Here is a 118,758-nt window from a genome sequence, read left to right on the forward strand (position 1 = left end):
GGGACGCCATGAAAAAAAAAGAACTACTTTGGGCCAAAAACGCAGTCTTCGACTGTCGAATCATGAACTTTTCTCACTGTTTTCATATGAGGAAACAAACGGTTGTTGCGAAGTACAAGTGGTCGTTCTATGCTCGCGCAATCTGCCGTTTGCCAATAGTAGGATGTGGTTGTGCGTAGGAGCCCCTATCTGACACCGGCGGTCAGATGAATGAATTGGGCGTGTGAAGGACACTCGGTGCAACGTAAGGAATGGCACGATGACGCCAGTATGAGTACGATAGCTGATGGAGGGCGGGGGGGGGGGCGGGGAAACGGGACGGGGAGTGCAGTGTAAGTGGCCAGCTTAAATTGCCGGCGGCCGCCCGCCGCGCCACAGTACGACATGGCGGCGAGGGAAGCCACCACGAGAACACCCGCGACCTGCCCGAAGCTCCGAGGGTCGCCACTTCTGCTGACGCTGCTGCTGCACGCCGCTGCTGCCAGACCGGTAGGCCTGCCTCTGTGACTACACCCATCGCTGACGTGTCACTTGTTTATTTATTTATTTTATGTTTTCGTAATTCGCCCCTTCATTTCGCCTCCCAATATTAGGACCCTCAGGCCCTTTCTGACAACCTTTGCAAGTCGGCATTACAATATGCATAGCACTAGAGCAGTACATAACAATAACAATGATAGTAATAACGATAACTGGAAAAAACGAAATCCCAGTGAAGGAGACCAGTGACTGATGTATTGTGAACTTCTGACTGATATATTGTGAACTTTCTTTTAATTCAGACGTGAACACATTCTATATTACAATCATAACTTGTTCTGGCCTACACTGGCCTTCTTTAGATGCTGTTTGCTATGGGGCGGTATTCGGCGAATGAAATGTCCATTACATGTTACAGCCAAAATGCATATCACATAGGATTTTCTACATTGCATTGACAACATGTGTGATGAAAATTTTCTTCACCGAATTTGCTAATAGCAGCTGAAGGTGGCCCATGTAAACCAGAACCAGTTATGTTTATGTAACAGAATGTGATTGTGTCTGAATTAAAAGGAAGTTAATTATAATTATAATCTATCAACATCCGGATCCCGCTCCAGCTACTGCCTGGTCTGGGTGCTGACGAGTCCTCTCCATTTGGCTCGGTCCTCCCATCACTTTTCTTCCTTCACTTGCTGCCAGGTCACACCTCTCCTTTCCACACATATTCTCACTCCCATTTTCCACCGTGTTCTTGGGCGCCCTCTAGGTCTTTTCCCATCCATCTTTAGCTCTTCCATAATTTTGGGGAGTCTCTGCCATGCATCGTCTTAATATGCCCATACCATCTTAATCTCTTTTTTTCAATTTCTTCTCTCATGCTTTCTTGGATAAGGTCCTTTCTAATCTCTACATTCCTTACTCTGACCATTCTTGTTTTTCCCTTAACTGCTTTAAGAAATTTCATTTCCCCAGCTTTTAGTCTGTTCCAGTTCCTTTCTGTCATTGTCCTTGTTTGTCCGCCATAGGTGACAACAGGGAAGTAATAATTCTTATACATAAGGAGTTTTGCTTTTTCTGAAACTTCAGGTGTTTTATTCTTTGGTAGAAATTGCCTCCCTTTTGTAACCTCCTATTAATTTCGTTAGTTATTCTTCCATCCCTAGGTATTTCACTCCCTAAATAAGTGAAACTTTCTACCACTTTGAGGGTTGGTTGGTTGGTTGGTTGGTTGTTTGGGAAAAGAAACCAAACAGCGAGGTTATCGGTCTCATAGGATTAGGGAAGAATGAGGAAGGAAGTCGGCCGTGTCCTTTCAAAAGAACCATCCCGGCATTTGCCTGGAGCGATTTAGGGAAATCACGGAAAACCTAAATCAGGCTGGCCGGACACGGGATTGAACCGTCGTCCACTTTGAGGGGTTCTCCATTCAAGGTAATATTTCCGTTGACTCCTTTCTTTTTTCCAAATACCATTACTTCACTCTCATCTTTATTTATTTTTAATCCATACCTTTTCATTATTTCCTTCCACACATCATGTTGTAACTGTATATCTACCTTTTTATCACCCCATATTACCACATCATATGCAAAAATCATCTTTTAATCTTTTTCATTTACTATATCTTCAACTGCCCTATTCATTCGCTCCATCACAACATTAAAAGGTGCAGGAGATAGAATACTTCCTTGCTTAAGTCCTTGTCTCATTTCGATGTATTCAGAGTTCCCCAGTGGTGTTCTAATTCTACAGTTGTGTCCTCTGTACATTGTCTTTATTACATTAATGTATCCATCTTCTATATCTATCTTCGTCATTTCTTCCCAGAGTATTTCCCTGTTAACTGTGTCATACGCCTTTTCTATGTCTACAAAAACCATTATCACCCTTTTGTTATACTCCCAACTTTTTTTCCATCAGTTGACAGATAGAAAATATCCGCTCGATCTTGCTTCTTCCTTTCCTAAACCCATACTGTTCTTCACTCAGTTCCTTTTCTATCTTTTCACTTATTCGATTTAGTAAAATTCTTTCAAAAATCTTGGCTTTATGACTCATAAGGGTTGTTCCTCTGCAGTTTTTACAAAGTCTTTTATTGCCTTTTTTGAAGATGGGAACAATTTCTTCTCTTCTCAATAACAATAATATGATATACAGGGTGTTCGGTAATTCCCGTTACAAACTTCTACGACTTGTAGAGGGGACTGAATTCACAATATTTTGAACTGAAACCGATATCCGGCAACGTACCGTTTCTGCACTACAGCCATTTGAAAAATGTTTGCTAGCTGGGTACGCAACAGGGAAGTCATAGTGGGGAGTGTTTACGTCGGATTGGCTGATGCCATTTGACGTCTGTCATATCTCTCTGACATGGTTCGAGCCTCATTCACGTGTCTTTGAGCGTCACAGCAACATGACCGAGTACACGTTTGCAGAATACACCAACATAATCCTCCATTATGGCGAATCTCAGAGTAACGGAAGGGCTGCTCGTCGCCTTTATCAAGATTGTTACGCACAATGTTCGAGTCCCTTGCATACCATTTTCGCTGCAATAACTCAACGGCTTCGAGAAAGGGGTTCCTTCACCGTCAGCAGGCGTGATTCTGGTGATCCAAGGAGACGCCTAACACCCGAGGTGGAAGAGTCCATACCGCACCACGTTGAAGAGAAGCCGTCAACGAGTTCAAGAGCAATTTCTTTCGCTGTTCAACAAGTGGAACTGTAAAACAAGTGACGTACTTGATCACGCCTAATAAATTACCTGTAAAAGTGGTAGCATTATCAACATGTTTTCAAATGACTGTAGCACATAAACGATACATTTCTGGATTTGGATTCATATTCAAAACATTATGTACTCATTCATCTCTACATGTCGTAGAAGTTTATAATGAGAATTTCCGCTCACCCTGTAAGCTAATATATAAAGACAAGTCGTTGTTTAAAACTGTTACCAAAAATCTCGAAAAGTTCTTAACTGATTTACTTCAAATACTTACATGATGCTCTAATAAATGTTGAGATGAACATAAGATACATACACTAATGTCCAGAATTAAAGCACCAACGGATATTTTGCAAGTTGCGTATATTTTGCCACAAAACAGAATAATTAGGTGATTGTAAAGCAGAAACAGTGTAAAGAATACAGAACGTAAACAACTGCAACATCCGTAACAATAGACAAAAGTGCATTTCGTTTTTAGAGATTTGCACACACATTCCGACCACTGGTTAAAGTGCTCAGTATGGTGTGCGACCACCTATGGCCACAATACACGTCTGACAAAAACGGGGAATGCTGTGAACAATATCATCAATCACTTGTTGAGGCAATAACGCTTGTTCTTCAAGCAGAGCTGTTCACAAGTCCTGGAGAGTGGTTGTTGGATGCTGACGTGATGCATCCCGTCTCCCTAGTGGATCCCAGACATGCTCTGTGAGATTCACATCGAGGGAACGAGCAGTCCACGTTGTTGTTTGTTGTGGTCTTCAGTCCTGAGACTGGTTTGATGCAGCTCTCCATGCTACTCTATCCTGTGCAGGCTTCTTCATCTCCCAGTACCTACTGCAACCTACATCCTTCTGAATCTTCTTGGTGTATTCATCTCTTGGTCTCCCTCTACGATTTTTACCCACCATGCTGCCCTCCAATACTAAATTGGTGTTCCCTTGATGCCTCAGAACATGTCCTACCAACCGATCCCTTCCTCTAGTTAAGTTGTGCCACAAACTTCTCCCCAATCCTATTCAATACCTCCTCATTAGTACTATGATCTACCCATCTAATCTTCAGCATTCTTCTGTAGCACCACATTTCGAAAGCTTCTATTCTCTTCTTGTCCAAACTAGTTATCGTCCATGTTTCACTTCCATACATGGCTACGCTCCATACAAATACTTTCAGGAACGACTTCCTGACACTTAAGTCTATACTCGATGTTAACAAATTTCTCTCCTTCAGAAACGCTTTCCTTGCCATTGCCAGTCTACATTTTATATCCTCTCTACTTCGACCATCATCAGTTATTTTGCTCCCCAAATACAAAAACTCCTTTACTACTTTAAGTGTCTCATTTCCTAATCTAATTCCCTCAACATCACCCGACTTAATTTGACTACATTCCATTATCCTCGTTTTGCTTTTGTTGATGTTCATCATATATCCTCCTTTCATGACACTGTCCATTCCGTTCAACTGCTCTTCCAAGTCCTTTGCTGTCTCTGACAGAATTACAATGTCATCGGCGAACCTCAAAGTTTTTATTTCTTCTCCATGGATTTTAATACCTACTCCGAATTTTTCTTTTGTTTCCTTCACTGCTTGCTCAATATACAGATTGAATAACATCGGGGAGAGGCTACAACCCTGTCTCACTCCCTTCCCAACCATTACTTCCCTTTCGTGCCCCTCGACTCATAACTGCCATCTGGTTTCTGTACAAATTGTAAATAGCCTTTCGCTCCCTGTATTTTACCCCTGCCACCTTCAGAATTTGAAAGAGAGTATTCCAGTCAACATTGTCGAAAGCTTTCTCTATGTCTACAAATGCTAGAAACGTAGGTTTGCCTTTCCTTAATCTAGCTTCTAAGATAAGTCGTAGGGTCAGTATTGCCTCACGTGTTCCAACATTTCTGCGGAATCCAAACTGATCTTCCCCGAGGTCAGCTTCTACCACTTTTTCCATTCGTCTGTAGAGAATACGCGTTAGTATTTTGCATCCGTGACTTATTAAACTGATTGTTCGGTAATTTTCACATCTGTCAGCACCTGCTTTCTTTTGGATCGGAATTATTATATTCTTCTTGAAGTCTGAGGGTATTTCGCCTGTCTCATACATCTTGCTCACCAGATGGTAGAGTTTTGTCAGGACTGGCTCTCCCAAGGCCGTCAGTAGTTCTAATGGAATGTTGTCTACTTCCGGGGCCTTGTTTCGACTCAGGTCTTTCAGTGCGCTGTCAAACTCTTCACGCAGTATCGTATCTCCCATTTCATCTTCATCTACATCCTCTTCCATTTCCATAATATTGTCCTCAAGTACATTGCCCTTGTATAGGCCCTTTATATACTCCCTCCACCTTTCTGCTTTCCCTTCTTTGCTTAGAACTGGGTTTCCACAGGCCACGTTGTGCGTGTAAAATCTTCCATTTGCAAAAAAACATCAACCAACCGTGCTGCATGAGGTCGTACATTGTATTCCATCACTACGAAGTTTGGGTCCACAGTATTCTGCAACAACCGCACTCCATATCCAAAGATCTCGCTATGAAGTCTGATAGCAAGTGTCGATTCACCTGTACAATTTCATGAAGAGGTCTTCGATTGCTCAACATAAACCCTGCCCCTCCTCCTCGATATTAGTCTCTTTCCACGATGTTTTGGCCCCGAAATCGTGTTCCACGTTCCCTCCAGAGGCGAATCCGTCGGGAATCACTCTCCAGACCAACAGGGATTCTTCTGTAAATGAACATCGGTCCACTGTTAGACCATCCAGGTGGCATGTTGACGACTCCACTTTAGACGCTTCCTTCTGTGAAAATGCTTAACAGGTATACATACAGCGGGTCTTATACCCCAATAACGGTCGTCTCTTTCTGATGTGACACGTGGTCGTCCGTGCCCTCGTCTTCGAGGTACAGTTTCGGTCTCTATAAACTGTCACCACATCCGACAAACAACGGAACGATACACATTAGGCTATCGGGCCACATCAGTTTGCGATTGTCCTGCTTCCATTCTTCCTATGGCCATCCACAGCGATTGTGGATGTGGGACTATCCGGCAAACAGGCATCATGATGTTAGTGTGGCTGTCCGTGGAGTGGAATGCCATCTTCCGTACAGAATACGATCGTACATACATTTCTTGACAGTTTGTATGATTATATCGTGAATTAGACGCAAGACGGGGAAAAAGTGGTTTGTTGCTTTAATTTCAGTCATCAGTGTATATATGAGCGTTAGTTACATTTGAGATTGGACGTTATGAGTTGGTTTTGGTCAAGAATGCCGTTAAGGTAACATATACGCCATAATCAACACCTCGCTGAGTGTGAGCGAAGTCGGGTAAACAAGGACTACTTGACGCTCGATCTTCCTTCTGCAATATTGCAGAATACTTGGCAGAAATGTAGCCATTGTACACGATTGCTGAGAGCGGTGGTTGCGGGAATGTATGGTCGCAAGAAGACCAGGATCTGGATGGCCATGTGGCTCTACCGAGAGGGAAGAAATCGTTTTCGGGGCATTTGCTCTGGAGCATTGCACTGCATGTGCAGCAGCAATTTGAGCAGCATTTGGCACCACAGTGACACAGCGAAATGTTACAAATCTGTTACTTCAAGGACAACTCCGATCCGGACGCCATGTAGCGTGCACTCCACTGACCACTAACCACCGCCATCTGCGACTTCCATGGTGTCAAGCGAGAGCTCCTTGGAGGGCAGAGTGAAAGTCTGTTGAGTTTCCTGATGAAAACTGGTTCTGCCTCAAGGCCAGTGATGCCCTTGTGTTGGTTAGGACGAGGCCAGTTAAGGGCGTGCAAACAACCTGTCTGTGTGCTAGACACACTGGACCTACACCAGGAGTTATGGTATGGAGTGCGATTTCATATGGTAGCAGGAGCACTCTCGTTGTTATCTCACACATCCTGACTATAAATTTGTACATCAATCTGGTGTCTCTAGGTGTTGTGTTGCATTCGGGAGCAGCATTCCAGGGAGTGTTTTCCAACAGGATAACGCTCGCCCACATACCGCTGTTGTAGCCCAACGTTCTCTACAGAGTGTCGACATATTGCCTTAGCCTGCTTGATCACCAGATCTGTCTCCAGTCGATAGGACATCATCGGACGGCCAATTCCAGTTTCATCCACAAACAGCATTAACCACCCCTGTATTGACCAACCAAGTGCAACAATCATGGAACTCCATCCTACAAGCGCCGGCCGGTGTGGCCGAGCGGTTCTAGGCGCTTCAGTCTGGAACCGCGCGTCCGCTACGGTCGCAGGTTCGAATCCTGCCTCGGGCATGGATGTGTGTGATGTCCTTAGGTTAGTTAGGTTTAAGTAGTTCTAAGTTCTAGGGGACTGATGACCTCAGATGTTAAGTCTCATAGTGCTCAGAGCCAATTGAATCTTTTTTTTTTTTGTCCGAAATGTTTACACGCCACGGTCACGTGACTGCGGAAACAGCTGGACCACTGATGCCGGAGGCTGCACACTCCTCAGTGACCGAGCGCGTAGTATGGTCTCGCGGCTGCGAAGAGGCAGAGCACGTGTGTCCGGCCGAATGTGCGAAGTACGTCTCGTCTCGCAGAGCGCCAATTTATTCGCGGGCACGACGGGACGGAGCGACCGGTCGGCACCTGTCAATGCTAAGCGCAAATTGAGACGGGTGTATAATCCGTTCGTCATAACAGTAAACCTGATGTAAACAAACACAAACGCGATGATTGGTCACGTATACCGGTATTGTTACGCTCTTGGAAGCAGGTCCTACTTATGTATTAGATACCTTATTACTAAGTTACGTTAAATGAAACTTTAAGATATTCAAATGTATTAACAGCCATCATAGTTTTTCTTAGTAGGCCGGCCGCGGTGGCCGTGCGGTTCTAGGCGCTCCAGTCCGGAGCCGCGCTGCTGCTACGGTCGCAGGTTCGAATCCTCCCTCGGGCATGGATGTGTGTGATGTCCTTAGGTTAGGTAGGTTTAAGTAGTTCTAAGTTCTAGGGGACTGATGACAACAGATGTTAAGTCCCATAGTGCTCAGAGCCATTTTTTTTACTGATGCCCACAGCAGTTGAGTCCCATAGTGCTCAGAGCCATTTGAACCATTTTCTTAGTAAAGTCGTGTACAGTCACAGCCGCTGCAGCCTTGTGCTCTGATTGTCGCACTGTTAATGCGTAGTATAAAAATGGCTGACGCTGCTTTCTGTTCCGTAGTAAAACACGCGCATGGAACACGGTTAAAAAGTGCCGAGAAATAGGCTGTTCTTAATGTTTTTCATAAATTTACGGAGATTATCGGCTTTGAAGTTCTCCCAGCGTTGTATGTAATGCAGATAATAAATAAATATTTGTTAAACGTATAACGCAGTCGGTAGCGTAATGGAATGTAAACTGAATGATGTAGTTATTGTGTTGGTTCAAATCTCTCCAGTGTCGTTTTTTTTCTCGTTCAATTTGAAATACCTACATAAAACTCATCATCATTTTTCATGAATTATGCACTTCTTCTTGTTTCTAATTACATATTAGACGCCAATTTCCTGTTTCCATTTCAAATACAAATTCTTAATTATCGAAGTTTTATGAAAGAGTGTTCATAAAAGTTGTTTAAATTACGAAAACATAGCAATTTAATTTTTAAGGCGAAAATTAAAAACCAAATCCCCTTTATTTGGACTATTTCCGTCGTTTTATACCACAGAAGTAGATAAGTATCCTAGAAACATGAAAGATAATCATTTTCACAGCATCGAGCACATCATACAAATGCTGCATTTTTACATTTGCTACTGTACCATGACAATATGAACTCAACAGAACTGATCTGGAGCCAAGCTGCGGGATTTGGCCCGAGAAGTAACAAAACTGTTAAGCTGCCAGACGTACTGGAACTAACGCACGCAGCTTTTTCATACGTCACTGCCCAACGCTGGCGGGTATAGAGTGGCTCGTCATAAAAGAAAAAGAGAAAATGCGGCGCCTGGTTGGCTTCGTGAATTCTGTTGTTGATAGGCTCGTTATCACTGTAGCAGGTGATACTTTCAGAATTGAAATGTATTTCTTGGATTCGGATAAGGAAGGAGCTAAGAGATTACCGGACGATTTACTGTAAGTAATACCTTCAATGGCTTCAATATTTAACTACATGGTGAAATCCTTCAGTACTCTCTTACGTTACACACATCTTATGCAGAAAAATTACCCTGTGGTTAAGTCAGGAATTTTCGTCATTCTTGTTTCTAATTACAATAGTATGTTAGCTAAAAACGATAACGTGTTGCGGTTTTCGTCTAGTGACTAGTCGTATAAGGAGCGTATTGTGGGAGATTTGCAGTGTATTACTCGTATTCCATTCTGCTTATAAATTAAATGACATTCGAAGCTGTACTGCTCCTCTTCTCGCCTCGTTTTACGTGTGATCTGCAGCTCGTCACGTGACTGCAGGCTAGCTGTACCAACTGACCGGCCAGTGCTGTCCAAGTTAAAAGCGCCGGTAAAGCTGTTGTCCCGTACTAACGCTACGTGAAACGGAAATCCAATGAGGTTCCAGCAAACGCGGAAGAATACATAATGCAATGTTTACATAACGTTCATTCTTATGATGAATGGATTATAGTAAGTGTTACACTAAGCGCGACGCGTACATTCCGCCATGTCGCGCCGGTCCTGCGCCTGTTGAGACGCGTACACATACTTCGCAGGCGCCAATTGGCGACGTTCTGCGCTGCCTATAATTTTTCTCAAATTATATCACAGAAATTATTCAGTGAAAACATTTGATTTTTGCCTTCCTTGTACCGTTATACCTCACCTTCGTGGCGAAGTTCTCATTATCTCGCTAGCGGTCATACTTATTGTGATATACACAGTTTTGTAAGACACTACGCAGAATTCAGAAAGTTTGCAATGGAAAATAGGCTGTGATTTTGCGTTTGGTGCGTATTACACCATATGTTGCTGCGTATGAAATTTAGCTAACATATTGAATTTTTGTTTAGACTTGGGAGGAGGTCTCTATCTGTCTCGGAACTCGAGAAAATGGATCCTATGTAGCGCATTCACTCCCGATCTCACACCCTTGGGAATGAAATATTCACATCTATCATATCTCCTAAACCGCTCGAGATATCGAAACAAGAATTTGGCGAATGATGGCACGCAAGGAGGAGAGTACTTTGCTAGTTCGTAAACACACTGAACTTCCATATCTATGGCGATATATCAGAAGTTGTACTTTCTATTTTATTTTTTTCATTTCTGTTACTGTAATTCTTTAAGAGTTATCGACAGCTAGTGAAACAAGAGTTTCCTAGTATGAAAATAAACATGAAATTTCTTCTCTTGTGTTTCCGCAAACCCACACAATGAGGTTTTTCGCAAGCTATTGAGCTCTCTGGCCGCCAATTACTTGTTTAATGAGACACTATGTTTCAGAATTCTGTCACAGCAGCGTGTGCAAAAATAAGTTTATGCAAATTTCAAAAGAGATGTTTAGTACGAATCCTGCCGCAGGCAGTTTCTTTTGTAGACTGTCATCATTATTTTTATTAAGTTAATTGTAGCTGCTTGGTGTGACACCCAACTTTACAGGGTGAACATTATGTTATTAAAACCAACGAGCTCCCGGGACAGATTCCTGACTAGAAATGGAGGAAAAAATGTCATGAACATGTGTCTGGAAATGCATCGTTCTCACGGTAGATGGCACTGACGAATGACAGTTCCTTCGAAAACGTGCCACTTGTTCCTTGTATGTTGCAGGCTGTGTAATTGGGGTTAGGTTGTTTGGGGGAAGGAGACCAAACAGCGAGGTCATCGGTCTCGGGAAGGATGGGAAGGGAAGTCGGCCGTGCCCTTTGAAAGGAACCATCCCGCCGGCATGTACCTGAAGCGATTTAGGGAAATCACAGGAAACCTAAATCAGGATGGCCGGACGCGGGGCTGAACCGTTGTCCTCCCGACTGCGAGTTCAGGGTGTTAGCCACTTCGCCACCTCTCTCGATCTGTGTAATTGACGCAGCGCACTGTAATAAGCAGAATAGTCCGGTATTCATGTCGGGAACGAGCCGAGCTGGCGTCAGTAAAATGCCAAAAACAATTGGTTCAAATGGCTCTGAGCACTATGTGACTTAACTGCTGTGGTCATCAGTCCCCTAGAACTTAGAACTATTTAAACCTAACTAACCTAAGGACATCAGAAACACCCATGCCCGAGGCAGGATTCGAGCCTGCGACCGCAGCGGTCGCGCGGTTCCAGACTGTAGCGCCTAGAACCGCTCGGCTACTACGGCCGGCCTAAAATGCTAAGAAGGTGAAAAAAGTCGAGAGGCAGCACACTTATACCAAAACAAGTAACGTCACAGACACCAACCACATCACACATTTCAAATCTTTTTTGGGCATATGTGTGATCATGGGTCCTTTCAGACATACAAACGTGCAGGGAGACGAACCCTACTGCAAGCTCCAAGCAAGGGCCCCCCAACATGGTGTACGCCAAAACACGATTATGTGTATCCTGCATGACAATCGCTACTGTCCCATCACCTGCAGTCACATGGAAGCCACTCTGAACATCTGTTGTGACGTGGATACGATGACGCTCTGTACTGTGTTCTCGGAAAATTTGTTATCGTTGCACACATACTCTCCATTTCCAGACACATGTTCATACGACCTTTTTTCCTCCATTTCCAGTTAGAAATACGACCCCGCAGTTTGTCCGTTTTATTGATGTTAGCCCTGTATATATTGTTTCAAAAGATGATCCCAGCCCAGGGGAACATCCTTGTTGATGGCATCCATACATCCTCAGCAGAATGCAGTCCCAAATCCCGAAGTATTTTTTTTTTCATTTCTCTGCCGTTTATGCCAAAATCGAGTGTGAAAATCCAGTTGGATAATTCTGACAGGGGTATCGTGAGGAAAACTACACAAAAGTTTTACTTAGTGCAAAAAATTGTTCCTCGTGTGCGGAGTCCTCGGACAGTACTCAACGAAAAGATCGGCTGGAGTTGGGGCATTACATCTCTAAGGCACATTTTGTTGTTGATGGGATTTACTTGGACAAAGGTGCAAAATAAAAGGACTTATTTTAGAGTCCGGAGATCAACAGTCACGTTTCATTGTAGATATGAAACATATTAAGGAAGCAAAGAGTTAAATATTTTATCTGAATGAAACATGGATTGACAGCGACATGAAAGTTGGGAAATGGTGGCAAAAGGATGATGCTGCCATGGAAGCCGAGCTAAAATTCTGAGCAAATTCATCCACAGATGACTACCAGGGTCAGATGAAGTCCCAGAACTTTTAGAGATGGTTCATGGATATGGTCTTCCCAAATCATTAACTGTGTTGGACAACGCTTCATACCACAACAGACTCGTGGACAAACCACGCACGCAATATGACTCGCGGATGATGGAATGGCTGCAGAAGAGGAATGTTGAGTCAATGAGAGAACAAACCTACGAAGGAGTCCTATATGGTCGACGAAATGGCGAAAGAGAAAGGCCACACAGTTCCCTACTTGCCTCCATATACTAGCGACTTATGAGTTGGGAACTAGTATCGGCAAAAATTAAGAGATCGTTTAGAGAGCGAAATACTTCTGGCGATACGTCAAATGAAAATTTGTTTACGATTGCCAGCTAATCCCTTCTGGCAGTAGCTGCTGAAGACGTGCAAGCATACTGCAGGAAAGTCTAGCGTCTGGAAGAATATTATTGGAGGCGCGACGGTGTTGTGGAATTTGCGATAGAGCAATTCATTACTGATTGTGCCGAACTGGACGATAACAGCTACTGTTGAGCACATGAGGAATGCAATAAGACAGATTCAGTGTGATTGATTCGTGTGTTTTTTCTAGTTATTATATGTTTCGTAATGATTTATCTTTTATAATTATGTGTTGCATATGTTAATAAATGTTCGAAATGTTTATCACTCTTTCTTGTTGCTACAATGTAGCTTATATTTCTGGCACATTTAATTTCGAATTGTCTGTGAGAACTGGCATGGAATTAGTATCAGCGTGTACCTTGATTTCACACAATACTATCAATTACAATATCACGAATCTTGTAAGCATTTGTTACGCCCCTGTTTTACTCTGTTTTTGATTTCGAGGATACTGCCGCCGTGGCAATAAGTAGCAATTGATATAGCGGCCAGCAGGTGACACTGTCAGCGCCTCTTGGAACATAAATTTATTTGTGACGATAAGTACTTTGTCAGTACTGCGTTACGTAGTCTCGACATGATCTTCCAAAACTTTCCTGCAGATTGATTTGAGGCGTATTGAGATTCGGTGGGCGGAGCTTGCTTCGTCCGCTCCCCCTGCACCCCCCTCAGAAACCGTTCTTCTCGTTCTGAACAGAAATTATATGACGGAGGCGGAAGGGGTGGGTGGGGGGGGGGGGGGAGGAGGAAGTGGTGAGAAAGCTAAAATCGATTTGTTGATACGGTGGAATATTCCAGTGGTGCTTTTAAGACTTTTTAATTTCAAAAATTGAAGACCTAAAAGTATTTCTCCTCTCAGTTCTGTGTGCAGTATTTCGACATTTCAAGAAACTTTGTGTGTGGTTTCTAAACGTTGGAAGTTATGGGCGTTGATAGCAGCTTTCAAATGGCTCTGAGCACTATGGGACTTAACTTCTGAGGTCATCAGTCCCCTAGAACTTAGAACTACTTAAACCTAACTAACCTAAGGACATCACACACATCCATGCTCGAGGCAGGATTCGAACCTGCGACCGTAGTGGTCACGCGGCTCCTGACGGTAGCGCCTAGAACCGCTCGGCCACTCCGGCCGGCAGCAGCTTTCAACAAACAGGTTTGTCTTGGTCGCAGGGAGAACTAGCCGTGACTGCCGACAAAGAATTGCTCGCACGGAGAATTTGAGATGTTGTAGTATCTCTTGGGACAAGATTAATCAACAAAGGGCCGTCAACTTGCTTGTGAAATGGAAAGTGCAAAAAATATGGAGGTGATACAAACCATGTATCGACATTCCCAGTTTTGACTGTTCTAAATTTCACTAACAGCACTTCGTCATACGGCGTGTGATGCATGAGCGAGTGTAACTTCCCGGCGTAAAAATAAATAGTATTCTAATACACGAGGAAAGCCGAGTACCAAGGATGTTTCTTAGCACCGATATTTCGAAAACTGCAGGCGCGTGTCTGGTGACAGAGAGATTGCTTGCAGAAAACGTTCTTCTAGTCACTCAGTTCTTAACCAGTCTGCCAAGACATATAAAAAGTAGTTAGCTGTTGCATTATTCAACGCCAGCTCCCAGCCCTCGTAATCCGCTTTAAAAAGCTGCGCTATTGCATCACTTATTTTTTGAAGGACTGCTTAGCAGCAAGGTGAGGCCTACAACTAAGTAGCACGATTTTCTCAAATTACCATACTGAAAAACACCTACTAGCTGTATAGTTATCTTTGTGTGCTCTCACAATGACCAGCAAAACGTCTAGGTTCATAGTAATAGCAACAATGAACACAATAACTTCGTGCTTCTGTATGCCACTCCCTTGCAGTTGGGAACTAAACCCAAGCAACACCGCGTTGCACTGGTCTAGTTTCTACCAGCAAGTTTAGACATTGTGCACAGCTAGTTTTAAGTAAAGCACATTCTGAATTCTTATTGGTTGTGTTGTCTGTATTTAGTCCTCTGGCTGTGTTGCTTATGCTGTTGACAGATGAAGCACTTACAGCCGTCTCCTGCATCAGCCATTCCGCACTTGTCTGTCTGAGCTTTTATGACATCAGAACAAGATTATATAGTGAAATGGCTTCCTGTTATTGCACACAGATAAGGCCAGAGATTAATTAGGAATGGGAAAAAGTGACCGGTTAAAACTGAGACCGATATTTTAGTTCCGAATAAGTGGTATTTTTCGACATTTTTATGGTCTCCATTATATCAGGTTTTTTTCGTTTTTTGGCAACAACAGAGTAAAAATACCGGCATAATAATTTGCCGTGACAGTAGTGCTTACCTTTTTGGTTTTTAAATAAAATTGTTTTTAAAACATGAGTAGTGTTGATTCGTACAACTTTAATTGCTTTGAAATCTTGGATTATTTAAGAACTTGGAGAAAGCAGTCAGCATTATTTTAATAACAACGCATACAGTTAGAAACTAGTAACAAACACATGACATAAGAATTGGTACGGCACTGCAGACACAATAATGCACCTGTTGCCGTGTGGCGTAGCCTATTAGACGGATGCGTGTACGTGCAGTGAGCCCGCGACTGGTCTGTAGAGTAGTTCCTCGCTGGTGTCCTGCAGAATAGTACCATCCCTAGTTAGGAAGTATTTTACGACGTCGCGGTAACAATGAAGTACACTGTCCATTTGGATAAAAAGAATAAGAACGGAGGCACAACAAAGTTGCAATATCATATTAGGAGAAAACGTCCTCAGTGTTCCGTGGAAGGAAAGGCAGATCTGATTTATTTACCTATAATTCTTTTGTCGTGCTGTCAACTTGGGATAACAACTGAACAATTGATTTTGTGCTTGCTTCAGGATGAAAAAGTAATACCATCCAAAAGTCAAGATGCAGGGAAGTCATCAACTTGCGACCTTTCGTTTTCCTTGTCGTCGTGCCCGTCATTCTCACCTTCGCAGTCTTTGCTGAAGACAATGAGACCTATTTCTGCAGCGGCCTCATTTCATTCTCTGATATGGGTCAGGACGGGTAGTACGAGATGCGAGCTCTTTGGAGTTCGGTTCTTTTCAGCCAACTCCCAGAGACCTGGGAGCTGGTCAGTGCAGTTCCAAATTGCAACTTAGGACGAGTTACTAGTTCCGGCATTTTCTTTACACCTAAGAAAAGCCTCCGATATACCTTAGCCGGAACTGTGGCATTAATCCCACACGGATCGTGATATCCTACTCCTTCACTTACATTAGAATTTTTCAATCTTCGTTCGACGTCGACGTTTATTATCTGGAAGTAATAAGAATAAAAAAAACGAAAATCGGTTATTTCAGAAACCGGTTATTTTGAGCGGTTTTAACTGTCAGGTTAAGCTTCAGGCGAAAGGAAACGGTGTAACAGAACACCAGGTGTTTCAGCTATAATCCCCATCCGAAGGATTAACCAGCAGCGTCAACCGAGCTGCATGTGTCGCGTAAGCCGAACATTCAGCAGACTGTTCCAGTGACTTGCAGACGTGAGACCATTCTCACTGGGAGCAAGGGATCGCCGTAGGACTTGCACAGTTCACACAACGGATATGGAGGGACGAGTGTCGAGATGAGTAGGTGAAAGTCCTGAAACAAGCGTGCGGAGAATTGGAGCTGTGGAAAGCATAGACCATGCTCTGGCCGGTAAATACTGCCCCAACAGATAGTTTATCCATATCACTTGTAATATGTGCAAGTCCTTTTTTGCTCAAGATCGCCATGCCACCCTGCAGATCTACCGCTGGATTATAACAATGAAACAGAGAGGAGAAGCTTGCATTCGATTTATAAAGTAGCGGGATTGTCACATAGCGGTATAATAAATCATCTCAGTAATTCGTAGTGACTAGACGCAAAGCCACGAGCGATCGCGGAAACAAGGCATCACCAGGTTCGCTTTAGTATTAATTTGTGTGTGTGAAAGTCGTCTTGTGGTACACTTTACCGGACAAATGCTTATTATCAGCAATTTACGAATGAAGAATTGGAGAACATATCACTTGCAGAAAGACTGCGAATGTAATTTATGCACGATGGGCTGTGTTCTACGCTGCGTACGACGGATGCATTGGTCAAGGAGGACCTCCTCGATTACATGTCATTAATATCTTACTTTTCCGTCTAAGGGCATATTTGAAGACAATAAGGTGTTCGATACCTATTGGCAAGAATCACACGTTAGAGAGAAGCGTGTGCCACATCCATATAGCCAAACCCGAGGACAGCCAAATGTGGTCGCAAAATTTCGTGATTATACTAGAAAGAGAGAAAGATCTGTAAGAGCGTGTGATAACCACACTCAACATCCCCTGTAGTAGCTAGAGACAGACGGCTGCCACAAAGCCGTATGAGCCGTATTTCAAAAAGTATGTTTCCAGTCACATACGAGGTCCGTTCAAAAAATTACGGAACTTTGTCCACAAATTTTTTCTACGCATACGTTTTAATTACACTCCTGGAAATTGAAATAAGAACACCGTGAATTCATTGTCCCAGGAAGGGGAAACTTTATTGACACATTCCTGGGGTCAGATACATCACATGATCACACTGACAGAACCACAGGCACATAGATACAGGCAACAGAGCATGCACAATGTCGGCACTAGTACAGTGTATATCCACCTTTCGCAGCAATGCAGGCTGCTATTCTCCCATGGAGACGATCGTAGAGATGCTGGATGTAGTCCTGTGGAACGGCTTGCCATGCCATTTCCACCTGGCGCCTCAGTTGGACCAGCGTTCGTGCTGGACGTGCAGACCGCGTGAGACGACGCTTCATCCAGTCCCAAACATGCTCAATGGGGGACAGATCCGGAGATCTTGCTGGCCAGGGTAGTTGACTTACACCTTCTAGAGCACGTTGGGTGGCACGGGATACATGCGGACGTGCATTGTCCTGTTGGAACAGCAAGTTCCCTTGCCGGTCTAGGAATGGTAGAACGATGGGTTCGATGACGGTTTGGATGTACCGTGCACTATTCAGTGTCCCCTCGACGATCACCAGTGGTGTACGGCCAGTGTAGGAGATCGCTCCCCACACCATGATGCCGGGTGTTGGCCCTGTGTGCCTCGGTCGTATGCAGTCCTGATTGTGGCGCTCACCTGCACGACGCCAAACACGCATACGACCATCATTGGCACCAAGGCAGAAGCGACTCTCATCGCTGAAGACGACACGTCTCCATTCGTCCCTCCATTCACGCCTGTCGCGACACCACTGGAGGTGGGCTGCACGATGTTGGGGCGTGAGCGGAAGACGGCCTAACGGTGTGCGGGACCGTAGCCCAGCTTCATGGAGACGGTTGCGAATGGTCCTCGCCGATACCCCAGGAGCAACAGTGTCCCTAATTTGCTGGGAAGTGGCGGTGCGGTCCCCTACGGCACTGCGTAGGATCCTACGGTCTTGGCGTGCATCCGTGCGTCGCTGCGGTCCGGTCCCAGGTCGACGGGCACGTGCACCTTCCGCCGACCACTGGCGACAACATCGATGTACTGTGGAGACCTCACGCCCCACGTGTTGAGCAATTCGGCGGTACGTCCACCCGGCCTCCCGCATGCCCACTATACGCCCTCGCCCAAAGTCCGTCAACTGCACATACGGTTCACGTCCACGCTGTCGCGGCATGCTACCAGTGTTAAAGACTGCGATGGAGCTCCGTATGCCACGGCAAACTGGCTGACACTGACGGCGGCGGTGCACAAATGCTGCGCAGCTAGCGCCATTCGACGGCCAACACAGCGGTTCCTGGTGTGTCCGCTGTGCCGTGCGTGTGATCATTGCTTGTACAGCTCTCTCGCAGTGTCCGGAGCAAGTATGGTGGGTCTGACACACCGGTGTCAATGTGTTCTTTTTTCCATTTCCAGGAGTGTATTTTGCATGGTCTTCTTGCAAATACCCTCCTCGACAGTCGATACACCGCTCCCAACGACGTCTCCACTTCCGGAAACAGTCTTGGTAAGCCTCTTGCTACATCACGCGAAGCGCCGTCGGCTAATTTTCTTTTATCTCGTCTGTCGTTGCAAATCTTCATCCTTTCAAAGGGGTTTTCAACTTTGGAAATTAAGGACGTCCGCAAGGGCGAGGTCTGGAGGACGAGTCAGCACACTGATTTGGTTTCTTGTGCAGTAGTCACGCACCAACAAGGATGAATGTGTGGGTGCTTTATTGTGATGCAATAGCCATGAATTGTCTCGACATATTTCAGGCCGTTTCCTTCTCACATTTTCTCGCAGGCGTCGCAACACGTGTCGATAGTAACATCGATTACCAGTTTGTCCCTCTGACACTAATTGATGATGAACTAATCCTCTAAAGTCAAAGAAAACTATCAGCATGGCTTTGACATTTGACCTGACCAGAGTAGCTCTTTTTGGTCTTGGAGAACCTCCTTTCCCTACCCATTGTGAAGACTGGCCCTTGGTCTCAAAACCATTACCGTAGATCCACGTCTCATCACGGGTTATGATTCTCTTAAGGAACACCTCGTTCTCATTTGCGCGATGCAAAAGCTCTTCACGGAATGCTGGGCGAAGGTCTATCTGGTCTTGACTCATGAGCTGTGGGACGGCCGGCCGGGGTGGCCAAGCGGTTAAAGGCGCTACAGTCTGGAACCGCGCTACCGCTACGGTCGCAGGTTCGAATCCTGCCTCGGGCATGGATGTGTGTGATGTCCTTAGGTTAGTTAGGTTTAAGTAGTTCTAAGTTCTAGGGGACTGATGACCTTAGAAGTTAAGTCCCATAGTGCTCAGAGCCATTTGAACCATTTTTTGAGCTGTGGGACGAACTTGGCGGCAACACGATGCATTCCAAGATGCTGTGTCAGGATTTGATGACATGATCCAACTGAAGTGTTACATTCTTCTGCCATCTTTCATTGGCACGCACAATTACGTTGACGTTTCTGACATGAGCGTCGTCGGTAGACATCGAAGGGTGTCCTGAGCGAGGGTCATCTATGACTTCTGTCCGGCCATTTTTAAACCGTGTGAACCATTCGTAACATCGAGCACGGCGTGAGCACTCATCACCGTAGGCTTCCCGCATCATTTGTGTGTCTCTGTAAAAGTTTCCTTGAGTTTCACGCAAAACTAAATACAGACGCCTCGCTCCTCTAATTCTGCCATCTGGAAATTCGCAAACTGTGCGGCACAACGTTCAACAATGAAACTTCCGTCAGTTACACATGAAACACAGGCGTGTGCAGGGATGCCAACCACATTTCGCTCCAACACGCCTTTGGTGCGTAATCACGAATGCTCCGGAATTTTTTGAACAGAACCACGTATACAAAATTTTTGTTCTGCTTCTGTCAAGTACCATCTCCAACACTCTGCTGTTAATAGCCATAGTGCAATTCTCAAGGAGTGCTGGACAGAAATTTGTAGATGCCCCCCCCCGTCCCCCCTCCCCCCCAAATGGACTGAGTTTTGATAGCTGACAAAATGTAGGCTCTTGCATCTCTTTAGGCCTAAAAGTGATTATGCTTTTAAAGTTATTAATACAACTGGACCTTTTGGTCACATTCTACGACACTGCGAGTCATATTTTTCGGTATATATGGAGATAAACAAATAGATTTACCAAACCTATATGTAATCCAGCAACGATTATTGAAATAATCTCCGTCAGTAAATGTGTTATGCTTAAAACTTCATGAGAGAAGTAGTTCTGTATCGATACCTGTTTGAAAAATTTCCAAAAGCACCAGTGTCTGCAATTTCGCACGCAGACAAACGTCCATAAAAATTTTCCATTCGGCTCTCTGAAGTTACGTGCAAGAAATTATCAGCGCCCTCTGTCTCTCATGTTGATTCAAGGAATATAACGCCTCTGACGTGAATTTGTGAAATTTTTCAATAATCGTGCTTACACTGGACGCCGTTCAAGGATTGATACAGCGCTCCTTACTTGCACATTTTTCTCTGCGCTCACTGGTGCTGGTACCTAAAGCTACAGCTTAGAAAGCCTCTTTAAACATCTGTAGTTGGTGTCTAAAAATCATGACATTCCATGCATACCCTATCTAAGCGCACTTGCAGATTATTTGTAACACTAACATAAAGACAATGTTGTCACACTATGTGAATCTGAAACAAAGTAAACTGCAGGTATTCTGTAGAGTCCTAAAATTTTATCTGATATTAGGAAGACAGAACAAAGATTGAGGCAAAATCGAAATAATTTTATGGGCTTCGCCGAGTGTCCTGAAAGAAACTAACAGACTTTTGGCGTTTTGACAGAGGTAATCCGTTCACAGTATTTTTCATGTGTTAGCCAATTGATTGTTGATCAGAGAGAACCTTCGTAGCAGGGTTTATACGCCACGTCAATTTAATTTGTGTCGAAGGGTATCGGCTTAACACTTTTGGGTTGCTTTGGGCACTACTTACGCTGGTCAGAACAAACATCGCTTCAGCTACCTCATCTCTTACGGTACCCTTTCCGCGTCTCACGTTTTGATGATGTTTATCGACTTCTGGATTAAACATTCCATGCAGGCAGCATACTGTTGAATACCGGAACGAATTTAGAACGAATATTTTGCTCTGTAACGGAGTTAACGCTGTAATTGTAGGGGGAAGGAGGGTAATACAGGCAGAAATGCAACTGTGCGGGTGGATCATAAATCGCGTCTGAGTAGCTCAGTAGTGGTAAGAGCAGTACCGAGAAAAGGCAAGGATTCAGGTTGGTATCTCGGCCCGACGTAGAGTTTTAATCTCTCAGGAAATTCCTGTCTTGTTGGCATTTAGATTTTGAAAGTAACATGAAGCATAAGTGTTAACAGAAAGCATTAGTGTAAGAATCTATAGAGTAATCAATAATCGATAGTTGCACTACCATGTGTGATAACGGACGGAAAATGTGGTTATTATCTAAAGCAATTAAAATATGCAAGGAAAAAGAGGATATCAATACTGATGTTCGATTTTATGCTAAATTTCTGTATAATTCTTATGATCATAATATAGCTTCCACAACACACAGTACTGAAGAAGATACTACATTTTGATAGATATTATGCTATTAATAGATGCTACTCTCAATGAAATTACGTATGCTGATATATGTGAAATTCGGATTTATAAATTCCATCGCGGCATGTTTTGATGTACAAAAATTACACTAGTTGGAACATGTGATTCAAGCTGCTTAATCTCTCAAAAAATAGTTTTTATCATTTTCCGTTGTGTATTTTGATTGCTTTAGAAAAGAAACACATTTGCTGTCGGTTATCACACATGACAGTACAAGAATCCGTTATTGATTACTCTGTAGATTCTAGTACTAATGTTTTCTGTTAACACTTACGCCTGTGTTATAGTTCTGTTAAGTTCAAAATCCTAAATGTCAACGAGATAGGAGTTTCCTGAGAGATTAAAAATGTATACACGAAAATAGTAAGGGAGTTAATGTTACCCTCTCTTAGTGTTGCTGTTGTGAATAGCGTATCTGCTTTTGAAAGCCACGTATGAAGTCAAAATTTCGCAAAGCACTCAATGAAGTTTTTCCTTACGATACTCATGTCAACTTTCTCACATGGGTGATATATAAAACAGTGAATCCCTGAAAATCGTCGTAAATGCCAGTCACTTCTTAGTTCGACTAGTTACATCGTCCATCTCCATTTTTATTCAACATCAATAAACTATTCACACACATATTGCACCACTCTCTCTACAGTTTCACTCTGAAACGTTAATTCTGCTTTCTCGCCTGCTTTTGCATTATACACAGGGTGAGTCAGGAGAAACGGTACATGCTTTGAGTGGTGATAGGATTAGTGGTTCTGAGCAAGAAAACGTCGTGTGGACATGTTCCCTATTCCGAATGACCACGCGAGGTGACGCAGTGGTTAGCACATTGGACTCGCATTCGGTAGGACGACAGATGCATCCCGCGTCCGGGCATCCTGATTTACGTTTCCCGTGATTTCCCTGCATCACTTTAGACAAATGCCGGGATGGTTCCTTTGAAAGGGCTCGGCCGACTTCCTTCCCCATCCTTCCCTAACCCAATGAGACCGATGACCTCGCTGTTTGGTCTCTTCCACCATATCAATCAACCAACAAACCTATTCCGAATGATTTTCGAGATACATTGTTTTTTATTTTCTGTATGACTCAACAGTTGTTGTTTGCAACGTACCACAGTAGTGTAGAAGAACCCGAGACGAACGATTTGATACGGACCCTTGTGGTCTATCAAGTCGGGAATCTACCTCAAACTGGCCCTCAAGAACTACATAAGCTACACCGCGTGCGCCTCGCGCGAGATTTTCAGGATTCCACGCTCTCTTTGCGCAAACTATTAGCCCCAGAGAAGAAATGCATAGGACTTTTTTTGTAGGATATTTAATGTAGTTTAATTTTTAAGTGATATTAAATGTGTTCTGTTTCAGAAACCATTCGGAATAGGACGTATGTCTGTATGAAGTTTTTTTCTCAGAATCATTGTCACTATCACCACTCGAAGCATGTACCTTTCCTCCTGACTCAACCTGTATTGCGAAGACCTAGGTATCGTAATCACCAAGCCTTGCAGTCGAGAATGAGGTTTACAAAAACGAAGCGCGCTTACAACCACATCCTGAATGCCCAGCGCTTCCTTACAGCTGCCACAGAGCGTAACTTCCGTTTGCACTTTCGTTTTGCAGCCTCTTCCTCAAGAGCAGCCTGTGGTGCGCTTAGAAGAAGGCCTTGTCAGGGGCTACGCTAGCCTCACCGTCTATGGCTTCCCGTACGTCAGTTTCTCTGGTATCCCTTACGCAGAGTCTCCAGTGGGACCACGCAGATTTAAGGTAAGATAATGTAACATCATTCCAAAAAATTAGTGTAACTTGCTTACTACAGTAAATGGTAGCCTTACTTAGTCAGAAGTGAGCCAACGCTCTCACAAACTGACTCTTATGCTGCTGTGGTAAAGCTATACATCATGATAACATGCCAAACACCTTCTATGTAAACATTAATAAGAAAATGGGGCTGAGCACAGCTTTCTTTTAATTATATACACCAAATGAGATATATTTAGGACCTACATCATTAACTGTTACACCATGATTACACTGTAGAGAAGCAGTTTGTAATATTGGCACGTCTGGGTGGAGACCATCAGTTGTTTGGAATCTTATATCCCGGCCTAACGGTGTTTCAGACTCCGACTAAGTCATCAATATCGACACAGTACAATCACTGACAGACGCAGCGGCACGCCCTAGGCGGCTTTCCCAGCAGGTAAAGTGCTGCCCTCAACTACGGCTGAAGGCCAGTGTGAAGGGTGTCAGAAACAGTCTCAAAAGCTTGCAATGGTGTTACAGCGTTGGTTGTGCTGAGAAATAATTGTTAAGGAAAAATTCCGTTGATCTGTTTCCTAGTTAATTAGCACTGAAGTTAGCCAATCAGGCGGCTGCGCTCGCAAATTCAAGAGATCCTTTAAGGACGTCGCCAAACCTGTTCTTTGTTTGGTTTCCTAGAAACCAACAACAGAACGATACGAAAAGCGGACATGGGACGGTAATAAGAATCGAACGCGAGCCCAAAGCTGAGCAGTCTCGTGAGCTTTCACCTATGCTATGAGAACAACTGATATTATATTGTATCTGGCAGGCCACTTGAATTTGCGCACGCAAGGGCCTCGTTGGCTAACTTCAGTGCTAATTAACTCGGAAACGGCGCAACGCATCTAATTTTTTCTTAACAATTATTTTTCCAGCACAACCTACCCTGCAACACACTTACAAGCTTTTGAGACTATTTCTAACTACCCTGTATAAAAACCTGGATCGGCCACGCAACAGCATTTCGGATCTTCAACCTGCTTGTGACATACCGTGAAACGATTGTGAAAGCGTACCGTTGCCTGTGGAATCAGATACACATTTGATTCTCGTGATGATTGTCTTAGGTACAGCGTACGATGACTTGACTTTGACCCCCTGACATTCAGCTTAAACTATATTGTTCTGTTTTGGCCTCTTGGAGACGTTAACTCAATACGGCCTGATTACGAACTTGTACACTTGTCGTACTGTGAAAGTGGAATAAGAGTACTCGTCAGGTCCAGAGTAGAATACTTCATAGATCAATACAGAAGACGTCTAAAAGTCAGTCCAGGACTGATTAGTGTGACATCTAAAATTTACAAGACCAAAGGAATGGCGGAAGATTTGTTTTTGGTTTCTTTGTGTAGGTGGTTATCTGAAGACAGTTTGTACCTTTTGGTAACAGGAGGCGGAGCCTAAGAGACCATGGGACAGCGTGCTGGACGCGTTGGCGGAAGGTTCAGCCTGCGCCCAAGTGAACGACGCGGGGGTCTACCTGGGCAGCGAGGACTGCCTCTACCTCAACGTGTACACACCGCAGGTGAGGCAGGAACTCACCCACACTTAATGTACTGTCTCCTATCTGTTTACATACCTCCCAGAGATATCAGTATAATGGCTTATCACTTACATCAATTAGCACGCTCTCAAATGACCATGCAGATATATTACAAATTACTGAGTGATTTCTTAAGGGCAGGTTTTCGCCAACATTAAAACATTTCTCCATGACCGTAAGTTCCACACGCAAATTAGATCCATTCAACGGAAGGTTCGTGTGTAATACGACAAACGCACGCAATGCAGTCCCGTATATTAAACGAGCGAAAAACGCTGGTTAACTAAACTTACATTTGGTAATCAAGACGCGTTTGTGAGACATAGGTCCATCATCAGGCTACAGTCTTGTTTCTTAGCTCGTTAGCATGTCTCTCAGATATGTTTCAGAACTGTAATACACAATCGTGGACATGGATGATCAAGAGTGAAGCAGTCCCGCTCTCGGTAAGCTTCGTAAGAGGTTCTGATACTTCACCTTCTGACAGTACAGCTGGACATCTTTTTCTCTGACGAGTACCACAGGAGGAAATCACTAATTATCGGAAGAAATCATTAATTATCTATGCTGCCGGAGACCGGGACGGCCATCTACGAAAGCTGAAGTTTGCGACCGATGCATGACCATTCCATCAGCCTGCTACGAGTGGATTCATGTTCTTCCTGACGTTCTGATGGCGATTTCGTGGATCCATGTTTCATTAGTGTCTCTTTTTCTTTCTCCTCCTCTGTTTACAGCATTACTAGGTGGGAGTGCAACAGGACCCTTTCAGCCTGGAGAAGGTATGATGCTGATATAAAAATAATGTAAAAAAAAAGTTCAAATGTGTGTGAAATCTTATGGGACTTAACTGCGAGGGTCATCAGTCCCTAAGCTTACACTCTACTTAACCTAAATTATCCTAAGGACAAACACGAATGCCAGACATTTGCCACACGGGACATTTGCCACGCCGGACATTTGCCACACTTGCCCCTTCGCCAGGTAGCGATCCCTCAGGTAAGGGACGCCCTTCCTCGTACTTCTTCTTTCCGCTTTCAAACCGCCGTCTCCACATTTTACTCGATACAACCAGTACGTAAGGACCCTTCTTCTTCGACATCTTGGCGAAATACAGAGCTTCTTTTCCGAAATCGAAATATTTATATCTTTTGGGAAACGAAAGCAATTCCGACTATTATGTCAGTATGTAATTAGTTCTGCCAAGTATAAATATAGATCCCTCTGTCTGTACGGTAGCTTCCTTTCACGCTTACTGATTGCGATAGAAACAGTCCATCGGCATGAGAGCAACAAGAAAGGAACGCTGTAAACAGAATGTGAATGTACGCTAATCATTTCTTTTTGATCTCTGCATTTGTGCCTACTTTAATTACCACAACTGTATGCCCAAAAGACAATAAAGAAAGAAGAAATAGGTATGTGAATGTTTGAAAAGAAGGACGACATACTCCATATTATTTTACTCTAAAATCCGATATCCCTTGCGGCGAAACATTAGTTAATAAAGTGTAGCGGGACAATGTTCAAAACATGACTGAAAGTACGTTCATAAACAGAGATAAGAACATCTATGATTGACGTGTCATCTAAAGTCGACGTACAATTTTAAAATGTTAGAAATATGGAAATGAAGTAATACAGAATGCTATGCTTGTACTGTACGTTGTTGTACTACATTGTGGTATTTACAGGGTCACAGAGAAAGCATCCTAGGTTTTGGAGGGAAAAGCCGTAATTGTAATGATCTCCACTACAACAGAAACAAGAAGCACAACTTAAGGAAAAATAATGTAATGTGTGTTCCATCTCAAGCGACATTGAAGCAGGTAGTTCCTGTGACTTAGTATGGACAGCGGTTATATTCGACAACCGGAATAAATTAATTACTGGCTCCTTTTACCAACCCCCGATCTCAGATGAAAGAGTTGCTGAACATTTCAAAGAAAACTCGAGTCTCGTCGCAAATAGGTACCCCACTCATACAATTATAGTTGGCAGTGACTTCAGTCTACCTTCCGTATGTTGACAAAAATACATTTTCAGACCCTACTGTAGATAGAAAACAACGTCCATAATTGTTCTAAATGCTTTCTATAAAATCATTTTGAACAATTAGTTCACAAGGCCATTCAAATTGTAAATGGTTACGAAAACACACTTGACCTCTTAGCCACAAATAATCCTGAGCATCACGACGGGTACAGAAATTAGTGAACACACAGTCGTAGCGAGGCTGAATTCCGTAACAAAGAAATTCACCAGAACTAAACGCGAAATACGAGGGCAGTTCAATAAGTAATGCAACACATTTTTTTTCTGAAACAGGGGTTGTTTTATTCAGCATTGAAATACACCCGGTTATTCCCCAATCTTTTAGCTACACAACACTATTTTTCAACGTAATCTCCATTCAATGCTACGGCCTTACGCCACCTTGAAATGAGGGCCTGTATGCCTGCACGGTATCATTCCACTGGTCGATGTCGGAGCCAACGTCGTACTGCATCAATAACTTCTTCATCATCCGCGTAGTGCCTCCCACGGATTGCGTCCTTCATTGGGCCAAACATATGGAAATCCGACGGTGCGAGATCGGGGCTGTAGGGTGCATGAGGAAGAACAGTCCACTGAAGTTTTGTGAGCTCCTCTCGGGTGCGAAGACTTGTGTGAGGTCTTGTGAAGGAGAAGTTCGTTCAGATTTTTGTGCCTACGAACACGCTGAAGTCGTTTCTTCAATTTCTGAAGAGTAGCACAATACACTTCAGAGTTGATCGTTTGACCATGGGGAAGGACATCGAACAGAATAACCCCTTCAGCGTCCCAGAAGACTGTAACCATGACTTTACCGGCTGAGGGTATGGCTTTAAACTTTTTCTTGGTAGGGGAGTGGGTGTGGCGCCACTCCATTGATTGCCGTTTTGTTTCAGGTTCGAAGTGATGAACCCATGTTTCATCGCCTGTAACAATCTTTGACAAGAAATTGTCACCCTCAGCCACATGACGAGCAAGCAATTCCGTTAGACAACGAGGGACCCAGCGGGAACAAACCTTTGAATATCCCAACTGGTGAACAATTGTGACAGCACTACCAACAGAGATGTCAAGTTGAGCACTGAGTTGTTTGATGGTGATCCGTCGATCATCTCGAACGAGTGTGTTCGCACGCTCCGCCATTGCAGGAGTCACAGCTGTGCACGGCCGGCCCGCACGCGGGAGATCAGACAGTCTTGCTTGACCTTGCGGCGATGATGACACACGCTTTGCCCAACGACTCACCGTGCTTTTGTCCACTGCCAGATCACCGTAGGCATTCTGCAAGCGCCTATGAATATCTGAGATGCCCTGGTTTTCCGCCAAAAGAAACTCGATCACTGCCCATTGTTTGCAACGCACATCCGTTACAGACGCCATTTTAACAGCTCCGTACAGCGCTGCCACCTGTCGGAAGTCAATGAAACTATACGAGACGAAGCGGGAATGTTTGAAAATATTCCACAAGAAATTTCCGGTTTTTTCAACCAAAATTGGCCGAGAAAAAAAAATGTGTTGCATTACTTATTGAACTGCCCTCGTATATATACTTATAAAAGCAACTAAAAATTTGGTTGACGTCTTTCTAAGAGATAGTCTCCTATCCTTCCAAACTATGTAAGTGAAGACCATATGTGGCTTAAGTTCAAAGAAATAGTATCAACAGCACCCCAGAGATTCATACCAAATAAATTAATATCAGACGGAACTGATCACCCATGGTACACAAAACACGACAGAAAGCTGCTGCAGGAGCACCAAAAAAGGCACGTATAATTTAGACGAGCGCAAAATCTCCAAGATTGGCGAAGTTTTACTGTGGCTCGAAATTTGGTGCGGATTTCAATGCGAGATGCATTTAATAGTTTCCACAACGAAACTCTCTCTAGAAATGTGGCGAAAAATCCGTAAAGATTCTGGTCCTATGTTAAGAAAAGCAGCGGAAAGGCTCAGTGAGTACCTTTACTGCGGGTCGGGCGGCGAGTGAGAAGGAGGAGGAGGAGGAGGAGGAGCAGGAGGGGGAGACAAGGGACCCGACACTTCGGAGCAGGTAAAATAATGGCAAATGTCCGGCGTGGCAAATGTCCGGCGTGGCAAATGTCCGGCGTGGCAAATGTCCGGCGTGGCAAATGTCCGCACACCCATGCCCGAGGGAGGACTCGAACCTCCGCCGGGACCAGCCGCACAGTCCATGACTGCAGCGCCTAGACCACTCGGCTAATCCCACGCGTCAAAAATAATGTACTTTTGTTTTTATTTTGTTGGTAAGTGTTACATAGAATTGTACTTTGTCAACCTGAACTGTGCAATACTTTTGTATACGACACTATTTAAAGTAGTTGTGTCGTAAGGAGTTCTTTCAAAAGGGTAAACTGGAACACTAACACAGCTTAAAGTTGTTTGAAGTGAACAGATTATACAGTCTTTTGCCACTGTAAACCTATATAACCTATGTAACTTGTAATACTGTGACTGCAGAAAAAAGAGGCCATAAAACAAGGAAGCCAACATGTATTAACTTTATTCCTTTTCTACGCTGAATCACTAACCAAATATAGAAGGGTTACAAATCGTGTAAGGAGTCCGCAGCTTCATTTGTAGTAGGTGCGAAATAAGAATTGAAAGCAGCCAAGTTTTCCTTGAAAGTAACCTGCGTGAAGGACGAATAGAGACTGCAACAACAGATGAAAGAATCAAACAAGTTAAAAATATCTTATTGATGGCCCACAGTATATGGAACAGCCGACTTCCTCAACTCATCAGATGAAACTGTAAGATACAATTTCCGTGTATAATTAAGTATGAGCGACGTTTGTATTTTATGATTGTCGTATTAATGAAAAATGCCAAAAGCTAAAGGAAAACGAATTTCTCAGAACCATTTGGACTGCTTTAAAAAGAATCAGGCTGAATTAATGCTTCAAATTGTTATTGTAAATGACATCTGTGTTCACCACTATAGGCCAGAAAGAAACAGCAATGAAAGTTGTGGGAGGAATCCCGTAGAGTAACACGAAGAAAGACGAAGTGGACTTAATTTGGCGTAAACGTAATTAGTGGATATAATCATTATTTATTCTCCCAGTACTCTTCTACTACGTTTTCTTCTGTGTTCACTCATCTCATCTTAATTTTCCTCATCTCTGAATGTCTTGTATTCTACTGTTTCCTCAAGTTCTTCCGCCTCTCATCTCTCTGTCCCCACACAGTCATTGCTTATACAGAAGCGTAGCAACCAGTATAATTATGCGTATTATTGTCGTCTTCACAAAGAAATGTAAACTGTGCATATGATCTGTTCTAGCTATTACTCTTACTACCCTTTCAAAAATTAGAGATTCAAGACTATATATGAAAAATCTGTTCTGAAAGAGTTAGGTCTATAAAATGTGTGATAAGTAACACTATGTAACAAGAATTTGTTTGTCAGTTCAACAACACTTTCTGATTATAATTGACCTTCAGAACACAAAATGATGATATTTTTGTGAAAATAACAATTATTTTATAAATAATGAGGATATCCTCGTGTTTAAAAGACTTAGATATAAAATCTTACGTTCATTTACTTCGATAAATAACCAGTAGATATCACCCAATTCCATGTTGGTTATAAGTTTCCTCTCTATTTCCTTTGTTAATACTGTAGGTTACCACTAGATAATACTAAAGTGCAATATTGTTCCGCTGTTTTTTAGGTTATTATGTGGAGATTTTAAAATAACTGCACTCTTTGTAGGACTTCAAAGAGGCTTCACAAAATACTCATGTTTCTCCTGTCTTTGATATAGCTGAGAAACAGCCAAACATTGTATTAAGAAAGAATGGCCTGTGAGAGAATAGCTAATTCGAGCCATAAATAACATACTGCGAGGAACTCTTGCACCCAGGAATAACCGGCGGTACCATCCCTGCATAATAAATTGGGACTAACTAAACAGTTCCTTAAAGGTTTGGCTAGTGATTCTGCAGCTTTTCATTTCATAATGTAAATGTTTCCCCAGATGTCTGATGCAGAAGTGAAAGGAGAAATTTTTACCGGACTCCAAATTTGGCTCATTTTGCAATAAAAACATCTGGAAGAAACATTGACTCCAAAACAATGTAATGCATGGGAATTATTCAGAATACTGGTGGATAGGTTACTAGGCAAGAAGTGAGAATTACGCAGAACATATACATGCTTTAATTCAAAGCTGCAATATCTTTGGATGCAGAATGTCAATTAAAATTCCCCTCTTACATTGACAAATTGTTCAAATGGCTCTGAGCACTATGGGACTTAACTTCTGAGGTCATCAGTCCCCTAGAACTTAGAACTACTTAAACCTAACCAACCTAAGGACATCACACACATCCATGCCCGAGGCAGGATTCGAACCTGCGACCGTAGCGGTCGCACAGTTCCAGACTGTAGCGCCTAGAACCGTCCAGTCAGCATTGTCATAAGCTTTATCTGAGTCTACAAATGCGTAGATTTGTTTTTCTTTAATCAATCCTTTGAGATAAGTTTAGTTTTTCCGTTCTCCTGTAGTGAATTCGTGTTAGTATATCGCAGCCATGAATTATTAAACCGATAGTCTGCAACTGCTTTCCGTAGAACTGAACTGCTACATCCTTCTTGAAATATTGAGGGTATTTCGCCTGTCTCAAACATCTTGCATGTCGAATGGAGTAGTTTCGTCGTAAGTGGCTCTCCCATAGATATCAATAGCTCTGATTGAATGGTGTCTTAACTAGACGCTTTGTTTCGACTGAGGTCTGTCAAGTTCATCTCGCAGTATCACATCTTCAATCTGACATTCATCTACTTCCTCTTCCCTTTTCGGCCGCAGCTCGTGGTCGTGCGGTAGCGTTCTCGCTTCCCACGCCCGGGTTCCCGGGTTCGATTCCCGGCGGGGTCAGGGATTTTCTCTGCCTCGTGATGCCTGGGTGTTGTGTGATGTCCTTAGGTTACTTAGGTTTAAGTAGTTCTAAGTTCTAGGGGACTGATGACCATAGCTGTTAAGTCCCATAGTGCTCAGAGCCATCGTCTTCCCTTTTCACTCGTATAATAATACGTCGTAAGTTCATTTCTCGTGTATAGCCCCTCTATGTATTCCTTCCATCTTTCTCTTCTTTGCTTAGTGTTAGGTTTTCCACGTGAGCTATTGACACACAGCTGATTCTCTTTTCTCCAAATATCTCTAATTTTCGTATATGCTGTATCGGCCTTCTCCTAGTGAAATGTGCTAATTAGTCTATTGTCAGTAAAAGCGAATATTTTGAATTAACACCTAAAATACTGATTTCAGAAAAAATGGGTTTATATTCTTCATCAGCACAGCAGAGATATGTATAGCAAATAAAAACATGCAGATAAGGCGAGCGGAGTGGCCGAGCAGTTTGAGGCACCATGTCACGGATTGCGCATCCCCTCCCGCCGGAGGTTCGAGTCCTCCCTCGGGCTTGAGTGTGTATGTTGTTCTTAGCATAAGTTAGTTTAAGTTAGTTGAGGTAGTGTGTAAGTATAGGGACCGATGACCTCAACAGTTTGGTCCCTTAGGAATTCACACACACTCACATGAAGATAAATCTCAACTTGTTTAAATTTTGTTACTGTGTGTAAGGTCCCAAAAAAACACGAAGACTGGTTGGGCAGATGACCTCACGGCTCAACCTCGACATGATAACCATTTCCATATACATCTAAAGAAAGCAACTTCCTGCTACCTTTCACAGACACATTTATACGCCTACGATGTACATAGCCACTTTTTTATTTTGGAGAAGTTGTCGAGTTGACAAGTGCTATGTAATGTCCTACATCGCTTGCAGCTGCCGAATGACACGGACTCCGTGGACCCCCTGAAGGTGATGGTGTGGATCCACGGCGGCGGCTTCGTGCAGGGCGAGGGCGGCCGCACGCAGTTCGGGCCGGACTTCCTGGTCGAGCGCGGCGTCATCGTAGTCACCCTCAACTACCGGCTCGGCGTGCTCGGTGAGTAGACTAGCGGGCAGGCAACACGCCTCACCGGTCCCCACTCATCTGCAGCGGCCTAATTTACGAGATCACGGGGAATTACCCTCGGCCTGCCAATGAGAGACAGGATTTTTGTCGATCAAAATGAAAATATTTTAACTCGTAGTGCTTTCTCAGGACAATGTACACTCTCAGACAAAAACAAAAACGACACACCACAATGGAATTATACATGTACAGACAAACAAATGATAACGATTTCAGCCGGCCGAGGTGGCCGAGCGGCTCTAGGCGCTACAGTCTGGAACCGCGCGACCGCTACGGTCGCAGGCTCGAATCCTGCCTCGGGTATGGATGTGTGTGATGTCTTTAGGTTAGTTAGGTTTAAGTAGTTCTAAGTTCTAGGGGACTGATGACCTCAGTAGTTAAGTCCCATAGTGCTGAGAGCCATTTGAACCAGTTGATAACGATTTCAGAAAAATTGGATGATTTATTCAAGAGAAAAAGATCCCCAAATTGAGCTAGTCAGTAACGCACCGGCCCTTTCGCAAGCAGTTATTAGGCTTAGGACTGATTAACAGAGTTCTTGGACGTCCTCTTGAGGGATATCGTGTCAAATTCTGTCCAATAGACGCGTTTGATCATCAAAATCTCGAGCTGGTTGCAGGACCTTGCCCAAAATGCTCCCACACATTCTCAGTCGGGGAGATATCCGGCGACGTTGCTGGCCGAAGTGTGGTTTGGCAAGAACAAAGACAAGCAGTAGAAACTCTCGCCGTGTGCGGGCGGACTATATCTCGCTGAAATGTAAGTCCTCGTCATCGGACACTGACGTTTTCCAGCCACAAAAGTGAGAATAAGTGAAGGTGCAAAAGAAGGTTCATGTTGTAACAAGTCGTCCTTGCAACTCTCTAAATTTTTCCATGCCCGAGCTTTTCTGTAGTGCACTGCAATTATTATTTCCAGTCACGCGATTTTATTTATTCTTCAGGTTCTGTTTTGCAATTGAAGTCATTGTTTGGCTCATTTGGCAAAACATTTTTTTTCTGTCTATACCACTGCTAGAAGACATGAATGTAGTTGGTGCCAGACCTGTGAGGACTCGGTGCGCATAGGGTTCCTGCGTTACACGTATCACCACATGTAGCCACTTATGAAGTTTCCGATTATTATCAATCAATTTCGATCGTATCAACAAACATAAAGTACACGATAGTAGACGAAGGCCTGATCTTACAAGGCCAAATCGCTTGTAAAATCCGATATCGTGTGGTCACAAAGTTCTGGCAAGCCACTGTACCAATCAAGCAACTCTCGGACTTAAAGAGAAAACTAATCTAATGGTTTTTAACGCCAGCCTGAATGGTCCACCACTTGTAAATCATTTTAATAATGTATCCTACTACGTTGCTAACTGACTTGTAGGCGCTACAGTCTGGAACCGCGCGACCGCTACGGTCGCAGGTTCGAATCCTGCCTCGGGCATGGATGTGTGTGATGTCCTTAGGTTAGTTAGGTTTAAGTAGTTCTAAGTTCTAGGGAACTGATGACCGCAGCAGTTAAGTCCCATAGTGCTCAGAGCCATTTGAACCATTTTGCTAACTGACGTACACCTCAAATATCGTAGTACAGCACAACACAATATTACGTCAGTGTTCGGGCTGTCGTCGACCATTTGTACCCCGTTACGACTGCTCTCGTATTTTCACAAGAGATTTACTGATGAAGAGCGCGTCATATCGTATAATGATCCTTGAGATATTTCTGTATTTTCGCCAGACATTCCATGCACGGCAATACTAAAACTGGTGCTTCACAACGTTTTCCCGCTAACCCTCGGAAAAAACTGGTATCAGTGCTGCTTGTCCAAACTATGCAGCTCCTCTTCATACACTTAAACACGGTAATATGAATCCATAAATGTCCATCAATCTAGTAAGCTCTCACTCAGAGACAACGGAAGAATACATGGTATAAGTTCAGAGCCGCGAGGAGCATACGTGAACAGCTACAGAGTTCCTTTATGAGGTTCATGATATTCACGTCCATTACGTGCTGAGACATTGCACACGCCTGTAGAACAATTTGTGGTTTTCCTTAGCTGTTCTAGGGAGACTGATGTTGTTGCTTCATAACTATTACTTTCAAGGGCAGCATTGCCGACTGAGGTCACAGAAGAACGGTCTCTCTCAGGAATTATACTGGCCCCAATCGTGTTCTACACACATAAAAAAAGTTTTGCGTCACCTAGGTTCCGAGAGTTCCGGAACCTGTATAGAAAATTGGAATAGAGATCAACATAAACATCATTTCCGCCCTTTTTATTGCTCATGAAAACCGCACATTGCATGTTGCACCACCATACAGCGAGACCTTCAGAGGTGATGCTCCAGACTGCTGTACACACCGGTACCTCTAATAACCAGTAGCACGACCTTTTGCATTGATGCATGCCTGTATTCGTCGTGGCATACAATCCACCAGTTCTTCAAGGCACTGTTGGTCCAGACTGTCGCACTCCTCAACGGCAATTCGGCGTAGACCCCTCAGAGTGGTTAGTGGGTCACGTCGTCCATAAACAGCCCTTTCAATCTATCCCAGGCATGTTCGATAGGGTTCACCTCTGGAGAACATGCTGGCCACTCTATTCCAGCGATGTCCTTGTCCTGAAGGAAGTCATTCACAGGATGTGCACGATGGGGGCGCGAATTGTAGTCCATGAAGACGGATGCCTCGCCAATATGCTACCGATATGGTTGCACTATCGGTCTGAGGATGACATTCACGTATCATACAGCCGTTACGGCGCCTTCCACGTCCACGAGCGGCGTACATCGACTCCACATACTGCCACCCCAAAACAGCAAGGAACCTCCACATTGCTGCAGTCGCTGGACAATGTGTCTAACACGTTCAGCCTGACCGGGTTGCCTCCAAACACGTCTCCGACGATTGTCTGGCTGAAGGCATATGCAACACTCATCGGTGAAGAGAACGTTATGCCAATCCTGAGCGGTCCATTCGGCATGTTGTAGGGCCCATCTGTACCGCGCTGTATGGTGTCGTCGTTGCAAAGATGGACTTCGCCATTGACGTCGGGAATGAAGTTCAGCGTCATGCAGCCTATTGCGCACAGTTTGAGTCGTAACACGATGTCCAGTGGCTGCATGAAAACGTCTGGTCAATGATGGCCGAGCAAATGGCTCGCCACAATACGCCAGTCACTACTCTTGATGACCTATGGTATCGTGTTGAAGCTGCATGGGCAGCTGTACCTGTACACGCCATCCAAGCTCTGTTTGACTCAATGCCCAGGCGTTATTACGGCCAGAGTTGGTTGTTCTGGGTACTGATTTCTCAGGATCTATGCACCCAAATTACGTGAAAATGTAATCACGTGTCAGTTCTAGTATAATATATTTGTCCAATGAATACCCGTTTATCATCTGCATTTTTTCTTGGTGTAGCAATTTTAATGGCCAGTAGTGTAGTTGCAAGTGAGAGTGTTCATACATCGGAAAGTTTGTTTTGTGTAGTCGGTATGTAAAAATACTGAAATAAATTGGTGTTTGAGCGATGTGTAACCTATTTTGAAGTACAGTTGAACAGCATTATGACAGCCCTCAGTATTCAGGGAAAAATTCTGTAACGACTTCTATTGATTCGGTACAGCTCTTTGTGGAGCAATCCGCGAAGAAGAAAGAAATGTGACGCTTTCTTGCCTTATTAAATTTGATCTCACTGTGAACTTCTCAAATCTGAATACTGGGAGAAGCTACAAAAACCATGAATGTCTTTATCTGTGGACGGGGTCAGTGTGGTAGATGATAGCAGTGGATTATGAGAATATATATTAATGATCTGACAAATGAAACGTGCGAAACAATAAATCGAGAGTACAGTCATACGCAAGTTATTTAGACCCCAGCCCACTTCGTAAACCTCATACGGATCGTCAGTTCCAGGACGTGTGAAGCTTGCATAGTGTGAATCATGTCTTTAATGCATCATTATAGACATTTAACACATTGATGTTAGCTCCTTTCCATTAATATGCACGGCACATGGTTACAGTGTGGATAATAAGCACAATTTTGGTGTTATGTGCAAATAAAAGAAAATTAAAACGATATTGTTTTCTCCAATTTACAGATTAGCGAATCTGCCTGTGGAGTTCCATGCTATGCCTTGTAGAACCAGATACTTTTTTCTATCACAAGTTTTCGACACGCAGATTCAGTCAGCAGTTCTGTTTTTACACGAAGAAAGACAAACACGAGTACGAGGTGTGACTACAAAATAACGTGACTGATGCTGTCACAAAGTGCGCATGTACCAAGGATGAACGACCAACAGCTGTAAAGCGTTGAAGCCTTCCCTGTCCAATGCGGCATCTCTGTTGTCTGTAGACATATCAGTGTGGCCGTGGCCTTCATCTGTGTAGAGCTGTTACTTTGTTTTGCTGGAAAAATGATAACTGTAATAACAGAGCAAAGAATTGCCGTGAAGAGTCACTTGAAACTTGGAGAAGCTGCTACTGAAACCTGTCTTTTGCTAAAAGAAGTGTATGGCGAAGACAGTTCATCTCTTAAGCTTAGTTTTGAGTGATTCAAGCGTTTCCGAGGTGGTCGAGAAGACACTGAGGATGGCTCACACCCGGGACGCCATTCAACATCAGAAACGGGTGAAAAGCTCAAAAAAATTGTTAATGTTATTGGATGTGACCGTCGTTTGAGCGTTCGATCGATTGCTGTAACTTTAAGAATTGCGTAACGCAAATTTTACATAGCCAAGTTAACAAGAGAAAAGTGTGTGTGAAATTAGTTCCGAAAATTGTCTCGATCGAACAGAAAGAAGTTCGTGAAAATGTTTGTACTGACTCTCTCAGTACCACTGAAAATTCTTCTAATTTCTCGGAAAGAGTGGTAACATGTGACGAATCTTGGTTTTTCGCTTACGATCCAGAAACTAACCGCCAGTCCATGCATTGAAAGGGGCTAAGTTCACGAGAGCGAAAAATTTCGAATGAGCAAGTTAAAATGCAAATCAGTGTATGTTTGCCTTCAAAAAAAAAAGGTTCAAATGGCTCTGAGCACTATGCGACTTAACATCTGAGGGGATCAGTCTCCTAGAACTTAGAACTACTTAAACCTAACTAACCTAAGGACATTACACACATCCATGACCGAGGCAAGATTCGAACCTGCGACCGTAGCAGTCGCGCGGTTCCAGACTGAAGCGCCTAGAATCGCTCGGCCACACTGGCCGGCTGCTTTTTTTCGATATTCATGGAAATGTGTATCTTCACTGGGTTCCTGAAGGTCATACTATTGCTCAACATTACTACCTTGAAGTTCTTGCTCAACTCCACAAAAAAATAAGAAAAAAACAACCCACATAAGTCGCGGGTTCTGGATCAAGACAATGAACCGGCACATACCGCATTATCTGTTAAGAGGTTTTTAGTCAAATACAGCATTCCAGTGTTAGACTATCCACCTTATTCGCCTGACCTAGCACCATGTGCCTTATATCTATTCCCCAAGGTCAATCTGCATTAAAAGTAACAAGATTTCAGTCCGCTGAAGTAGTGAAAGAAGAAGCGGCACTCGTGATCAAGGAGCCCATAGAGGAAAACTTCCAGCACTGTTTCCATCAATGCAAAATTCGCTTGTAACTGTCTAGGGACAGAGGACGGTAGTACATTGAGGGTGATAACAACTAAATATTTATGTTTTTGAAACATACATATGTTCCGTTATGTTATAGCCACATCTCGTATTCAAAGATCTAGACAATTCGAAACTCTTTAGCATGCTGCTTTGATGTCATTACGTTGTAGCGCCTTTCGACTGCACACTCAGGAATCCCTCCGTGTCCGCGAGCTTGGCCTCGTCCGGGCTGGACTGTGCCATTGCCGCGCTGACATTGGCGGCTTGTGTTCAGTCAGCTGTTTGGAGGTCGGTCGCTTGCGTCACGTCAAGGACAAACGCTGCACGGAGACGGTGAAGGCTAATGACTCTCTGATAAAGCGAGGCAACGTAGGAAGATTATAGGGACCAACGTCCTGCCCACGGCGCAGTCATTGCAGAGAAAAGTTTCCGATGGGACCACTTTGCGAAAGGGAATCGGCTGTATCACATTCAAATCATTCTGAGGAACGTGTCCAGTATCTACGAGGGCCGTATTTAAACTCTGCAGACCTCTAGCGGAAATGTAGTGGTAACTTACCCGCCAAAGTAGTATTTTAGAGCAAATTAACATAATGTGAAGATGCAGGCCGCTCGTCTTCTTCGCTTGATCCAACCAACTACTTGCTGATCTGCCTTGGTTTTCTGCCGACGATTTTGTCTTGCAAGGTGGTATAAATAATTCCCCTCTCTTAAAATGTGCCCAAGGAACTGGAAGTATCTTCGGCTGACACGGGAAGATAAACCTTTTGTGATACTAAGTTGTTATATGAGGGCGATCAAAAACTTTCCGTTCGAGCGCGTTGTTGCAGCGTATATGTAAAGTAGCGCGATTCACTGCGAGTATACTCGTATTAGCTGCGAGTTTTAGGCAAGGGATTAGCGTGCGTTAAATGCGAAAAGGTGACCTATTACCAAATGCGTCCAAACAGGACCAACGTTCAGTTGTTCTTCACTGGGTGCCAAAGGACAAACACCGGTAGACGTCTATCGGAGAATGAAGGATGTGTATGGATAGCATATCTATCAAAATTCTGGAGGACGACGGTTCAATCCCGTGGCATTGAAGGGTCAACGATTCCTGTCGGACGGGGATGTTCAGCAGGCAGTCACAGACTTCTCCGCGCAGCAGGACACAGAGCTTTACCAAACGGGTATATCCAACCCTGTGCGTCGGTGGAATGATTGCCTCAATGCTCATGACGATTTTGACTGATTGGTACACCAATTCTAGACAGTACGGCCTTCCAACGGAAACTTTTTGATCGCCACTTACATAATGGAATCACAGGTTTTTCTTTATGTTCACAGTGTCTATAACATCTTATCATGTAATTGTATAAAATTTTACTATAAAATTTATAATTTAATCAGTTGATGAGATTTTAAAAAAAACGAGAGGAATTTAAATCAAGATACCCAACACCATTTATTGATATCACTATGAACAAAAATATTTAAAAAATACACGTTCAGAATCATGTCAGTCCAAAAATCAGTATTTCACTTTTAAAAATAACATAATGTAACTATGGGTAAACACGTTTGTTAGCCAAATTATACATAAAAATGAATTGTATAAACCCAGCAAATTTTACATGTATTTAAGTCAAATACATCAAATTAGCAAAGAGTCAGTCTTAAAATGAAAGTTTTAAATAATGTTATCGCCTTATTGAATGCGCCTACACTATTACTGAAGATACTTATAACATCTTCATAACTTAATTGTCCTAAAATATCCCTTTCAATACCGACCGAAGCTAAAATTTTCCGTCTTCTAACATGGAGATTCAGAGTCTTCTTTTGATGAACTTCAATTCTGATGGTGACCTTTTTCCACTGCTGTTTGTGATCATAAGTGGCAGGTACATCTTAGAATGCCCTAGAAATGAAGGGAACACTTTTGAAACTTTATGGTTCCTGGTTTGAATGCAATGACCTATCGAAGAAATTGTTTTTCGCAAAATCTGACTCATTTCAAACTGCCAAAATTATGTTAACTGTTCTGTTCAGTCCTTGCGATTTTTTCGACTGAAGTGCCACGAGTTTGAACGGGTAACACTGGATATATTGCGCGACGTTTGCGTAGTGAATGGTTGACTTAATTCGTACCAGTACTCCAACGAAAAACTCAGGCGAATAAGACCCCGCAAAATAATTACGTCTTTACTACAATAAGGGCGCCTTATTGTAGGAACTTCTTTTAAAAATATTAATGTTACTGATCGTTTTGTAGTGCGGCCACGATAGTCTGCTGCTAAATGCAGTCATTATACCTACGCCGACATTTTGGAGTGGCTAATACTTTTACAATGCTGTGATGGTGACGTATCGTTGTTATCAAGACGTGATCTGGAGAAGCCCACGTAACAACATTCCACAACATTAATTTATACGTACACCGGTATCCTCACGTACTTTCTCCTTATATCTAAACAAACTTTGACTAGAAATTCGACGCCCCTGTTTGCATGTCCCCTTAAATGCAAACTGGACGTGACGATTACAGGCTCTGGGATTTAGAAGCACTCAGGTAGACTGCGATGCTGTAACCAAAGCTTTGCCTGTCAGCGGTTCGTGGTTTTGTGGGTAACGTTGCTGACTCTCAAACACGGGGTTCCGGGTTCGATTGCCGCTACGGTCGGGGATTTTCTCCGCTCAGGGCTAGGTAAGTGGTTGCGCTCACTATCATTTCGTCATCATACACTCGCAAGCTGCCGAAATAAAGAATTGCAAAAGGTGGCCGAACATCCCAGATCGGAGTCACCAAGCCAGTTTTATTTCGCAGCTTTGTCCTGGCTTATCATTATTCACGTGTTTCGCGAAACTCTTCGGGTCCTGGCAGGTTAGTGCGCAAGGATGCGGTTGTCGGACGCCCTACTACCAGTGCAAGTTCCCGTGACTTCCTTTTTCCCGATCTAGGTGGAAGAATATTGCGAATAGTGGACTAAGGAATTTCAGGCGGCGGCTTGAGGCGTAGCTTACGGGATATAGGTCTCGCTTCAGGCTTTCGAGCACAGCTACTACTGTCCGCGTACGTCCCTACTCGAAAAGTTTTGTTAAATGGTAATCATACGAATCGCTACTGCTACATCTCATGTAGAGACAATATATTGCTGAACCTTAAGATTCGAAGGTCGATTTTAACGCTGGATGAGGAATTAAATAAGATCATATGATTATTGTAGGGTCGTCGGAAGTGCGGCGAAAAAAATCGAGCTAGATGTAATTAAAATCAGAGGAACAGTGCACGAGGAACTTTAGGCGTAGGCTTTTTTGTACACAATTAAAATGAAAACAAAATTGAAGGAGTCTGAAACAATGAAAACTTACTTAAAAAATAAACATAAGATATTTTGTGAAAATGATTCAAGTATATATACCACCATCAACATGCTCATATTCTGACGAGGTGGCGAAATACCCCTACAAAGAGTTAATGAAACTCATAAACGCTATTGCTTTGTGGTAATGCAGGATTTCGGTGCGGTAGTAGGACAAAAACTAAAAAAAGAAAGAAAATTATTCTTGAGTTGGTAACTTTGGGAATGATACCGTAAATGACAGTGGCTACACATTCACACAATTATTAAGTATTAAATGCTAAAGACATTATCATTAATAAAAATGATAAACTTAATTCTAACAAACACAAAATATAAAGTTCGGAGGAGAAGTATCTGATCAAATGGTTCAAATGGCTCTGAGCACTATGGGACTTAACTTCTAAGGTCATTAGTCCCCTAGAACTTAGAACTACTTAAACCTAACTAACCTAAGGACATCACACACATCCATGCTCGAGGCAGGATTCGAACCCGCGACCGTAGCGGTAGCGCGGTTTCAGACTGTAGCGCCTTTAACCGCTTGGCCACCCCGGCCGGCAAGTATCTGATCCATTTACGATTAAAATAGTATTAAGACAGGGAGATGGCTTATCGCCATTACTTTTCAACTTAGCTCTGGAGTACGTGATGAAGAAATAGTAAAAGAAAAACCCCCAAATACGTGAGAATTGGACCCAAGAAATATCAAATGAACTTAAATTGATTGGGATTCGCAGGTGACTTAGCCTTATTAGCTAGTAACATTCAGGAACCCATAAATCAAATAACAAGCCTACAAAATGTAGCACAAAATGCAGCACTCCAGATACCATTCGAAAAGACTAAAATGATGGTAGCAGATCCACTAATAATCAACCACATAACAATAAATAACAGGAAAGTAAAAACACTGAAACACTTTAATTACATAGGAGACATTATAATACACAACTTGGACGAGAAACCTGCATGACAAGAAAGAACTAACGAAACGGTAAAAGCTCAAAAATTAACATGGTCTGCGTTCGATAAAGAAGTCGATCGGTTAAAACTAAATTAAAAGATGACAAGGTGGTCTTTCAACCAGAGCTGACATACAGAAGTGAAGCTCTTTACAAAGTCATCCAGAAAAACAGAATCGAGAAGCTCTTAAAATTAGAAAGAAGAATAGCTAGAAAATGCATAAATAGGAAATAAAAGAAAGATGCACTCTGGTGGATAGTGCCAAATGAAGTGGTGTACAGTGAACTGAAGTCCATTACAAATACCATACTGAAAAAAGGACTTCTTTTTTGGTCACAGTATGAGGACACTAGAAACTAGATAACCAAGAAAAGATATAGAGAAACTTCCGAACATGAAGCAACAAATAGGATGGATAAAGGAAATCAGGGAGGATAAGAAAGAAGTAGAATTAACCTTGGATTATTTCCAAAACAAAATAGAAAATTAAAAAAAATAAAGAACATAAAAAATAAGATTTAAATCAAAAGTAGACAAAAGACAAACAATGAAAAGGTTGTTGGTTTGTTGGATTGTTTTAGGGCGCAAAAACAATTAAGGTCATAAGTACTTATGTCATAACCTCAGATCATCAAGCAGTAAAAGAACTTAAAACCGACTATACGTGCCCTCCCGCCGGAGGCTCGAGTCCTCCCTCGGGCATGGGTGTGTGTGTTGTTCTTAGCATAAGTTAGTTTAAGTAGTGTGTAAGTCTAGAGACCGATGACCTCAGCAGTTTGGTCCCTAAGGAATTCACACACATTTGAACATTTGACTATACGTGAAGCCCAGTCGACGGAAGGAAAGCGAGATATCAACAAGGACTTCTTCGTAGAGAAAAGTCCACAAAATACGCTGTAGAGACAGCAGATCTCCGGAAACAAAGATTAAATGTCCTTCGCCATATTGCCACGACGTATAAAAAGTAAAAACGCGACCGACAGCCCGCGCATCGTCGCTAAAATAGACAATAACTCAGACGGTAAATGTACATCAGAACGTAAGTGGTTTAAAACAGGGCATACGGTCAGGAAATGGCGAATCGTCAAAGGTTGACGACAATGGGCACAAAGTGGCGGGGTATCACCACCCAACAAATGGTGATGGCTAAAACGGTAGTGCCCAATACGCACCTAGCTAAAATGATACGCGGTGAGAGGGCCGAGAAGTTTGATTCCCTGGAGCTTGTTCCCGTGAAGAGAAGACTAGTGGTGATTCCAAAGTGACACTACCTGCCAACAGACAGCAACATGGAGAGTATCCGAGGGGATGGAAGAGCTAGCGGACCGAGGTAGGAGGACTGCAGACTTGGCAGCAGCGTCAGCAGCCTCATTTCCCGACGTGACCAGAAAGCCGTCTGAACATCACAGTGGCTCCCTCAACAGCGAGCGAGTGGAAGGTCTTGGACCCGTTGCACTACGGGATGGACTGTGTGCAGTACAGGGAGGCTCTGAAGGGCACTGAGAGAACTGGAGCATATGACACAATTAAAAAGCCTGTGTCGCCGGATGTACTAGGTAACCTGACAGACGGTGAAGAGACTATGAATATTGAGCAGTGTTCTGGAAGCCGATATCGAAAATGATCGATGCCAATGATGAAGGCATACCCGACACCACGGTCAGTCTTAGAGCCATCGGTGTACACGAAGATACTGTCGAGAAGATCGAATCGGTGTAGTTTCCTTAGGAAGCGAATGAAGTCCAAGGTGAACACGGGCCGCCGCACGAGGAACGACAAAAAAGATCAGAAGGACTGGAAAGGTACTGAACAGTTCAGAAAGAAAACATGTCGAAGAAGATGACCAGAAAACGGCTGACTGAAGTGGTCCATTGAGGCCGTAAAAGCAGAAAAATAAGAATGCCAAACACGTTTATTTATTACACATTAAATATTTTCAAGAAGAAGTTTCGACTAATTTTTCACTTCCGTATGTACTCATATGTCTATATACGACTCTTCTCCTTGCACAATTTTAATGCGGCAAAGAGAAGCGGCAACGGTGAACAAGTCAATTAATACGCGAAACAGGTGCTCCAGCAGTTTCGCTCCAAGTGAAATACGAAACTTTATATGGATGTCCATGTGGAAGGTTCCTTCGCTTCACACGTTTAATCTTCTGTAGGTCAACACCCTAACTGTTGTGAAATTCGGGTTATGTGAAAAAAATTTAGTTGTCTGTTGACTTTTGGTCGATTGTGGCAGTCCATGTAGCGGCGTGGGAATAGACGCCTTGAGATCCGCACCCATACACTTTCCTAACCAGCGATTCAGCGTGTGATCTACTGAATGTGTTCTATAAGATGCTGCACAATATCAATAAAATTGTTCCTAGCGTGGAAACTACGCATTCGTTCTTCACTCTCCCATAAATCGTTTCCTATACTGTCCAGTCATCCCTTATAATCAATCAGCTGTCATCTATCCTCACCTGATCAAAAATTATTTTACATTCTTCATAACGTATATATCGAAGAACGCTATATCAGTATCCTGTTCGTTTCTGAATCGATTGTACTGGCGGTGCTACAGGTTTCCTGAGCCTCGAGAACGAGCTAGCGCCTGGCAATCTCGGACTGAAAGACCAGCACCTGGCCCTGCGCTGGGTGCGTCGCAACATCCGTGCCTTCGGAGGAGATCCAGATGACGTCACGCTCTTTGGAGAGAGTGCTGGAGCTGCTTCCGTGCATTACCACCTACTGTCAGGGATGTCAAAAGGTGAGTACAAATCCACTCCTTTCTCGCAGACGGATCTAAAAACTGCATGTCCAGGGAGTAAATAGATGAGAGTAGATGAAATGCAAAGGGAGATGAAAGGCCTAAGCGATTTCAAAAGGTGCAGCGTACAACGTGGTATGTGGTCGGAGTGACAGTGTACAACAATGGTCTGGTCACACAAAATTCACTTATGCTCAGGTTGCCCATAGAGTAATACACTGCATTTTTTCCTTCAATATTTCCTTATTAAGAATGTTGAGAATTACACACACGAAAGAATTGTGTTTTACAGACACACCCTATTTTTCCACGTAATCTCCATCCCGTTCTATGGCCATCCTCCACCGCGAAACAAGAGCGTGTATGTCCTGTCGGCTCCAATCCTTGTCCTGGTGGCGGAGCCTGCGCTTCTCTGTGTGAGTCACCTCCAAATCGTCCTCAAAATGTCTTCCGCGAATGGCATCCTTTAATGGCCCAAACAAGTGGAAGTCCGAGGGGACTAGGTCAGGTGTGACAGCCGCGGAAACCCTCACATTTTGGCATAGTTCGCTTCTGGGTCAATTCTTAGTGAGCAGATCACGTCCATGAAGTACGACAGTGTAAGGTCTGAAAAATATCAAACTACTGCTGCGTCTTTTAATCGCAAACTTTTACCCAGGTATGTATTTCTTCGGATGAAGGAAAATCGAGTTAAACGGTGTCAAATCTGGTGAACTCGGAAGATGTTTCAACAGTCCATGCATTAGATCCCTGGTTTCTCAATACCCATATACTTTTGTGGACAAACGTATTTTATCTTTCAATGGGAGAAGACTTTTCTTCTTTGCTTTTATATCCGTGCCTCTTCTCGACCAATTTTCATCCAGTTGACCAAAAAGATTTGCTTACTATTCACCAGTTACTTTTTCACCCTCTGAAAGGTACTTGTGAGGTAACCCTTTTGCATTCCATAAAAAGGTTATTATCTTTTCATCTAGACGAAATAGAAATCACTGTTTAGGCATTTGCTTTTGGTCGGCTTACAACCAATTCGGCAGCCATCTTACACAAAATTTTCAGAAAGTTAGAGCTTCATGTAAAATGTGGCGTGAAATTTCTACTGATTTGCCTGTGAAGTCATTTTTAATGTACAACATTAATCGGCGATCGAACAATAGTACATTGCTCACTTTCTGAATGTTTTTAATCGAGGCTGTTGTTTAGGATGTCCTTCACTTGGCTCTTCCTCTATAGAAGTACGATCACGTTCACATTGAAGTATCAATTTTTTTAATGTTCAAAAATGAAAGAATGCGCTTCTCCGAAACTATTACATACAGTTCAAAAAGTTCCCTTGGTGATAAACCGTCCACAAAGAATTATGGGAGCCTGTTATTTGAGATGAACACACACAATACGGCTGCCTGAAAAGGTATAAACAAGTGTGAGTGTGTGTGTAGTGTTTTTCAACCAATAGATACTGGAATGTAATAAAGTAAATTGTAATAGTAAAATGTTGAGTGACATGTTACGTGGAAACCTCTGTCTTGTCACTATTACTGGCACAGTTTCGATTCAGTCCACTCGCACAGGACAACATAAGCAAATAGGCATAATGAATTTTTGTTACAAATCGTTACGGAGTATAGCTATTATACTTCTTAGTGTAGGAAACATGTTTAGTGAAAACAATATTAAGCTTTGGTTTCTATATGCAAATATTACATGATAACGTCGCACCAGACAACTGAGCTATGCCGACTATGCCTCACTTGTGAGCACGAAATTAAGTACAAAAATACCAACATTGCTTTGCAGCGTCGAATTTCTATAACACTGTAGTAAAAAAAAAAAAAAACGATCCAAGTGGAATATTTAGTGATTTAACGAGCAGAGACTTAAACTGAAATAAAGTATGGGATCTATCGCTCAAATTGATTAGTTCCCGTCGGGAATCATATCGTACACAAATTACGTCTTGGAGACAGACTGCCAACTGAACGCCACCAAGAAACAGTCCTCCTCCTGACAGACTTAGTTTGGGCTTCAAAATTTAAAAAAAAAATACCTGGTTGGAAAGTGTGTGTTCCTCAGGCATGTACAAAAGTTTTGTCAAGTTGAAATAGCTAAAACACCCCCTCCATTTCTAAGGGTTAAGTCTGCATATCAAACTCTATGGTATTGACAATTCGAGTACTCCTTGTCACACACTTTTAGAGGTACTAAACAACTGCCGGCCGGAGTGGCCGAGCGGTTAAAGGCGTTACAGTCTGGAACCGCACGGCCGCTACGGTCGCAGGTTCGAATCCTGCCTCGGGCATGGATGTGAGTGATGTCCTTAGGTTAGTTAGGTTTAAGTAGTTCTAAGTTCTAGGGGACTTACGACCACAGCAGTTGAGTCCCATAGTGCTCAGAGCCATTTGAACCATTTTTACTAAACAACTACAGAAGGATGCTAATACCCTTACGAGGAAGTTTCAAAGCCGGTAAGGCAGAGGATTTCATACAGTTTCTAGAACACCTTGATCCGTGCCGAAATATTCACAGGGACGTGGATCCCATATAATTTGCGAATCAACAAAGAACGTGCACGAAAGTTATAAAACAAATAAGACTCTGCTCCCTAAAATCATGTCATCGTAAGATAGAAACATAAATAACTTTGAAAACAAACGCCCCAAACTCGACACTTTCAGGATATTTAATTTCTGATGTAACCCTCCCATAGTTCCTCAGGACAACATAACCAACCACTCTCTACCCACATAGGGCATATTGGAGTGCGGATAGTACCTTCTACCTAACCTTGAAATACTTTGTGGCTTTATAACTCAACCGTTGTACATTGGTTACTGTACATACAGCGAGCAACAAAACTCTGCGACCGCTATACTGGCAGAAAGTGCTAGAAAACCAGAACAAACATTGTGAAGAATGACAACATTAACTTGAATACAAACTTGAAAATATGGAGCTTACCAGTTTCGTTGGGAAAGTTCGAAAGACAATTAAAGTTCTCATTGTAAAACTTCATAACTGCTCTTTGTGCAGCCCTATTTCTTCGCTAACTTTGATTGCATACGGAACCATTGTGCACAGTGACTATATATTATTATGAGGAAGGACGGGAACGCAGAAATCAGTCACAAACCCATTGTTTTTTATCATTTTTGTACGTCCAAATTTCAGCTTTAAATAGCCATCTTCAGTGCTTAAAAAATACAAGGAAATTATAGAATCAGAATTGATTTGTATAGCTTTAAATAGCCATCTTCAGTGCTTAAAAAATACAAGGAAATTATAGAATCAGAATTGATTTGTATAAAACAATAAATAATATACCACGTTATCTAATAGAAATGATCCACTTTAGTTAACATACCATCTCAGTGACTTATAATGCACCAAACTTCCAGCAGTACATGTTACCATACGATTTTATTGGTGTACTGGAAGAGGGAAACTGAGCTTGTTGTTTGCAACATGTGCAGCAGCCTCAGTTTGCTTCCTGTAATGTAAATAACGCCTTCTGTATTCCAAAAAACTAGCAAACCCAGCTCCTTTCGGATATAGTAATTTAAAACCCATTTTTTATTAAGTAAAATCAGCAAGTGTAGTTGCATATCACATTTAAAATACATCAAGAAACTTCGATCGACGACGTGTTTATTCATACGTTAGTGTTGAAGCGACACACGGAACTGTTACATCACATTCGAATAAAAATTATTTTCCTTTAAGATTGTCTTGATAAACTGTAGTTACATACCAAATGGAGTTCGTAAGAAACCTAAAGTGTAGTGTAGTCGCTGTATCATAGTGGCTTAAGTGAGCCACTAAATAATTAATATAAACGAAATATAAAACTTCATACAAAGCGTGTTTTTTAAGTACTGTTAACGTCATAGTAAGATACTGAAAATCAATATGACTTAGTCTACTTTAATCAGGCAGAATTAATAAAAATATACTAACACCTCTATTGACGTAAATACAAGGTGCTTACTTATGTTGTAGCTCCAATTGTGGTGTGCTGCTTGCAAAGAACGATATAACGCATTGCCTTATACTTAGTCACTAACAATAATAGTTCAACGATGTTTCACTTGTTTGATGGTAAAACAGATACAGTAATGAATACTACCAGCAAAATGGAAGAGAAACAGGTCCACTAACAGTAATAAGTTATGTCCTCACACACTACCATGCGTAGTGTTATATTTAAGTAAGGCCAACATTTCATTATTAGTCCTCGTCCTCCGCCGGCTCCTTCCCCCATCCCTCCCCCCCCCCCCCCCACTTAGTTTTTCCTCTCCTTCCCCTCCCTCCCCCCACTACGCTTTTCCTCTCCTTCCCCCTTTTCTTTCCCATCATCTGTCCAGGTTCCCCCCATCCGTTCTCGGCTGTGGTGTGTCATATTTGTGCCAACTTTGTAGTGCAGTGTTTTAAGTGAGTCTTCAGTGTTGTGCGTCTTTTCCAAAGTGTTGCGAACAGAAATCATGCTGTCGCTGGGTGTGATTTTTATATCTCTTGCGAACAGAAACCAGACTGTCGCCGTGGTTTTTAATTGTCTGTCTATTATTTTACCTGCCGGCTTCCTGTGTACTTTATTAGCATCACCAAAGCTTTGTTTTATGTTTTAAGTTCCACAATTTTCCGCCATTTTACCATTTAAGTCACCGATTTTATCTCCTGCTTTTATTATTTATTATCTTCATTAAAAAAAAAAATTATGTAGGCTGAAGAGCGACGTACTAAGCTGCTGCCAGCCTGTCCCCTTCGGGAGGAATCGAATCTCAATAAAGGAAATTCAATATTAGTTCGCTGCTGGGTCGTGACTTCTCCTGCCCTGAAGCAGGAGACCGTCGGTGAGCTCCCAAAATTGGCTGCCCTTCAGCAGGACGTGCTCACTGAGTGGGTGAATCGAGGCCACCTCAGGTGACAGTAAACCTCCATCTCTTCCAGGAGATCCATGAATCTGCCCTTCTTAGTTTTTTTTTCTCTTTTGGGTCGCACAAAAATCAATTAGTGATCTTTTACATAAGATTTGTTGGATCGCTTCACCACTGACATATGAAGAAACACATTGTAAATGGACGTTTCTTGATGTATATTAAAGATGGTATTTGCTGATTTTACTTAATAAAAAATAAGTTCAAAACTGCTACGTCGGAAAGCAGCTGTACTTGGTATAAACAACAACCTCAGTTTCCTTCGACCTGTACAGTAACAAGCTCCTATGGTGACATGTACTGATGGGAGTTTGTTCGAGTAGAACTCACTCAAATGATATGATGGCTAAAATGGATCATTTCTATTGTTTACTTATCGTTTTATGTAGATCAATTCTGATTCTGTAATGTCCCTGCATTTTAGGACTAAAGATGGCTATTTGCACCTGAAATCCGGATATGCAAGAATAATAAAAAACAGTGGGATTGCTACTGACTGCTGTGTTCCTGCCATTCCTTTTAAACTGTGTGTCTTGAGAGCCGTCGGCCCTAGGCTGGCCAGCACGGCGGCACTGACCGTCCGCCTTCCTTCGCCAGGGCTGTTCTCGCGCGCCATCGCCCAGAGCGGCTCCGCGCTCAGCCCCTGGGCCTTCTGCGCCTCGCCCCGCCAGAGGGCGCTGTCCCTGGCAGCGTCTCTGGGGCTGCCCGGCGGCTCCAGCGACCGTCAGCTGCTAGAGTTCCTCTCACAGCTGCCGGCCGAGCGACTCCTCAGCGACACCAAGGCCGCTCTTTCCGACCGAGTAAGTTCATGTATTTACTCATGTATTTTCTCCACAGTGATAGTATTCTCATTTGTTTTTACAACTATCTTCGCAGCCTTTTATAGAACTGTCCAGCCTAATACATAATCTGTTTTGTTTGAAGAAATAACTGTAGTATGTGAGTTTGAAATGTAGTGTTTCAAATGTGGCGATAGTGGGACAAACTCTATTGCCAGCAGCTGATTAGGGAAAGGGAAACACATACAACCAAGGTTCCAACAGTGAAAAAATAAAAATGGAAAGCTATTAAATGTTTGCGCTTTCCTTGGAATACAATAACAGTTACAGAATTTACCATTTTCCATTTGCAGTACATTTTAGTATCACAATTTCACTAGATTAAGTTTTAAAAGTACCGTACAAGAAACTCTGCTGAAATCCGACCTGATACGTTAAACAAGGGTACTTTTAAAATCTACAAATGAAATTTCCTTTTTTTAAAAAAAATTAGGTAAGTCACGCATATATGATTTAAATTTACGATTTTTATGCTGACCAACGTCTTTTAATTGAAATCTTTTGATTAAAATCAACCTTTCAGAAGCTTCAAAAGAAATTTAGGATCACAATATTTAAAACACAATAGATAAAAAATTAAACCAAATAGTATCCAACCGTAGTAGCTGCCTCTCACTGAAATTACCTGAATTTTTATTTGGGAGCTGGACTGATCGAAATGTACTACTTTCAGTTATCCACAACAACAAGGAATCGCCGGCCGCTGTGGCCGAGCGGTTCTACGCGCTTCAGTCGGGAACCGCGCTGCTGCTACGGTCGCAGGTTCGAATCCTGGCTCGGGCATGGATGTGTGTGATATCCTTAGGTTAGTTAGGTTTAAGTAGTTCGAAGTCTAGGGGACTGATGGCCGCAGATGTTAAGTCCCATAGTAGTTCGAGCCATTTGAACCATTTTGAACAAGGAATCGGGTCCATGGACATGCCCCTTATACAGACAACAATATCATTCTCTTGTGTTTATTGCATATTAAACCACGGACCTAGAAACGACGGAGAGGCTTCGTCCCACCCTGGCCCTCAGTGGCTCAAAACTCCACAACAGGCCACAGAAGTCCACGCCTTCCCGCTCGGGAAGCAGCGCGTTAGATCGTGTGGGTAGCCAGGTGGGCAGATCATTCTGTTACTTAAGTGCAGAATGTTCCGTGATAGACGAGTACTTCAGGAACAATTCAAATGATTGGTTTATACACAAGCACAACAGAGCTTTCATGATAAATACCGACTAACTGCTCGCCATAGCGAGGACAGAGCCAAAAATCTCATGACATAATTTTTTTTTTTTTAATTGATAATTCTGTTCTAACAAGACAGCATCCACCACAATTCCATCTGCCCTTCATACATCCATTAAATGCCAAGCGTGCTTAACATATGGAACGTACCATGAAAATATGGAGTCTCGTTGAGTTCACCTATAACAGAGTCTGTATGGAGCGAGCCACACCCGTTCCACGACGCTGAAGGAACTCATCATGCTCGACGGAGGCTGCCAAGGCTCCGCTCACTTGCAAACATGCTTAGTACTCAAGCCATTACGCGTGCTTCCACCCAGAAGAACTTGCACTCCGTTGCCATAGTCACTTCTGAAATATAGGCTATTCATGTAATCAACTGTCCAACCACCGGAGTTGAGTGCATCCTCTGACCGCCAAATTGGCCAGCGGTATCTCCTTTCATCACGAAGAATTATCACTCTGCCTCATCCAGACACTTCCGAAGCAAGCGACACATGCACCACTACTCATCAGGCGCGGTAGAGCGTACCATGCGACAGCGCAGAATCAGCTAACTTTCTCTTCACTCCACGCACCTACCCGCTCTAGCCATATGACCCATTACACGCCTCTGCTTCACCTATACTACTGCACGATGGTGCCAACCTTTGGCACACAGATAAACAGATAGTGAAATCTAATTTCCTGTCCGTGTCTGTGTGCTCGAACTGTGCGTATTGTGTAAGCCAGAGTTCTTTTTCGGTGGTCAGGAAAACAACGAGGCTTTCTCCAGCCTAGAGATAATCCTCCAGAACGGTTTGGGAAGGAGGCCTATGCTGTCGGCTCAAGGGAGAGGGAGACACCTGGATCGCAGGTGTCTCCCAGCACCTGTTGGAGGTAAAGCTATGAAAAGACCTGGCAAGAAGGGGCGTTTTACGGTGGAGTGTTATCAGCGCGATCGCGAATTCTCCAATGAAATTACCTGCAGGCAGTTATTGGTTCTGATTTTTTAAATTTCTTTATTCATGACAATGTTAATGATACTGGTTCTGATTGGTCGAAAGGCCTGAACGTTGAAACAGTTTTCATGCAACGGTTTGGAGCTCGTGAAAACGATGGGAAGATGGTCGAAAACAGTCGCGGGTCTGAGGTGGCAAAACCTTGTAGGACGTTGGTAAGATCCCTCCCACGGCCAGCAAGGTCCTCCGATCTCTCTCCGGTAGAACATGGGTGGGACCAGCTCAGACATCAAATGAGTCTCAGTGCCAATATCCTGGATATCAAGGACCAGTTACAACAGTTATGAACCAGATTACCTATGATAAGGGGGGCTCCTACTGCCAAGCTCTTTGTAAAATTGACCCACGAAGTTTCATTTTGTTTCCTCGTCCCATACTGGATGCTTCAATATTTTTTCAGGCATTGCAGTTCATTGTATTAGTAGAAGTAGTGGTAATTAGCAGAAGAAACTAGTCATTCCAATGGGTACTATTATATTAACTGTAGTAGTGTTTGCAGTTTCAGTAGTTCCATATGTCTAGATATTAAATGTATACTGGAGTAATATACGTGAGAAACGACTACAGACTGTGGATGAGCTAAAGATAACGGATCATGATGTAATAAATAAATTAACTTTAACACGGTTACCTATACATTATATACCTTTAATGACGAACCGTACGATATTGCACCGCGCCTTGCTCAATGTTTTCGCCATTGGCAGTCTGTTTTGGACGTCCTTCACATGGATGATTCCAAGCAGAAGTAGAGCTATGTTAGAATTTAGCCACCTATTTCGTAGATGTAGAAAATACACAGACTTCTCATAAACATTAACTTTTTATCAATATATGTTGCCTATAAACGGCGCACAACAGAGAATTTTGTAACAGATTAGTATTCTACGTTGTCCATTTGAATAAAACACACGCACAGTATGACATTGTTAAAAAGTATAGCTGAAACTATTCTGCCGCTGATGTTGTCACTTGTCACATGTTTTTGACCAATACGTAACAACATAAAAACCTATATGTGTAACCGCCAGATTTGTGTCTGTCCGAGAATTTTAAACCTTGGTGTTGATAAGTTTGAGAAATTTCCATGAAATAATGGAACAGTTCTTTTGTGCCATTGTGATTGGTAAGCTTGATTATTCCAAACATTGTATAAAGAATGTCAACAATGCACAACGTACTGTTCATTGTTGACCGCCGTCTGAATTTGTTAGTATGATGACTGCAATTGAAAATGGAATTTAGTGCTGTTATTGCACATTTTCATTTGAAGGGTTGGACTGCCGCACAAATCTAGTTCACGCGGACTCTGTACCACCGTTGCAGACCATTTACTGTTGGATAAATGGAACTAAACTCAGTCGGAAAAGTATCGAACCGAAGCGCGCTCTGGCCGTCCAGTTGAGGTCACCACAAAGGAAAAATCGACAAATTCTATGATATGGTAATTATAGCCTTGCTGGCCGAATAAAAATTCACGAAATTTCTGATGCTGTAGGCATCTCAACTCAGCAAGTGCGTAATATCCTGCACACATAATTGGCTATGAAGAAGTTGTGTGCGAGATGGGTGCCGCGATTGCTCACAGTCTGCTAAAAGCACTACAATGTCTAGCGACGTTTAATCGCAATCCGCATGACCTTTTGCGCCGATTTGTGACTGATGATGAAAAATGGATCCACAATTATACATCACAATCAAAACTACAGTCAAAACAATTGAGAAAGGCTGCTGAAAGTGCACCGAATTAGGCAAAGACCATTTTGTCAGCTGGTAAGGTGATGGCCACTGTTTTTTGGGATTCTCATAGGTTACTTGGGAAAGGTTGAACCACAACTGAACGCTATTATTCTTCATTGCTGGATCGTTTGAAAGATGAGTTAGCTGAAAAAAGACCAAGGGTGGCATGAAAAAAAAAAAAAGATGCTTTTTCACCAGGATAATGCATCTTCCCAAACATCAGCGAAGACAATGGTGCAAGTGCATTAATTGGGCTCTGAATTCGTTCCTCATCCACCCTATTCATCATACGTACCCCAAAGTGACTTCTTCCTGTTCCCTAACTTGAAACTTTGACTTGCTGGGAAGAAATTTTCATCATATGAGGAAGTTATGGTTGTAGTCAACGAGTATTTTGCATAGTTTGACAGAAGCTATTTTTCTGGTGGAATGAAAAAGCTGGAGGACCACTGGAGCAAGTGTATACTTCTCAAAGGAGATTATGTCGAGAATCAAGGTGAGTTGTTTTCGAAGCAAACATTTTTTCTTGCTTTTTCACCAGACTTATCAAACCATGTCGTGCCACTCGTTGCATTTCAACTCTCTCATTTTACCACCACCATCAGTGTCCATGTCTGAGTGAAGATGTCAGAATCAAGTGCATGTTGTTAGAATGAAGAGTGGAAAACCACATGAGACGTGTGACTCCGCAGGACAGGAGGCGGCTGTTCAACTTCGTGTTCGTGCCGAGCGTGGAACCGACCGTGGCCGGCGCCTTCCTCACGCAGGAGCCGGCGGCGCTGATGGCGCAGGGTATCTCCCACAGCCTGCCCTACCTCACCGGCGTCCTCTCCGCCGAGTGCAACTTCTTCACATCCAGTGAGTACCTCTGCTGCCCCCGCTTTCTGCGCCCATACAAGGCTGAACGTATTCTACAGCTATAAATCGCAAGCGCAAGATCAGTCCGCTGAATATACACTACTGGCCATTAAAATTGCTACACCAAGAAGAAATGCAGATGATAAACGGGTATTCATTGCACAAATATATTATACTAGAACTGACATGTGATTACATTTTCACGCAATTTGGTTGCATAGATCCTGAGAAATCAGTACCCAGAACAATCACCTCTGACCGTAATAACGGCCCTGTACGCCTGGGCATTGAGTCAAACAGAGCTTGGATGGCGTGTTCAGGTACAGCTACCCATGCAGCTTCAACGCGATACCACAGTTCATCAGGAGTAGTGACTGGCGTATTGAGACGAGCCAGTTGCTCGGCCACCACTGACCAGGCGTGCCGGCCGCGGTGGTCTAGCGGTTCAGGCGCTCAGTCCGGAATCGCGCGACTACTACGGTCGCAGGTTCGAATCCTGCCTCGGGCAGGTTAGGTTTAAGTAGTTCTAAGTAGGTTTAAGTAGTTCTAAGTTCTAGGGGACTGATGACCACAGATGTTAAGGCCCATAGTGCTCAGAGCCATTTGACCAGGCGTTTTCAGCTGGTGAGAGATCTGGAGAATGTGCTAGTCAGGGCAGCAATCGAACATTTTCTCTATCCAGAAAGGCTGTTCAGAGTGCCGTCAATGCGAACAAGAGGTGACCGAGACTTGTAACCAATGGCACCCCATACTATCACGCCGGGTGATACGCCAGTATGGCGGTGACAAATACACGCTTCCAATGTGCGTTCACCGCGATGTCGCCAAACACGGATGCGACCATCATGATGCTGTAAACAGACCTGGATTCATCCGAAAAACTGACGTTTTGCCATTCGTGTACCCAGGTTGGTCGTTGAGTACACCATGGCAGGCGCTCTTGTCTGTCATGCAGCGTCAAGGGTAACCGCAGCCATGGTCTCCGAGCTTATAGTCCATGCTGTTGCAAACGTCGTCGAACTGTTCTTGCAGATGGTTGTTGTCTTGCAAACGACACCATGTGTTGACCCAGAGATCAAGACGTGGCTGCACGATCCGTTACAGCCATGCGGATAAGATGCCTGTCATCTCGCCTGCTAGTGATACGAGGCCGTTGTGATCCAGCACGGCGTTCCGAATTACCTTCCTGAACCCACCGATTCCATATTCTGCTAACAGTCATTGGATCTCGACCAACGCGAGCAGCAATGTCGCGATACCATAGACCGCAATCGCGATGGGCTACAATCCGACCATTATCAAAGTCGGAAACGTGATGGTACGCATTTCTCCTCCTTACACGAGGCATCACAATAACGTTTTACCAGGCAACGCCGGTCAACTGCTGTTGTGTATGAGAAATCGGTTGGAAACTTTCCTCATGTCAGCACGTTGTAGGTGTCGCCACCAGCGCCAACCTTGTGTGAATGCTCTGAAAAGCTAATCATTTGCATGTCACAGCATCTTCTTCCTGCCAGTTAAATTTCGCGTCTGTAGCACGTCATCTTCGTGGTGTAGCAATTTTAATGGCCATTATTGAAGGTAAGGTGTCCAGTATGACCCAGTCACTCTACAAAGGAGTGTAGCGTCTTGTCAAACTTCATATTCTTGGCAGATTAAAAGTGTGTGGCAGATACACGGCTTACGACTCGCCCTCACACTTTCAGTTATGCCGGTACCTTTCTCTCACCTTCCAGTCTCATAAAACCTCTATCACAGACCAACACACTTAGTCGAGGCATTCATTGTTGTGAAAGTTTTAAAAATTGGCTATGGGGATGTGCCCGTACAATCATCTCAACAGCGGGAGATACGACAGTATGCTTCGACAATTCAGAATATTCCTTAAGGCCACGCTGTATCCTGGTACGGAATTAATTGCTTGTACTTCTCGTGCGACGTCATGGACGTGATTTTCGTGTCAATTGTGATGGTATGCAGATGAGGACGACATAGCACGCAGTCCCCTTGTGGAGAAAATCTCCGACCCGGTTGCGAATAGAACCCAAGGCCCTTCAGATAACAGCCTGCCGCGCTGACACCGCAGCTACCGAGGCGGACTGGTGCGAAAGTTTCTATCGTCTGACAGTTGGAGAGACTGGTGCCATAAGTGCAGAGCAAGCCAGACCCAAGGTTATTGTTTTTTCTTAATTATTTTTCTTCTTAAATCACGAAATTTTTATGATACACTGTCCATCCAGGTTAATGGGCCAGAGTCGCCTATGTTCGACGTCAACGGACTATAATCACTCACAGACGGCAGGTGGCAACACTAGCAGAGAAGCGTTTACAAGGCGTGTAGGGGGGGGGGGGGGGGGGCGATGCGGAAAACAGTACAGTCGTTGTCGTAGTGCGGGAACGGAGCGATTTATCTGACGTCCGAAAGGGCATGATCCTTGACTTTCGAAGCAAGGATGAAAGCATTTCCGAAAAGGCTACTTTTGTGAAAGGTTCGCATTCCACCGTGGTTAAAGTATACCGCGCATAGCAAAATGGCGCTGCCCAAAACCGGAGCTCAGGTAACTCTGGCGGACCGCGGGTCGTAGATCACAGGGGTGAACGACGGCTGTGGAGCTGTGTACGGCGAACAGACTTGCAACTGTTGAGTAACTGACCGCCCAGTGAATCAAGAGACTACCAGTAGTGTATTCTGAACGGCCTTTTAGCGAACGTTGCTGCGTGTGGGCATCGACAGCAGACGCCTGGTTCGTGCACCCATGCTGACTGCTGATCATCGGCAACAAAGGCTAGATTTGCTCGCCACTACCGCAACTGGACGTCCACTGAGTAGCAAAAAATGTTCAAATGTGTGTGAAATCTTATGGGACTTAACTGCTAAGGTCACCAGTCCCTAAGCTTACACACTACTTAACCTAAATTATCCTAAGGACAAACACACACACCCATGCCCGATGGAGAACACGAACCTCCGCCGGGCACTGAGTAGCGAGTGGCGATAGATGGCCTTTTCAGATGACTCATGTTCTATGTTCCATCGGACAAATGGAAAAAGTCCTGCAAAAATAGTCGTAAGGGCCCAGGTCGGAGGAGGAAGCGTTATGATCTGGGGAATCTTTTCGTGGCCTTCCCTAAGTGATCTATTTTGTTCTGGAAGGTACAATGGATTAACACAAGAATACGTCTATCCTTGGGGACCATGACCACTACTAAATGAAGTTTGTTTTTCCTCAGCACGATGGCATCTGCCAGCAGGACAATGTAGCATGTCACACAGCTCACAGTACGCGTGCGTGGTTCGAAGAGCACAAGGATGAATTTACCGTACACCCACGGCCACCGAACTCTCCAGACTGAAACCCAGTCGAGAATCTGGGGGACCACTTCGATCGGGCTGTTTGCGCCATGGATCCTCAGCCGAGAAACCTAGCGCAGCTCACTCCGGCAATGGAATCGGCATCGCTCCATCTCCCCATCGGTACATTCCAGAACCTTACTCTTCCTGCTCGCCTCGAGAGGCCCGCGTTGAAAAAGTTGGTTGTTTAGAATTCTGACAGATGATCACATTAATGAGACCGGACAGCGTACTTTTGCGTTCCAAACAGTAGTAAACTATGAGAATATAAACACAGTATTTCACACATGAGAAGCATATATTTCTGCAGCTATCTGTTCACTTGACTAGAAGAAGGGATCGGTTGGTAGGACATGTTTTGAGGCATCAAGGGATCACAAATTTAGCATTGGAGGGCAGCTTGGAGGGTAAAAATCGTAGAGGGAGACCAAGAGATCAATACACTAAGCAGATTCAGAAGGATGTAGGTTGCAGTAGGTACTGGGAGATGAAGAAGTTTGCACAGGATAGAGTAGCATGGAGAGCTGCATCAAACCAGTCTCAGGACTGAAGACCACAACAACAACAACAACATCTGTTCGTATTATGATAGGCACTTTCCTCGACACGTAACAGTTTTGGACAGAGCCTAATGATGCACATTCTTACACTTCACCTCCACTATCCACAACATGAATATTTTTGTAAATGTTATTACATTCTATTCAAAAGACGACTGCATTGAAGATTCTGCCGTTCGTGGCTCACATGTGGTAATAAATGAGGAATTAGTTTCTTCTGTGATGGGGAAACAGTTTTATTGCCTTTGACATTTTATCATCATCTCTATGTGGTTTTCTCTTCAGCTGAAATTGACGTGGCTTATTTGGTGTGTTAAACAATGTAGGTACTGCATTTCATACACTTTTCCTACGTTCCACAATTATCAGTTTGGCTGGAAGTAAAGCGACAAGACATTAAGTTTTTGTGTAGATATACGGCGTCATGTATTCTGTAGCTTATTAGCCACTTTCTGTTCATAAAAGAAAACTAAATTCTTCGCTAAATGTCCGTAGACTACCGGGTTACAAGATAATCGAAAATACATTATTCTGTAATATGCTGTACTGTGTTATCATTTAGTTATTTCTGCTATTTTAATCAATACATACGGTCCCTTTCATAAAAACTATGTCACAAATCAGTATAATCGGTACCATTCGCACTCGCCCGATATTTTATTGAAAAGGGTAGCTTACCTCCACTTGAAACGCCACTGCCGTAGCAGGAGAGTCGTGACAATATGAGCTACAAAGATGTCTCCACTGCACGCCTTGCTCTGCTGTGTTCCATACGACGATAGAACTTCGGACGGGTTTCGCGCGTCAGTTTCGAGCACCTACCTCGCCCAATCACGTAACGCGATTTTGTTTACATTTCTATGGCAACGCTGTGACGCCGCACTTACAAGCAATAATGTCTTCCAGGCAGTATCGACGGCAGCCTTGCGCTCGAAATGTGGCAACAGCACTGCCATCATACATATCGTATGTATTCGTTACTGGGTAGTGAACATTCCAGAAGACTCGAAGTATCGTTTCGTTTCTGCCTCAAAGGTTTCGTTTCTCGCCAGTCTTCTTCCACGCACGTTTCGTACTGAATATGTAGATTTCGCAGTCTTTAAAGTATCTCATTCTCAGCGGAGTAACGGATACATTTTGTAGTAGTAATAGTAGTAGTAGTAGCAGTAGTAGTAGTAATAGCTTTATTGCTAATTTCCAAGAATGATTGCCTATCGACGTTGGTGGGCTCCAAACGATACGTATCGAACGTGCGATAGTAAATCGATTATGGAAGTCTCGTGGCGCGCGTTATGATCAATTATTTGTGATCGCCATTTTTTTCAGTTTTGCGTTGTTTCTTCAGTTCGTGTACAATGCATTCCCGCCGTAATTGTTTGTGATTCCATTGGGAAATCGACACGGTTTCTCTTGATAGCGAGTGTAATGTCTGCTGCTTCTCACGATTCTTCTGCAGAATGCCTCACATGGAAAACTCTAATTCCATGCCTATCCAGCATAGAAAAATGTTTGACTTTTTGCCGGAAATATGGACTTCTGCCGGACGAGGAAAAGAGGGACTGTGTTGACTGTGGTGCCGCGAAGTCTGTGAAACTTCGTAAGAGGAGTGTGGACACTGAAATGCCGTTGCAATTTCATTGCCGACTTTGCGAAAAGCAAAGCAGCATCAGGGGAAACACGTGGTTCCAGTCCTCCAAATTGTCGATTCAGACGAGCGTAATTCTTGTGTCGTGCTGGATTCGAGATTACACGTTGCAAGCCACAGCATCAGAAACTGAGTTACGGGCAAATACTGTGTGTGACTACTTCGGGCCGGCCGGTGTGGCCGTGCGGTTAAAGGCGCTTCAGTCTGGAACCGCGTGACCGCTACGGTCGAGGGTTCGAATCCTGCCTCGGGCATGGATGTGTGTGATGTCCTTAGGTTAGTTAGGTTTAATTAGTTCTAAGTTCTAGGCGACTGATGACCTCAGAAGTTGAGTCGCATAGTGCTCAGAGCCATTTGAACCATTTGACTACTTCGAGTTTTGCCAAAAGTGTGCTACGTGATAGTGACAAATGACAGTGTGCCAATTGGTGGACCGAATAAACCAGTAGAAGTAGACGAATCTCATATTGCTAGACGAAAGAATCAAAGAGGATGACCTCATAAAAGTGAAGTAGATCATATTTAGGTTTTCGGTGGGATAGAAAGGGAATCCCGCAAGTGTTTCGTTGTGAGGGTATTGTCCCGAGACAAGGTGGCTTTAGTGTGTCTCATATAACATTCATACTGCCTGGAACAAAAGTCATCACAGACGGGTTTTAGTCATACTGAACTCTCAAAGCTGAAGGGTTCGACAACAAATTCGTTAACCACTCTGTGGAGTTCACGGCTGTGAAAGTCTGTCAAGTCTACCATAAAAAGAGAAGGGCGCCCAGGACGAACTGTACTTGTTCCAGTACCTATACTTTCCCAACTTGCGTTTGCAGGGGAAAAAAACAATTGCCCCTGTAGCTTACACATCACGCGGACTGTCACAAGACGATAACACCGACGACGACTAAGGTAAGTTATCTCCTTCGAATTTGGAAATGCTTCTCTAACGCATTTCTTTTGTCGTTGCTGTAGTGACAACTTGAAATATACTCGTATCGCGCGCCACGAGACTTCTGTTATGGATTTACGGAAATACAGAAGCGTCCGATCTTACCCGTCGGCTTTGACCCATGACGTCACAAATATGGCGGAAACGACCATAAACGACAATTCCAATATGGCGGATATAAAAACATCGCATACGTATCATAAACACTGAAATACACAGGTTTCACAAAAAGCCTAATGACTAACGGGACAAGCATGGGAAATTGGGGGTTTTTGGGTGGGGAGAAACTAAATATACACAAATGTAGCCACCGACCGCCATACAAAACCACGCAAAACGACGAAAAAAATCGGGACTAGTGCAGCAGGGGATACAACCCGTCGGCTTTGAACAATGACGTCACAAGTCGCCAGAGAGCATGTATTACAGAGATGAAAGAGCTGAGGAGAATGTTGAGAAACAAAGGAATGCGAGAGAGATAAACATTGATCTTGTCAAAGGCATAAGTGTTTTTTGACTTTTTTAAAAAAAAATCTCACGAGATAGAATAAACTGATCCTACTTTATTAAGCAATATCTTGTCAAAAGCCGAGAAGCGATTGTTCTTAATGTTCTAGCTCCCTTCAGTACGTAATAAGTGTTTTTTGACTTTTTTAAAAAAAAATCTCACAAGATAGAATAAACTGATCCTACTTTATTAAGCAGCTCCCTTCAGTATCTAATAAGTGTTTTTTGGCTTTAAAAAAAAAATCTCACGAGATAGAATAAACTGATCCTACTTTATTAAGCAATAGTGTTTTTTTGGCTTTTTTAAAAAAAATCTCACGAGATAGAATAAACTGATCCTACTTTATTAAGCAATAGTGTTTTTTTGGCTTTTTTAAAAAAAATCTCACGAGATAGAATAAACTGATCCTACTTTATTAAAAAATAGTGTTTTTTTGGCTTTTTTAAAAAAAATCTCACGAGATAGAATAAACTGATCCTACTTTATTAAGCAATAGTGTTTTTTTGGCTTTTTAAAAAAAAATCTCACGAGATAGAATAAACTGATCCTACTTTACTAAGCAATATCTTGTCAAAAACCGAGAAGCGATTCTTCTAATGTTGTAGCTGCCTTCAGTAGCTAATAAGTGTTTTTTGGCTTTTTAAAAAAAATTTCACGAGATAGAATAAACTGATCCTACTTTATTAAGCAATAGTGTTTTTTAGGCTTTTTTAAAAAAATCTCACGAGATAGAATAAACTGATCCTACTTTATTAAGCAATATCTTGTCAAAAGCCGAGAAGCGATTTTTCTAGTGTTGTAGCTGCCTTCAGTAGCTGATAAGTGTTTTTTGGCTTTAAAAAAAAAAAATCTCACGAGATAGAATAAACTGATCCTACTTTATTAAGTAATCAGTAAAAAACGAAATTGAAACATAACAGCAAAAGCTTATTAGAACACAGAACTGCTTTATTATCTATGCCTCGAAGTGAAGCCATTAAGATCTATGACTAAGGAATGACGTTATGACGTCACACACCACAACACGCTTACGTCACGGGTCAAAGCCGACGAGTAAGATCGGAGGTTTCTGTTGACCCGGATTTACTATCGCACGCTCGATATGTATCGTTTGGAGCCCTCCAACTTCGATAGGCAATCATTCTTGGAAGTTACCGCTTTATTCATCCGTAGATCTCTTTTTATAAGGATATAGGACATGTCAAAGTATTTAATAATTGAGATCAATTTAAAATATTTGCAGACTTCTAGTTAGAGACAATCATTAGATTTACTCCTGGTTTACAATACTTTTTTTACAAATAACTTATTAAATGATGAAATGCCACATTGTTAACTCATATCTCACTATCAGTCACTGCACACGCTATACACACATTGTTTCATAACACTACACACACACACACACACACTGGTGATCTCTGGGCCATTTTCTGTACTGCAACTTCCCATTTGCTATCCTGAAAAACTGAGTCAGCATCCCTCCATAATGAGTGAGATGTTGAGCTCAGAAAGAGGAAGCGATGTTAGTATTGTGCTATGCATAGCTTGGGGGTAAGTATTTCTAGAAAGGAAAAAAGAAGGGAAAAAAACATAAAGTGAAGGTGTCATGTGGAATGTTGGATATTTTTTTGTAATCATTATCATTACTAGGCCTATTTATTTGTATAACATTTTTATCAAATCCCTACTCTGTTTTAGCTAAGTAATCCTTCATTGTATAAAATGAATTGCATAACAGGTACTTCTTAGCTGCTTTTTTAAATAAGTGTATTTTGGCAATTTCTTTAATCTCTTTTGGTAATTTATTGTACAGTTTTATGCCTTGGTAGAAAATGCTGTTTTGAGTTTTATGTTTATTTTTACTTGGTAAATGTAAGTTTAGTATATCTCTTGTTGCATGGTCATGGACAGAGCTGTTTGTGCAGTAATTACCAATGTTATTTTTGATGTGTACAACTGACTGGTAAATGTATTCACATGGAGAAGTTAAAATCCCCAGTGTTCTGAACAGATCTTAAACAATGAGCTCGACTAGTATTTTTTGTTATTATTCTTATGGCTCTTTTGTGGAGCTTGAAAATTGTGTTCATGTTTTGTGCATTTGTTCCCCAAAAAAAGAATTCCATAGCTAAGACTTGAATGTACATGTGAATAATATGTAACTAAAAGACACTGCATGTTACATACTGATGATAGGATTCTAAGGGCATAACATGCTGATGACATTCTATTTGCAAGTACCTTTGTGTGTTCACACAAAGATAGCCGTGTTTTCTTTCCCGCATGCAGTTCATGTTAATTTTGGGTAGATGGCAGAATTACATTTAGTCCCCAATTCCTTACTCGCAGACACCTTCATGCATGCAGTAGATTGCGTGAGTGGGTTCTGCGTGGACGGTGTTTCTCCAACATCACTTGATTTGACCTGCGACCTGCCTACGTTTTTTACAAAATGTTGAGTTCAATTACAAAGTTAAATTGTGATTTGAAGTGAGAGAAGAGATTAGTTCTATTTTATAACCTGTTTCAGGCTACTTTTTGTTCGAGTTCAAAGTAACAGTAATTTAGTTCATTTTCTCAATGTGTGTGAAACAGCCACAAAGAGCAGAAAAGAAGTACATTGTGGACCTTTTCTTCTTTAGAGAAGAGCCAGCAGGGAAAGCGAAGTGTGATTTATGTTGACAATCACATACAGCTAAAGGAGAGTTTACTACAAATTTGGAAAAACATGTGCTCGCAAAACATTAATCTACTTATAATAGTTTTCGTCCACTACAGCTACAACAGCTACCATAGATTTTAACATTCCCACTGCCACTAGTACCACAACCGGCCTAGTTTTTAAGAAAACCACTCTACACAACACTTTACCTTCAGAACTATGAAATAAAACCTGCCCCCCCTCCCTCCCTCCCTCATTTAGTGTTCGTTGTGTTTGGTCATTGCGGACGTCACATGACATCCAGTCAAGTTCGTTTGTTGATCCTTTCACTCAGTTTTTGTATTATAGAGGCCAACTAGGTCTCTGAGCGAACACGATGAGCTACTGTGTCGGCGTCCACTCAGCTACTGGAGCCCAAGAGGTAAGTGTACCACAGACAAAAGGCAAACCGTGTCCCGATCCGGCACACAGTTCTTATGTGCCGAGAAGTTCCAAAATTATGCTCTGTAGCATGGAGGTAAGAATTCTTACCTCCATGCTCTGTAGTCTTGACCATCGAAGCAGCGATATTCCTACTTAAGACGCTGCACATAACAGGAAAATGTGTATGAATTCTGCTTTGGCTTTCCCGATCATTAAAACTTACCGTTGATTACATCGTTGCTGTAATTGTAATAATGATGCCGATGAATGGATTTTACGCGCTTTGCCCATTTAATACTTTCACTAAGGTTAAAATTGTAGTCGTAATAAATATCACACTTCTTTCAAAAATAAATATGCGCATACGAGTGCGAACACACAGTGATAATATTAGAATTAACCGTGTAAAATATTACATAAACAAAACTCAATGGAAGTTAAAAGCAACTGAAATAGCTTAGCGGTACGTTTAGCTAATCACTAAATTAAAGGCAGCCATGTAGGCCTAATACACTCTGCAAATGCACTAAAATTACTAACTTAGGCTGGACTCCAGGCTACATACGAAACTAGGTGACAGAAACCACAGTCGTCTTTTTATCAGTCAAATGAGAGACAAGATAGACATTTAAATTTACAGCTGCACTTTTGTAAGGATATGAAACATGTTCCGTTAAAATTGCTGTACTTGAATCTATCTCCTATAGTCGTCAAAGAACTGTCCTATCACATGAGCAAAAGGCCATGTATTAAAGCACAATTATCTAAAATGCAGAGTTGTCTATAGCACTTAATTTCTCCATGTTGATTCAGAGGCTGTTCCACACCTCATTCTTATACACCCAGGTTTGTTCTCGATCCATAATGATATTGATATTGACAGGACTTCAAACAATAATCTGAAAAGCAAGGGCTATGATTTCAAGTCCTGAATTGAAAATGACTGTTAGTTTTAAATATGTTGTTACTATGTGCTCATTATGTGCCCCTACAGGGATTGAGTTAAAATTAATAGAAATGAGCTTACATGTGTGACTGCATACCTGTCTTTAACTGGATTGTTAAGGTTAAGTCATATGGCATCATTTGCTGGGAGACCCCAAAGGGTAGGTTCAGCCATGCATAATTCTCAGTGTTTATAGTGTAGACTACATTTGTCAATCCATTTTTTCTCTGATATAGTGGAATTAATGTTACGTGTAAGACATAGTGTTGGCAACAGTCATGAAAAAGCTGTGCTCGCTCATGTAGAAAGGGATTGTCATTTCCATATATGAATTTTTTTTAAGTCCTTATGTCTTACTTGTGTAACACATAGTAATAGTTTTGAGAAATACGTGGTTGTAATGACTGTGTATGGCGCAAAGTAATAACTTTCTTCTACAGATTTAAGTGATAAAATGTTGTAGACATTGTACTTGCATGAAGAAATCTGACACCTGTAGACAACTCTGATACAGATCTTACAAGAAATCATGCAGACCACTTAAGACAAATGACAGTATAGTTTCTTGAGATGGATTAAATCTGGTTCTGTGCCTTTAAAAGCAAGCTTTTAAGCCAGATGCGATTACAGAGATCAGATATGCCTTTGCATGAGTCAGTTTGAGACAGAGTGTTACTGCGAGCCACTGGTAACATTAGTTCCCATGTAGTTGTACATTATTACATTAAAGTCTATAAGTGCATAGTTTATTCCATTGAAAGCTGAATCACTCGTATAGTATTTGCTATCATACAGACAAAGTCATCTCTGTTATCAGTTCTTCAGAGCAGTTCATTATTTTCTTGATGATGGTGTGGAAGAAAACTTACATGGACAGTGGTATTTCTGAAAAAGTGGTGAAATATGTAATCCTTTTGTTTTTTGCACTAAAATTTAAGGGACTACTTCTTGCTGGTTGCAGATTTCTGTGATAGCTACCTTGCAAACCACAAGGAGAAGATACCCTGTTAAATCTATTTTATCCTGTTTGAATACATTTCTAACTCGTGGGTCACAAATTTATTTCACAGTCGCTGTTTCTGGTTCACTGTCAACAAATGAGAGCCTCAGAAATTTCAACGAGAACTTTGAAGCAATTATTGGGCCTGATCTGCGACTGAGGGAAGTGAGTGATCAGAAAGCAGCAGCTGCACTCATCAGGAAGTTCTACTATGGAGAAGAAGAGATAACTAGGCTACAGGATGTGACTACTGGAAAGGTAAGCATCACTACATAGATGAAGCCTCATTTTAAAGGAAATGAGTGAATGCAGTCTAGCTCTTCTTCAGCTCTGCATTTTTGGCTGTACTGTATGGCTTATCTTACCCAGAGTGCTGTTGAAAGTATTTTGCAATCATGCTCTGGTTAAGCACTTTGGAGGTTATGAAAGAAACTGATAGACTAGTCTTCTCCATTTTGATATGTAAATGTTATGGCTTATAGTTTGAAACAACTATTGGTTAATCTGTTGAAGTGTAATAATTGACACATATTGGATACCATGATTAGATGTTTGTATACTCTGGATACAAACCTGCATAAAAAAACTTGTTGGCATATTTGAACACATTGCATTTTTGTATTGTCATTTTCTAAAAATTTCTGCCAACTTTTATAAGGAATGGCAATCCAGGCAAATTTTACATGAAACTTCAACCATGTGACACACATTAATCTTTGATTATAATTATTACTTACAAGACCCTTGAATGGTTTTTCCCTTTACTACTAATGTTGTGGAGGAACGTGGAGATTTTTGTTGCATTTTATATTTCTTATATGTACGTGTCCTGTGAAGTAGATCATAGATATGCTATAGGCTATAGAGCTCCCGTTTTTTCATGGCTAATACCTTACAGGCTGAATAACCTGTTATTTTCCTAAGAACAACCATACTACATTAAAATATTTTGGTGTGTATGGTTATGGAGCTGTATCTCACAGATACAGCAAAATTCAGAATATATAGATAGATATCACCCCTTTTTATGGTGTATTTGAAAAATGCTGAAAATTGCTGATGGTTGTTTCGTAGTGAGTTCTTTAGTTTTATCTGTTATGCGTGAAAATGCTATCTAACTACTCAACTCCCTTTTATTTGCAGATGTTGACAGATCTGTACTTTGAAGAAGGTATAGATGCAGTAGTGCATAATATGGTAGAAAATGGGTCGGAGCCTCTCTATTACTATCGATTCTCATACAAAGGGCCTAACTCTGCTGTTCCTGATCAACAAGGTAAATGAAAGTAAAAATTGAAACTGTATTTGTCTGAAAAAAATAATTAGTATTTGTAGTAAAATATATCACATCTAATCAATATATTCAACAATTATAACTATGTCGCAGCACAGATTTTAATCATTAAGTCATGTCAGTCAGTCATTAATTAATCTCATTATCATCCTTCTTCTACGTTGTGTGGTACAACAATCAAAAGGAAAACTGATACCAGTATCTTGTTATAGTACACAAAAGCACATAAAATCCAAGAGGCGAGACACATCATATTGAGCTGATCACAACTATAGCCTCTGCTATGAAAATGTCAGGTATAAGGGTCATGAGATTACACCATATAGCTCACTATCAAAGTCCAGTTTTGTCCAAAAACCATGTAAATAAGTTCATGTGGTCGAATATTCTTGCAGTACCCACAGAACAGGAATATGCACTTTTCCGTACTGCAAAATCTGATGCATAAATATTGCAACTTGTTTCAGCAGAGTGAGGCATAATGATGGTGACCCAAGCCAGCTAAAGTAGGTTGTTGTACAGATATTATTATGAAAAGGATAGACTGCTACTCACCAAGTGGAGGAGATATTGAGTTGCTGACAGGCACAACAAAAAGGCAGCTATACATTAAGCTTTATGCCAAAAGGCCTTCTTCCAAAGTAGAAAACACACATACACATTCACACAAGCACAACTCACACATACATGACCGCTGTCTCTGGCCACTGAAGCCAGAGTATGTACAGCCAACTGGTTATGTGTGTGTGAATGTGCTTATGTGAATGTGTGTTAGTTTTCTACTTCAGAAGAAGGCCATCTGGCTGAAATCTCAAATGTTTCGTTGTGCCTGCCTCAACTCAGCATCTCTTGTATATGGTGAGTATCAATCTATCCTTTTCATTATATTGTTGTTATTCCATACTGGATTTTACATTGTCTAATTGTTGTGCAGATATTTTAGGCACCAATACACAGACTTCTAATGTGGCATCCTTAGCATGACAAAAAATATCAAAATGACTGCCGATGACACAACAAAAAATGGCACTCAATGTTATAAGTCACATTGCCATGATATACAGTGTCTGCAGTCCCTCAGATGTGCAGACAAAAGGTTGAATCGTGAAGACAAAGCTTTGATGAGAGAGCCCAATTTTGAGATAGTTGACCATCCACTATAGAGTTTAACCTTCCGCTACCCTTTCCAATCCAGAAACACAATTGGAGAATCTGTTTCAAGTTCTGTATTATATTACTGTAACCCCAAAAACCTAGTGTCAGCTTCCCATTCATAAAGGATCCTTGACCTCAGGAACAACATTTGCATGTGGTCATGATGGCTGCATATCATCAGTCCAAGTTTCAAGGTTGGTTCAATAAAAAATAGAAAAATGGGAAGATGATGGTTTTAATGCTTCAGGTATTTTACTAGTCTTCATCCACTTGAGTACAATGCACAAAATATTCATACAACCATTTTATGCTGCCAGAGAAGCTGTTCATTGTGATGATGTTCAACTTGTGTTTCACATTTGCTTCAGTGTCAGTTGTGTTGACAAAGCATTGATGCTTCATGTGAGTTTCTGCAAAATGTCATTTTGTGGTACATTCATTTTGATACCACCTAGTCTCCACAACTGTGATGATTTTCCAGACAATAACTGTCCCCAATCTGCTTCAATCAATTCACAGCAGGCATATGTGCACCGCTGTTATTGTTTGGATGTGTGCAGCAAAAACTTTGCCTTACTTAGCTCTTCTTAAGTGTCTTGAATACTTAATTTGGAGGTGTTGCTCATTGAGATTTATGACACAACACTGACACACTATGGCCTCATGTCCACTACTTAATACTACCTGCTTACAACTGACTGGTCAAATTCACATCTGTCGTTTACAGTTGTTAGTTCAAGCTGACACCATAGCTACTCTGCTGATATAAATTGTACACCAGGAATAAAATCAGTCTCAAAATTTTTTAGATGGATGGTTTAGACATATCCCAACAAGAAGTTGGTCGCATTGGTCATCCATTCATGCTGGTCAGGTGTGTCACCACATGCAGTCAGCACCTTGTCAGAACTGTATAGGAGTTACATTATCTCCATATGGCTGACATATATGAGCAGCAGAGGGTGAAAAATTGGATGTGTGGATTCCACATTCAATGTCCTCCTGCAAGCACTGCTCTTGATTGCAGATTGTATTAATGAAAACAGTTTACTGCAACCTGCCCTGCCACAGATGTGGCCTGTATCAGCAGGCAGAAGGTATGCTCAAGTTTCCCTTGGATGACCACACCAACAACACTAAAAATATTATTTCCAAGAAAACATAAAAACTGAGACAAATGTGGACATATGGAGTTTTTAGCAGGGGCAAATTTAACATACACAGCTATGAAAACTTGTAAAAAAGATGTGTCACAAATTTTACTTGATCTATGTAGCTCAAAAAAAAAAAAAAAAAAAAAAAAAAAAAAAAAACTACATCAGACAATTTATTTACCCTGTGTAGCTCAACCAAAATCCACAATATCACCAACCCTCACACAGCCCCAACACCAGACCACACTCCATAATACCCACTAATATACACTAGTGTATATAAGTTTGGCTATCAGTCCAAACCTTAAATGATAAAAAATTACTCCAACATTAGTTACAATGCTGACATCTCATGCAGGAGGATCGTACAAACATACCGCCGTTTGAGTCTCGTACAGATTCCCATATGGAGGACATAATGATAGACATCCCTGGGGTTGTGAAGCAGCTGAATGGGTTGAAAATAAATAAATCACCAGGTCCTGATGGGATTCCAATTCGGTTTTACAGGGAGTACTCTACTGCATTGGCTCCTTACTTAGCTTGCATTTATCGCGAATCTCTTGCACAACGTAAAGTCCCGAGCGACTGGAAAAAAGCGCAGGTGACGCCTGTATATAAGAAGGGTATAAGGACAGATCCTCAAAATTACAGACCAATATCCTTAACATCGGTTTGTTGCAGGATTCTCGAACATATTCTCAGTTCGAATATAATGAATTTCCTTGAGACAGAGAAGTTGCTGTTCATGCATCAGCACTGCTTTAGAAAGCATCGCTCCTGCGAAATGCAACTCTCCCTTTTTTCACATGATATCTTGTGAACCATGGATAAAGGGTATCAGATGGATGCCATATTCCTTGACTTCTGGAAAGCGTTTGACTCGGTGCCCCACTGCAGACTACTAACTGAAGTATGAGCATATGGGATTGGTTCCCAAGTATGTGAGTGGCTCAAAGACTTCTTAAGTAATAGAACCCAGTACATTGTCCTCGATGGTGAGTGTTCGTTGGAGGTGAGGGTATCATCTGGAGTGCCCCAGGGAAGTGTGGTGGGTCCGCTGTGGTTTTCTATCTACATAAATGATCTTTTGGATAGGGTGGATAGTAATGTGCGGCTGTTTGCTGATGATGGTGTGGTGTACGGGAAGTTGTCATTGTTGAGTGACTATAGGAGGATACAAGATGACTTGGACAGGATTTGTGATTGGTGTAAAGAATGGCAGCTAACTCTAAATATAGTTAAATGTAAATTAATACAGATGAATAGGAAAAACAATCCTGTAATGTTTGAATACTCCATTAGTAGTGTAGCGCTTGACACAGTCACGTCGATTAAATATTTGGGCATATATAAAGTGGGACAAGCATAAAGTGGCAGTTGTGGGGAAGGTGGATAGTTGTCTTCAGTTCATTGGTAGAATTTTGGGAAAATGTGGTTCGTCTGTAAAGGAGACCGCTTATAAAACACTAATATGACCTATTCTTGAGTACTGCTTGAGTGTTTGGGATCCCTATCAAGTCTGATTGAGGGAGGACATAGAAGCAATTCAGAGGCAGGCTGCTAGATTTGTTACTGGTAGGTTTTATTATCACGCAAGTGTTACGGAAATACTTCAGGGATTTGGGTGGGAGTCTCTAGAGGAAAAAAGGCGTTCTTTTCGTGAATCACTACTGAGGAAATTTAGAGAACCAGCATTTGAGGCTGACTGCAGTACAATTTTACTGCTGCCAACTTATATCTCGCGGAAAGACCATAAAGATAAGATAAGAGAGATTAGGGCTCGTACAGAGGCATATAGGCAGTCATTTTTCCCTCGTTCTGTTTGGGAGTGGAACAGGGAGAGAAGATGCTAGTTGTGGATGAGGTACCCTCCGCCACGCACCGTATGGTGGATTGCGGAGTATGTATGTAGATGTAGAAAATTATGTACATAAAAAGCTGTACTCTTATAATTACAACCAGAAACAATATAAAAATATACTCACCACCCACAGTTAGCTGCCAAATTAGCCTAGGCTGACCAACACATGTGCCCCCTGCCTCCCCCCCCCCCCCCCCCCCCCCACTCTCACACTTCTCTCTCTCTCAAACACACAAACTAAAACCCTAAAATAACTATTACTATGGTTTGTTTCCATCAGGAAAAACATGCTCACTACCTTACTAGTGAGATCCAAGATAGGAGGAAGAGAAGTACATGTTTTAAATTTTTAACCTCTTTTTGCAAATAAAATCAAACATGGTACGACACTGCAAACAGATAAACAGTTTAAACTGTTTGTTATCTGAAATAGTAATGCGGTATTACATATGATTTTATTTACAATGAGTCATGACTTGGATATAATTACACTGAAAATAGCTACACAGTAATTGAAATCAATCTGCAATAAACATATTTAAAATTTATGACTGATATTTTGTAACTATTACTGAAATCCACATCTCTGTAACCATACACCCTAGACACCACCCACCCACCAACTGATACTGTCTCCAACACAATACTTGCATAAAACTACAAATAAAGCATACAAACATAATTAACAATCACAGTAACACTAATATAAGGCTCCTCACTCTCCCTACCACAGTACTCGAAACCACATTAAACAAACCCTTCCCTCTCACAAATTTAACTACCAACCTTAATCTTGTACATTTTCCCTATAAGCTTCAAGAAACACTAATAAGTACAATAATTTTCCAGCAAATTCTTCCTGCAACAATTATAATCAAAATGGGACTGTAGAGTAGAAGACAGCCTCTTCCCTCTCCCTACAACAGACTTCACAGCCCTTCAAATAACCTTCTATAATATTGGTACAAGTCTTTGTAGCATAATTTTTAAACTCTACACTTTGGTTTACCATTAAATGTCAAAAACCACTGTATTATAAAAAAAGTCTGAAACAATAGTTGACCCCTCTAACAGACAACCCCAGAAACAACAGCCCCCAAACCCATATCCCCAGGATGACCACCCCTCCCATGCTTAGCTTTCCCAAACTGTGACTCATCAATTCCTAGAACTATCCCCCAATGCCACAGTGATCCCCTATATTTTATAAACTTTGAACAAAGTTCACAGTGAAAATAATACCAGTCTAAAACACATCTTTCACTCATACTCATTTCATGCACACAAAACTAAATAGATGAATGATAGCACCAATGACAAGTTAACAAAGTAGTATCCTGTATGGCTAGCCTAGATTGCTCAAACCATGAATCCCTCCTCCAAATATTAATCATCACAATGGCACCATCAGAAATGTTGGTCCCTCATTTGAGAAACAGCAACTTTTGTCAACTTCATCAAATCTCTACATTGATGACACCTCACACATTCTGCAGTGAGGCCATACAACTGTAGAAATTTTATGGTATCAGTCATATCCTCACCAACAGCAGTGATTCAAGGACGATTATTAAATTTAATCATGAATGACAAAAACACAAAATTAAAGACCAGAAATGAACAAATTTCAAAAAGTGAACTAACAACTACTATACTGAAAACAGATCAGTGGCCAATGACTATCATGGTTAAAATAACTCATTGACAAGCTAACAACCACCACCACCACCTTTGAAACCACACAGTGATAAGCCCAATGCCACATTAACATCACTCACAAACAAATCAGAAACATAAGCATCTAACATAAGAGTGCACTGTTGCTTCCTCCAAGATGCCCTCTGCACACATGCTCCATTTCAAAGGTGCCACACCAAAATGACTTCACACAACACACCACAATGCAGTTACATCATGGATCAAAGCCGACAGTTGGTATTGCAACTTTTGTTTGACCCCCGACCCCCTAAAGAAACTGCTTACCTCTTAGTTATCAAAATTATCTACCTTCAAAAACTGTAACACAGAGAATTGTCATTCCTTTGAGGTGCAATGAATTTTCTGATTATCTGCAAAATGCAGTTCCTGGGGCATAACACATCTTCAATCTCACCAAATCAGTCAGTTCAGAATCTTGCCTTCTTTGGATAAATTTCTGTGGACACCATAAACTATGACAAAATAATTTTAATTTCACAAAAAATCCAATAACTGATACTGATTTTAAAAGTGCAAGCTAATTGCTTTCAAGTTTTCACAATTATGAATTGATTCCCAAGCTCATTCCACCCAACTGAGAATCTAGCAAAGTAAATTATATGGGAGCAAACATAAAATATTCATGAATGACATTAGAGGGGTTCCTGTTGTGCAGCATCTATACCTTTACTCCAAGCCATGATGATGATGATAATGATGATGTTTGGATTGTGGGGTGCTCAACTGCGCGGTTATCAGCGCCCGTACGGATTCCCAACCTTTGCTCAGTCCAATCTTGCCACATACATCACACTTAGTGTGAAAGATACAAGAGACAGCTGAAAGACCCTCAAACTTTAGAAAAAATACAATAATTCCAGTACCAAAGAAGGCTTGTGCTGACAGGTGTGAATGCTACTGAACCACCAGTTTAATAAGACATGGAAGCAAAATACTGACACATTATGTATAGAAGAGTGGGAAAACTGGTACAAACTGTCGTTGAGGAAGATCAATTTCGATTCTGGAGAAATGTAGGAACACATAGGCAATACTGAATCAACGACTTTTCTTATAAGCTAGATGGAAGATAGGCAAGCCTATGTTTATGGCATTTCTAGATTTAGAGAAAGCTTTTGACAATATTCACTGGACTACACTCACCAAAATTTTGAAGGAAGTAGAAGGTTACCTACAACTTCTTCAAAAAGCAGACTGCAGTTACAAGAGTGTTTTGACACAAAAGAGGAATCATAGTTCAGAAGGGAGTGTGACAGAGTTGTAGTCTATACCTTATGTAATTCAAACTGTATATTGAAGGAAACCAAGAAGAAATCTGGAAAGGGAATTAAAGTACACGGGGAACAAATAAAAAGTTTCAGGTTTTGCTGATTATATTGTAATTCTGTCAGAAAAGGTAATGGGCTTGGGTCAGTAGCTGAACGAAATGTATAGTGTCTTGAAAAACGATTATATAAGATGAACGTCAGCAAAAGTAAAACAAGAGTAAAGGAATATACTTAAATTGAAATCAATGGGATAACTCAGTGTCGGAGAGATTTTATATTCTAGTGTAAAGTGGAAACATACTATATAGGAGTTCAATTAGGAAATAAGCCACCATGAGCAGCAGATAAGTTTTGCTATTGTGGCAGCCAAATAGCTGATAATTATCAAAGTAGAGAAGATACAGAATGCAGATTAGCAATAGAAAGTAAAGCATGTCTGAAAAAGAGAAATTTGTTAACATCTAACATAAGTTTAAATATTAGCATATATCTCTTCTAAAGGTGGCCATCTGGAGTGTAGCCATATAGGGAAATTAAATATGGACAATAAGCAGTTCAGACAAGAAGAAATATAAGATTTTGAAATATGGTGCTACAGAAGAAAGCTGAAAATAATAAATAAGGTAGTACTGAACCAAAATAAGGAAAAAAAAGATGTTTATGGCACAACTTGACCAAGCCAAGGGATCAGTTGATTGGGCAAATCTTGATGCATCAAGGAACTGTTAGTTTGGTAATAAAAGGATATGTTGGGGGTAACAATTGAATACAGTAAGCAGGTTCAGATGGATGTAGGTTGTGGTAGTTATGGTGAGATGAAGAGGCTTGTACAGAGTAGACTAGCATAGGGAGCTGAATGAAACCAGTCTTTGAACTTAAGACCACAACAACATCAGCTTTTATGTTGAAACAATGTTTTTCCAAATCAATTCCCCAACTTCATCACCTTCTTCTCCTTTATTTCAAATGGAATTCTGGTTTTGCCAGTTTCTCAACTTGCTAGTTACTCTACAGCAAAGTAATCTACATAATGTACTGTAGGTTGGAAGGGGGAGAAAATGGTCCTGTAGAGGAGTTGAAAAAAGAGTGCTAACAGTGCATGGGAAAAAACTAATGAAAAACATTTTCAGGAGCTTGTAAAAATGAACACTCCATTAGAGATGGAGCTAAAGTATAACGGAGGTTGCTCTCATGAGTCAAATAAGTTTGTTTGAAGAGGGAATGGGGTAACTCAGTGTCAGAGAGATTTTATATTCTGGTGTAATGTGAAAACATACTATATAAAACTAACTTAGACATAGACAGTGGTAACAGAGAGTTGTACTGAAAAGAAGGACAGTTATTATGGGGAGAAATGAGACATTGAGAACGTGTTCAGCAGTGGTTGCTTATGTTTGGTAATGCGTAATTTGACTTATTCCAAATCACTGAATGCTCTCCTTCATAATGGGTTTTATAGAACTGAATGACTGGGCGAATGCAGTGACATTTGGATCAAAGCCAGGAAATTGATCCAGAGGATGGTGTTGTACAAGGGGAAAAAGAAGTGAGATCAGATGGGAAAGAACATTAGGTTTTCTTCTCTACTGTTTGTTTAATGTCAAGTAGAAAATGTCATTTCCATAACAGTATTGCTTGTTCCTAAGAAAGAGATTTAGTATTCTACCAAATGGCAATTACCTTACTAAAAATTGTTAATTTTAATTATGGAGTTTATCTAAGTACAGAAACAACTTTATTTCTTAGCAAATAATTTGTGTTCACAAGTTGCAGCTGTACTTAGAATCATTAACTCTTGTACTCCTGCTGGAAAAAAGTACATCTGTTTTGGTTGTATTGATATTTAAGTTCTTGCTGCTGCAATTGCATCACTGTAAGAAATTCTACCCCAGTTTCAGACTTAAGATGAAGAAGAATGAAATAGGCCTACCAATATTATAATCTTAATGAACTTCTAACACTTCTGTTGTCTGAGTGGAATTTGTATGAAACCTTGTTGAAAAATGATTATGAAGATTTGCATTATTTTTCTATACCTGTTTTTGTGCATCTTGTGTAACATCACTTTTTTCCCTCATTGAACACAGGTGTTCCCCATGCTGATGATCTGAAATATGTATTCCTTGATAACAGAGGTGGGCAAAATCTGGACCAAACATCAGATGAAGGCCAAATACGTGACAGAATCATTACTATGTGGACAAATTTTGCTAAATATGGGTATGATGAAAATATTCAATGATGACAGATATTCATAGTCTCCTAAATTTTTAAAGAGAATATTTAAATTTTGTGCTTTACAATGAAATAATTATTCAGTGTGTTCACTAATCATCTAGTACATACATATTTAATTATTCTAATTTAATCGCTTTCATCATACACTGTGTAAGATATTCAGCTTCTGGTTATTCAGTGAACAAACATTGAAGGACTAATGGTGAAAATGTGTCTCATCAGTGGTCTGATATGACAGTTAATTCATATGTTCTGCTGTACTAAAATGACAGAATAATGTATGGGGTCTACAGTGTTATGTGACTTACAGCACGTTAGTTCAGTGTTGATTTTGTTTTGGCAGTTGGTACAGCTTGGGGTCTGAACATGCTGATATCCAGCTTCAGGTAGTTCCTACCATAAACACTATCAGTGATAATGGAGCAACACAATGTGTTGGACATTGACATCTTGTTTTAACTATATTACAATGTCTGTTCCTTCAGACATGCATGCAAGTCTGTCTGAAGGAACAGACAGTGGTGATTGTCTGCAGCTATAGTAATATCATGGAATTTTGTCACAGCTATAAATATTTCTGACATCAGCTGCATTAGACATGGAAATGATACCAATTGGCAACACATGAAAATTTGTGCAGGACCTGAACGCAAGTATGGATTTCCTGTTTATCCCAATCTGTCATGGTAAGTGGGCAATCTGGATTCAATCCCTGTCTGGCACAAATTTTCATGTGTCACCAATAGGCATGATTTCCATGCCCAATACAGCTAGTCTCAAAAATATTGAGTTGTAAAAACATTTTGTAACTTGTTTTAAATTGTACTGCCTTTAATGAATGCAAAGAGGAGGAAGAACAAGGTTTTATTTTGTGTTTATTGTGTATTTATTTGTCCTGCTTTAGCATACAGTACAGATCATTCAGGTGCTATTGAACAGGTCAACAAATTACTTTTTTTTACTTATTTTGTTATTCTTGTACAGAATAACACAGCACATGGTTAGGAACACTTTTAGTTTGTTCTTAAATATTATATCGGAGCCATTTCTATTTGTTATGCTATGTTACTGTGTAATGTTACACCATAGTGGCTTACACTTTCTGGTGGGATGATGACCTGGAAAATGTTTGGTGTACATTTGACTGTACCTGGTCCCATAACGGTACACATCATTGTTCTGCATTAGTTTACCAGCTTTTGTGAGACAGTTCCTAGCTGATGAGATTGTTTCAAGGATAAAAAATAAATAAAAAATGGAACTGAACCTGGTGTTCAGTAAAATTAAGTTTACAAGCATCCATTCTTTTAAAGCCACAAATTATCCTCACTGCTCTTTTTTTACATTCTGAATACATTTATTTTCTCAGCAGCATATCCTCAAAAATGATTCTACAGCAAAAAGAACTGTTCATAGAATGCCAATACCACTGTTTGTTTACTTGTACCATTTAATCAAGTTACTTACAACTGTATTCCATTTAAGGACTTTTTTAACTTATAGACCCAACAATTTTGTAGAACTAAGATTTTGTACAAGTTTCTTTTGTAATCTTTCTTCTTGGATACTGTTTTGATCAGATTGAGGAGATAAGTTTTGACACACACTTTTCAGAAGTTATCATCAGCTGGTTTGTGCTGAACTACCCAGAAAGCCCTGTCATATACGGGGGTCACTCCAAAAGAAATGTACACTATTTTTGTAAAAATACAGTTTTCATTCTGCATGTGTGGAAGTTTTACAGTGTGTAGATACATCCTTCCCGCTTGTTTCAAAACTTAGTTCAACCTGTTCCCGTGAGTGGCGCCATCACAGCATGTCTTCAAAATGGCTGCTACACTTGACATTCGTCAGAAGCAATGTGCTGTCATAGAATTCCTGTGCTGTGAAAACAAGACAGTGGGAAACATCCACAAGAGGTTGAAAAAGGTGTATGGAGATGCTGCTGTTGATCGCAGTACAGTTAGTCAGTGGGCAAGCAGGTTACGTGATGAAAGCGGGCACGGCAATATTGAGGATTGTCCTCGCAGTGGCAGGCCTTGTACAGCACACACTTCAGACAATGTGCAGAGAGTTAATGAATTGATGACTACTGACAGACGCATCACAGTGAACAAATTGTCATGCTATGTTGGGATAGGGGAGGAAGTGTTTGCAGAATACTGAAAGTGTTGGTGTTAAAAGAGGTTTTACCAGGTGGGTTCCCAGGATATTGACAGTGGCTCACAAAGAAACAAGAAAAACAGTATGCAGTGAACTTTTGGGACAGTACGAGAATGGTGGAGATGAATTTCTTGGAAGAATTGTGACAGGTGATGAAACATGGCTCCATCATTTTTCACCAGAGACGAAGAGGCAATCAATGGAGTGGCATCATGCAAATTCACCCAAGGAAAAAAAAAAAAACTCAAAACCACACCTTCTGCTGGAAAAGTTATGGCTACAGTGTTTATCGATTCTGAAGAACTCTTGCTTGTGGACATCATGCCAAGTGGAACCACCATAAATTCTGATGCATATTTGACAACACTGAAAAAACTTCAAGCGTGACTGAGTCATGTTCTACCACATCAGCAAAAGCAGGATGTTTTGCTGTTGCATGACAATGCACGGCCACATGTCAGTCAAAAAACCACGGCAGTGATCACAAAACTCAGATGGACAGCACTGAAACACCCACCTTACAGTCCTGACCTGGCTCCATGTGACTATCATCTCTTTGGGAAACTGAAAGACTCTCTTCGTGGAACAAGATTTGGAGATGATGACTCCATTCTGCATGCAGCAAAACAGTGGCTCCAACAGGTTGGTCCAGAATTTTACCATGCGGGTATACAAGCACTGGTTCCAAGATGGTGTAAGGCAGTTGAGAGGGATGGAAATTATGTGGAGAAATGAAAATATTATTCCTAAAGGATGTATCTACACACTGTAAAACTTTCGAACATGTAGAATAAAAGATGGATTAAAAAAAAAAAAAATAGTGTGCATTTCTTTTTGAGTGACCCTCGTAGTTTTCTGCTGTTGCTTCAAACTTTCTATGTTAGATGCAAAAACTAGAACACTAGAGTCATTAAAAACACTGGTTTTGGAGGTTCTTGTGTTCAACAGGATCATACACATAAATTAGATAGACTGGGTAATGGGTCCAGGGTGAAGCACTGAGTAACTCCACATTTTGTGGTAGCTCATCCGAAAAGAAAATGCTGTTTCTGATTTCATTCTGAATTTTCTACTCTTACTGAAGTGATATCGTCTATCTGTCGTTTACTAAACATAATGACAAACAGTTATATGTTACACCTCTTATAATCCATGTTCCTAATTTTTCAATCATGATTTTGTGATTCTGTATATCAAAGGCTTTTGAAATGTCAAGAATAATTCCTACAAAAAGTTTATGTTCACTGTTAAATTTTACAGCATGATCTAAAAACTCAAGGATTGCTATTTGGGCAATCATAATCTTTCTGAACCTTGCCCTTGGAAAGTGAGAGTTGAAATTTATGAGTCTGACATATAAAAGATTTTCTAGCATTTTTGGAAAATAACTTAATGGAAATGCAAGCCAGTTGTTGGGAGACTATATCAGCAGAACCTTTTTCCAGCAGTGGTGACACTATTGCTATTTTGAGGATATCCTGAGAAATATCTGTTTCAAATGAGATTCTGAAAATGTTTGTGAAGGATATTACTATGTGCAGAGTACTTGCTTTTAAAATGAAACCTGATGTTTTATTATTTAATACTTTCTTCTGAAAAGTTTTACCAGTTCGATTCCCTGAAGAAAAAAAATTGTGGTTGGACTCCTACAGAGTACATGGATGATTTCTCCAGCTAGTGATGTGGAGTGTTCATTGAATTTATTCACAACTAATTTTAGATCTGCCACACCTATCATATGATAAAGGTTTATTCAGGCAATACACTACCCACTCTATTATAAATTATCATTGTTTTTTAGAACAGTCAGCAATTTTTTGGGAAATTGTATATCTTTCACAGCAGTTCTGCAAAAGTCAGTGTCCATTACAGGACAGTTGTCCATTCTTTTTCGGTCTTGACATCTGTCATTTTGGTTTTAAGAAGGAAAGGTATATTAAAGTAATAAAGAAGATACTATGGAAACACACATACACCATTTCCAAGTTTTTCTTAGCTTAGTGGAAAGTCCAATATTCTGATATCTTCAGAGTATGCTCCTTTTTTTGTTTGTTACTGCTTTGCAACTGGAATGATACGTAGTGACTGTGCCTCATTGTCATTATATCCCATACTCAGTACACTGATAGTGAAGTCAAAGCTTTTATCTGAGATTAATCTTTGATTGTGTCTGCTGAGGTTCTTGTTGGTGAGCATATTGTGGGGCTAATTGAATGTTTTTGTAATGTTTGTTAAAAAAGCATCTCCAGCATTGTTGTGTTTTCTTTGTTTCGAAAAATCAGAAAGTCACACAAAGCACTGGCTTAATATTTAATGAGCTGAAGCTATTGAGTAGAACATTCATTTGGTTATAAAAATAGATAAACAATTGCTTGATGCTCTATATAGATTAATATTTATGAAGTTAAGTTCTGGGAGTATGGTTGCAGATAACTCAAAATACCTTTCCACAGAGATAATATAAGATAAAATTTCATTCACCCTACTGAAATTTATCTGCTTGAACACAAAAATAGTACTACCACCAAGTGTGAAGGATTCCTTACTATGGTGACTCATTAGTGCAAATGCTGCTATTGACGTCAATTACATTTCTCATCACTTCATTAACACATAGTTTGTGCTGGAGGAGAATTTCTAACATTATAATCTTGTTTTTAAAGGACTGGACATTATGATGTAATACAGGAAAGAGACCTTCATTGCCTTAGTTGATGCAGTTCTGAATACATATCTGATGCTGTTCTGAATACATATCTAATCATGCAGTTACTGTCAGAAATCTTCATTATTGTTCTCCAGTGTGGTTTCCACTTGTAGATCATCAGCCACTGCTGACTTTATTTGTGGATGTTTTAGTTATACTGTTTCCTTTGCCATTGCTCGTATCAGGAGAAACCAGTATATAGTGTGTGATTGTCTGGTGCCTAAGTTGGTATTTCTAGTTTTCAGTTGTGGTTTCCCTTGACCTGTGCTGTTCAGTTTAAACCAATTTGTAATCTGTGTTCCTCAGGCTCCAAGTTGATTTAAAGAGATTTCAGTTACTTTCCTCCCTTCATCGCCATTCTTTTTGGTTTAAACCACTTGGTGATTTACTCTGGTGTGTCAGTCTTACTGTCTACAACTTGTTTCCTTCATGCATCTGTAAATGTGTCTTCAGCCAGTACCTGCTTGCCTAAAGCATTTAAGTAGAGAGTTCATAAGTGGTATGGTACCTGTACAATGGACAGCTTATGTCAAAAAGCTCAGCTTCCTTAAAGTGAGTACATATTTTTGTAATATGATTGTTCACAGTACAGAGGTCCCAATTCGCACATAAACCAAATCTTGGCATTAAATCACAATGATATGTAATATTCAGAATTAATTCATTTGTATGAATTAGTTGGTTTAACTATTTTTTCATTTGTGAAGTTGTATTGTAAAAATCTTGAATGCTTGGTGCTCCACAGCTTTTGGATATTGATTGTAGAACATCTTCTAAGCACCATGAGCTGCACTATAAATCTTTATTAGCCAGACAGGTATTTAGGTGCATAACTCATCAGCTGTGGCATCTGATGCAGAGGAGCAAAACAATTGTATGTACATCAGCCCCTACAATATGACACCTGTGTGTATAATAGCAGAAACACAAGTGTACTTACATTATGTACCTATATATCAATGACATGCATGTCAGATATAAATCCTTTATGACATTCTACCTGATGTGCACCTAGAAAGCATACAACCATGTGAACACCTAGAATCCACTCACACTGATGTCTACATCTGATACACACTGTAGGAGATTGCAGATATATGTGTGTGAGGTGTGCTTGCTTGTTTGAATGAATCCGTGTGTTTCTTTTTCTGATGAAGGCTGTAGCTGAAAGTTAATGTGTAAGTGTCTTTTAATTGTGCATGTCTGGAACTTACTCATCTTTACAGTAAGTAGCAATCATCCTTTCCTTACATTGTTGATATTCCAACCTGGAGTTTCCATTGTTTAATACAATAGAATGTGGATTCCATATTACCTCACAGTAAACAGTGAGTCATGTATGTTATTGCTGTTAGATCTTAAGCAGTGATTTCAGGTAGTCTCATTGCTTCAACACTTTTTTATTTATTTTTTGCTTAAACTGCTGAATAATACATATTGACTTGTTGATTTTACTGTCTTACAATGTGTTTCCTTGACACATCTGTAAATGAATCGCAACCAGAAGCTACTTTCCTAAAGCATTTAAGTAGAGTTCATAAGTAATATGGTATCTTCACAATGGGCAGCTTATATCAATAAGTTCAACATTCTTAAAGTGAGTACATATTCCTTTAATTTGCTTGTTTGCAGTACAAATCTCACTCCCTAATATCTGACAATGGTAACATACATGACAAACTCTGTATTGTGAGGTACATCAGATTTGTTATAGTACTGTATTAATGTAGACATTGTTGTAATTAGGTTTTAGATATCCACATGGTTGCTTGCTTTCTAGGTGCACATCAAGTTGAATATCATAAAGAATTTATAACTAACAAACATCATTGATATAGAGGTATATAATGTAAGTGGAATTATGTTTCTGCTGTTATGTATACAGTTGTCATGTTGTAGAAAGTCATGTACATATAGTTCTTTGCTCATCTGTATCAGATGCCACTAATGATGGGTTACACACCTGAGTATCAGTTTGGCTAAAAACATTTAAAGTGTAGCTCATGATGTTTAGAAGATGTCCTTTAACAAAGTGCCTTGTAAATCTGATTCCTATGAATATCATTTCAGCTGCCAAGCAGCATGACAAAAATTTAATTTTTCAAACTTATTTCTTTGACAGATATTGCTAAATTTGTTACTTCACATTATGTCTCCATTGCCAGTAAGGCATTACAGTCATCAAAAAATGGAAGCAATGATGGATTGTGGAGAGATAGTGAAGGAAATGAGCAATGCCCTTTTCAAAGGAATTATCATAGTATTTATCTTAAGTAATTTAGGAAACCAAAGAAAAAATTGGACCTGGCTTTCTACATCAGATATCAACCCCAGTCCCCTTAAATGCACATTCAGGATCTTAACAAGTACACAACTTTGCTTGGTTGTTATAATGATTTCGTTAATCAAGTGTTGTATGCCTTGAAATGTTATTGTTCAGCAAGCCTGGCTGCTAATCAGAGGACCCGAGTTCGATTCTAGTACTGACAGGGATTTTTCCTTGGTGGGGGACTGGAACAGCATGTACTCAACCTTGTGACATCTACCTGTATACCATTCACTATTCAAGTACAGTGCAGTATTGTCGTCTTTTCTGGGCATTATGGAACTGATGTGTTTGTTCTTTTTTCATATTTTTATGAAACATCTGAAGTACCTACAATCAGAACACAGGAAGATAGCCCAATTTACAATTTACATAGTTGAGTTCCATCTGCAGGAGTGCCCATGTGTCCAAGCTAGTGGAAGCAAATGGTGAACTGAAGATGTTATTGTTTATTATTGACATCTCAAATGCTGATGTATACTATCAGTTTGAAATACAGCTTAAAAAAATTGATGAATCAGTCGATTTAATCAGTCATGTGATCCTGAATATGAGGAATAAATTGGTTGCTGACATTAACTGTCATGTTTGTGAAGCACTTGATGAACTAATTGGGAGTGTGTCGACAAAAGTCGAGCATAGGAAAGGAGAATGTGTGTAACGGACGACAACAAAGGGCAACTGTCTCTAATGAATGACAAATTGGTACAAGTTGTTGAACAGAAGATGAGGGAAGATCATTGGTTCACCATATGCGTTTTCTACTGATTTATTTATCATTTTTGTATAAATTTTTGTTGGACAAGTTAAATTTCTGAAAATTGTGTGTTCACTGGATTTCATGTTTAACAGCAAACTGCACAAAGCAAAAAATGAGAACTACATTATTGTTTTTGACTTGGTGCTATGAGAAGAAAGTTTTTTTAAAAAAATTATATGTGGTACTATTAGCAGAATGATACTTTTTAAAATTATACATTGATATTGATTGTACAGAAGGAAGAATTATTGGTTCCAACATGGAGCTAAACATTGTTGCAACATAGTTTGCTTTCAGTCTTGATTCATGTATATCCATTACAAGTGCTATGGCTTCAGCTGCTTCATAATAAGTACTCAAAATTGCACTTTCAACCAATAAAACTTGTTGACAGTCTTTGGTGAAAATGAAAATGTTCAGAATTTGTACAAAAGAATATGAATTTGTTCCTCCATTGAACTTTTATTCATATTATATGAACTTTTATCTTCAGGTGCATACCTCTCTCATAACTTTAAATTATCAGAGGTCTTAAGAAGGTAGAAGTTGCCACATATATCCCTATGTTTTTTCTTAACACATTCTTCTATTAGATATCAAACAGATGATGGACCTGACAGGCACAAATGGAATGAAAAATTAAACTGATTATACTTTACCAAACAATAAATTGGAGAGGATGTAATGGTTCTAAGCCACTTTGAAACTGTGAATGATCTACACTTACACATGTAAAATACACACAAAGCTAGAGAGAAACATACTCATCAAGCACCAAATTTAAAAAAAAAAAAAAAAAACATACATTATGACAACTTATTTCAGATTAGGGAGGTATGCCAATTTTAATTAAGTAACATGTTCATCATCTAGAAAATAAAGATTGTACAGAAACAGATGAAAGAAGCAGTTATTTAACAAAAGTAACATCTTTCATTAAACAGAAAAAGATGGTGCAGAAATGAAGGAAGCAAAAGATTGCAGGTACAAAAAGGCAACTATTAAATAGCATTTTGAATTTGAAAAGCATTAGAAATAAAATCACCAATGAGGTCATAAATCCAGTTTATCAGTTTTCCTAATTAGGGCAGTTGAAGACAATAATTGAATGGGCAAGTAAAGAAATACACAAAACACCAAATCATGGCTTGGATTGATCCTGGCATACTAGAGTTTTCAGAACAAAGTTTGAATATTACTTCATTGTATGTGTGTATTACCAGTTTTGAATTATGACAGTGAAACACAGACTTATAATGCGTAAATTGTTTGAAACTCTGAGCTGCTCAGGTAGCAATGGAAAGTTCCATGTTGTGAATAACTAGGAGGATTAGAAAAAAATGAACTAATGGATCAGAGAAAACACTGGAGTGTAACCTGTAATTATGAGTGTAACAAAAAAGAAATACAGATCGTCAGGGCATGTTGATGAGCAAATAGTTTATAGGCCAATGAAGTTCCTGAGAGAAAATAAAGGTTCTGGGCAGTGACCTAAAGGGATACAGGTACATGACATTGAAAAACTTGCAGGAGGAACATTGATTTGCTTAACTGGCAACTACAATGCATAGAAAAGTGTAGAGAGGGATTTTGTCCAGCTCTGAATACTATCTGAAATCTTGATGGCAATATTATCATATATCAGAATATTTCACTTGCTCCACGTTCAGATACACACATTATTTCCAGAATCCAGTGACTATGTGTGCACAAATGAGCTGCAATTTATAAAGATACAAATGTAAATGATTTTTCAAATGGAAAAGGGCAATTTAAAATAAAAATTAAGTTATCACAAATATTATTTTGTACATACAGCCACTTGTAAATACTACAATATATTTATTTAGTGGAGTACATATTGTATTGGTATGCAAATTTTGAGGACAAAAATAACTTTGGCATTATATGTCACTGCCAAGTAATGTAATTCAATGGAACTTGGACCATGTATAGAAATAACTACTGCAGTATAATATAGAAGGTGACTGAAAGAATTATTGAGACTAACAGAAATGACACTTTTGTTCACAGATATTAATTACACTGAAGTCACTGCACTTTATGATGTACTCTGGATATTACAAAAGGTGAGACATGGTTCTTGATAGGAATGGAAGGCAATGCATGCTCTGCAATACACTCCCTTGCTGGTTGGTAAGGAGTTCTTGTTGTTTGGTGTTCCATTTTTGAACAAGAGTGGTTAACAACCACTGGGTGGTTAGTGGTTCATGTGGGCATGCTGCAGTACATCTCCACAATGCATCCCACATGTGCTTGATGCAATTTAAGTTGTAGGGAATGGAGAGGATAGTCCATTTGCTGAGCATTCTATTGTTCCAAGAGCTCCTCCACCAATGCTATTTGATGCAGTTCTGCATTGTCACCCATAAAAATGAAGTCAGGGCTGAATGCACGTCTGGAAAGATGCACATTGTGATTACAGGTCACATAGCATTGACTGATCAATGGACTGTGTCCAAAGATTAGATCTGGTCAGTACACCCATGCAACATTATGCCTCATCAATCATGTTTGACGATGTTCTTGGGAGCATTACTTGTTCCCATCTCTCACCATATGAGGCCACATCCAGCATTGTTAAACATGATTGTTTTGGTGGGTGGGGAGTTATGGTCTACACCATGTTTAATTGGTGTATGACCTCCAATTCTGGCACTGTACTCCTTCCCCTGTGCACCTATTTAGGGGTGCATTCAGCCCCGACTTAATTTTTGTGGATGGTAGTGTGCAACCGCATCAAACAGCATAGGTGTAGGAGCTCTTACCATGAAAGGATATTCAGAAAATAGACTGGTCTGTCTGACCCCTTCCCCCCTCCACCTGCCAAGTTAAATCCCATCAAGCACATATGGTATGCATTGGGGAGAAGTACTACAACATGTCCACATGCACCAGCAACTGCCAGGCAGTTGTCAATCACACTCATTGAGGACTGGATCACCAGACAACAAAATGTCCTTACCAACATTCTGGCACTGCAGAGCATAAATTGCCATCGATAGTGATCACACGTACCCTGTTGCAACCCACATTCCACCTTTTGTGGTATACGGGATGCCCATTATGAACTGCAATGACGTCATGTAATTACTGTCTTTGAACAGAAGTGTTATTTCTGTTAGTCTCACTGTGTAATCCTTTCAGTTATTTCCTGTACTATATTGTAGCAGTTCCTTCTACCTATGGTCCACATTTCATCAAGCTACAGTACTTGGCAGTGACGTACCATGCCAAAGTTACTTTTGTCCATTTTGCACACCAGTGTATCATGATGATGAATTACATAATGGAAACTTTGCACACAAGTTTGTTGTCATTGGTGACTGCACCCTAGATCGGTAATTTAAAAATTACAATGAATGATACAAAATTTCCTTTTTTATTTTTTATTTGTTTATTTATTCATCCATACACAGACAGCTTGGATGGCATCATTATATTTATATTCATTATTTATAGATGATTTATCTAAGATAAGAAACATGAGGAAAAGGATATATACGAGATATTCTTGATATAGACAAATATATTCTAGTTCTCTCTCAGTTACATAAGGTTAACTTAAAGGAACAGAAAGAACAGATTCACACAAGAAAAGTGAATCACAAGACTCCTCTGATACTGCACCTTCATTTTTAGATTACACTGTATAATTTACAAACTAGACACATATTGTGATACAAGTTTACTCCAACATTACAGGTTATGTTGTTATTGGTCAGCCTGATGGTTTAATCATAATTATTTGAATGAACTGTTTGACTGAATAAATACTAGTTTTTTAGTAAATATACTGTAAAACACATTGTAAATTTACTTATTTCCTATCTGTTTTGCTCCTTGGTAATATGTAGTGGTTTAATATATTCTTAGTGGGACATCCACAGCTGTTACTTGGATTCATCATGATGGATAAAGGAACTTTGAAATTACAACCATCGTGGATTTTATTCATTACAAACAATACTGGTTTCGGTCTTGACTTTATCTTTATATCCAGATGTATGTAACCACTGACTCTGGTTTGGCAATCATTTATGAAACTGATTACCACTTACTGCTCAATGTTTCTCTGTACAAAAACTTTAATTTGAAAGACATAGTCACTTGGAACCATGAAATATTCCATTTTTTTAAGTAGCTCAATGCAGTGGCCCCATTTGTGACCCTTAGTTATTATTTTGAAGACCAGTTTTTGCACCTTGAACATATTTTAAATATATTCAACATTTGCACCTGAGAGCATTACACCATTACTGATGATACAATATTTGTGTACAAAACATACAGGCCTGTGCGAATACACTGTGCTTTATATTTGTAGGATGTAGCATGCTGTGCTACTTTTTTGTCCAATTACTCAGATGTGTTCATCCCACTTTAATTGCTGACCTACATACATACCTAAAAAATTTGTGTTATCCACAAACTCTGTGGTCTCATTTTGTACTTTTAAGCCTTGTTTTCTTTAGGTTTTTTTACCTACATAGAAGTTCATGTTACAAGTCTTTTTATATTAAGTGTTATCTTATGGGTTGTTGACCAATTGCAGATGACCTTAAGCACCTTGTCAGCTTTTCTCCTAACATTTCTGATGACCATCTGTAATTATTGTATATTGCTGTCGTCAACAAATAACATTGTTTCATACTGTGTGATTCACAGTGGAAAGTTATTAGTGTAAATAAGGAACATTGTAGGGCCTAACACTCACTTGACGGACTACAGTGTACCAATATTCTGCTTCTGAAAGATGTTTCCCTATACAGAGTGTCCCAGGAGTGGTCAATATTCAGGGAAATGACAAGAATGGTCATTAAAAGTGAAAAAGTGTAGTAAACTTGGGCTCCAAAACACACACCGTAAGAACTATGAACACTTGTTCAGTAGAAGAGATGTGCTTCATTAGCAAAGACAAATAAGTGCGTATAGTTCTTAACGTATGCATATTAAAGCCCATATTTACTGGACATTTTTTCTTTTTTTGATCTATTGCTTCCACCTCTCAAAATACAGAAAGCAAACAGCTAGCAGTACAAGAGACTTGTTTTGTAGTATTGTTCATAGCTCTTAAGGTATTCATTTTAGAGACTGTGTTTATTGGACTTTTTACTTCAAATGATCTTTCCTGTCATTTCTCTGAATACTAGCCATTCCTCCAAAGACACCCTTTATTTTGCAAGTCAGTGGAAATTTGGAAAATCTCCACCCCTTGCACTCTGTTTGCTACATAGGACCTTAAGTCCCTTCATTTCCAGTGCTTCAAGTTTACATAGAAGATTTGGATTCCAACTGTGTCAAATGCTTTATTGAGATCTAGAAAAAGACCTGTTACATGTTCTCATTAATCCAAGACTTCTGAAATGACTATTGTAAATTTTTCTGCAGCAGCTTCCTTTCCTTTTCCAGATATGATACCAAGTTTTTCTTTACACAGAAGTATGTGTTTATATAAACTATAAATCTGTTTTTCATAAACATTTCTGTTATTTTTGAAAAAGAAGGCAGTAATGAAGCTGGTCTGTAATTCTTTACATTTTCTGTGTCATATACTTTGAGTATGGGAAGAACCTTTGCTTGCTCTAGATAATCAGGAAGGCAACAAATTGTAAAGACTCACTTATAATATCTATTAGGGGTGCTTTTATGCTGCTAATACAGTATTTTAGCAGCCACATCAGGATCTTGTCTAGACCTGTGAACATTTTACTCCTAAATTTATGCATGATTCCACTGATTTTCTCCTCAGTTGGGGTAGCAGCAGCTTTGTGTAAGGTTCATTGTTAATTGTAACTGTATGGAAAGATTCCTTGCTGCTTAATCACAAACAATTACTTTAGTAATATAGCAATGTTAGTCATGTCCTTAGGGTTATTTACTTAACAATCTCTATTTGTGATTTATATGTTTATCTGTTTTGGTTTTGCCCAGTTTCATGTTTCGCTATATTCAAAATTGCTTTGCTTAATTATTTCTGTTCTTTATAGTATTCACAGTGAATTCAGTCAGAACTAGGAGTTTTATATAAATCAGAGCTATGCTTATCACAGTGTTTAATTTTCATGAGAATAAGTTTTCATTATATATAATATTAAACTGTAGCACTAAACATGTATATTTATTTTTCAGTGATCCAACACCAAATGAAACATCACATCTTATACCAAAATGGGAAGCATTCACTAAACAGAATTCAGCATTTCTGGACATTAACGTGGAACTAAATATGGACAGTAGTTTAGACAAGGAACGGATGGCCTTTTGGCATGGTATTCTTCCTCCATAACAGACTATTTTCAATAGATTAAGGAGGAATTCATACAGTATTCTTAAATTCATGTACCTGTTCAATATTTGTCTTGTGTCTGATTTCTGCCACATTCTGGAATAAGTTATAAGCTCACAGAATCTCCAAAGTTCCAAGTAATTTGCCAGAGAAGCATATCCTTACGAGAATTCAGGGTGTGGTCTTATACTGTGCTGTTCTGTGTTCCCTATGTGATTATTTTATACCAGATTTACATTTTTGGTGCTTTTAGTAATATTTATTGTAGAATGGAATGTGATTTGATGTGTAAAAGATATAGTTTTATTTTGGAATACTTTATTCACAAATAGTGTGTGTGTGTTTGTGTGTGTGTGTGTGTGTGTGTGTGTGTGTGTGTAAGTTCAAAGAGTATGTTTCACTTGAGTCCAATGTAAGAGGACCACCAGTATTTAAATGTATAATATCTTTGAATGTTGCAATGTCATTGTGAATTACATTAGAGCTTAAATACTGTTTAAAACTCCTATGGAGCTATTCTTCAGTGAAGTAAAAGTTAATTTCAAACAGAAAATTACTGCATCTTATTTCACTTTATACTCCCAACCAACAATACATTGTATATATTGTGACGGACTGTCAACCACCTCAATGGCATGTATTCAATGGATGCAAGGTAAGCACTGCTTAGCCAGCATAAACTGGAACAGTGGCTAAACTAATGGAAATGTTAAAGTTTAATAATGTCCCTTGCATGGGTTGGCAAATTTGATACTATACAGTATTTTGTGGGTTGTAATTAGGCAAGCTATAAGAGCCAGTGGCTCCTTCTTCAGGCAGAAGGGTCGAAGGGAAAGAAAGAGAGATGAACAAAAAGGACTGGAGAGGTCTAGGAAAAGGGGTAGATTTTGGGAAAGTCACCCAGAACTGCAGATGAGGGGAAACTTACTGCACAGGATGAGAACGAGAGACTGGCCAAACTACAACCCTCTTTCATTTGTGTGTTCTGCTGCTGCTTGGCAAGTAGATCTTTTTTATCCATTCAATTAAATTATCTTGTCAAAAACTGATTGTAGTTGTTGTTATATACAATATTTTGGGATTAGTGCTGAAGTGCTATGATTCAGGCAAGGTCAGATGTCCTCTAAACAGGTTGCACAAGTGGCAGCTAGAGTTTTGGGAAGCATGGCTAACTGCTTCGCCCAGCCTTCAACACCAGGTCCCACAGCATGGTGACTGTGGACCTTGGTGTGGAGTTTGAAGAACTGAAAGTTGTAATTTCTTATCTTGTGAAGTGGATAACATACTTGTCGCTAATGCAAATGACTAATTATTCATGAGTATGCAGCTGAATATTACAAGGGTTGCCCAGAAAGTAATAATGCACCACATTTTTTTTCTCATCCAAAAACAATGCTATGAATGCAAAATGTTACGTATGTATTATTGAAGCCTCCTGAGTGAGTGCGCCAAGTTTCCATCACTTCTGACACAATGTAGCTGCAGGAAAGTTTCAAAATGGTGAATGTACATGGTGTACATTACAAGCAACATACTGTCATTGAATTTCTCATTGCAGAGAAAGAAACTGTGGGGAATATTCACAAATGCTTGTGCAAAGTCTATGGAGCATCCACTGTTGACAGAAGTACAGTTAGTCGCAGGGTGAGGTCATAAGAAGGTGGGTAGGTGGAGCTCCATGATTTGCAGTGGTTGGGGAGACCATCCATGGCTGTCCCACCTAACATGCTGCAGCGACCTGATGTTTCCATTCGCTTGTTTGAGCCATTACAGGATGCCTTTCATGGGAGACATTTTGAGGGTGATGAGGAGGTGATTCACACAGTGAAGCACTGGCTCCGCCACCAGGACAAGGATTGGTACCGACAGGGCATACATGCCCTTGTTTCGCATAGAATGGGATGGACATTATGTGAAAAAATAGGATGTGTAGATAGAACATTCTTTCATGTGTGTAATTCTCATTATGTTCAATTGAGAACTGTTGAAGAAGAAAAATGCAGTGCATTATTTTCTGGGCAATCCTCATATATCAACACTATAAAGAGCCTCAACAGATTATACCGAACATTGTATAAGTAGGCTGCTGTTGGTGGGAACAAAAGCAACCAAGATAGCGGCATATTGTACTGCTGAGAAGCAAAACCATGTAAATTGAAGCAGAGTGGTGCCAGTGTGAACGTGGAGCTCTGCTGCATAACTTTTAGTGCCCACATATTCCAAGAGGTGAAGTATGTAATTGGATATATCTACAACTGATTCACATACCACAATGAGAAAGACTGCATACTGTGTCATTGTACACAACTTCAGTACAGTAAACCCATGCATCTTGGAAGACTTTTCATCGTGGAATACTGAAAATATTAAATAATTCCTACTTAATATTGCAGTAACTGGAAGAATCCTTTTGTTTGAATAAAACCTAAATTGGAAGTGATTATAATTTGTATCAGTAAGATGTTAGTGTCCAGTTATTTGGGTACACAGATGCCACATTGCTAATTAGTTCATGCAGGCTGTTTGTATGATACCACAACCACCTCAAACACAGATATACTACTGACTTTATGATTTTGCACTCAACTGCTTTTCTGTCCTTGTTACTGCCCACTGTAATTATTTACAAGCAATCTTATTAAAATCAAAATAAAAAGTATGAAATTGTAATGAGCCATTAGTTTTTAAGAGGTGTGTTGTCCTCTCTGAATCTGCCTCAAACACAACTATAATCATCAGTATCTTGCTAATGATTACAGTTGTGTTTGACACCTATTATTTTTGGTGAGAGCACAAAAAAGATGTCTGTATCTAATCTACATCTACATTTATACTCCGCAAGCCACCCAACGGTGTGTGGCGGAGGGCACTTTACGTGCCACTGTCATTACCTCCCTTTTCTGTTCCACTCGCGTATGTTTCGCGGGAAGAATGACTGTCGGAAAGCCTCCGTGCGCACTCAAATCTCTCTAATTTTACGTTCGTGATCTCCTTGGGAGATATAAGTAGGGGCAAGCAATATATTCGATACCTCATCCAGAAACGCACCCTCTCGAAACCTGGCGAGCAAGCTACACTGCGATGCAGAGCGTCTCTCTTGCAGAGTCTGCCACTTGAGTTTGCTAAACATCTCCATAACGCTATCACGGTTACCAAATAAGCTTGTGACGAATTGCGCCGCTCCTCCTTGGATCCTCTCCATCCCCTCTGCCAACCCGACCTGGTATAGATCCCACACTGATGAGCAATACTCAAGTATAGGTCGAACAAGTGTTTTGTAAGCCACCTCCTTTGTTGATGGACTGCATTTTCTAAGGACTCTCCCAATGAATCTCAACCTGGTACCTGCCTTACCAACAATTAATTTTATATGATCATTCCACTTCAAATCATTCTGCACGCATACTCCCAGATATTTTACAGAAGTAACTGCTACCAGTGTTTGTTCCGCTATCATATAATCATACAATAAAGGATCCTTCTTTTTATGTATTCGCAATAAATTACATTTGTCTATGTTAAGAGTCAGTTGCCACTCCCTGCACCAAGTGCCTATCCGCTGCAGATCTTCCTGCATTTCGCTACCATTTTCTAATGCTGCAACCTCTCTGTATACTACAGCATCATCTGCGAAAAGCCGCATGGAACTTCCGACACTATTTACTAGGTCATTTATATATATTGTGAAAAGCAATGGTCCCATAACACTCCCCTGTGGCACGCCAGAGGTTACTTTAACATCTGTAGATGTCTCTCCATTGAGAACAACATGCTGTGTTCTGTTTGCTAAAAACTCTTCAATCCAGCCACACAGTTGGTCTGATATTCTGTAGGCTCTTACTTTGTTTATCAGGCGACAGTGCGGAACTGTATCGAACGCCTTTCGGAAGTCAAGGGAAATAGCATCTACCTGGGAGTCTGTATCTAATATTTTATGGGTCTCATGAACAGATAAAGCGAGTTGGGTCTCACACAATCGCTGTTTCCGGAATCCATGTTGATTCCTACAGAGTAGATTCTGGGTTTCCAGAAACGACATGATACGCGAGAAAAAAACATGTTCTAAAATTCTACAACAGATTGACGTCAGAGATATAGGTCTATAGTTTTGCGCATCAGCTCGAGGACCCTTCTTGAAGACTGGGACTACCTGTGCTCTTTTCCAATCATTTGGAACCTTCCATTCCTGTAGAGACTTGCAGTACACGGCTGTTAGAAGGGGGGCAAGTTCTTTCACATACTCTGTGTAGAATCGAATTGGTATCTCATCAGGTCCAGTGGACTTTCCTCTGTTGAGTGATTCCAGTTGCTTTTCTATTCCTTGGACACTTATTTCGATGTCAGCCATTTTTTGTTTGTGCGGGGATTTAGAGAAGGAACAGTAGTGCAGTCTTCCTCTGTGAAACAGTTTTGGAAAAAGGTGTTTAGTATTTCAGCTTTACGTGTGTCATCCTCTGTTTCAATGCCATCATCATCCTGGAGTGTCTGGGTATGCTGTTTCGAGCCACTTACTGATTTAACGTAAGACCAGAACTTCCTAGGATTTTCTGTCAAGTCGGTACATAGAATTTTACTTTTGAATTCACTGAACGCTTCACGCATAGCCCTCCTTATGCAAACTTTGACATTGTTTAGCTTCTGTTTGTCTGAGAGGTTTTGGCTGCATTTAAACTTGCAGTGAAGCTCTCTTTGCTTTCACAGTAGTTTCCCAACTTTGTTGTTGAACCACGGTGGGTTTTTCCCATCCCTCGCAGTTTTACTTGGCACGTACCCGTCTAAAACGCATTTTACAATTGCCTTGAACTTTCTCCATAGACACTCAGCATTGTCAGTGTCAGAACAGAAATTCTCGTTTTGATCTGTTAGGTAGTCTGAATCTGCCTTCTATTACTCTTGCTAAACAGATAAACCTTCCTCCCTTTTTTTATATTCCTATTAACTTCCATCTTCAGGGATGCTGCAATGGCCTTATGATCACTGATTCCCTGTTCTGTGCTTACAGAGTTGAAAAGTTCAGGTCTGTTTGTTATCAGTAGGTCCAAGATGTTATCTCCATGAGTCAGTTTTCTGTTTAATTGCTCGAGGTAATTTTCGGATAGTGCACTCAGTATAATGTCACTCGATGCTCTGTCCCTACCACCCGTCCTAAACATCTGAGTGTCCCAGTCTATATCTGGTAAATTGAAATCTCCACCTAAGACTATAACATGCTGAGAAAATTTATGTGAAATGTATTCCAAATTTTCTCTCAGTTTTTCTGCCACTAATGCTGCTGAGTTGGGAGATCAGTAAAAGGAGCCAATCATTAACCTAGCTCGGTTGTTGAGTGTAATCTCCACCCATAATAATTCACAGGAACTATCCACTTCTATTTCACTACAGGATAAACAACTACTAACAGCGACAAACACACCTCCACCGGTTTCATGCAACCTATCCTTTCTGAACACCGTCTGTGCCTTTGTAAAAATTTCAGCAGAATGTATGTCTGGCTTCAGCCAGCTTTTTGTACCTATAACGATTTCAGCTTCGGTGCTTTCTATCAGCACTTGAAGTTCCGGTAATTTACCAATGCAGCTTCGACAGTTTACAATTACAATACCGATTGCTGCTTGGTCCCCGCATGTCCTGACTTTGCCCCGCACCCTCTGAGGCTGTTGCCCTTTCTGTACTTGCCCGAGGCCATCTAACCTAAAAAACCGCCCAGTCCACGCCACACAACTCCTGCTATGCGTGTAGCCGCTTGCTGCGTGTAGTGGACTCCTGACCTATCCAGCGGAACCCGAAACCCCACCACCCTATGGCGCAAGGAATCTGCAGCCCACACGGTCGCAGAACCATCTCAGCCTCTGATTCAGACCCTCCACTCGGCTCTGCACCAGAGGTCCGCAGTCAGTCCTGTCGACGATGCTGCAGATGGTAAGCTCTGCTTTCATCCCGCTAGCGAGACTGACAGTGTTCACCAAATTGGATAGCCACCGGAAGCCAGAGAGGATTTCCTCTGATCCATAGTGACACACATCACTGGTGCCAACATGAGCGACCACCTGCAGATGGGTGCCCCCTGTACCCTTCATGGCATCCGGGAGGACCCTTTCCACGTCTGGAATGACTCCCCCCAGTATGCACACAGAGTGCACATTGGTTTTCTTCCTCTCTCTTGCTGCCATATCCCTAAGGGGCCGCATTATGCGCCTGACATTGGAGCTCCCAACTACCAGTAAGCGACCACCCGGATCTTGCAAACTGAGAGGCAACCTCTGGAACAGGACAAGCAGCCATGTCCGGCCGAAGATCAGTATCAGCCTGAGACACAGCCTGAAACCGGTTCGTCAGACAAACTGGAGAGGCCTTCCGTTCAGCCCTCCGAAATGTCTTTCGCCCCCTGCCACACTTCGAGACAACCTCCCACTCTACCACGGATGAGGGGTCAGCCTCAATGTGGGCAGTATCCCGTGCAGCCACAGCCGTAGTCATATCGGGGGATGTGTGGGACGTGCTGGCCATCCCCGACAAACCCCCATCTGGACCCCCACAGTTATGCCCATTGGCAACAGCCTCAAGCTGTGTGGCCAAAGCCAACACTGCCTGCAGCTGGGAGCGAAGGGGTGCCACCTCAGCTCGCATCCGAACACAGCAGTTGCAGTCCCTATCCATGCTAAAAACTGTTGTGCAAAGAACGTCTGAACTAATCTACAGAGAGCACAAACAATTCGACACAAAATTTAAATGGTTATTAAAATACAAGATTGACTAGTAAATGCAGTAATGCTGCTACTTGTGCACTACTGACACACTGCTCGGCGGTGGAAGGAGACTACGCGATATTACACTATTCAGGTACTGAAACGCGATGCTGCAACTCTCAAATACTATAATACGCCTGAAATTTATGAATTAAACAATGCAAGTACCAAAAACATGCAAAGAAATGAAGAATTAAACTATGTAACAAATAAGTGAGCTAGGAGTATAGGACTCACTGCTGGCAGCTGCTTATCCAACGGCGGCAGGGAGCACACTGGCTGTGACCAACCGACACTGGCCGTTCAAAACAAAAGCAGAAGACAGACGACTTCTTTCCTTGGGATCCATTAAAGATACATCAGTTAATTGTTATATTTAGCTTAAAACAGGTATTCACTGCAGAAAGAAACTATCCATTTGTTAACCATTTATAGAATCTAAGAAAGCTACCACAAGCACTTTAAATTTAGAAAATGTATAGAACTGTAAAATAGTATGTAACAAAAATTGAACTGCCACATGGGACTTTAAACAAAGATTTTAAAATAAACATTTGCTTGCCTGAGCATTATAAAGCTGTACAAAAGACCAGGCCCAAGTACTTTGAACACACAGTTGTCTCAGCCATCTGCATGATTGTACAGTAAAGACAAAACATCAGCAATTCTCCCAAACATAAAACCCTGGACTGGAATCACTTACTCATTATGCTGAAACAAAATTTTGACTCAAGAAAGATGGCCTTCCATCACGTTTAAAACCAACACAAACAGAAATTGTACTTGCACACACAGTAATAGTCACTTCCTACATGACATGTTTTATATAACTAATGTGAAATAATAACCTGTCACTATGCTATTTCTGACACTCAGAGCAGTGTTTGAAAAATGTTAGTACCTTGAAAAAATGGGTACTAGAACATTTTCAGCAGAGTGTTCATACACACAGACTATCTCCAAGGCTATCAGAAAGTGAGCTGTAGTTAAAAGTGCACCACACTAACAGCTGACCAGACACTTCTCCCCACTAGACATATGCTTTCATATCACAAATCACATTAGGCATATTCACTTTTGAAGATGAATAAATGCATAACAAGTCTAACATAGGAAACTAATCATTAGTCTGCTCTTCATTATCTGCTTTCATACGTTACTAAAATAAATAGTTCTTAACTTGAAGTATTAAGAAACTACAAGGACTATTTTACAACATTTTTGATGTATCAACATATCAAATGGCAGACAAGTACAGGGATTCCTCTTTGACATAGGCCCTCCATTCGTGTTTCTGTTCATGGGAAAACTACCTCTGTGAAGATTGTTTTAGGACAATGTAATTAACCTCTGATTTCCTGCACAAATGACATACCTGTCTAACTTCTGGTCATGTAAGTACAGAAGTTTTGCTGCCCTGGTTGATTTGGTGCTGTCTGTATGTAACATCCAAGCAATGCTCTCTCACTTCAATTTAATTATGAAATGGTTATTCATGTTACTTTATGGGTGACATGAATTCTACTTTTTGAAGTTGGTTGAAGCCTTTTACATCATCATCATCATCATCATCATCATCATTATTATTGTTATTATTATTACCAAAATATTACTTGTGACTTTAAATATAAGTAAATGAAAGATAGAGGGGGAGATATTTAAACAATCCTATGTAAAGTAGTTGCTTCAATTCAATCTTCTCAGTGAACATGAAGAAAACTGAAATATCATGTAGAACATACTCGTGTGTTTGCAGAAGTGTCAAATCTGATAAAGAATAACATGATTAATTATGTTTCAAACATGCTCATAAATAAAATAAGAAAGAGGTAAGTGAACTGAGTTTTGTGTTAGCTATTCTGGATGAACAAACTGATGTGTGTAATTACTTGCAGCCTACTCAGTGCTTCACTACTTGTCACAGCTGTTCATCAAGCTTCTTGAACATCCCAAGAGCTATGATGGAGCTGCTGTTATCATTGATCATTTGAATGTCTCACAATATTGAGTAATGTACATGTTTTCTACTGCAAAATTCATTCATAGTTTCTCCAGTGACTGATTCATGGCTATTGCAAGCTGTGGCAAAGATTACAGGATTTTCTTTCTCACTATGAATGGTCTTGTTATTGTTTTTTTGAGTCTACTAAAATAACCAGCACTCTAAATGAGGACGTAAAGAAATGACTGGTGGAGTTCTGCCCTTCATTTGGGAAGAAACTTATAATGTAGTGAACTGGTCTGACTTCTTACACCCATTACTCACAACTACTACTCCATGGTTCCCATGACTTGCCTAAGATGTGCCTATTTTCAGTATTATTAAAATCAATATATTTTTTATTTTGCAATGAATAGGAACTGTTACCAATTAATTTACGTGTGAAAATATGGTCAGCAGAGAATAAAGACATATTTTGCAAAATAGTTTCCTAAGATGCAGAGTTTTCAAATGCAAAGCTGTAAGATAAATAATTTTAACAATTAATACTACAATATTTACGTTTTCATTGAAAATAAATTATACTTTACTTACCTACAACAGTGATCACTCTAATGCCAAAGCTTTTTAATTTTGTATGAAGAACACCATTCCAACTTGTACTGAAGGTTAATAAACCAAAAGTCATTTGCATTATAAACAATCAGTTTCATTAATAATTATAATTTCATTTAGTTATTTTCTTTTATGAACTAGTTATTGCATCATCATAAAATATTTGTGTTAGTGGAAAAATTAGAACATAAGCATACATATGATGTGGCAAAAGTCATGGGATAGTAATATATGCACCTTTACAGTTGGCAGTAGTATCCTGGACACAAGGTGCATTAGGGTAATACATTGGTGGACATGTCATTTGTACTCACGTGACTCATGTCAAATGGTTTCCAATGTGATTGTGACCACACAACAGGCATTAACATACTTTGAGTGCATAATGGTAGTTGGAGCTAGATGCATGGGACATTTCACTTTGTGAATCATTAGGGAATTCAATATTCTGAGATGCACCATGTGAAGAGCTTGCTGAGAACACCAAATTTCAGACATTACCTCTCGCCATGGACAATGCAATGACCAACGGCCTTTTCTTAATGACCGAGAGCAACAACTTTTGTGTAGGATTGTCAGTGCTAACAGACAAGCAATACTGTGTTAAATAATCACAGAAATCAATGTGGGTTGTACAAAAAATGTACCTATTAGGACAGTGTGGTGAAATTTGGCATTAATGGGCTATGGCAGCAGTCAACTGACATGAATGCCTTCGCTAACAGGGGAAAATTGCCTGCAGTGCCTCTCCTGGGCTTGTGACCATATCATTTGGACTGTACACAACTGGAAAACCACAGCCAGGTCAGATGAGTCCTGATTTCAGCTCATAAGAGTTGATGGTAGAGTCTGAGTGTGGCCCCAAGTTGTCAACAAGGCACTGTGCAAGCAGATGGTGCCTCAATAGTGGAGTGGACTGGGTCCTCTGGTCCAACTGAACCGATCATTGACTGGAAAAGATTATATTTGGGTATTTAGAGACCATTTGCAGCCCTTGATGGACTTCATGTCCCCAAGTAATGATTTAGTTTTTATGTATGACTATGAGCTGTGTCACAGGGCCACAATTGTTCCTGACTGGTTTGAGTAGTGTTCTGGACAATTCCTCATCAAAAATCTCTTTTTCTCCTAGAATCATACAGTGCAATTAGTGTCAAATCAAACCTATGGCATAATAGGTACAATAAGCATGGAAGAACAGTAAATGCTGCGTATATAAGTAGGATATACAGGTAATCAGAAATGTGTATTATTATTTCTTCAAGTTGAGATGTATGATAATTGATAACTGAAAATGTATTCACAAACAAAAAGGTTTACATCAGTGAATATACTAATTTAAATACGCTGTAAGCAGACAGAGCTCAATGTCTCAAGTAAACAGAGTCTGAAATTCTGTTTGTTGGTACTGCTCTAAAATAATTTCTTGATTATATACTGTACAAATTACATATCCAACATCAGCTGTGGGTAGCATGTGTGTCAAAGTTGACAATGTGAGCAAAGAAATTACACTTTTGAAGAAAGATGCGCTGAAAGAAATTCATAATTCCTAGAAAAATTACAGAGGTACTTCACATATCTTACAGGAATAAAATAACTGACTAGTATGGTGATTACTTTGCTCATTAGACATTAAACTGGTTAATACCCCTTCCTACAACATATATTTACTTTAAGAAACATTGACATGTTTATCACCATACAAACTGCTGATATTAGTGTACATGAGTATGAGTGTGAGTGAGCCAAGTGTAGTGTTGCCATGCACGTGTACTTAAAGGCCAGGTGTATCAGTATGTGCCAGCCACTACAGACAGCTTATAGGAAGCTGCACCGCCTAGAAATGACTCACAGCTATGTAAGTGCCGAGCAGTGCTGGCTCACTCTCACTGTGTTCTTTTAGTTTGTATCACACACATTAGTTGTTCTATGTATTGCTTCCGTCTCACCTTTTTTGTCTTCTTACATGTGGAGTCACATGAAGCTTATTTCTGGTATTGTTCAGAGGTATGAATAAAGCCATATCTGTGTTACTTGGATCAGTTTCATGTATTGCTTGGTTACTACATGATTGTTAATGAGTTTGGAACATTTTACATGTGTGCAGTCTGTATGTTCAGTTTCATAAGGTTTAGTCATTATTGATGCCATGCTACCAGCGCTGACTGAACAGCTTACTTCGACAGTGACCACTTTGTCAGCTTCCACTAACAGACAGGATACTGTTCCACAGGTCTATCTGCCTACCTTTCTTCAGTATAATGATTCAGCCAAGGATCAGGAAACTTACAAGAAAAGACTCAGACAGCATTTTTTGGCTTTCAGTGTGACAGACTCGAGTTTGTGCAAAGCCTTATTGCTTTCATGGATTCCACCTTAGGTGCATTAGTTACTGTGTCAGCTTGTCCCTTTACAAGATCCAGGAGCACATGAGCAGTTTATTGTCCACCTACCATAGCAAGTGAATATGTGTTATAGCGGCATGAGTTGAATTGTACTGATGCTGCAAGAAACCAAACCAGTCATACAGGGCCTGAGCAGCCAAACTTCATGCCTTAGCCACAAGTCTCAATTAATTACTGATACCCAGAATGACTATTATAGAGACTCTGTGGTACGCAACACATTTCCGGATAAGGAAGTGCAAGAGAAGGCTTTACTCTGTGAAAACCCACTGTTGGCAGAAGTTTTGCAAACAACACAATCTTCTGAAGTTTCTTGGGCAGCAGGTGACTAAATTGAAGCATGGGGTGATGTGGCAGTAGTGTGACAAGATGTGCATGCACAAGGAAGTGGCAGTAAATATGCAAGCCCAGCACTGAACAGACCAAGGCCAGCCCAATCAGCCACAACTGCCATAGCACCAGCATTAGCATTCTCTGTTCCTGTCATGTCCTTTCTGTTTTGTCCATCATGAATGTTCAGCGTGCCCTAGGCAATGGGCTACTTGCAACGTTCGCCGAAGATTGCTCAGGATATGGAATGTACACACACTGTGTGACACCAATAGCTGTGGCTTCAACCAAGTTGTTTGGCAAGTTAAATGTTTTTTGCCAAATGCTCTGACTACATATCAATACCGATGTTGCAGTACTGTAATTGAATTCTCAAATTTATGTGAATTTAGGCTCGCTGCCATTGACACCGGTCATGCAGAAGCTAGTCAGTAATAACAAACAGAACATTGTGCTGTTGGGAAAATTTATGCTGTCTACTGTTACTGAGCAGTCAATTGTTGGTATGTATTCTCTCCCATGCCAGAAGGAACTATTTGCAAAAATATTGGGAAGCCAGTACTTTTCTAGAAATGATTTGTCTGAAGCATATCTGCAGGTTCTTGTGGATGATGAGTTTCAGTGAGTTCTGTTTCTGAATATTCCTTTTGGTCTCTACCAATATTTGCGCCTTCCTTTTGATGTGGCTAGTGCTCCTGCTATTTTCCAATGATTTTTAGAGCAATTCACTATGTCTGTCCTGGGTTGGATTAATTATCTGGATGATACCGGCTCTCCCAAGGCCAATCACTTGAAAAATGTGTGCACTTTGTTTTCTGTCTTATGGTGTAACCTCTTAACATCTCAGTTTTTTCAACCTTCTATTGTTTATTTGGGTTCAAGGTCTTGCAGGGTAGGGTTTCCCCTCTATCAGACCATATCTCTGCTGTTACAGCTACGCTCACCCCTCATCCATGGACAAGCTTCTGGCCTTTCCAAGAAAAACAGCCTACTACAATAAATTCCTGCTGGGGGTGGCCTCATTAGCCTACCCGTTGCATGCCTTATTCCACAAGAATGTACCTTTTTTCTGGAATCTGGATTGCAAACATGCTTTTTGAATGTTGAAATTCAAACTACTTTGGCCCCCTGTTCAGCTACATTCTCTCTGCCCCAGCAAATAGTTTTGGTGACTGATGCATTACAGTATGTCCTTGGTGTGGTACTAGCCCACTGATATGCTGAAGGCTATGAATGACCGGTTGCTTTTGCTTCTAAATCTCCCACTGTGGCCCTGCAGTGTTACTCTCAGGTGGCATTATAGGTGGAAAAAAAGGCTCTTGCCATAGTCTGTGTTCTCCGGGTATTTCACATTTTCTTGTATGGCTACAAGTTGTCCGCGAAAGATCTCTCTCCCAGAGTACTCATTCACACTGTGCTATGGCATGAGATGCTATAGTTCTACACCTCTTCCAACTGGGCCTTTGGGAAGTTACACACGCAAAACTGTTCGCTGGGCAGGGAGTGATGGCAAAATCGTCCATTTTGTCACAGCTTGTGAGCAATGTGCTTGACAACAGGCAGCTCCCAAGGTGTCTCTATCTCCCTGGCCAGCTCCATGCCAGCCATGGAGGGGGCTCCATTCTTGAATTTCCGTTGGCTGTTGATTGTGGATGCGTTTTCCTGGTTTGCTTGCATTCTCTGGTGTGTGATGATATCGGCTGAGGTCACAATTCATACACTTTGTGATGACATTTGTCTTCTTTATTTCTTTGTTTGTCGTCTTCAGTGTTTGCATTGTGATACTGACTGAAAAATGGGGTACGGAAGTACAACACTGACTACTTTAATCGATGTAGCTGATAGGTGCACATTTGCATTTCACAGTTCACAATTTCACTGTTCACAATCCCCCAATAAAACATAGTTATATATGGCCAGTGCACTATTGTTTTAACTTTTCATAAGCCTCATTAATATCTTGCAGGCAAACCTCCACATACTTCTATAACAGTTTACTATTGAACGAGCAGTAAAAACCTAACCACAAAGTTCACAGTTCCTGAAGAATAGCAAGGTACATATGGAGCAGACACTTTGATTGTTTTAACACATGGCCTAATTGTGTTATGCTTATTTCATGGATGCATTGTTGTTGATCTAACCAGTAAAGAGTTACTCCACTGAAACTCGGCTGTGGGCTGACTTGTCTTGGGACCAAAAATCGGGCCTTTATATATCCTCATAATAACAGGTACTGAAAGTGCACATTGTTCAAAGTTAAATTTACAGAAATTACAATTAAGACTTAACTCATTAAGTTAAATGAACGCATTGAAAGATTAGTTCCTTTTAACAGTTACAAGGTTTAAGCCGAATTATTTGTTTAAATCATGAAATTAACAGATATTGTTATGCAAACAATACTTTTGACAATACTGTTAATTACTTTGGAATTAATTAAGGGCTGGCTTTGCTAACATGTTTTCAAATAGAGCCAAATAGATCCTTTAAGACTACTATTAGTTGTTTCTCCAATTGTTTATAATTAGTGTAGAATTTATATTTGTTTATAAGTCAACAATAGAATTTAAGTTACGAAAAAATTACTGATTTCATCCTATAACAAAAGATACTAACTAGGCATAATCGGAATAAATTATAAAATCAATTACATACACAAAACTATGCACAAAATTAGATCCGAGGTTATATTCTCTAAGACTAAGGACCAACCTTTCTCTTTTATGAAAACGCAGATTATACCCAAGTATGTTAATGGTAATTAGTCAGAAGTGAAAAAATGAATTTTAAGGAAGCAACTGGCAAAACAAGAGGGAAGTAAAAATATCCCAGCTTGCTTCGTCACAGCTTTTGAGGTTTTTTATTTTTATTTTTATTTTTTTTTTCAGGGGTACCTTGAACCTTAGTTTTTGATCATGGGCCCCAATTAGTTTCTCACACCTTTCAATGTTTTTGTTTCAATCACAGCATTCATCATATTATGGCTCCACCATTCCACTTTCAATCAAATGGCAAGGCAGAATGACTAGTGCATATTTTCAAGTCTCAAATGAAAAAGTATGTTGTGGGCTCTTTGCCAGATGATACTCTTCTCCATTTCCTAAGTTCCTGTTGCTTCACACTGGTGGGGGAGTGCAGCCTAGCTGAACTGCTTCAGAAATTAAGTGGCGTGTGACTAGGTCCTCCCGCCGGGTAGACCATTCACCTGGTGCAAGTCTTTCGATTTTGACACCACTTTGGCGACTTGTGCGTCAATGGGGATGAAATAATGATGATTAAGACAACACAATACTCAGTCCCTGAGTGGAGAAAATCTCCGACCCAGCCGGGAATTGAACTCGGGCCCTTAGGGTTGACATTCTGTCGCACTGACCACTCAGCTACCGGGTGCAGACAACTGCTTCATGAGTGGCAGTCATACCTGCTCCTCCACCTTCTACAGCCTGTGCCACACCTGCTGCAGTCAGATTCATGCAGCCACTTCGTACTGGGATCACCGGCCCAGCTGCAAGGGCTTGGTTGTCGGCCCAAGTAGAGACCAGCTACTATTGTCCACCACCAGGAACACCATCCCTGTGACATCTGTACGGCTGACTGGCTTGTGGCATGCCACTTTGATCAGCTGCATCCTCCCTCACCATCTCACCACTGCAAGCTATTGGTTCTTGGGTGTGGCCTCCACCACAGAGTAGTCTGTCTCAGCACCCTCTAGATTGAGCCTGTTGTCACCTGTTACAGCAGCTCCCCAATACTATTGGCTGCCTCTTCCACATGCAGCACCCTGGAGTTCCAGCTTCCTGGTGCTGATTGCTAGTCTGCCTCTGGCCTCCTGCATGTTGCTGCAGCTTGCTGTTCCGGTTGGGCCATCTCCACCGACCCCCTCACCATCATCGCCTCAGCCAGTGTCATCAGAGGGTCCAGACCTGTCTACTCTGCACTGGGATCTGTCTGTTTATGATGAAGCACAGTTGGTGATGGCACCCTGTGCTGTTGTTGGGCGCCACATGGGCCTACCAACCTCGGGCATGCCTGCGTTTCAACGGTTTTTGGCCATTTACTCTGGTGCTCAGACACATCGTCCTTTCCCCAACATTGGCACTAGCTGACACTTCTCTGGATCTGACAGATGTGTCCGTGATTGGGCCACTGGCATCTCCTCCATCACCTTTGAATCCTCTATGCACAAGGGAGTGGCATGCTGTATGCTTCTATTAGTGTATGTGAATGAGAGTGCGCCAAGAGTAGTGCCACTGTGCTTGTGAACTTAAATCAACCGACAACTGTACCAGTAGTGTCCACAACTTATTGAAACAGAGTCTCACCACCTCCCTGCATTTATTATGAACATATTGTACCAACAAACTGATGGGATTTCAAATATAAAAATATAGGACACAAATTAGAAATTTTATAAAAATCAACACATGAAGTATCCTGAAAAGAAGTCTTAGTTATGATCATTTCCTTAATAGTTTCTACACAAAAACCATTCTTTTCATCAGTCTATAAAGCATCTGTGATAGAGAACACTCTTTCTGAAGCAGGTAGTATTGAGCTGAACATTTCTGTAGCAGATATCTTGAGATGCATGGAAGTTGCAAAAGATAGACCATTTAACTCAAATACATTTAACAGTTCTTAATCCCTAGTTTTTCAGTTCATGTGTATTTTTAACATGCTTCACTTCCTCAGAAAGTTCAGCTTCACATATTTATTTCAGAATATTTTTATGAAACTCTGCTAATGTTTTACGACTTTTCTGAACCAGCTTGCAAAGAAGAGAATATTTGAGCTTAACCCAGTTAAATGGCTTCAGTACACGCAATGGCCCATTCTTAATGCAGTCAATTAATGTCTCAAAAATTATTTTGAAATGACCAAGAAGTCAGAATCTCTCAGCAAGTCATCTTCTTGCAATGTATTTATCAAAAAGAATTTCATAGTATGAAAATTTTCCTCTTCCCTTGATTTCAGTTTCCTGATCAGTATTTATAACTCCTTAAAAACTTCATTTGCTGAGATATCTGCTGCCTCAGTAGTTTTTATTCTTGATCAAAGCATTTTCAGTTGGGTCTGAATAAAATAGACCCAAAGCAATGACTAAGGATCACTAAAAATGATTTTATGATAATAAAATATTTTACCTGAGACAAGAAAATAATAGTTTAGTCCCTCATAAATATCAGCAGTTCTATTAGCAGCCTGTTCCAAGGAAAACCATCTTCTTTTAACTCTATCAAGCACCTGTTCATATTTCACTTCAGAAAATACGCGAACCTCTTTCAGTTATTCAACACAAGTGGTGTCAACGTGGAATTACTAAAAAAATTGTTTACAATAGTTTCTATGTGTTCTGGTAGAATGTCTGCACTGATTTTTACTGCATTATGAAATATGTGCACTGCCCAACCCACAAACCTGAATGTTATTCTTCAGCAAAAGTTTAAGTCTTTTCTAAAACAGTGTTTTGTCTTATTCTTCTGGCATCTCCAAAGTTCATGTATAAGTTGTCACCATGGAATGCAACATTTTTAACTATAAGGTCCCAGATAGCACAGTAAGCTGGTTTCAAACTTGTTTCCAGATGTAAAGTTCAAGTATATAAGCTTGATCAAAGCTGGAATATTCAGGCCTGTTAGTTGGATTCAAGCTTGAAACAAACATCAAAGTTGGCAGAGTTCACGCTATATTTCAAGCTTGAGTTATCAAGTTTGGTTCCAGCTGTATCTACACACGTGGAATACAGCCTGGTATTTACAGCTTGTTTTAAGCTATATAATTATTAATCTGAATTTATTGAACCTAATTAATTAAATAAATATCAGAATGGAAATGGTGTGAAAAAAAATTATCAAGACATTTATGTTTAAAAATTTTTGTTTTCAAAGTGTTTAAAATTGTTTTATTTTAAAATTAAATTATTCTGAAGCCCCTCTGGCCCCAAAACACAGACCAGAGCAGGATCAAATTTTGCTGACTTCTGCCGCTATAATGATCCTGTAACGGGTAAAAGAAAATGTTAGCAATACCTAAACATAACAAATGTAAAAAGTTGAAACTGATCAACCTAAATATGAAAAGTAATGTTACACTTATTATGAATATGCTTCACTTTTGCACAGCATGAGTCACAAGAAATTTTGTGTCTATCATCACAGAAAGAATTAACAGCTTCAACAAAATCTCTGAAAACTGATGTATAATAACAGACTGCAACTCTGATTTTACTGTTGCCCCAACTTTAAGACTTCTTTGGCTTGAATTTCTTGAGTATGTTTATTTTGTGCAAGAGTGTCATACTAACGGGAAGAAATTTCATATTACTGCAATTAAAGGGCAGTCAAAGCTACGTAAATAAAAAAGACTGACGCCTATGTAATGACCGGTTTCTTGATGTACTTTTTCCTGTTCACCATGTCATTACTATTTGTATTTGCAAAGAAACTTTTCACACTTCACGATTATTCATTCACGGTGTGACACAGGCAAGTACTTACAAGTAAACAAATGTAATAGGGCGATATATATAAAAAGGTGAGATTTTAAAAAGGTAAAATAACATTAAGTTTTAATTTATTGGTGCCACATACTAGAGAGCTAGTTTAAAATGACCTCTTTTTGCTGAACAACTTGTAATATGTATTCTTAGCTGGTAATCCATTTCACTTTAATCCAGGCTCAACTTTTTCCACGTAAAAGAATATGATATTTCTTTACATTATGTAATAGTATTTAACATTTGTAATATTAACGTACCACTATAGAAAAATGCACCAACGTACCTGTAATACACTATATATCCTCTTCAGACCTGGTGTAGCAGTAAGGCAGGAGATGCCACACACTTATCGAACTATTTTCCAGTATAAAACAAACTTCACAACAGTCAACAATCATTAACATACATCACAAAGGTAAAATGGCCATAAACCTAGCAGTGCAAGGCTTATAAATGCTTGTGGCGCTTCCCGTGGACGTCTATGGAAGCTATGCTGCACGCGCATCTGCTGTACAGCCTTCCATGGAAATTACAGTTTATTTCAAGCTTGGGAAAATTATTTTAATTCAACCTAAACTCAAGATCCACCTTGAAATAAGCTGTGTAACAGGTTGATTTTTCAATCTTGAATTTTCATCTGAACCTAAACTCAATATTCACCTTGAAATAAGCTTGAGTGCTAGCTGGGGTGGACCTTCCAAGATAAGATCTGTTGTATTATCAACCATTTCACCAAATATATTCTGGAAGCCAGTCATATTTACTTGAATGCTTGGCACAAAATTTTATACTTTTCTAATTGGAAGCGTCCATCACAAATGAAATGTATTTTGCATATTTAAGGTCCTCATAAATGTGGTTTATGGAGTCAACACATTTACTGTTATAGTTCCACACTTTGCTCTGGAACAATAAATTACTTCTCAGGCAGCTTCCTGGTAATCACAGCTGTGCTGTCCATTAATCTGAAGGATGTATATGTCCTGCATTTATTTTTTTCGGACAATGGGACCCTTAAGCTAAATAAGGGATGACCCCATAAAATATGGGGTATCTGTTCACCTTATGCTAATATGCATAAAATATCAAACCCAAAGGCAACAACTGGTGTATGATCTAATTATATACACTGAGAAAGAATGCTGATGAGTAAAAAAATATTTAATTGCTTCATCTAAATCATTCTGTGACAAAATTTTCTACATCAGTCCAGTTATATTTACCCCCTTGCCAGTCTCTTTCTTAAATTCTACATCAGTTGCAACTTCCTTCTGTCAACACTTGTCTCTGCTTCACTTTGAGATTTTACCCAATTATGGATAGCACCACGACATCTCATCATCTTTAAGAACTCATTTAATCATCATTAATTCATTACCCCTCTTACTCGTAATCATTATTAAGTTAACATTTTAAACCAAGCATTACTATTCATCATAATCACTAAATCAGCAGATACACAAATATCACATTACGTTTAATCTTGTTAATGGTTAAACTTGTAATCATTCTCATAAATTACTCTCTCCATTTGAAATATTTCACATTACATAATGAATACAGCCCACTACATTTTCATGACAATTAATCCCTAACCCTAACATCATCATCATATACCTTACAACACTTCAACAATACTCATAATACCTCATATTCTTCCATATTACTACACAACCATCATAATCTTCATCATTATTCATGAATAACCCTGGTATATCAACAGAATCATATCATCTCATAATAAATCCTGAATACCTCATAATAAACCTCAATATTTCAGCTAACAGTTATCTCTCATCAAAAATAGTGCATCAATATCCATCTTATCGCAACTCCTCTTAAGACAAAACAATCTCAACATTGTCAGCAGTTAAAATTTAACATTACTTTATCCAGATCATGATAAGAGAAAACATTACTTCTTTCTCGAAAGGTTGTTCACTACTTTACTTGATCTCACTTCGAACAAAAAAATTTTCTGCTTCCAGTAATTAATAAAAACCATGAAGTATGAATGAGATAATTAGTCAAAATTGTTCTACCTAATAAATACTTCCATTAAGATTGATGACCTATTTACCATACCAACTATTAGAATTACATTGACTTCACTGCAATTTCATAAGATAAAAGAAAACATTTATTCAAAAGTAAGTCACAATAACAACTAGAAGTCACCAGTTAACTATATAAGGCATCACTACAGTGCAAAATATATGTATCACCTTCAATGCATAACACAGTTACTGAGAAAATGTGTATGTGGAATTAATTTTAAAGGTACTGGGTTGGTTTCCATTAATTAGCCATTCCTTAAAATTTATGTACCAACATTGTATCAGCACACTGTAACACTCCTACAGTGAGATTTTCATAAAAATATTGGTAACCCATGAAATCTGAAATCTGTTAATTGATGTTTTCATTGTGGCAGTAAATTTTTGATGAAGAGAACGGGCTGGTCATAAAAACAATAAAAATAGAACAATAAAAAGAGAACATTGATAAGTGGAAATATAGACACAACTGGAATGCCATACAGGCCGAAGAAGGAAATGTGGGACAGAGTACGGAAGTGGCTAGTAGGATAAAAGATACCCCTACGAAATTAACTGTGTTGTCAGTTCATTGTAACATGATAGGTAACTATGGCCAATCAAACAATCACATCAAGTAACAGTAGCATGAAATACCAGTCCCCATAAAACTATTGGAAGGCCACAGGAAAATCTTATCAGTTACTAACCCTGACAACATAATAGTAGTATGTTGTGGGAGATAAGGGTGAGTTGGGTTTTGCATGATCAGTGTTTTTGGAATGCAGGCTGGTTTGCATGGAGGAGGTCCTTCTGTTCAAGACACTTCAGTACGTTGAGCTGAGAATGTGCTCAAAGATTCTACAACAAATCAGTATTAAGGTTATTGGACTGTAGTTTTGTGGATCACTTCTACTACCCTTCTTGTAAATGTGTGTGACCTGTGCTTTTTTCCAATTACTGCACACACTTTTTTCTGTTTGAGGGATATATGACTTATTACAGTTAAAAGAGGGGGTTACAAGGCTGTAAATTCAGTACAGACTCTGATAGGGATTCCATCAGATCCTGGAGCTCTGCTCAGTTTAATGATTTCAGCTGATTCTCAACACAACTTACACTAACACTTATTTCACTCGTCTTTTCAGTAGTATGACAAGTAAATGGGGGTGGTTCTTCTGGGTTTTACTTTTTAAAAAACATTTGAAAACGTAGTTAAGGATTTCAGCTTTTGTTTTGTTACTCTCCATTCCAGTTCCTGTCGCATTCAAAAGTGACTGGACATTATCTTTGGTTCCACTAACAGCCTTTATACACAGCCAGAATTTCTTTGAGTTCTGTGATAATCATTTGACAATATCATACTATAGCAGTCATTGAAGTCATCATACATTCCTCTCTTGACAAACAAATGCGCTTCATTCAGCAGCTCTCTGTTTATAGCCCTATGCTTCATTTTACATCTATTATGCAGTAATCTCTGTTCCTGTAGAAGTTCATTTACAATGACTGTATACCATGAAGGGTGCCTCCCATTATGAACTGTTCTAGTGGGTACACATCTACCTAGTGCATAGTCAATTATGCTTTTAAATTTGAGCCACAGTTTCTTTACATGCTGTGGGCCTTTGCTGAGAGTTTCAAGTTTCACATTGAGATATGATACTAGTGCTTTCTTATCTAGTGTACTGAACATATATTTATTTGCACTTGTTTTACTTGTCCTGTGTTCTTTCGTAATCATTGTTGCCACAACTGCATTGTGGTCACTGATACCAATTTTGACGTGGACTTCCTCAAAGATGTCAAGTCTGTTTGTAGCTATTAGATCCAATATATTTCTATTATGAGCCAGACTCTGAACTGTATGTTCTAGGTAGCTACTATGGGGTTAAGTTGTCATACAAATGACACAATTGTCTCCATCAGGATAGCGTAACAAGTATCTATTTTACGTTACACAGATATATTACATTTTGTGTTTCATAATGTTCATATTTGCATTAATATCATCTTTCATGATAGTAACTAATATAGTATTGTCACAAAGTAGAAGCTGAGATGAAAATTTAGTCTGACTATTAAATGAGATATGCAATGGAGTAAATGAGATCTGATTTGAGTGAGAAACATGTATAATGATGGCTATACAAAATTAGTAGTTAAATAAATGTTATTCACTGTATAACAATACATGTGGCATGTAACATATACAGCTGGAAGACATGATCATACAACGTGTTTAACAACATTGATAAAAGATTGTACTGTATAGGTACACTAGGTTAACTGTGGGGCTGTGTGAGTTCCATTCACCAGTTTGATGGTGAATGTTAGAAATAATGATACTTTTGTAAAAGAAATTGGTTGTAAAAAAAGTGCTCGTTGACAATAATGCATTGTATGAACATGTGTTTTGTTTTATGAGTGAATATTCATAAGTAACAAACTCCAGGAATGTGTCAAACATGACTTTGTACTGTTTTAAGCTCATCTTCTCGCTAATGAATATGGACTGAAGTTTCAGAGTAGATAATATGGTCAAAATATAACATATAGAATGTGCCATCAAGATAATTAAAAAACCTGACAAAATATAAGCAAAATATAAGCTTGTACATTAGTAACACTCAACCATAAATACAATTTTCCATTGTTATAGCATGATTGAAACATTAAATAAAGGTCACTGATTACTAAAAACTGCAGAAACCCTGAAATACGGAAAAGAGAAAAACAGCGTTGGCTGCAAACTAAAGAAATGTTGAAGTGAAGAATATGATTGACAGGAAGGTAAGTGAAGAAATAGACAAAATACACATCACTAGAAATGAAAATTGAAGAAAGTACCACATACCTCTGAGTCCTTGTGCTCACCAAGCACATGACATACCAAGTGCTTGTGTCCCCTTGAGGGAGAATAACTAAAAATCGAAATCCCTAACATAAATAGTCATGTTTTGTATCTGTGAGATTTTAAAATTCAGAGACATTCTGCAAACTGAAGAGTTTTCTAGACGAATGTGTAAGCACTTGGGTATGGATTTCTTAGCATTTACAAAGGCCCATTACAAATGTCAAAGTATTTCTCTATTTCTCCACCAATGGATGACAATTCATCACAAGTTTCAACCACAGCTAGATTACCTGCTGTGAACTGTGTCATTTTTGTTATCATATCTTTATACCCAAAACTCTCCTTCCTCCTCGATGACTTATCTAACAATTTCTTCTGTGGTGTAATATTTTATTATGTAGGATGCTGAGTGAGTTCAGATATGAAGTTGGCTGGTTCATTGTCAAATGAAATATCACATGAGGAAAATGCACTGGAAGTGTATGCAATTCAAGATATATTCAAAACTGTTAACATATTAACACCAGTTTGAATAACCTTCATTATTATAAGTTGTACATAATGCATGTTTTCTCATATACCTATCAGCTGGATTACTTGAAAGATGGTAGACAGACAGAAATTGGTATGTGGCTGATTTCTTCTCTCTCATTAAAATTTTGCAGTCTCAGAAATCTGATAATATGGCTTTACATATTGCAGCATTTGGAAAATAATCTCTCATGATGTTTTAAATGATGATCAAACTAGAACCTTTGTTACCTGGGTATAGTTTTACAGATTTTGAATATAAATCTACTGTTACAAACATCCAACAGAAACCATCTCCAGATTTTGGTAAAGGCCCACAAATATCTACTACTTCTCATTTCATTTGTTTCTTTGGTTTTATGTTTTGCATGGACATCTACAAGTTTGTGCGCTAATCTTAACTCTCTACCATGTTGAGACATAGGAAACCAGAATTACCTTATGTGTTATGATTTCAACTCCTGACAGTAACAATGTTTTTCTGATCTTTATTCTACCTTTGTGCAGATACCTAAGTAATTTTTATGTGCTACATACCTAAATAATTAAAAATGTTATCTAGGCTGAATTTCACTTACATTCATTATTTGCTGTATTGATTGCAATATACTGATTCTACTTTTGCATTTAGATCTACTGGAAAATCTATTAATCAAAAGATATTAGTAATTGAATTTTTTACCGTGGAAAAACTTAGCAAATATCACATGAGGCAATATACATTCACAGATTTAGTGACACCACTCATTACAATGGCTGGCATTCTGAATTTCCAGTAATGTAGTTCAGATTCTGTAAAACTAATTAACTTGTGAGATAGTTAACATTAAAGTTCAGAAACAGTTACATTTTTCTTTCTGAATCTTGTGTCTGTGCTTGTTAGATTCTGACTTTTGTCATTATACTCATAATGACCCGGTTTTTATGTACAATGTGACATGTTTTACTAACTTATTCAAATGTTAATTCAAATTTTTGCATAATTCATCATAATTTTCAGTATGGGCATTGCACCTGTATGCAGGTTATTCCCAACATGGATGCATCAAATTGTTTAATAAATTTTTCTGATTTCTTAGCCTACCACATAATTCATAAACAAAATTATTGCTAATACTCTCAGCCTATTCTGAGCGTCATGAAATAA

At 40.5% G+C, this 118,758-nt stretch overlaps 1 protein-coding gene across 1 annotated transcript; it reads left to right on the forward strand.

The window, feature by feature from the left end:
- The first annotated feature begins 366 nt into the window (after window positions 1-366).
- LOC126457326 (cholinesterase 1-like) lies at window positions 367-94,189 on the forward strand. Its single transcript, XM_050093524.1, has 11 exons — window positions 367-489; window positions 23,587-23,730; window positions 25,160-25,294; window positions 33,164-33,326; window positions 45,862-46,047; window positions 51,576-51,778; window positions 56,482-56,647; window positions 68,757-68,944; window positions 69,830-69,962; window positions 79,228-79,360; window positions 93,488-94,189. The coding sequence occupies exons 1-11, from the start codon at window positions 385-387 to the stop codon at window positions 93,642-93,644; spliced, it is 1,713 nt and encodes a 570-aa protein (XP_049949481.1). The 5' UTR covers window positions 367-384; the 3' UTR covers window positions 93,645-94,189.
- Window positions 94,190-118,758: the final 24,569 nt, after the last annotated feature.

This window comes from Schistocerca serialis, chromosome 2 (genome assembly GCF_023864345.2).
Source record: "Schistocerca serialis cubense isolate TAMUIC-IGC-003099 chromosome 2, iqSchSeri2.2, whole genome shotgun sequence".
NCBI lineage: Eukaryota > Metazoa > Arthropoda > Insecta > Orthoptera > Acrididae > Schistocerca > Schistocerca serialis.

Bases quoted from the DNA above. Each gene is read 5' to 3' on its own strand.
- LOC126457326 (XM_050093524.1), top strand. From the start codon at position 385: ATGGCGGCGAGGGAAGCCACCACGAGAACACCCGCGACCTGCCCGAAG. The intron at 68,945-69,829 runs GTAAGCATCACT...TTTTATTTGCAG, and splicing joins AGGATGTGACTACTGGAAAG to ATGTTGACAGATCTGTACTT. The intron at 79,361-93,487 runs GTATGATGAAAA...TTTATTTTTCAG, and splicing joins ACAAATTTTGCTAAATATGG to TGATCCAACACCAAATGAAA.